The sequence below is a fragment of the Neolamprologus multifasciatus genome, chromosome 19 (assembly GCF_963576455.1).
Source record: "Neolamprologus multifasciatus chromosome 19, fNeoMul1.2, whole genome shotgun sequence".
In the NCBI taxonomy this organism is placed as follows: domain Eukaryota; kingdom Metazoa; phylum Chordata; class Actinopteri; order Cichliformes; family Cichlidae; genus Neolamprologus; species Neolamprologus multifasciatus.
Window position 1 is genome coordinate 14,641,886 of NC_140457.1, and position 108,720 is coordinate 14,750,605.

The following is a 108,720-nucleotide window of genomic DNA, read 5'->3' on the forward strand; positions in this document are numbered from 1 at the left end:
AAAAACAAGTCAGTTCGACATTTTCTTGATGTCTCCAATTCCACAGAAGACTGTTAATTAATCGATAATTACCAGCTCCATATACTATACGTTTATTTATTTATTTATTACATATTTTATATTATTTTATTCATCATTTGTTTAGGATATTTTGCCCCCCCCCCCCCCTTTTTTTTGTTTCCTTCTTTCACAAAGCATTACCTCAGTCCTCTGCGTCTGAACTCTTTTTGACCCCGGAGTGAAATGTGACTATAGGGTTTCAGAAAGCGGAGTGAGCAACTCAAATACTTGTAAAAGTTTCGAGACTAACTGTAAATTCTTCAGCTCCAAAGCCTCATTTTCCCCTCCACCGATTCTCGGAGCCTGGTGTCAGAGGGTTAGTAAAGGGTGGAGGGGAGAGAGAGCGAGAGAGAGAGAGCGAGGAGACCAAGACAAAACGTAACCGCGGCTTTCCCCCCCTCCTCACGGGCTCGGTATGAAATATGCTGCCCTCTAGCGACACCTGGCGGCCACAGCGAATTCCGAGCCGTCGGAAGGTTTGCCACAAAGGCGAGAAGGCCCACAAAATACGCCAAACTTAATTAAGCACATTAACACGAAATAAATCCCTAGAAAAATGACCACGCAAATGTGTTTTAAAATTAAAATTAAAGGTAGCTCCGTTAAACTGTTTATTCTTGAGGTACCGGAGGTCATAAATCAAAAACTGAACTTTATAAAATGCCTTGTTTTTGTTTTACTGATTTAATCTAAATAGTGCACGCATTTATTTTATAATCTGCCATTTGTTTTCTTGTGGTGCTTCAAAAATAAATTAAGTTCAAATGTCTGCCTCCTTTATATTTGATTCTATTATAAGACGGTCACTGTGTGACACAAAAGAGGAAAAAAAAAAGTTGGCCTTTATCAGCCCTAGTCTGCATTTAATTTAAGGCACCACGTATATTTTGTGTTATTGAGTTTATCTGATTTTTTATTTGTTTCTTTTTTTAGCCAATTTTGAAATCAATTCTGCAGCCACATAAATCCAAATAAACTGGACAAAGAAAACCAACAGCACTTAATAAGAACGCTCACGTGCTTATTTTAATAATAATAATAATAGAATCTGAAAATCCAGGTTTTTTCTGTTATAAGCGATTTTGAAATAAACTAACAAACAAATTCAACATTTTACAGGCTTTTACGCAAGAAAGGCACAAAAAAGTAAGCAAATCGATTCACATCACGATTCTGGAAACAACCTCAGCACCTAAAAAACTATTTATAAAATATTAATGCTGGAAAGTAATTAATTTTTTTATTCTTCTTTTTACAGGAAAAAAAATCTTTCACGTATAAAAATATATATTGACGTATTTCCCCAACGCATTTTCCCCATACATGTATAAATCTTTTTTTTTTCTTTCCCCCCCTGGTCAAACTACCCAAACTACTAATATTTCCCCTCCTCAGTGCGTGCAGCCGCTCTGCAGAGAGAGTCTCAGCTCTGCTCGGCTGTGACACAGTTTGAGCAGGTCACTGCCGAGATTAGAGCCCGTCGTTAACGCCTGCTCGGATACACCAAATGCTGATTTAATGAGCTTGCATTGGGTGTTTGTCCCAGAATACCTGGTGTGCATGCGTTAGTAACGCCACAGACCGTAATCCCTGTGTTTTCCCCTGAACACGTGGCTTATAGGGGCAACCTAAAAACACTGCAAAGATTTGACTATGATTTCTTTTTCATTTCTTTCATTTTATTTTATTTCAGTCTTCCTGAACAGGTCGAAGCCTCTAAGTCCCGTATCTAGCCACATTACCACATGTAATTGAGAGAAGTTTAAGTGGAGGCCGGGAAACCGAGGAGTTAATAGCGGTGACCCTCTTGCTGTGCCTCTGTCGCTCATCATTTATCAGGCTTAAGGGGCTTAAACAGGCGACGCAGACCCACCTTTTATTACATATCAAACCCTCTCTCCCTTATCTGCATTATAGGAAATACATGCATCGTTGGCCGTTATGCGGATTTGGAAATAGAAACACGTCCAATAAAGTCGCCCTCCTCCGCTGATCAGAGGAAACGTGTCTTTAGGCGCCACAGAGACACCCCAGCGGTTTAAGTCTTTATTAAATTATCTTAATTCCCCTCTCCACTTTGAAACGAATATAAATGCGGCTCTTCTGTTGTTTGTCCGGCGCGGAAGAGAGGAAACGTGAGTGCGGACGTCCGCCACGGTTCAAGATTAGGAGGCGAATAAAACTGTAAATGCAGACTCCAAGCGCCTGCAAACCTGCCCAGAGCGGATATAACGCGCACGACGTTAAAACTCGAGTGAGGCAGATTTTTTTCTTTCCCATTTTTAAATTTAGATGTCAAAATATAAAATATCACAAATATAAATGTATATATGTGTGTGTGTACACAGGTGGCAGCTGCTTTATTGGAAAAATTAATTAAAGGTGAGAAAAAGGCAAAAAAAAAAAAAAAAACTTCCCCAAGACAAGATATATTTAGAGGCTCACGTGACTTCCGTCATTCTTCTTTATTTATAGCGAGCTTTAATGAATTAGTACACAGGCAGACCATTACAATACCCGCTCCCTTTATCCGGTCACGGCTTTTCTTGAGATTTGTGTGCGCGCGTGTGTGTAGAAAAAAAATGCATTTATTACTTAAATTCTACCGATAAAAATCCTCTTTAATATTCCGGCATCCCTATAGGAAAGGAATTTATTATTTTATTTTTATTTATTTTTATTTATTGCTGGCACAGGCTTTCAGTTAAACTTCAGGTCCATGCCTCAGTTGTCTGCTGGTTTCCTCTGAGGAGAGCTCAGTTAGTCAGCCTGAACGCAGCTGCATTCACGTGGTGCGACGGGGTTTGATATTCCAGTCACACAACAGAGTAAACACTGCTCTCTTATTCAATAAACATCATTGATAAGGACCCCATATCAAAGCCATTTGAAATACAAAAACTAAGCATCAGCACTTATTTTTTTACTTTGTTAATGAAGACATTGCATTTATTGTTGTTTACACATATATTTTAGCCTGTATCATAAATAGCCTTCATTAAAAAATGTTTTGTTTTTTTCTCTGAAAATAAATGTATTGTGTATTTTGTGATTCTTATGACTTAATTATAAATTCTTGAATCTAAATGCAATTAAAATGTTTCAAAACTCTCATTTGATTCTCTCTTTTTTTTTAAAAAAACATACTTTCAGTAAGTTTCCATTGACTCACTCCCCTGTCTCGTACATATAGCAAATGGCTTGCACAAGTTGAGTTTTGCTCTGTTGCCCAAAGCACGTGGAGGGGCCAGAGATCGACCCTCCAACCCCAGGATTAGCTGACACCCCACTCTTCCCCCTATGCCACAGCGACTATAACTAATCAAATGACTCAACCCATGAGACAGCCCCTATTGATTTGAATGGTGGTAAGCATGCACTTAAGTGCATCTGTTTGTAACCTGCACGGTCTGACCTTTTGCTTACTCCCTTTACAGTATGGGACAGCCCCACTACAAAAAGAACTGCTGGACAATTTAAAACCAAATCGGACTTGCTTAACACAACACAGTTCAGCTCTTACGCATGCCCCCCCCCCCCCCCTCTTGTGAAACAGTGCAGGTAAACAAATGCAGTTGGTTTGTTTGTGTTTGTGTGTTTTGTTTTGGTCCCCTTGCTTTTTTTTCCTGTTTATGCATTGCCATTTTCATCTTCTCTCACAGCCCAGTACACCCCCCTCCTTCCCAAAACTCCCTCCATTCCTCGCTCCCTCCCTCTGCTCTGGTTCTGCAGGAGTTCACATGATCAAGCAAGGTACCCGAGTAATTACCTGGCATTGTCAAATAAAGCGACCACTGATTCAAATGAGGAGTGAAATATCAAAGACCGGCATTGCCTTTGCAGCCACTACTTATCCGCACAGGAGACAGAGAGGAGATCTGAGAGCTCGGGGACCTGCAGGGAGGCAACAACAACATTCAGCCTTCCCTTCCTGGATAAATATCACCAATGGGAGCAACAGAGCCAAACATGCCCAGGTTCACTAGTAACAGCATATTTATTTGTATAACATATCCCACTTATCCATTATTAGCTTGTGTATCCTTTAAAGTGGCCACAGTGCAACTTTAACAAGATGAATTTTGCTATATCCCCGGACCCTCCTGATGTGCATCCTGCTGAGTCTCCCTCAGAGGTCAAAGGTTGGAAATTTATGAATGATATTGTACTCTGAAGCAACAGTCACAGACAGCACGGTTACGCCATGTTTCCAATGTTCTGCAGCAGCACTTTTTCTATATCTCTGGATCACATACAAAGGGAGGAATAAAGAGAAGGTAGTCACCAGGATTAAAACTGAATAGTGCATTAATGTTTGGCAGTGCAAGTGCTCAGCTGCAGAACCACATAATCATTTATAATGAGCAATATTTGTTTTTGATTTTCTTCTTGCTCAAAGTATTACAGTCTAAAACTTTTTTTTCCCCCTTTTTTAAATCAGCACACACGCTTTTTGCTCCCACCGCACGTTTCTGCTTTCACTACATAATTTAATATACTGTGTAATTTCTTCTACACCTCAATTCAATCAGCACTGACAACGGGACCTTTGACATTTTGACACATTAAGTGGAGGTCGGCCTCAGCGAACAATGTCATTGCTCTGGAAACAGCACCTAAAGAAAAAAAAAACCTCATTTCTGATCCCTTCACATTCGAACTAGACAAGCGGCATCCTGGGATTTCTGTTCAGCATAGAGAGAGTACCTGTAATCTGACTCTCCACGTCTAAATGGGAGTTGAATAGGTTACATTGTGCAACACCAAATAAAATGCTCGCAATGCTTTAGTGAGTGTTTTTCATGGTTGGAGGCGAAATGGGGTTTGTGACGATATTTGAGCGTTTAATGCTATAAACACACAGACTTCCCTCCCTCTGGCATATGGATGGCTCCCAGGGACGCTTTGCATGTAAATATTCATAGTGTGATGGGATGGGCGATTAATTATTAAGCACAGCATAGAACTGTAATACTTGAATCTTGTTTTTTTATTTGCTGTACCCGAGGATGAACATTTTGAGGTGAAATGGGTCATATTTCAAAAAAACGTCCTTCCGGTGAGGCTGAAGAAATTGAAGAAAAGCTGTTAAGAAATAGAGAGCAATAATTATCAAGCAGAACATGCAAAATATGTATGAATATACATAATTAACATCATAGCTAAAAGGCAAAGAAAGTTGATGATAACAGCGGAGCGCAGAAACGTTTCTCTTACATCAAAATCAGGGGCATGGCCACTCTAAAACGAATAACATGAAAGTCTGAGCGCTTCCTGTTTAACTCTCCAGGTGAACTCCATTGGCACACATTCCTGAAGCGTTTTTTGTTTTTTTTTCCCCTCTGCTCAGCTTTGCGGCCTCATGACAAACTGTCACACTGTGATGGAGCTCGAGTGGGGCCACCAGTGAGAGGTGGTTAGAGGGCCATACCTGATCTTCAAATTGCAGATATTTGACAACTAAGAAGAGAGCTGGGTCTGTATGGTTGGGTAAAGAACAAGAGAGGAGCAGTGAAGAGTTAAATAAAGTGTAATTTTACACTCATAACATTTGCTTGAGTAGAAAAAGCTTCACTCAAGTAGAAGCTTTATATAGATTCAAAATGCAGATTGGCCCCTCCGAAAAAGAAAAAAAAAAGTGAACCAGTGATGCACATCATTTGCGTTGACGTGACTCAAAAGCAAAAAGGACCATAAGATGCTTGCATCCCTGCCATTCAAGTCATTTGTGTCCTGAAAAACTCTGAGCGGAAATGAATTAACAATTTCCCTAGTTGCTGCGTCCTTTTAAAACCCTCATTACGCAAAAGCATTGTATATATTATTCAATCCCTTAGAGGAATATAGAACGAAGACTATGTTCATCTTATCATCACTGGGTTGTAATATTATAATCAATTAGCATGGATGAACTAATTGTCCAATCTCTCACTTGCTAATTAACCCAGGAAATATAAATGGGACAAACTAATGCTCCATTTTAAAAAAAAAAGAGGATACACAAATTGAGCTCATGCTTTAGTTAACACGGTTGGTTTCTTGAATGGGTTCGTCAATATGTATGAGCTACATCAAAGAGCCGAGATAGAAATGGGGCTCGCACAGATGCAAAAAAAAAAGCGGAACACATTTAAGATCCAGAATATGCAAATACATCGATTCTTGTTGAACTCTGGTGTTTGCATAACATCGAATGACACACTCTGTGAGAGCTCTTCTGTGCCACTTGTGTACAGACTACAAAACACACTGTCCTCTGGGATATTTTATTTAAAAAGGCACACTCGGAGCGCGGCACGAATACACTGAATTTCAATGCGCTCTTATTTCCAAATTGCAGCTGCCTAAATGTGGCTGAAATTATGTAATTGAATGTAAAGCAGGATTCGAGTTTAACGCGAGCTGATCGCTATCACTCAGTCGCACGGATGTCGTAGGTGATGTGGATTCGCCACGCTGCGGTTAGACAAAAGGTTGTCAACGTTTCTGGTACAGTGAGGCTGATGAGATTAGAGCAGAGCAAAAAGTTCACAGTGACAAACAGTGAATGAGACACTCGGAGAAAATCAGTGAGATGTTTGCTTGTGTAACTCTAGACGTATGTTTCCAGGGAGTAGCCCTTGGCTAGATTACAGTACAGATGGTGACTAACTGCCCTTTAACAGAAATGAAAGTACAGTGAATAAACATATCTTTTAACCCAGGAACACTATTACTTCAAATTTTATTTGAATTTATTTTATTTATTTTATTTGAAACTCACTATTGTGTATAAAATAAATGTATGTATAATAAATGTCACGTTTATACAAAACTGCTATTTGTTTACACCAACACAAAATAAGGAATTGGCCCAAAAACGCCAGACAACTTTTTGTTTTTGCTCTCCGGTCCTTTGTTCTGTGCTGTTGTCAAATTTGAAATTTAATCCTGTTTTCACCTGACTCCATCTGTAGAAGAGATATCCCACATTCTCCTTTAATATTCACTGGTGGTTAATTATTAAAGGTATGTATTTGAATTATAAATATACTAGTTATACAGAAGTAGGCAAAGCAGGCATATAGCCTCAGGCTAAATTCTTCCATTACCCATTATTTTCCAGTCTGCCGTCTCCATATGCCTGCCTCCTTTCCCTATGTCATCTCCAAAAACACAGAGGCATTCCTTTGTACTTACCTACCCCTCCCCACTTTGGCCACCCGAAAAATCTCCCCCTCCATACATATGTGTGCTGTTTCCTTGAAGTAGGATGTCACACTTGTCTTAAATATAATGAATCACTATCTTCAAGGCATCCCTGGATCCCAAACACTCCCCACAGAAACCTGCCTAGTCCTCCCTCGTTTCGAGCCTTCCTACATGTCACAAATCATCCGTTGTGGAGGGCTCTCCACTAAATCATTAACATTGTCAGAAATGACTGGGCCAAGAGTGGGAAGAGCCCAGAGATGCAGCAAAGGCGTACGTGCATGTGATGGGAATATAGAATGGTAAACAAAGACACAGCCTTATACCCAGTCTTCCTTTTCCTTGCTGTTCCCCTTTGCCTCCTCTTTGTATTGTTTTTTTTTTTTTTGCTTTCCCCTTTCATGGGATTTCCGAACAAGAGAGAGGAGTACAGTATGAGGAAAAGTAAAGAAACTGTCAAAGAAGTTTAACAACTCACGTGAAATTGTTAGCCTCCACTCTCGAAACTGCTGTGAATTTTTCCTGAAGAGTTTTTTCTTAAAACTCTTCTTTGTAAACATTGTTAAAAAAAATATGTGCAGTGCGATTATGTCTCTGGGCCATTTTGATAACCGTATTTGGAGGTCCAGCGTTGAGAGGATAATCAAAATTATAACTTAAACTGTGACGGCTTTGTTGTCACACAACGATAATTCTCCTGTCATACAGCATTATAGTTTGTTCCATATACAGCATATGTGCCATCTAATGAAATGCAAGCTCCTCGCGTGATGCTTCTTATCAGCCAACTTCCCTTTAATGCTATAGCCATACTCTCATCTTAAGTGTACACTCCTACCTATGGTATCATCCATCAAAAGGATTACTAATTTTCCTTCAATTTCCGTTGCTCTCTTAAGAATCTAAAGGATGATTGATAACAGATGAAGGAAAAGCACAGTGGTACTGTTTTTAACCTTGCTCAAGTCATTAATCTGCTTTATACCCATGAAGGTAGTAAAGGAGACAATGAATTAGTCATTAAAGCACAGGTCAGTTTATTAGAATTCCTGATTGAACTGTAAAACGACTTCTCCCAAGATGCCCGAGCAGAAGGAGGAATCTGCAAAACCGTGGAGAAAAAAGGAGCTGAGGGAAGCAAGCGGAGGAATTTGTGCAGGAGTGCATTTTCCCATCGAGAAAATGGCAGAGGAATGGAGCCATCGCTAACCTGCCAAAATAACAGCTAATTAGCATGCAGAGTGTATCTGCACACAGTTTGGTAAAAATCATGCGCAAACTGCTACATGAAAAATATCAAATGGATTGTGCTAGTTAACATGCCCTCATAATATGCATGTAACTACACTAAATCATGGTATTTGGCCAAACCTCATGTCTGTTGTTGACGTGAGTGCTGGCTTATGTTTGTGACTAATTATTAAGCCATTTGGTTGCTGAAGCAGCCTGAGACATTTGCCGCTCCCTAAAACAGAGTAATCATCAAATGACTGGCAAAGGGGTCATGAGACCTGACTGAGAGGATGTAATAGATAAGATCGAAAGCAAAACACAGTGCAGTGCTGGCGGTGTTAAACAAGTGGATTTAATTTGTCTTGGGGAACAAATTTGTAGTAATTAAATCCTGCAGCTGCAATAACTGCGAGTGTGAAAATAAACGGAAATAAAATTCATCGTAACGATCAACAATTTGGTTTTTTAAATCTCTAAATCTGTTCCTGCCAGAGAATTATCAGAGGGGCAATGTTCACATAAATCTGCTGAAAATAGCTGGTATTAAGCAGTGTAAAGTTTAAGAGTTGCAGTTTGCAAATGCTACATTCCACTCCCAACAGCCTGGATAAACACATTTCCCAGTTATGAGAATTCAGAATATGACAGCTGAGATATGCCATTATTAGCCAGCATTCTCAGGCATGTAAACATCTTAGTCCATTAAATGGTGATTTTGTGGCCTGCGTAAACTCTGTTTCCATGGCAGCAAACATAATATTGTTTATTTATGTAAACAAGGGTGTTTGTGGATGGGATATGAAGATCAATATAAACAGCCTACCCTAAATGACCTGAATGGGGTTGTGCTGTTGTAGAATGTTCTGTTATCATCATGCATCACTTGCAGCATGGAGGATGGTTTTTCAATTTGCCAAAAAGTGTTTATTTTAGAACTTGCTTGAACTGTGAGCTGTTAGATTGTTTTGAGACCAAATGCAGCCGGAGGGCTTTCAAGAGCTGATTGCGACGTGTCATTCTTACCAGGAAGGCCACTTATCACAGTGGCCGACTCCAGAGGAGCTGGCAGGGCTTTGGGGCTCTCCACTTAATGTTTTGTCTATGACACGAGAAGTGAACTGCATTAGTTTAAGGAATGCCTGAATCAGGCGCACCAGGTGCTTTGAGCATGTGGGCACACAGGCTTGACTTACACTGTGGTGGTTTCTTGTTTACAGCCATGTCTACAGACTGTCACCCCAGTCTGTCTTACTCCGTAACTAAATGGAACTTTCATTTCCTGGTTTGTAAATGAGTCTCTCCCTCTGCTTTTGTTTGATATTTATTTATTCAGTTTATGTGACAGGAACAATGCACATTAATCAACATCTCAGCTTTCACGTCACTGTAAATGTGTCAGACCCTCTCTCCCCTCTCTCCCCCATCCCCCCCCCCAACTCTCCTCCCTCCTTCTCTCCTCTCGCTGTCGTTTCTCCTCTCCTTCCCTCGCAGTGCAGTAGCCTCAGCGTAACTCCAATCAGCAAATCAGCACAGTAACTCTAATGAGTGAAATTGCTTATGAGGGGAATCTGTTTCCGATGGCGGGCCCGATGATTAATGTGCACTGACAACATGTCTTTCCTCAAGGAGCTTTGCTAGGCTGTGGCAGATGTGTGACGCCACCTCCTCAAAGATGGTCTGCTCTTCCTCTGAAAGGCCGACATTCAAAGGGAGAGGGATTAACTGGAAATGCTTCTGTTGAAATTACGTAAGCTCAAGTGTTCAGGACAGCCCAGGACTGAAGAGTGATAAAATAGTATTAATATATTAATGATCACAATCACACTTTGGTTTTCTCGAAGTTATGATATCCATGTAAAAACGTACGTACACGCTGCACTGACACAGCAACCGAAGTACTCCACAAGAGTAACAGTCTCGACAATCTGCACCAGTTCCAAGTTGGATCAGTGGGCACAAAAGCCCACTGATCCAACTTGGAACTGGTGCAGATTGTCGAGACTGTTACTCTTGTGGAGTACTTCGGTTACCTAACCATGCAGTATTTTTAATGGTTTATATAGTTACAGTGAAATTGGATACACGTAAACTGGCTGAATGCATCATGTTACTGTTTGACTTTTATTTAGAATAACCGCCAAGGATGCCGGTTGTTGGCGCTTGAAGTCAGAAATTCCACATATCTCCAGCTCAAAATGACATCTCATTGGCTGGCAAGAATATTTCTTTCTCCAGTGGAGTTGCTTGTAATTATAGTGTGAGTGATGCGACCTGAACCTCATAATATGCTGAGTTGTGGTTGGAAGGTAACACTACAGGCAACTTGAAGGTGGTAATTTGCTACAAGGTGTACGAAGCAGATCCGGTTTTACACCTACACTTAAACTTCCAATGCGAACAAGTTTCATGAATCAATCATTTTATATATATACTATATATATATTATAGTATAGTATTATGGTATGACAACATTTTTATTCTTATTTATATAAGTGTACAGATTAGAAATAATAAGAAAGGGCAAGTATTCTGTGTTTGTTTGAAGACCTGATTTTAATGGAGTTCAAATGTGCTTTTTTTTCTCTCACAGAGCGCTTAGATTTTTCCTGTATTACATCCACGAGTTGAAAAACAGATATTATCCATGTCATGATATAAATCTAGAATTACTGCCTTGTTGTTGTTTGCCTCTGCAAAACATTTCAGTTGCTTTTTACACGGGGCAGCTGTGGCTCAGGAGGTAGAGTGGATTGTCTAAGCTTTGACATGAAGACCGACTGAGGCGGAGATCAAACCATCAACCTTTCAATGAATAGATGGTAGAAGTGTGTAGAAAAAAAGCCCTGCACAGATATGTCTATGAACTGGTGAATGTGGCTTGTAGTGTAAAAAATGACTTCTTTTCAAGAGTGAAAGAGTATCTGTCCAAACTAATACATATGTAGTGTAAACTATACAGAAACTTTCAAGCAGGACATTAATTACTATCCCTAAACTAGTATAGAGTGAAACTTAGGTTACAAACTCCCCCCTCAGTTCCTAAATGACTGCACTGAAACGTGGCCAGAAAGGTTTATTTGCAGAACATTATGATTTCACAGTGAAATGTAATCACTTCTTCTTCTGTACAGTTTTGCCATTATTAGTGTGAATTCTTACGTTTTGGCCAAAAAAAGTGTTGCGCAAGGTCACATTGACTTTGGTTTTTGTCTTTGCTCCACCAAGTTCTGCTCGGTTTGTACCAATTTCTTAAGCATAGTGTCCATGGGACACTATGGATGCATGGATGGACTCGCTGCTTTTACCTGCACAGCCGCATAGCTACACATACAGTAATGTAGGACTGAATCCTCATGATAGTGTTATATAGAACACAACCTTGGTCCATCACTTGTGATGCGATGGTGGTCTTACTGAGCTCAAATTAAGAAGTGTCACATGACACATTATTACACATGAGGGGAATCCAGTGGCTGGAGTTCAGCCCTCCTGCTTCAGCTGCTCAGCTGTTTCCATTCCATCATGCGTGTACATTTCATCCGGCTCCTGTTAATGCTGAGAGATTGCTCACAACTAATGACCGTTTCTGAATGTCTTATTAATGCTACATGAAATTAGCCATTTATTTGGACAACTGTTTTAAACAAGTAATATGATAGCAGCAACAAGCACACCCTTCTGCTTGCTGTGTTGGAGCTGCAGTTTAAAAAGTTACTGTAAGCCATATATCATCTGCAATAAAAATGTCCATGATACATTTCAATCTTTTCACTTTTTAACTGTATTGGCTCAATAGCATATGATGAGTTTAGATTAATAAGGAACTATTCATCTCCACACTTCACACTTCAAGAGAATTTCTTATCTACCATAACCATTCCCCAAATTACATTACACAGAGTCTGAAACACTTATCCTTGGTTTGTAAGGGTCTAATGTAACATGCACCATTATCGAAGAATTTCTACCTAACGACCCAACTAACCCGAACACTCCTTTCTTCATTCCAAGCTTGCAGATGAGATGAGACCCCACTGAGCCAATGAGCTTCAACAAAACTGACTTGATTGCCAGGGATTTAGCGTCAATGATCCTAGAATAACAAGGAGCATATTGTACCATCAGCACAGGGTTGCACAGCCAGGCCTGTTCCAGGTTAACAGGCTTTCAGATGCCTGGGCTCAATGATGGAGGTAATGATCTCATGATCCAGCAATACAGGTGAATAGATAACTGCATAGGCAATGGGGACTATAAAGGAGAAGAATTGCATAGTAGAACAAGTGGACACCCTACACATTGAAAAATGTGTAAAGATAAATTCAACGAAGGGAGATTATTGCATCATATCATTATATTGTTAAATATTTTTTAAGACTCACAGGGTGAGAGCAGTTAAATAACAACAGAGTTAAACATAACAAACTCATAAGAGATCATGATTAGATCATGAGGTACTAATAAAAAATAACTATGGCATTGTGTCTATGGAGCGCATGTAAAGTATCAGCTTGCAAACAAGTCATTATCACAGTGAGACCACTGACGTTGTTACGCATCGCTGTCAATATTATGAGTGGAGCTTCAGTACTTTGCACAACTCTATATGAAGGGGTTTGACACTCCCACTAATTGTGTGTGACTTTTATCAAGCATTGAAAATTCATTTCTTGTAATTTCCGCTGCAAAGACACCTTGTCAGCCTGTCCCTGCCAGATGCCAAAGTAGTGGCGAATGAGTGAAAGAAAAAAAAACAGCTCATTTTGATTATTAAGATATGATTGACATCAAAACAAAGAGCAGTCATAGTGCATTGTGCATTTGTTTTTAATTTTCCACAAGTTTTTAATCACAATGTATGACATCTGTCACCGGGAGGCCTCTGTGATGTGACTGACGGAAAAGGCACATTTGCGGCGGAGGCACAACGGAGTGTTTATATATGATGCTTTCTGCATGTGTGCATAAAAATATCTGCAGTAAAGACAAGCTTGCATGCATCTATATGCAGTCCTTCTTTGTCTGCATGTGCATATAGGAAACATGCACGTGAGTTGACGCTGATAGGACAAAAGCAAGGTAGCATTATCATTACTTAACATATCTGCCTGCCTGCGACCACCACTCATAAGCTTAGTCCCTGTCGCTAACCGCCTTGGGAGTTCAGATAATGTTCCGTGGCTGACAGAAGACAGGTTGATAGCTGTCAGGGACAGAAGCAAAATAGATGACAGGATTTCATTGGGGCACCTCTAAGGCGCATTAGGGACCTCAGGATCCCAATCCCCAAACACGCAATGAAGAATCATTTTGTCACAAAGGCACAGGGTCGCCCATCACTGTCTAGTGCATGCCTTGATTAATCGTAGGGATGGATCAACATTATGTCCTATTCAGGGAGATGCTTAATTGCCTCTGCTATCCAACTCATCCATTGCCCTAATGATTGTGCGTCTGCTCCTCTGGACACATGGGTAGTCTGGCGGACTGTAGCTTAGCAGGACAGGACCCCCTTAAACATCATCACCAGCTGAGAGCTTACCCTCTTCAGACACCTTTACCTCCCCCCGACTGCGAATATGTGGATAAATGGAGCCGGCTTCATCGCCCGTAGCCCCGTGTTTATATTCACAGCAGAATGTCTGCGAGTGTTAATGTATGTAGATTTCATTTCTGATGAGTGATTATTTGACTGCTCATTTTGCCTAAGATTTATGGCACTCGCTCTATCTCCTGACTGCAGTGCCACTCTTATCTTTAATAAAAGAGATGAGGACATTAATCAGGTTTTGTTGGCGGCCCTTACTAAGACATTAAATGTATTGTATGGGGTGAGTAAACACGCTTCACATCCTTCTCTCTCACAGTAGAGAGAGACTGGAGGAAGGAGGGTGAGGGACAGGCAAGAGGCGAGTGAGAAGGAAAAAAAAAACCTCATTATATTTATCATAATTTCACATCTGCTGTTTTTGAAGCAATGTACCATGAGCCCATAAAGTGTATTACAACTGGGCATAAATTCAACTGATTTGTGGCTGGAGTAGCTAATTCCTTGAGTACATTTTAGAAAAACAAGCACTGAGCCCTGAAATTGCAATTCTATAAAGGCTTTAAATTACTGAGTACAGAATCAAGAACTTGCCTGATGTGCTGCGCATGGTGACCGTGTTATAGGGGAAAGCAGCACTCCCAAGATAGAGACAATAAAACCTGAGATGAGTGAGCCATATACTCAAACAAAATAAAGGAAGAGAGGATGGGGCTGGCTACAAGACGAGGAGAAGTGACTATCATACCCCTTCATCTCATTTTACCCTTTTAACCACAAGGATGCATTTGAGAAGACACGTTTAATTCTCTTCCTCTATAATATCAATCTCTCCATGCTTCATCCAGGAGGAAGACCTAGTGCAGAGACGCAAGAACTGCGTGCAAACCCTCCTCATTCAGACGTAGTAAAAATGATACGAGTCTCATCATTAGCACAAAGGGGAGGATGTGTACTGAGACACTCCAGGCCAGCCAAAACAGAAACAGCCACACGCATTTATACCTATAATATAAGCTTGTGCACGCACAGTAATACACACCATCCATTCATTCATTTCCCAGAATCACTAGCAGATATTTATGTTTTTCACTTTAACTGATTTGTATGACTATGTGATGCCTTCTTCACAAATCATTAAAAAAAGAAAAAGAAATCAGTTCCCACTTTTTATACAAAAGTATTATTTTGCTATCACACAAATTCAAGGCGTCACGGTGTCTCACGGCGTATTAATATTTCATGTCATTCTTTCTCCTTTCCCTCATGCACTCCCATTCTATCACCTACCCTACCCACCTTCACTGCATCTCACCTCCCCGCGTTCTTCCTCTTCTATCTAGAGTCATTTGGGATCACCATGAACAAGATTTTCATATCAGGTAAATGAATATCTTTATCACAGAGGCAGAAGCTGGGATGCTCGGGGAGCTGGAGAGAATAATCACACAGAGCAAACAGTCTAGGGAGAAACAGAGAGGCACTCAGTAATAACAACCTCTCTCAGTCTCTGACACTGCTCTCTGTGTACATCTAAATAGCCTGCTTACTGTGGTGGATGCTGTGGGATCAATGGCTTTGCTGTGGCTTACCGCTGACCTGACACCTTGGAGGAGCCTACAGGGAAAAAAAAGGATGAAAGGATGTAGTGATAGTACAACACGAGCCATGACACAATATTTGATATACAAGTTTAAGAGAAGTGCCTTTTTTCTTTTAATAATTGAGACATATTGGTCATATTTTTGGCCACTCTGGTAGTACTCAATCACTCAGTTCACCACTCTGGTCCTGACATAATTTTTCGGCAGCTGCTGCCAAGCAAATATATCATCCAAAGATGAATAATCCTACTCACATTAGTACATTTTCAATTGGTGTGACAATCATTTTGTAATTTTTTCCAGTAAAATATGCAACTATTGTACAGATTGCAGTTTAAATTTACCCAGACACTCATGGTTCCTTATGGATGACACCTAAAGATTACTTTAGGGATCCTCTGACTTTTCCACTGGAGCTGTACAACTCAACTAGTGTCACAACAATAGTAGGAGTAGCAGTAGCCAGGATTTGAAAACCATAGCTGAAGCTTAATGTAAAATCTACAGGAAGCATTTAAGAAGTTAAAGATTGGTCGTACATTAAATATACAAATATTTTGTATATGTGTATTTTTTGTATCTATATGAACCCAATAATTGCGTTTCTCGTTAATTGTGCCATGAACGCCTCTGCAGGCATACACATTATCAGATTTGTTTGCAGTGTTTGGCTAACCGTAGCGGTGCTAGCAAAAGTAGCCTTTGTTTTTTCATGCTAGTGACCACATTTCACTGCAGAATGCAGTTACACATCACTTGGTTGTTTGGGTTATATCCCAATTTATTTGATCAAAGTCCACATACAGCGGGTCTTTACTGCAGAAAAGCGTTAGCTTAGCTGTCATCTGTTTACTTCCTTATTTTCTCCTTTGCAACTTTAATTCACTGTCAGGGCTGGAGAGTGAAGCCCAGTAAGAAAAAAAAGTACTGGATTAATACCCTGACTATAGTTTTAAAACAAAGCATAACATTTAAAATATTTGTGCAAATAAAAATAAAATAGCACTGATTAGCTAGAACGGTTTGTCACTAGTTTTATGCACTGTTACTAACAATTATGGAAGTTTTTAATAAATTAGTTAAATCAGTCTGTTTCTGCATAACAGGTAGACTTTTCATTTACCTGTATGAAGACTGGGAACGCTTCATTCTTTTCTAAGGTGGAGAGCAGAACAAAAAAGCAGCCATCTCTCTTTATTGCAATGCCCAATAACAGTTGATTTAATGGCTATAAAATGTGTTCATTAGAAGGTTATAGTTAAGAAATATTGAAAGTATACCTAAAAGTGTCACTTTTATAGTGAATGAACCAGATAATATAATCTAAAAAGGCTGTGATTATATTCAACTCCTGTCCTCCAGCATTATCTTGGAGCTCATAAAGGGATGAAATTTAATATGATGCTTTCAGTCAGTTTAATTGAATTTTAATTGCCACTTTGGACAGAAGGTTTAGATCTAATCAATAAAATATTAAACTTTTGGGGCTTTGAAGTGGAATGGTTTCCCTGTCGCCCTCGGTGCAATGCATCCTGCCGAATGGCGTGTATAAAAAGTCTGTTTATGAGATGAAGTAGCTGAGCCAACACCTTGCTGTTTTCCATAGAATTTCAACAGAATAGCAGAACAGCAGATAAATAACACAAGGCGAACAAGCTGAGATTCTATTAATTACGCTGGTGTGGAAGAGTGGTCGGTCACCTTCAAAGGAAGGCCTTTAATGTGCCAGAGCTATAAATATTTTGAAATGTCACACCTTGGGAAGACAGCATCAGGCCAGAGCCGTGGCGATAAATCAAAGCCGGAGAAGAACCAGGAAAGAAAAGATGGCTCTTTGGTATTTTAGAAATAATTACTAATACAAAAGAGGTAATGAATGAAGCTATAAATTACATTAAAACAGACCATTAGGAGAGAAATAGTTTATAAAACCCATTGCTGTTCCTTAAAATTACCTTTTCAGAATAGCGGCTATTTTACTTCATCCATTACTCGTGGAGAAAAACATGTATGTATAATATCACTAACTCAGCTGACTGATGCAAAATTAATTGATTTTGTGCTGCTTTAAAATGGGAATATTGGTCTTTCCAAAATTACCATCACAGTAGTTTCTCCTTGCAAATATAATGTCTTACAATAATGTCCAAGGTCAACTTCTAAGGGAACTATTAGAACCTTCCATGAAGTGCAACTTCGATCCAAATTGCAGAAGCTTTTCTCAGAGATACGACCTGGACAGACACCTGTGAGCTACACGCAGTTTGTAGGCCACTCACTGACCGCCACTAGCATCGCCAGCACACAATACAGTTATAAATCTGCAGGAGCCTTGGTAAGGCTGCTGCACGGATGGAAGGAATTTATCCTCCATCCCTATAGAGAGAGCTTGCGAGAGGAAAATGACATGGCCCATCCTCTAAGGCTCATAAAAGTCTAAATTAAATATCAAATGGAACCACTGATGGATAGCGTCCCTTCCATGGATCCCCAGCCCCGCCTCAGCCTCCACTCCCTGCCACGACAGGTGCTGCTCACATGACTGGAGAGCCAGACAACTTTGTTAGTGGGATTATTCTTGGTTCAGTGTAAAAGCCCCTGTGTACAAAATGAAGCAAGTGAACATAACAAGATGCCATTATTCGTTTCTGGTTTCTGCCAGTTAGATCCTCCCTTTCTTTCAGAGGATTCGTAAATATTATACAGTGCATGTATGACTGAATGAGAATTTTTTTTCAAAAGGAGCAATTTATCATCTGAGTTACAGAATACAAGATTCTCTACATATCCATATTTATAAACTCATGATTCTACAATCCTCAGCAAAGATTGCTGTCAGAGCGAAACACCTCTATGGCAGATACACTAACACTAATGCCAACCCCACCACGATAGCCAGCGGTAACACAAGGCTAAAACTGCACATTATGAATCATCAATTGTCGCCCTGCTTTGTATTATCTCCAGAGAAAATCCCAATCTGGGCTTGAGCCCACAGCTGATGGACACCCCATTATTCACTTGCGCTTCTTCAGCTCTGAGACAGGAGTGGGGATAGGCAGTAAAACGACGGCCTTAAGATTAATCCTCCCCTCTTTCTCCTGCTTTCTGAATCAGAATGAAATAGAAAATTCCCTTCCCTTAATCAAAAAGTTTTTATCACCCCCCCACCCGCACCCCAACCTGGAAGTGGAAGTGGGCATAATGCTTGTTCCATTGCTCATCCCCTGAATTGACACTGTAGTGGGTGATGAGAGGGATCTGCTAGTGCTGTCTTTTGTACTGTGACAAGAAAGCACAGCCCCAATCCTAAAAAAGTTAGGATGCTGTGTAACATGTAAATAAAAATAGATTGCCATGATTTACAAAAATCTCATGAACCCACATCCTCACGCTAAAACATGTTTAAACTAACATAATTTACTATTTCATGAAAAGTCGACACCAGTAACGGCCCTAATTTGGGTAGAGGATTGTTCAGTGTCTTAACGTTCAGCTAATTGGATCCTCTGGCTCGGTGCTGGTGAAATTTTTTTGGGTCTTCCACTTGACTTTTTTCCATAACCCTCAGGATCATTTAAGAAATTCCAAATGACTGTCTTACTGCGTCCCACCTCAGCAGCAATGGCTCGCTGCGAGAGACCCTCCTTATGCAGTTCAACAACACGACCACGTTCAAAAAGGGAACGCTTGTTTGCCTTTTCCATCAGAACGTCATGACAGTGTGACTACCTGACAGAAAATGACAATGAATCCACATTTTTTCACAGATTTGCCCTTTTAAAGGCATCAGCTGTAAAACAGCCTGTTTTACTTTAAGTGTTGTTCTCAATAAATTGTATGCTCAAAAGAAATGTTTTGTCTCACTCCTATCTCGTCCTGTTGCACGTTTGGGACTGTATATACAGGTTTTAGACCACCATATGCTCCCATCCAGACGTCTTTTTGAGGGAAGGCTTGGCATTTTTCAGCAAGACAATGTTAAACCACATTCTGCATAAACAGCATGACTTCATAGTAGAAAGGTTCGGGGGTTGAACTGGCCTGCCTGCAGTCCAGACCACCAATTTCCAGCTGTAAACATCTGCCACATTATGAAAGAAAACACATGACAAAGCCGAACCAGCTGAGCAGCTAGAATCTTACATCTGATGAGAATAGGACCGTTTTCTTTCCCAAATGTCCAGCAAGGGATCTCTGCGGTTACCAGACATTTACAGACTATTATTAAAAATAGAGTGGATGCTACACAGTGGAAAGCATTGGCCTGTCCAACTTTTTCCAATGTTAGGAATAATGTTTTGTAAACTAAGGTTGGAAATTAAAATCTTTATTATTTACATACAGGTCTTAAGGGGCGATCGTGGCTCAAGAGTTGGCATGTTTCCGGTTCGAGCCCCGGCTTGGACAGTCTCGGTCATTGTGTCCTTGGGCGAGACACTTCACCCGTTGCCTACTGGTGGTGGTCAGAGGACCCGGTGGCGCCAATGTCCAGAAGCCTCGCCTCTGTCAGTGCGCCTCAAGGCAGCTGTGGCTACAGTGTAGCTTCCCATCACCAATGGGTGAATGACTGAATGTAGTGGAAAGTGCTTTGGGTCCTTAGAGACTAAGTAAAGTGCTATACAAATACAGGCCATTTACCATTTATGAACAGGGCAACCACATTTGAAATAACATGCTGGCAAAGTTCGTGGTACTGTGCTGTAATAGTGGAGAAGGCAATAAGGCATGGATATATAGAAATAAAGCCTAATAACATCATTTTAAATCTAATTTTCTGAAAACCTATTCTATATGAGGAGTGTCTAGAGCCAATTATTTTAACTAAAATGGAACAATCACAATCATCTTTTCCTCATGCTCACAAGTTGGAAATGTGAGGCACAAAGTGAGATGTGATTTGGCTCTCAGTGAGATCAAGCATCAGGTGAGCTGTGAAGTTGCGGTTGTAGTTACCTGTCTCTTTCCTCACACAGCTAAGCTCACCAAAGCCTCGATGCCATCGTGCCTTAGTCGGCCCGCATCACTTAGCAGAGGGGTGTGAATTTGTTTTTACGGAGGCGTTAATGAACTGTGGGCTTTGCGGCCTTAATGAGAGTGTGCCTCTATTGAGCAAAGGTACCTGGGAGGATAATAAGAGTTCACAATTCACAAACGTATCCCTCGCTACCGCTTATATGGTGTTTTAACAAAAGAGCTGTTGATGGCCGCTGATGCAGTTCATCTCTGACCTGGCAAATCAGCTGCGCAAGGAAACAAGACTCCGGGAGTATTCGTCATCCATCAAGAACATGCAGTTTTGTACCACAGCTTCTGGCTTCCAGCCAAGTCCAAAGCGACTCATTGTACAGCAGCCAAAAGACAAAGGCAGCTCCCCCTCTGCTCTGCGAGAACAGTGCGTGGAGGTGTGGGTGGTTATGCAGATCACTAATTGTACAGGCCACCGGGGAAAGAGAGAACGGAATGGCAGCCTCTCTGCAAGACATAGCGAGGGAGGGGAGGGACGGACTGGTGTGAGCCACCCTCCTTTCTCTCTCACTCCCTCTCTTTCTCCTTCTTTTTCACTCTCTACCCTAAATTGGCAGCTGGCAGGCAAATGAATGCAGTGTGAAGTGAGCCCACTGAAGTGCAGGGTCCTGCTGTTCAGGCAACAAAGGAGCTCCATGCGAGACATCTGCTGTTCAGTTATCAGAATACATTTAGTCACGTGCCTCCCTTCCCGTGCTCTTTCTCCATTCCTCTTCCACCAAAGCCATGCAACATCCATTCTGTCAACTGAGAACTGAGCCTTTCTTTCCAGCCAGTCCTCTTCAACAGCATTCTTCTTTAGATCACTCCTCCACTGATACTCCCCCCATCGCTCTCTCTCATTCTGTGACTTGCCTTTACAATCCCTCTCTCCACCTCTTTTTACGCTGCCTTTATTTAAACAGTTTAGGTCTGGCAGATAACCCTGGAGTGCTTCCTATCTGGTCCAGAATGCTTGAACCCTGTGTGAGTGATCACAAGACGGCCTGAGGAAACAGCAGACTGAATCTTAATGAGCCACACTCGCACAAGCAAAAGTAAATTGAGCTTACCACCATGATAAATTAAGCTAATGAATGCAATTGTTTTGTGGCACGCTAGCTTGGGCTGGAGCCAGATGGTCAATACTTAGTGCAGAGTTTTGTGGCGCTTATCTTACTTTTCCTCTTTTCTTGCTTTTCTGCTAAAAAAACAAAAACAAAACAAACAATTTCTTCCTTCTGTTATATTACATTTTGCTTCTATCTTAGTTTACTACCTCTGACACGGTTTGCATGAATACCTTTTAGGTATGTGTCCTTCCGACACGGTTGACCAGGGACTTGCAGCTGAGTAAAACAAGCATCAACGAGGACATGATAGGGGTCCGTGGTGGAGACCGTGGTGTGCATTTCTCCCCATTTCCTGTCCTGACTCACAATATCCGTGTTTACTTTAACATTTAATACCCCTAAAGTGTGTCACTCGGTTTGCACGCTCTTCACTCTCCACTTTGTCCTCCATCCTCTCCCAGTGGTGCAGACTAGCATGAAGGTTGCACATCCAGGAAGGGACAAACCCCCTCCTGTACTGCGTGTAAACTAGATGACTTCCTCTAGGCAGGTGGCACATATCCAGATGTTCTCTCAATTTCCTCCGTGTGTGTGTCTGCTATGTGTATGCGTGCATGTATTGCTAGACACACCCCAAGATGGTGACCTCCATGCTCTCTCAACAACATCACCACTGGAGCAGTTTACACCATAATGACTTGTACTGCCCGAGGCCCCACCACATCTGTGGCTCCCTTCCTCCATCTTTGTCTCTCAGTCTTTACCTCTTTCTGTCTCTGTTTTTCTCTCTCTTTGTCTTTCGACCTCCCTAACATGCAACCTGTCCACAAGTCTTCTGCTTTCTCTGGTCTGTCATGCATTTACCCACTCACTTCAGCCTCACTTTAGTCAACAGCACTATTACTGGGGGGGGAAAAAATTGCAAAGCTCACTTCGCAACGACTTAATGCATGTCTAACATGACACCTATCTGCCATAATAAACAAACACATCATTCATGTCAGTTGGCTCGAGAAGGTAGGTGCAGCCCCTCAGTAAAGGGCCGAGTGTCCAAGATAAAGCGCAGGGTCTGCTCTGCACTGACTGAGTCTAATGTCAGCAGGAGTGACGTGTGCTCCACCAACAACAACTCAGCTCATTACACACCCAGGACGGCATGGAGGGAAAATGGTGCATCCAAAATGTGACCATGTGCTGACCAGGCATTCTGTCCCAGTCCTCACCCCCGGCTGTATATGGAGAGCAATGACCTCTCACTCTGATAGTGCGGCGTTCGATCGATCACACGTGACATTTGTGACACTGCAGGCATCCTAGATATGCATCTCCGCGGTGTCAACTTATCAGTCAAACCATCTCACAGACAGGACATACATATCACAATACATGTTCAGCAGCTCCAGCAGGGAAGCTGTATGCAGCCTGACTCCGATTCTCTGACGATTTTACATAAGATCAACTGTGTCTCTGTGAATCTCGCCAGAGCCTGTTTCACCCTTACAGGTAGTAAACTCCCAAATACAAAGCAGACAGACAAATAATTGACTTCATCATCACAATACAGGGGGTCCATTTTTTTGTTTTTGTTTTTCAGAGATATATCTGTATTTTTTTTTCAAGATATACTGTACTAGAGCCACCTCTAAAAGATACTATAATGTATCTATCTGAATTTATGAGAACACACACACACACCAGTCACCACACACAGTGTCTTGTTTTCAGGTTCATTAAGCCCCAGTGTTACCCAGAGTGGCTGACAGGATGAGGAACAGTGCAGAAATCTCCCCCTGCAGGTATTCATTCACATTATCATTGGGAAAAAGCCTCTCTCGTCAGTGCCCTTGTTACGGCTCGAGGGGGGACCACTAATTAGAGAGACAAAAACTGCTTGAGAATAAGTCCATTACACCCATGTGGACCCAAAAGCTTAAAATACCTGGAATATCAGCAAACTCACAATATCTCCTCTAATCACTCTCAATCTGGCTGAGGGCATCTTTTAAAGCATGGAAAAATACGACCAAAGCATCGTAGAGGTAGGCAGGAATGGAGGGAGGAAGCTGTCGGCTGTTTGAGAGGCTTTATGAAAATTATCTTCCAATTAGAAGCGATGATCAAATCATACACGAACCCCACTCGTGAATTCTCAGCAATTTCTGTCTCCTTTTACGCTCTCAGTCTTAACCTGTGAGTAAATGAGTGTGTGTGATGTGGATCCAGCTTCAGATGAATGAAGAAAATTTTGTTCGTTTTCTCATCAGTGGTATTTGTACTAATTAGAGATGGACCGATCCGATATTACGTATCGGTATCGGTCCAATACTGACCCAAATTACTGGATCGGATATCGGGGAGAAATAAAAAATGTAATCCGATCCATTAAATATCAAAAAAGCACCTCACAAAGCTTGCTACATGGCGTAACTCGGCTCATAACCGTAGCACGTCGCTGCAGTATGCGTCACGTGATAGAGCCGCTGTGTGTATTTGTAGCCTTGCTAGCAAACCAGCATTTCATCTCCAGGAAGTTTTCCCAGAGAGAAGTAAAGCAAGTGTGTAAGTTCATCTCTGAATGTTTGTAAAGCATTCCCACCTTAAGCTTAACAACAGATATATGGAGCGACTGCCTCTCTCTCTCTCTCTCTCTCTCTCCTGCTGCTTCAATCATGAAACTGCTTAATGATCAGCTGATCGGGTTTTCTGTCGAGAGTCCGTCTCTCTTCTTAGTTTTTGGCCCACTTCTCACCAGAAAGAGGAAACCAGCGGCTGAACAACAGCAGCACGTTTAACCTTGATAAGCTGTTGTTAGAATTTATTTAATATTACTTTCTACACCAGGATCTTTTTCTACGTAGCTGACGGCTGTAACTGTGCAGGGGCGGATCTAGCAAAGTTTAGCCAGGGGGGCCGATAGGGCATGAACAGGGAAAAGGGGGCACAAAGACATACTTTTCTTTCTTGTTCTCATTTAAAATATCTAGCTTTTAATAAATAATTATCTGACTCTTACACCCAAAGTTTTAATCTGATGTAAAATATATAGAAGTCCATTACTGTATATAGTAACTGTTAAGTCTAATATACCCTAGTAAGCTATACTACTTTTTCCTTTGGGAAGATACCATCTGTGCAGTCTGCAATTCTGTTGAAGAAAGATGTTGAATCTATTTAATTATTCTTGAAAAATAATTTCTTTCTGTGCATTTTTCCCCCTGCATCAAATTAAATTTGATTACATCAATTAAGCATCATGAGGAAGAGGGTGGTTCCCTATTTTTTTTTTTTTTTTGCTGGGAGTTTGCAACCCTATTAGTTAGGTTGCTTGATATTTCTGCTAAGTACTCTTTAAAATACCAGAATAGGGAGGATGGAGCAGGTTTACGTTTATTAGATTGATCAGTATTGCTGAACTATGAAATATTTTGTTGTATTTTTTACATACAGGTATAACAGAATAGCTTTAGTGTTGTTATTTATTTAAACTTGAGTATAAACTTATACAAAATGCAGCAAGATATTAAAAAAAACGTTTTATTGATTAAAAAACACACTATATCGGATTCATATCGGTATCGGCAGATATCCAAATTTATGATATCGGTATCGGTATCGGACATAAAAAAGTGGTATCGTGCCATCTCTAGTACTAATACACTGGAAATGCCTCTATCAAAGTGCAGGAGTCATGTGCGGCTCCTCATTGTAGTAATACAATTTAGGGTGAAAGATATCAAACTGATTATCACTGCTCATTTAGTAATCTCAACCCCACATCAACAGAAAAAAGCAGCTGGGATATAACAATGAAAAATATGATCAACTGAATTAGTATACACAAAATATACATGCATATTGTACTATACTACACAAATGTATCAGAGGAATTATGCCACATAATATTCTTGCATTTCAAAGGCAAATCATGCATTGTTAAACTGATGGACCTAGAAGCTACTACTTACAGCACACACTGCAAAACTGCATATGTTGTCAAATAATCTTGTCTGTCATTACCTTTTAAAACTTTTATTTTCTAAAGACAGCTGACAAGATCTATCAGACCTCTGAGATCATTTCAATTTGTACCCAACAGAAAACAACCGCCAGAGTCAATCTGGTGGCACTAGATGAGTGACTTTTCTCATAATGTTAAAGTTAAAGCTAAAAATGAGCTACACTACCAGTCCTGTTTGAAAGTGCAGACAAAGACAAGCTGAGCACCAACATGCCTCAATTTCAAGCATTTCAAGCTGCTAATATTTTACTTTTCTTACAGTACACAGCTACATGAAATCCCTTACAATACTGTGTCACATTGAGAACTAGTGCATAGGGAATATTACTAATTCCTACTTAACTTCATTGCTTCACATTTTCATTTCATTACGCTCCAACAAATGATCCATTAGTTTGGATGGAGACTCTAGTAGGCAGGTGAATTCAGCCTGCGTGCAGTTGGCAGTATTTATGCAAGTTGATTTAACTGCTGGATAGGGTCCTCTTGTGAAACATGAGTCAGTTCCAGCATTTAACCTCACCATACTAATTTATGCACCATGGCATAGGGTACTTTATCATCTGCTCTTTGGGGAGAGACAGTCATCTCATTAGGCAGGATTTAATGAAATGCAAGGATACACTTCTTAATTCCGTAGATGGCTGAAACAAAAATCCAGTGTAAATCCTGCACTCCTCTGTGGCTGTATAAATTGTAGCAGACAGAGGAGGGAGGAAGAGAGAGGGAGAGGCAGTGGAAGAGACTTGAGGTGAGGGAGAAAGAAGATGTGCCTATAAAGTCCAAATTTGTTTTGCGATGGTTACTTTCCTGGATTGAAAGTTGGATAAAACAATGTTTTGGAAGCACATGGCATGGAGATATACTGACTTATATCTCAGACATTGTAAGTCTAAAATATCTACAAAACAGGACGCAGACGCAGGATCTTTATTCACAGCAACAGACCAACATGTGCAGTGCAGCCACTGTTCTAACAAAGTCCCACTAGTGTTCTAGCCTCCAGCCAACAAAGGCATGTTAAATTCTTTTACAAGAGCAGACAGTCAATAGAAAGAAATAGGACAGACTGTTGACCAATCTTGGCAAATGTACTTGTTCATTTTCAGGCAGGCCTGTAGACAAGAGCCACCAGACAAGGAACACACCAGCTCATCATCAACAGCACGACACAGAACATTAACACCATAATTTACATAAAATTACTTACATACTGGTGTAGTAATTTAATTTGTTTGACCAGTACAGTGCAACTGTGAGGAATAGATTCATGCAGGCACCACGAGGGAGCTCTGCTTACTCTTCCACATGACTAATTCTATCACAAAATGTTATTTAAAAAAATAGACACTTTAGAAAACCCCATTTAATTTACAACTCCCTCCATTCCTTCCCAGGCACACGCTCACATGCGCGAACTGACATTCATGTGCAAATGTAGTTGATGCTGTAGTTCCGCATCAACGCCAGAGTATCCACTGGACAACTTGCATTGCAATATGAATAATTAGATGCTGATGTGTTTCATGCGCAGACTTGTAGAGAGGCCTCAGGTTACAGTGACCTGGCGTAACACTTGAATAGCCCTGAATAAAACTTCTTTAAAATTCACAAAGGCAGTTTCACAAGTGGGACATTGTCAGTTACTGATGTGTCAGTTATAGAAAAAGTCAAAGCAAATTGTCCTTTTGATTGACACATTTAAAATGAATGAAAACCATTTAAAAATCCTCAAAATAAACTGACTGTGACAACAAGCAACCTCGAAAGCTCTTTCAAAATATGCTAAACAAAACTGCCATTTCCTTAAGCGACTTGTATTGTGTGTATAGGTACTAGCCAGCACTGGCATTACTTGGTATGAAAAGCACAATAACAAAGAAATATAATGGTCTGATGGTGATTTATCTTTAACGGCTTTGCCTAAATTCAAATGGTTTTAGGCTCAGCCCACAATATCTGTTGTCATCTGTTAAACAAGGTGTAGTGCTAGAACGGTACGGTCAGCCAACATTTCAGAGTCATTAGGTTCAGTGATCACTCTGCAGGGGACCATAACTGCAAAGGAATTGGAAGCCATTTGTAGACTAGAGGGAACAGTGGGTGCCAGCACTATTTCCTCACTGTTTCCAGACCCAATAAGGCTTCATACGAGAATTTTAATGAATTGAAAACAAGGGTGAAAAACATCACAGAAACTGATCATTGATCTTTACACTAAACTTTGGTTTGTACTGTGTTTGTGTTACTGGCAGGTTTTAAAGATAATTTAAAAGAATAAAAACTGAAATGAAAGATACAATTTTCAGGTTCTTCTTCCTGTGTTATTGATTCAGTTTTCTCTGATATGTATGCAATTTTGAAATACCTCTCTACTGTGTGTAACAAAGTATTAAAATGATCTCTACCGCTGATCCTGAACATGGCAGTAGGGTGCTGGTTGAGCAGCTTTTTCTTTTTCTTGTCCTCTCTCTATATATATTGTCCTGTCTAATAAAGGCGAAGATGCCAAAAACAAATCTTAAAACACGCTAAACATAATGTAATGTGAACATATGCATCAAATAAAATAGAAATTTGGACAAGAAGCTAACTTTCTCTGTGTTTCAACTTGTGTTTTTTGCAGGTACAATCCCATGAAGTAGACTGTGCACACTCATTTTCTTGTGTAGTGCATGAATTTTCAAGCACAGCAAGACACTTACAATACACTTACTTAAACCACAGGTTTTAGCTTCTGGTAATGCTTTAAACTTGTTTTTTTAAATGTACTTTATTGATAACCAATATTTACACACACAGACACACACAAAAACCCCACAACACACATTAGCACATAAAAATCTGCTGCCTTTACCTAGCTAGCTAGCATTAGCATTTAGTCTGTGCTTATGATATCCTGCTTCAGCTGGTTGAAAACTGGTTGGTGATCGCTTGCTTTTTGCACACTGTATGTAAAGGATGTAGTGTAAATGCACTACAAATAGGAACTGTGAATGCTGAAGTATGTTGAAGATACAGTATTTCCCTTACTATTGATTCACGGCTAGCTAGAGACTAGCTACAGTAACAGAGCAAGACCATAAGGCAATAAATGAATAAATAAATAAATGCCGAATAAAAAGAATATAGCTGAAGTCTAATTCAGTCAGATTCAGTTTAGATATAACTAATATATTTCCAAACTCCTTCAATTAAATGCAGTTCTGAAACAAGGAAATCTAGGAGGGAACATAAAACAATGCATCTTCAGCCTGTTTTCTTTGAACTTACAGGAGAATTACAGCAGCTCTTATTCAACATCAGCCATGGCTAACCTGACAGGAGAGCTGTCACCTTCCTGTCAACCTGGCTGCTGTTTCAACGTAAAACCCTGTCACTGTGACACGGAGAAAAAAAAAAAACCCTCACGACTTCTACTAGAGAAAAGAACTTAATGTCCGCCCTGAAAATTGCTCAATTCCTTTTTTTCTGTCCCCGTGACATATTATTATATATTGTTTCCAGGAAAAGCATTTTCTATTATTTCCATTAGAAATATGAAAGTTTTGGGGGGGGTGGGAGAAAAGCGCTTGCAGGATGTAGAACAACATTTGGGGGAGAGAGGTGAGGGTAAAATGCAATTGAAAGGCTGTAATTATTTGAAATAGTCTGCTAATGTGTATTATCATGTCATTAAATGTAAATGAGATGGAGCTAAAAGACCCAAAGCGAAGGACTTGTGGCATGCTCCACAAAGAGAGGAAAGGGGGGGGGGGGGGGGGACAACTCCATAAAAAAATGGAGGAAAAAATGTCAAGGCTATGTTCATTTGTGGGGACGTAAACATTTAATAAGCTGACCAACCCATGACAACGAACTGTGATGCATTTACAAACAGCTACCGAACTTACCAAACCTTTGAGGCTGCTACTGACACGCAGATAAAGAGAGGGCGGATGGTGAGAGCGATTTAGTGGGAAGATCCTGATGCTGTCTGAAGTCCCAAAGATAACTGTCTTGATTGTGAGTGGGTGTGTGCACGAGTGTGTGCGTGCATATGTGTTTACTCTTGCATTTGATCCCCGACGTGAGCGAGCATCATTCCACTCCAGCTGCTTAATAAGGCTGTCTGGGCCAGCAGCTCCTCATGGCCCCCAGCCCTGTTATCAGAAACATTAAGCTGAATATTAATGGCCTGGCTCGAGACGCATGCCATTAAGCTTGGTTAGCCATTTCTCTCTGTCCTTTCCCTACCACTGTACAGGAATTAATGAATCGTGGCTAAAACAGGGTACACAAAAGAACAAGAGAGATAGAGAAAGTGAAAGAGAAATGAGGAGCGTGGTTGGTGGCTATTTCTCAAAAGCGAAAGATAAATACGGGCGAAAATGTAACATGTCATGTGTGGACAAAGGGGGAAAAAAGAGTAAGGTGGCAACATATCTAAAAATAAACTCCAGGTTGTAGTTCTTTCCCTCCCGCTACATTAATAACACACCCACGACAGACCTTTGTGTCTTGCTCAAGAACGAAACAACAAAAAAATTATTTGGTAATGAGTTGTTCATCTTTATTTCCTCTGGCTGAGCAGGCACATAGGTTTACATTTAAAATGGAACAGAGAGAGGGAAAGCACTTATTACTCCCTAAGTGCTGTGCTGCTGCAGTCTAAGCAAAGTGAGCTGTTAACGGATATAATTTGTGTAGAATAGCCAGAGGAGAGCTTTTGATATGCAGAAGAGCTGACCTCTGGACTGCCACTTTAATTGGGTTTTTAATTTTCCAGGCCATCTGACAGTATCAAACATGATCCCTGAGCTTTGCCCCACTGATTGGAACCACCGTGACAAGAGGAGCCTGACGTTCCCTTCGCTTTTCACGGGAGGGAGGACAGCAGAAAGAAAAAGGGAAAAGAAGTGAGACGAGAGGAAATAAAAGCATGTGAGCCAAAGAAGGGCTTGGGATGGAAATTCGTCTTAATAGTGAAGACCTGAGTGCGGTATTGTGTGGGGGCTGAGGCTGTGCTAGTGATGGGATACCACCCTCAGAGATGGGGAGGAAAGTGCAGACTGCTGAAATATAGGCTGTCACTTCTGACTAGCGACAGTGCACAAAAGACCTAACCAGACTTCACTGCTTGAAGAGGTGAACCAGTTGTATACAGTATGCTAAAGACAGCAGGTCAGTTAATGGAGGCAAACTTTAGTTCTGAGCTCAAAAGAGTTTTGCCTCATTTCACAACAGTTTTTTTCTGCTGTTGCTAACTAGATCGAAATCAGCAGGTGTAATGTGTATGCATTTGTGAGCAGGGTTGTCCAAATACTCTTCCACACTCTGCAGGAAAACTTCAGCTCTCATCTGGAAACATTATAGCGCAGCGTGGAATGGCTTTCAAATGAGGCTACATCATCAAATCCTAACATGGCCCATCAACACGCCAACCACCACAATTATCACCTGCGCCAGTCCATCTGGCTCGCTATCGTCACACAGACAAGAGTCTGTCTTGTGGTTTTTGGACAGGGGTTCCTACTGCAGCCTGTTTGTTCAATCTGCAAGACCACACAAAGAGTTTCAGCCCTCTAATCTCCTAACCAAACAAGACAGCAATTACACAGGCAGATAACTAGGGGACATTTTCATCCGTGGTGACAGTGCTGGCACAGAAGTGTGTCTGTTGTAGACAGAAGAAGAGAGGGAGACAGAGGGAGAGGGAAGAAGACTGTTGTCCTGTTTGAAGAAAAGAGAGGTTCACCTGCCAGTCAGAAAACACAACTGTGACACCCACTGTAGTCATTACAAATGGACAGTTATCTCAAGGAGCACTGGAGGTGGTTGAGCGGGTCACAACCTGCCAACAGGATGTGACAGTTATTGACTAACTGACATATTTAGCACTTTTATTTATGTCATGGAATTTATTTATTGCTGACATGAAACTCAGAAAGTGTATCTGGATGAGATTTCCCTGAGTCCAAACATCCGTGTTGAACTCTTTGTACACCATGAACGGAAAACTCTAATTCCAAGCTGAAACAAAATGACTCATGTCCTTGGTAAGTGTGAGAATGTGAATGAAATCGGTGGACAGGGTCATCATTCAGAATTAAGTCAGTTCCATGACATGCATTAGACAAATGTAGCTATTTTTCACGAGTAGTGGAATACATTACAGATGAGATTGAGAGTAATGTACCTTTCTTGGCACCACAGAGATTCTTCAACCTTTAGTCATTAAAAAGTGGGAACTTTTCCACCTTTTCCTTAAAGTTCATGTTCTCATTGAAGCTAAATTACTCTGTCCTAAGATACTCGTAAAAAACCTGCGATGACAAAACCCTTTTAGCATGTCATGAAATACAGAGCGGTTATATATTTGTACGTGTGAGGTGCACGCCTGCTAACCTGCACTCCTATACAGCGAAATCTGCATGCATAAGCACTCGCACACGAAAGCACACGCTGAAACGAGGCTCCATACACTCACACTCACATATACACACACACGGGCGTACACAGAAATCTCATTAGAGCCTTTGTTAATTGCAGTAGACAAATGCTAATGGTTTGGGCAACAAAGCAGCCGTGTGTATGAAAAATGAGAATCCACAAAGTAATTATTACATCCAATATTAATTTAATTATACCATTTTTTGTGATACAGTAATTTGAGGAGGGCTGGGGTTGGGGGGGGGGGGGTTCTCATCACACTCACTCTTGAAATAAATTAGGAGTTACAGAGGCGCAGGGGAGCTGAGGATTTCTCCAAAGACTCACTAGGGGGGAAATAGCATCATTCTCCTTCAGAGAACTGGGATTTTCACATTTAAATTAAAACGCTACTGTTGCTCTCTCATCAAATGTGAGACTGCAAGAAAAAGAGTGGGATGCCTATGTGTTCTCTGTGCCAGAAAAACACAGCCTTTTTTGTTTCCTGGTGGCCATGCCTAGCGTTTGGCTGATGAGAAAATGGTGAGACGGTGCGGCTGTCAGTGCATTGGCTGTGTCTGAATAAAAGTACGAATATTAATCATTTCTCCTGGGCCTGGTTTTGCCTCTTCGCCTCTGTCTTCTGAGCCCAGAAATGTAATTGCACTTGTTTTCTATATAATCAGTAGCCAGAGAGTCTGTGTTATTACCGACTCTCAACGAGGGAGCTTTTGTTTTAATCTTTTGATTCCAAAGTCAGGTTCTTTTTTATCAGCTGTGGTGTACACAAAAGAAAGTTTGATTGGCGGGGAGTTTGCATCTTTTTTCCACCACCACCCCCACCCCACCCCTCCTGTCTCTGTCATGTAAATTGTTATTGTCTTTTACCTCAAATTGCCTGAGAAGTTTGTCAGATGAATGGATTCGCAATGCTGCGCTTTCTTCTAAGGATTTGTAGGCTACATAACACGCACGGCGGCCAGTTATATTTCAAACAAACACACCTCAGCCCCAGCTTGTGCAAGGCTGTATCTGTGCATGCACAAATTGGACAGATGTATGTTAACAGTCTGTGCTATTGTACCTCTTTTTTGTGCATGCGTGTCTCACTCTCTTTCCCGCTCCAGTCTTTTTTTATATTCACACTTTTTAATAAAGCAGAACATCTCGCCTCTGGACGTCACATGGATGGACAGCTGTGCCGGTGGTCGAGGTGAAAATAAACCCCAGGACATGTCAAAGAGTGAGATTTCCAGTCCTAAAATTAGATGAGAAACCTGGGTGTCTGTGAAGAGTGGGAAGAAGAAGGAGTGAGGGGAGGGAAGGAGCGCGGAGGGGTGAAATAAAGTGTTAGAGAAGCACGTCCACCCCTGGCCAGTTACTGTAAATCAGGTCCCTGAATGACTAAGGGTTACACCTCAGGAAGTAGCTTCCTGGAGTCAAAAGTGCAATGGTATTTATATAATAACACTGTTTCATTCCAACATCCCCCCGTTACAGAGTAATGGGGCCTCTGGCAGCAGCGCCTTTAATGCTCTAATGGCAGAATTAAAACCAGGGGATGCCAATGAACGAATGTAAATTAACAATCACCTCGCTATAACAAACTCGTACACACGTACTTTATCACACACATGCACAGAGGAAGTCAGCATGCCAACTTGCTCGCGTCCTTCAAGCAAATAGCAAATTAGGGGAGCATCTGATAAGAGTGGGCTATTGTTTTCTTATCTGCCTGGAAGCCTTTATAAGTTAGTGCCACGTGAAAGGAGCTGTTTAACGTGACTTTCAAACCAGTGGTGGACTAAACAAGTGCAATGAGATTTTTTTTCAAAGTAAACAAAAGTTGTGTCTGCATTTGTCACCAAAATTACTTGTCCAGGGGCCTACATGCAATAACCTCCTTTGAAGAAAAAAATAAAGACTGCACAACACTATTAGTAGTCAGGAATCCAGAGGGTGAATTGCCAGCAAACATTTTGATGAGTAGTAACCATCAGCTGGCCGTCTTTTCTTGTTGACAAATAGCTCCAAAATGAAGTCACTGAAGTTTATTTGACAGCACAGAAGTTACCCCAGCTTCGCTCAAGGTATGCCTTCAACATCTCGCCTAGACATCGAGGAGGAGAAAGTCTGTTTTCTTTGTCGATTTGAATAAAATAACACAGACAAAAATATATATAATAATAAAATAGTCACCTGACTGATGATTCAAACTTGCAATCTCATGCTTTTATGTCCACACTGGTATGAATAACACCATTCCTTACCAGTTTACCATGCCACAGATGAAGTAAAATGTACTTCTAACAGGCTGTGGGACTACTACTCTATCTATACTGTATTGACATGTGTGGACATCCGTTCACAGCAGTAGTTGTAGTTGAAAGGTTTCAACTGTTTTGGAAAAGGTAAGAGAAAAATTATTAATACCACAATTTAAAAATAGTAGACAAAGAAAAACGTCTTAGCAAAAAATGGAACTAAATATTATAATAATACCATAGCTAACTGTACTAAAGTCGGGCAGTTTTCTCTAAAATGTAAACTAAAAATAATCAAGACAGTAACAGTAGCCGCTGAGTGATGTTATACTGGGGCTGCTTTACTATATTTCACTATATTCATTTTCTATTTTTATTTTTTTAGTAGATCGACTTCTCTTTTATCTCCCTTTACAAAATTAACTTGCCTCTTGTTTTTAAATAATTTATGACACAGAAGATCAGGCAACCCGTGGTGTTAAAATGCTTTGTACATAATTAACTTCAAATGTTATTGTAATTGCAGGAAATCCACACATGGGGATTTTACCCACCTTTCACCACAGAGCCTTATGTTCTCTACTGGGACAGGAAATGTTTGAGGGAACAAATTTAGTTCACATGTTACAGGTGGTTATGATAGAGCTACTATTCAAACTATATTTCTCTGGGGAAACACTAGCCCTGGAGTATTTACACTAACAATGGGTCTGGCACGATGCCCATGTTAGTGCCACATAGCCATATGTGAGTCTTTACAGGAGGGCGAAATGGGGCTGTAGAAAAATAATGACAGTCAATGTGCAGAAGTTAGAACTGGCAGCACTTTTTCCCTGCAAAGTTTTAAATAGAAATTCCTACTGAAACACATCATGTCAATTTTTCAAGAACTTATCTGTACTCCCCAATGCTTCTTCCTGGCTTCATATTGCACCATTATTCACCAGCCTAAGTAGAAATAAATTGATGGATTATCATTTGAGTTTATTCAATGGCTCAAACCTTATGGAAGGAGAAAAGAACAGTCCTTGCCATTTAGGATAATGGTTAAAAATGTGTATGAGTGTTTAATGTCCCTGCAGTGTTTGCTCTGTAGGGGTCTCGCAGGGAGAGGAAGATGGCTGTTCTGGGTCACTGGGGTGGGGACGGCTAGAGCTTAGTCGATTAGCCAAACTCTTTTTAACCACATCAGGCCCAACTGGCAGGCAGAGAGGCTGCTAGGTTCAGGCACACTCAGGCTTTTTGTTGTCCTATTATTCCGCTCAATGATTGGGATAATAGGCAAGCCTTTCTCTCGTACCCTTTACACCCCCCGATTCTTTCCTGTCTCGTTTCTCCTTTAAATGCCCTGTTGTTCCACGCTGTCATTTCCCGTTGCTATTTGAATTTTTTCTTCGCTCCCTTCACAGACAAGGTCGTTTATGAATTTGGAGCGGCTATTTTTGTTTTTGTTTTGCATTAGTGCCTTTTGGTACTTTTTATATGATAATTGTGTTGCTAAACTTGATTTCATATATAATAAAGAGTAATACCACAAGGCCATGTGGACAGAGTGACCTACATGGAAGATCTGGGTAAGTACGCTAACTAAAGTACCCCAGGTGACTTCATATGGTCTTCATTTTTGATAACAAACAGTCGGCATGCCACCACATATACGCAGATGCACATGTTACCCCAATCAGATCACTCAAGAGGCTTTTCGTGATATCGCAGTGACAGATGGACAGTGAAACCTAAACTGTAATTAAAAGGTCTTTCTGTTTAAGTGTTTGTCCTGTTTTGTTCTAAACTCATCCGTCCTTTAATACGTCGGTAAAGTAATTGGAGTTCAGATGGCTCCACGTGGGTATGGATAGAATATACTCAACCACCAGGGCACACCGGGGCACCCAGACCTCTTAACTGTAACATCAACATGGTAATGCTGAGCTAATAACATTACAAAACAGCAATTCAGTTAAACACACTCAAACAAACTTTGACACAGATCTGAGATCCAGACTACATATGTTGAGGGATTTAAATACAAGGTACTTTAGGGTTAAGTGCCTCCCGTCCCCCCAGCCCATCTACCATCCCTGCCACCACCACTCCCACTCTACCCCCTGCAATGCCTGATTCCCCATTTGCTTTTGTATAAACCCAAATAAGGAGATTTGAAGAGATAAAAATAAAGGGCACTTAAATCTACTAACACACTTATGGTATTGTTCAGTCTGGTAAGGTTAGGTCTATCAAGAGCCTTAGTTTCTGCAGCTGATAGCTTAAAGTTCCCATTAAAGTGAATTGTTCAATGAAAATTTTTACCTTTTTGAACAGTCAGAAAATAAAAGTATGATGTCTTTTGAACATTATTCAGTACTTATTTACAGATTACAGAATTATGAGTCCTGGAAGCCCTGATTGCCAGAATAAAGCCCAATGTACTGTTAGCATGATCACCTATTTATACTACTAAAATAACTACAAATGTCCACGGTTGAGATAAAAATATGAGAATAATCGTTGATTCTTCTAAAGCTGATGACGTGTTAACCAACAGAATCTGTGGAGCTAACGAGAGGCATTCATTCTGAAATTTTCTGCAATCTCTTTTTTTGGGTTATATTTAGTCACGTTTTTTATTTAACAACTGATCATGTGAATTTATCCAGATAAACAGTGTCAGGTAGAGTTGAAAGGTCAGCCGAGGACAGATGTTAAAGTAGGAGTCAATCCAGGTCTACTAGATTCAGATATCATCATGGTTGGAGGGGACCTTCATGTGACCCCAGCCTGCCATTAGGGACTACACAGATAGATGTCCTTATCTCTCCCTGCAGCTCCCCTGCAGCTAACTGACAGAACTGGGAACTGTCAATCAGTGCTGACATGTGATGTCTTACTCAGCCAGGAGATGGGACAACACAAGACGAATCACTTCTAAATGACAAATCACTGTCGCGGTGGTGGTTTATCACCGTTTTGTCTTAGTCCTGAGATATGTCTCTTACTGATTGAAGATAAATACACTTGTTTGAGTGTGATATTTCAGATTTTCAGAGGGGTTCGAATATCGCCACAGAAAGAGATCTTTAGCTACATGGAAACAAAGAAAAGATATTAGGCCTTTATATGACGAGCCACATGTTCAAAATGCTGATTTCACAAACAGGTGGTATAGCAGGAATGAAAGGATTCACTTTACTTAAGTAGTGATAATTTAGCAGTGATCGTTGATCACCCCCTCTCGGAAGCTGACAGCCTCAGTGACATCCTCTTTCTTTCCCTTTCCCATCCTAGCTGCTTCCTTATATGGCAAGCTATAATGACAAATGCTGTAAAGTCTGTGTAAGCACTGCCTTCAGACACTAAAAGTGACCCTCAAGAGTGTAATGGGGCTATATTCCTTCTGGCATTGTGAAAAGGTGAGACAAAAACAATTTATAACTCCTTGTACTGCCACTTAAGGACTTTCACCACCAGTTTATTTGCAGTGAATGAGGAAGCCTTTAATTTTCAGTGTTTCATAGGGAAAATAGGTATGTTTAGTGAGGTGAATAACAGGTTAAGTTGCAAGTTCAGTGCTGGTGTTTTTTTATGGGTTTGGAGGGCATGTGTTTAGAGCAGGGATTAAAACACGTGGATACACAGCAGACACATATGACACACAAATGTGAGCATGACTTTTAAGACAATAATTTACCTTAAAATGAATAAAATAATTGTTTTCTTTACGTTAACGTATTATATATGTGTGTATGGCAAGCGTAGTTCATTTTTAGTCAACATAATGTGTACCCTCCTACCACCGTAAGTAGTTGGAAGTGCACCAAAATATGCCTTAATGTACAGTTTAGAAAATCACTGACCTGTTCAGACCTGTTCTAGTTTTAAAGTCCTTGTGACATCCAAAATATATAAGCACTGTCCACAATGGCAAACAGCTCTGTCTTTTTAAATTCTAAATCAGCAGATTCCCATCAAAAACGTCTCTCCAATAAGCCAAATCTTCTGCAGCTGCTGCAAACGCAAGTATTTTTGCATGTCCCGGAGGAGTTCTTTTATTTTCACCTGCAATGTCATCACAGCAGGAAATTGCCTATTATTAACATGCTTTCCAGCTAATGTGGCGTTATCATTTGCTTGGCCCATACTCCCACAGGCCAGAACCATGTCAAAATGTTAACAGTGGGGAATTTTCTGAAATTTTTAGAAACTTTGGATTCAATTTCAAACAATGACGAAAGTCCTGCAAATGGGTTATTAGGTTACCGTTTGTGCTTCAGTTCAAGCTAACCTCACTTTTCATCATTGTTTGTGTTCCCAGTGCACATGAAAAATAAATGGTTAATTTTGGAAATGTCAAGGCCATCGTATGAAAGAACTGTGCACTGTGTAGGTAGAAACTTAAGCAAATTAGGAGTCTTTCCTTGTTCTGGGTATGATTACTCAGTATTATGCTTTATCCCTCTTGACCCCATAATGGCTGTGGCCAGCCATTCTACATTTCTCTGTAACACCAGCAGCACATTTTCACTACTGTCTATGTAAAACCAATATATACTAATTGGAAGGTCAGTGGTTCGATCCCTGGCTCCTCTAGTCTGCATGCCAAAGTATCCTCGGGCAAGATGCATTGCCCCATCGGTGTGTGAATGTTAGGCAAAGCCCTTAAGCATCGAAAAAAACATGTCTGAACTGGAGAATGAGGCTTGTAGTAAAAAAGCACTTTGATTACTGAAAATAAAGTTAAAGGTACAGTCCATTTACCATTTTTGTACATACTATACTAAATACATACATACTAAACAATACACTGGGAGTAAAACAGGGACGTGTGCCACTTAAATATTTTGTGATATTTTATTTTTATCTCAGATTCACCTCAAATGCTTTGATCGATATTAATCTGTAGTAAGTGTCCAGTGCTATTTGTGAAATGTCCACATCTATTTACACTGGAAAACTGAAAGGAATCCGATACGGTTCAATAAAGTCAATAAAGTTCCCGAGGATATCCTGAACTTTTCTGTCAGTAAGGGCTGTTGTTTTTGCAACTGTTAGCCGCATTTACTGGAAATTTATTTGTATTGGATTTAACATGGTGAGACTTACACAGTTAGTGAATAAACTCTCATATGATGTGAGACAAACTGTTTATCAGAGGCAAAGTTTGATTTTTAGGACACTCGAGCCTAATGTTAGCTAGTCTATGTGTCATAAATAAGCATGTTTTTGCATGTTTTCTTATGTTAGAACCCCGATTTCTATTCAGGAGATAAGGTTCCATGTGAGGAAGAGGATGAGGTAGGGGTGAAGAAGAAGAGAGCAGTGGTTGAGGAGGCAGATGCAAAAAAGCAGGAGAAAGAGATTGTCAAAATATAAATGGTGGGTCACATATAGCTGGAAAGAGATGCTTTTGATCGTTAAATTTAAACTAACACATAATTGATACTTTCCAATAGTCTTGTAGTTACATTTAATTGTTTAGACTGTATACCGGAGTATAGACGATTTATTAAATAGTTTAGAGTCCAAAGTAAAAGTTTGGGGGTAAAATAAGAATAAAATCAGCTTAATCACAAAGTTGCTTCTCCTAAGTTTTTCTACAGTTCTTGGTATGAGTATGCCTACTTAACTTTTTAAACTCATAGTAGTGCTTTAGTCGTGGCCATTTTTATACTCACAAGGCTTCATCATCTCCAAAGCAGGTTTAATTCTCGATATTTCACTCCTGTGCTCACAAAGATTACATTGAAAGTACAAAAATACAGGAGCTGTTGGTATTAGCAAGCCGGGGAAATTACATCTTCTCTGTTCAATAAGTGCTTGGGACTGTTAATCGGTCTGAGTGTAAGACTATGGTCCACAAGTGAAGTGAAAGCCTCTGAAAGCCTTGTCCACATTTTCGTGTGCGAGAGAAGAAGAGAGGGGGAAGAGAGAAAAGACTATAAGCAAGTTGGTAAGAGAAAAGCTCCTCACTATCAGCCGAGGTTCCCATGTATTTATGTGAAAGATATTTATTCAATTTCTGAACTCGAGGGACGGCGGATGATAATCCGTTAAATGTCTGCACACACCTTCCCCGCTACTGGCACCTTATTAAAATATGTAGATTAATTTGCGACTGGTTCTGCATATGATTAGAGCAGAAGGACTGAGTGCTCGAGATTCAGCTCATATTTGTAATCTTCTAAATTTAACAGCAAGTGAGAGCTTGTCAATTAAATAGAATGAAATGATGGGGAAGAGCAAGATTCATCTTCATCTTCTTGTTTTATGCTCGAGTGGCCACAGAGTTATCATTTACAGGGCTTCAGATAATTGGCAGCAGTTTTGTTGAGCACCTCCGATTTCAGGATGAATATGTATTCTTCAACCAGACAGCAGCTCAATACTCTTTGGCAAAGTGTAGCCAGGCTTTGTCAATTATAGTGTGTATCACAGGGAAAAATATCATGTCATTTCAAATGAGAGAAAGGCATTAATAGAAGAGTGAGGTGAAATAAGATCTTATGGAATTTCATGGTATTTATGTCACTTTATTTGAAGGTGATTGACTTGCACTTTTCATTCTTTATGTGTCAGACTTCACTGTTAATTTGACTTGCTCTGGAAATTTGATTTAGAATATAGGACACTTATGTGACAAGCTAACAAGACCAGTTAAAACTGTATAACTGCTCTATATATATTGTGCTACTTTACTTTGCCTAACAGCGGGAGCGAAGACACAAAAAATCTCTCTATATATATTTACTGTATTGTAGTTATTTTATACCAGTTTAAATACCTAATTTAAGAACGAACTCAATTAAAAAGCATTCTTATATTGAAAGCTTTTTAACCCCTAATGCACTGTTTCCTATTCTGGTATCTGGTGCACATCCTTCATTAAAGGCTAATGTTTCTATATGCTGTGCATATTGGCAGCTGTTTTTTATTTGTTTTTTGACTGAGTTGAAAAAGACAACAGAAAAATGATCTGACAATGAGGTTCGTGCACAAAAAACCTTTGTCATCAGACCCAATAACACAGTTTGGGTTAATTAAATAGGCAGTGATTAAGCCCAACATTTGGTTTAAATCAAATTAGTTGTGCCTTCAGACAATGCTAGTGCACCATGATTGTAGTATGGAGAGGTCATGTAGGTCTCTGGAACAGGTTTGAATTGATCTGCCCAGAGGAAATGAGCTCTTGCTCAAGCAGCAATCAATGCAATAAGATCTAGTATATTACGACAGCAGCACACTTGTAATGCTACCATTGATATTGCTCATTAATTATATTTGTTGAAATTAGAATTTTTTTCCACATCTTGTTCCAAACCTTATCCACAAACTTAGCAAAGTTCTCAGTTAAAGTTGCCTTCTCGGGCTCTATGGCAGATATAGCCATGGGGCTTTCCTTGTCTTTGACCAGAACTCAGTAAAGACCCCAGGGCTCAGGAAAGACAGAGGTGAATCACACACACACACACACACACAGTTGTCTTGACAGTTTCTTGTTTCACCTCCCCTCAGCACTTTTCCATCCCTCCGGCAGGATTTTGCAATGCCACTTTTCACCCACTTTGACCGTCAAAAGTTTAATCTGAAAACGAAAACTCTGCTGCTGCATCATTCTGTTAGTGCTATATAAAACTATCCAATTGGTTGAACTAGCATTCCAGCAGAGTGAGGAGGTGGTCTTCACTCCATGCAACAGAGCCTACAGCAGCTGCGCTAAGGCTGGTTTGGAGGTAGAAAGGGAAAGGGTAAAGGGAAGGTAGTCTTGTGCTGATTGTCCAGCCGGACAGTGAGACAGGATTAGAGACCTCTCCTGACACTTGGCACAACACACAACTGGGGGCTGAGTTAATTTAACAGTACAGAGTCAGGGGATCACGTCCTGACCTAACCACTACTGGCAGAGTGAGGAGAACAAAAGACACTTTGAAAAAGAATACTTTGGCCTCTCATAATGCACACAAATTTCTAAACAATATGTAATGAATTCGCCTCATATGACAACATGAACCTGCCAGATATGTAATAAATAAGTTAAACTTGATCATTGGTAGGGTGGAAAGGAGAGGACTTGTGTGTGCCTGTGCATGTATGTGCATTAGTGTTTTTCCCAGCTGGGTGTATGATAGGTTCAGAGGAGGAGCGGCAGGGCCTCCTTGGTCCTTCAGTCCTTCAGTCACTCAATTCCTCTTGCTTGACTGCTTTGCTCAGCCAGGCTGAAAGCTGCACTGTTGTCAGGTTGGAGTGTGCTAATTAGGCTCCAGTTTAATTTTCCAGGATGCTCTACTGCCCTTTAAATGGCCATTTCAAATTCAAAGTGATGGTAATTGTACTGTGGCGTGCTGATCTTGTAATCACCCTGGGATTTTTTTTTCTGCTTGTTTTTTTTTCTTGTTTTCTTTCTCAGTTTATTCCATCTCATCTTATTTTTTGGGACCTTTGCTGCTTTCCGTAGGCATCTCAGATTGCACATTGTGTAGACTCTGGTAGGTCTAATCCAGGGTCAAAGCTACCAGGGTTAAACAGGGTCTAAAACAAATAACATCTAGTGAAAACAGGGGAATTTGGTTAAAACATGGACCAAGTTAAGAGATTAGCGGGGGGGGGGGGGGGGGGGGGGGGGGGAGACGTGGGACAGTTTTCCCTGTCTTCATGTGAATGTATTTCCCAAAAGTCAGTGGGTCACAAACTTCACTAATCTCGCTACAAAAAGAAACGGCTAACTTTTAATGACAAATTCAGCAGGATGGGAATATGAGGAACATAAGAGAAAAGGCAGAAAAAGGACACATTACATTACTTAGAGGCTGTATTAAGGGTGATTAACCTCATGTAACATTTTTTCATTTGGCTTACATCCCAGTTTAACTCACCCAGATTAAACTGGTTGATGAGGAGACCAGCTGGAGTTATTAGAACACTGGAAGAAAGAGTAATTTTGATAGCCTCCTGGAAGAGTAATTGGGGTTAATGAGCTGTACTGTATAAGGGGAAATTATTACATTTTGCCAAACTAAAAATCTCAGTGGCAGACGTATAAAAAAAAATCCAAAGCAACTATTACTGTTACAAGATTTGAAAAATGCACCAACAATCATTAACCGTAGGATAAAATACCTCTCATTTCAATAATGAGACTGTTATTGATTGAAATCACCTCAACTTTTAACTGCGACTGCCTCCAGCATTTGCACACGCAGAATTCCTTTTGTCTAGTTTTATTTGTTTAAATAAACATGCACAACAGCACACATGCCTAATGAAAATTCCTTTGGCAAAAACAGAACTTTTAAGAACATAATCAATTTCACTTCCTGAATCTTAATTAATTCCAGCGGGTGCATTTCCTTTTGTTAAAAGTGGAAATACCCTTGCTGTTTGATGCTATTTACTCTTGTCCTGGACTAGCTTTGCTTTGTCAGGTGAGATTTTATTTCTTCTTGAAAGGGATTCCTTGAAGTGACTCGAGTGTCAGGTTTGTGACGCTTCCTCTTTTCAATTGTCTTTGCACTCTGAGGAGATGTGAGGACGGGTGGCTCCTCAGCCGTCACAATATTGATACTGTACGATGGCTGTCGAGGCACAAGCCCCAGCTTCTAATCTGCCCTGACAGACCGTGCAGCACATGAATGATAGCAGGTGTGACATCACAAATAGGAAGGAAATCAAATGGAGTGAGTAAAGAGAAAACTGAATAAAAACAGAAAAAGTTTTGGGGGAAGTTTTTTTTTTTTTTCAGTTTAATTTATTCCTTCATGGCAAAGATTGGTAGATGGAAAAGAGATGCTCCTTTCTGTGTCTCTGATCCAACATCCATTATCTTTTTCTCCTACTGTTCTGAGCTGGAGGAGATGGTTGATGGGACAGTGGCCTGGGCCATTCATTGTAGCAGTGTCAGCAGTGGATTTATTTTCTCTTTAGTGTGCAGAGGGAGGCACAGGACAGGACGCTTAAGACTGTAGAACAAAGGCATACAATAGACTTCTTCAAAGACACCTTGAAGACACTGATTCATCAGTCAGACAAGAAGCCTGTGGGCAGGTGTCTGGTCACAATGGGTCACTCACAGATACGTACACAGACACACACAAGTACACAAAGAAAAGGCATAGAGGAAAAAAAACAAAGGTGGAAGCTAAATCAACTGCTTGCTTTTTACTGTGATGCTATAAGATAGATGGATCCTAGATGACACCTTTGTCCCAGAATGCAATGGGCCTAGCAGCTCTTTGTTAAGTTGTAGATTTCAGTTTCAGTATAGCCAATACTGTTACTGTCTCTCAAGAGATTAAAGACTGTGAATGCAATTCCAGTTAATGTCAAGGGATGTCTTAACTCTTTAATAGCTCTGTTTTGGAGTACAATATGCACAAAAAAGCAATGGCAGAATTACCCAGAGCCCCATGTGTTGTCTAGAAGTTGCACACTTAATCTGACCGTTATTCAAGAACTTAGAATCAATAGAGAAATTACTGGCAGCTATTTTGATAATCCATTATATGTCTGATTAATAACCCAGTTATTGATCAAGAAAAGAACCATAAGAAATAAAAACATTATATATTTTTAAAATTTTTTAAAAAGCAGCAAATCATATATTTGAAGCTTCAACCAGATAGTGTTTTAAGCTTTAAGAATAACTTGGACACGATTCATTAATTTTCGATTGTTTGAGCTCCAGTAAGACTGGATTTTGCTGAACGTCAGACTGATATGTGATAGTATCGCAGTTTTTAATTTTGTGAGGCCAGGCATGTGTGAGTAAGTCATAAATATCAGCAATCACTATTTTCTAGGTCCACTGAGAGTGTGAGGGCCTAAAATAATATATGTTTGTACACGGGGAGCAGGTGAGTAAATGCAGAGCAAAAACATATCCAAGCGCTGTCACAGTTTGATATGACAATAAGAGTTTTGCTTGGTCATATCGTGAGCATCCGAGGCTATTGTGGGACTAAAACTGGGTGTGAGTGACAAGGTGAGAATGGGGAACAAATGTCTGATCAGGTAACATTTCCATTTCAGTCCACTGTGAATCTGATGGCAGTTTTATTTTTGTTGTCTTCACTGGACACCTTAAGGTCACTATTATTTGCAGACTAATTTACTATACACGTATAAAATAAATCCAAACTTATCTGTATTCATAGTTTCCGCAAGTAGTGAGAAAAGGTGAAATTGTGTGTTTACCACAGAAATGTGGGTAATATTTGATTGAAACTTGTTTTTAAACTGTACTAGAGTGACATATTAATCACTTGCATTTCCAGTGGAAATGCAGACATTAGGTACTGTATAACCTATATGGTTTCAGTAATAGCACCAGAACCTTATGAGAAAATGATGCTGTTTTTCCTCTTATTTGTCTCGTTGCCAGTTTTTTTTTTTTCTCTCCTTGTCCCACAGGAAAGACTCTTGAAATTGTTCATTTACCGAGAGGAAGAAGTTGAAGGCCAGGACATTCTTTTTTTCTGTCAGATTTGCAAAGATTATTCCCATCATGATCCTATTAGCCACAGGGAGAATGTGACTACTTAAGATGGATTTATGGAAAAATAGTTATCCCCCAAAAAACATTGGTCGGTGGATAAATCCAACCCCCCTCCCAGCCACAGAACTTATTCCCTCTGCAAATTCAATTCAAGAGGCTACATTTGTGTTCTCAAGGCCAACAAGTCTGAAAGTCATAATCCCAGACCACAAGTACCACTTCACGTTCCCAGCAGGCTCTTTTTCCTGGAACTTTGAGATTGCTGAGGCGGAGCTGATTTGGCAAGGGATTAATCAGCCCCAGCACCTGCAGTCTCTGTAACCAGCTAGAGACCCCAAAACAGTGGGTTAGCAGAGGTAAAGAAACGGAGTAGAACTTCTGATATCTTGGAAAATTCCATTTATTTCCTGTTATATGTTTTCATAAAATGTCCTAATTATTGTAAATTATTGTAAAACATACAAGAATTTGTTAAACAATCTAACTTTTTAGGCACTCAAAGTCAAATCCCTACAAAGTTTACTCTCAGTTTGCTAATGAATGGATTTTATTTTTGCACTCATCCTAATGAGTGAGGCTTACCTTCCCTTGCCCTTCCACAGTTTATTTTCCTCAGGTCAGAACCCCAGCTAAAAGACCCCATAGCTGGCGCCATATGTGAGCAAAGCAGGGGGTGGTGCAGTGGAAGCCTGCTGGTCATGCCACTGAGCTCAGGTAGGTTCCCCAAGCCGGATCCCCCCCACCCGAGCACCCAAGGGAGAGGAGGTGTTAAAACCTGAAGGGCCTTTGCCTGGTCCCCCTGAGCATGCAACCATCTGCTCCCCGCCCCCACCCAGCTGGCCACCTTTGATCCCACCAATTTTGAGCTAAAATGAGGATGATGACTGAGGTCTTCCAGTTTGTTCTAGAGAAGAGGGGGGGAAGCAGGGAAGAGAGGAAGAGCAGAAGTTCAGGGCCTTGAGATGCAGAGAAACTCGGCGATGACATGGCTACAAATCCCATGGACGTGTTTCCGCCTAAAACGACATGTTACTGTGAATGTGCAGAGACAAGCGTCTGAATTTGTCCTCGGCTGATCTGTTAAGAAGCCTGGTAGCTTCAAACTGTTGAGCCACACTCGTCATTGTTGAGAGAAAATACATAAAGTCTGTCGCATAAGGCAGCACAGTGAACAATGAAAAAAAAACTTGCAGGTAGATTGCCCATTATTACATGAAAACCTCGGAAATCCTACCATTTATCTCCCTTAATTGTTAGGAATTCACTGCGACCATGGCAAGCAATTGCAACATTTCATATCTCTAATTAAAACTCATCTCTCAAACAGATGTAAAATGTGACCCAGGGTCAATTAAAATTGATATCAAAATGATCAGAATTACTCTTTCACATGAAAACATATGGATCTGAGCCAAATGGCTTATACTCCCAATGATTAAAAGAGGATTTTGAACTGGATGACCAATTCAGTGATGAATCAGTGAGTGAGCCCACAATCAGCATTTTGCTCTAACGACCCAGGACCAAATTGATTCCACAGAAAATATCATGTGAATAATTAAACGCATTGATTAAACAGTGAGATAATATTTAATTAAGGTGGCTCATTAGAATTCCTGGTGCCTCACCATTAATGGGTCATTAACACAATTAATTAATAAAGCACCCTAAAAGGAATTCAATCTATAATGAGTACACGTTTTTGAAGAAGTTAATTAGGTAATCCCAGCTCACATAACGTCTTGTGAACAGAGTCTAATGTGAACTACAGTTACTGTTGAAACTTGCTGAAGTCTTTGTCAAGAATGTAGCCAAAGAAGTTAGACTAAAGACAAAAAAGGGTGTTTTCTATAGCAATAAATTAAATAAATTAAGAGAGTTTGTCCACTTGTGATGAACAGCTCAAGAACTTTCCAACCCAGATGGTGCATCGTTGTATTTCCATGGGGCACTGACAAAGGTGATTTCACAGCTGAGTTCACAAAGTGGAGTTTAAGGATATCTGATTTTTCTTAGGGTTCCCTGAATAAGAGGTTTTGTTAACTAAATAACAGAAGTGCAATTGTCAGCCAATTAATTGTGCGACTGAAAATGAATCAGCTATTTTAAAAACAGTTTGGTCTATTTAGTAAGATAGTGTTTAACTTTAAATGGGTAAAATGCCCAGCTTGCTAGCTTGGAGACAGGTTGGAATTGCAAGTGGGGTGTTTTCGGTAAACAGATGTGGCACTGCTGATTGAATGTTTGGCTGCTCCTGATAATTGACTGAATATGAGCTGATGAGAAAAGTCCTAATCAAACTGTTTGATTGGTTGAGGACGTGGCGACCACTAGCTGTTTAGTCCAGCATGGATGGTTGAGCAAGAAATCCTAAGAGTTGGATCTTTTAAAGAGGAGAAAAGAACATCACATGTAGGTACCACACAAATGTTCAATCAGCCAAACACAGTTTATCTTTTTCCTTTTTAATGTTAGTAGCCTAATGTTAACGACTTAGAATTATAACTGTAGCTGGTTTAGTAAACATTTTAAAAAGCACAGTATTACTTATTGTTATTACTAACCCTTTTCACTTCACTCATCAAGGACACAGGCATATATGGTTGATTAATCCCGTTCTTCTTAATATCTTTGTTTATTCACTGTATATAGACAAACGACAGATACTTGGTTATTTATATACAACAGATTGATATATACATGTAAAACTGATATATATTTGTCTTCTTTTCAAGCTACATAGAAACATGTCTGAAAGACAAAAAAATAACCTGTGAATCTTGGGTTTGATCGTTAAGTAGAATACCATAATGTTTGTATGACCACTGTGAACGTGCACCTTTAATCTGTAATTTTAAAAGAGACAGCACAGGCATTGATTTCATTTGTCAGTAATTTAAAACCCAAATCGTAATAATCTTGGCTGTTGATGTAAATTTACCTGCAGGCTGATCATTTAACCTCAAACTGCTGTGGTTATAGCAATTGACTTTTGTTTTAAGTGTGTGTGTGTGTGTGTGTGTGTGTGTGTGTGTGTGTGTGTGTGTGTGGGAATGATTAACAACATCCACATCCACCATGTAAAGTTTTACATAAAATTTAGCGGTTCTTGCAATTGGCTTCACACAGTCCTTATGGTCCTAAAAAAACATCTTCAGCTTTAGCAGAATGAAGTTTTGTCTGTTGTCCCAAAGACATATATTTTAATTTATTATAATGATATTATAAATGACCAATCAAATTAAAAAATAACCTTTAAATATTAAAGCAATGTTAATACTTTTGTATTTTTGACTGCTGCTCAGACAACTCTAGACTCAACTTGAAATTGAGGAAAATTTATTAGGCAATATATCTGTCTGCTGACATTAAAACCATCAAGCAATTAACCAAGTTACACAGCACCTTAAGCACAAAGTCAGCAGCTGCAGTGATTTATTACGGCAGTTTGGTCTGTTAGATTCTGCATTTTTATTTGGAAATTCTTGACATGAAATATTTTGGGAATGCTTGATCTATATTCTACAGAGGAAAGAAGGCAAGGTGGTGAAGTGACAGCTAAAGCAGCCCTGTGTGTGATCAGGGGTGAGCTCCCCTGGTGAGATTCTTCACCCCTGTAGCGTGAACAATCCTCAGACGTGATCTGCCAGGCTAACCGGCTTGCATAAATAAAATCGGTTATCTCCCCATCACTTTGCTTCTCTGTCCGCACTCGGGCTGTATTTAATCACACGGGGGCCGAGGCAATGGGGCCGTTTTTCTGCTGGAATAATCAGACAGCCTCCATGTGTCCTGGTCATATGTATTAATCCTGCCTTCCTATGGTTGGCCTTATCAGCTCCCAAAGCCTACCTCTCATGGGATCTGGGCTGCTGTCTCAGTGCCCTCTAATCTGCCCTGAGAAATTGTTAACAGGATGTAAATGCGTCCAGGGATGATATATGGCTTCGTGTATAACATACATGTTATTGTTAAGCATTTTGCATGCAAGCCCTGAGATTATGCACACAGAGAATAGAAGAGATGGTATTGATTGATGGAATAACAAATGTTGAATATCGTTTTAGATGCAAATGATCAAACAGGGTTATGGGAGAAATCTTTTTTCTTCTTCTTCTTTTTTGTTTAGCATTTTATGGATATAGACAAGGATGAAATAGTAAAGGGATTGGAGGACTTATCTCAGGCAACAATTTTAATTTAATGGAATGAAGTAAGGAGAATCTAAACATTAAGATTATTTTATAATTTTATGGGTTTCACTGTAGCTAGGTGAAAATTTGGATTTTCTTGAACTCACTAAAAACAAAATCTCAAAGGTACAATGTGAGTCATGTTTCATTTTTTAAAACATCATAAGGTGTCAACTGCAATTAGTGTCTGAGACAGTGAAGGAATACATGTTTTGGGTTTTTGTCACCGATCCATAAATTTATTCACGGCTTCTATACTGTGTTTGAATTTTTCCCTTTTTTTTTCTTTTTTTTTTACAAAAACATCATCTTGTCATTTTCAGTCAGAACCTGTTTGCAGTCAAAGTCAACTTCAGCTTACTTTCTGATGCATTTATATTTTGATGTACACTGTTTCATCTTTATTCTGTCAGCAGGCAGGGCGTATTGCTGATGAGCATTGGAAATATTCATACAAAGCTGTCAAGAACTGCATTTTTAAAAACATCAATAAAGCATATAGCGGTGTATATGCTGTCAACTCTAAGAAATATACTGTATTTTATCGAGACTCATAGTTATCTATACTTTCCCCCAAAAAAGAGAGCGAATCAGTGATTCGCTTTGATGAGAAAAATATTCATTAATCTACACTCTCCAATCATGAATCTCCTCAGTTTTGTTATCTTTTACTTTTCTTTTTCTCCAGTGCTCAGGCTAGAGAAAGTGTTTGTTGTCACTTCCTGTCAAGGTTCGTTAGGACTCAGCATCAGTTCCGATGGACAGGAAGCTGTGTGATTTTTCTGTAGTACAATAATTAGACCCCCCTTTTTTTTCCCATCCAGAAACTGCGACGCAAAGCATCTCAAAGTACTGTTGCCATGATTAAAGACGGCTCATTATCTGTGGCTAGTCCCCGTCTGATTCAAGCCCCCATAGAGGAATGAGAGCAACCCAAAGAGAAAGCACAATTGTCCCTGTCACCCAAAAGGTAATCTGCTTTTTTGTATCTCAGGTCCTTCCCACTCTAAAACTGGATGTTCAATTTGAAAGATTAGCTTAAAGCATTAGGTTTTCTGAAGTTAAATCATACACCTTAATAATTTACAGTATGAGCTTAATGAAGAAGAAAAAAATAACAAAATATAAACTAAATCTGCTTGCAAATAACTGAAACAGTTAATTGATTAAGGTGCTATTTCAGCTCTTCACAAAATCAAGCCAAACATAAAGAAGAACCAGATGAAAAATGACAGTATTTCCAGCATTCCTTCATCCACTGAGATAACCTGAAGGCATCCTAAGACAGCATACCTGAGGGAACACACAGAAAGTGGTAAGATGGAGGTGAGGACTACCACAGAGATGCAGCAAAAACAAAAAAAAGGAAGAAAAAATAAACAATAAATTTGTCCAGCAACCATAATTATGAAAAATCAAATGTTGAGTTAGTCTGCGTGGTGGCAACCTTTGATAGAAATGTTACAAATTAGGTCCTCAAATAATGAATAATTTGTGACCACTCTCAGCGGTGGCTCCCAGCAAGAGTGTGCCAAAACGTGGACATTTTTCAAGCTGGGGACTGATTAGGCTAAGGATGGGACTCGGCTGGAGGACGGACATCGCAGCGCTTCCCCAGAGAATAAATTTGCACCTGCCCCATCCGGAAGAATGGACCTCTGCGTTTGTGCCGTGCACGGGACTTAATTATAAAACATGGCTAATTTGCACACTGTACTCAGCTTCAAAATTGGAATCTAGTTCACCACTGAGTCTGTTAATTTACGCAGGAAACTACCGACTGAGAGGGGATGGGGCTGTGATGGGTTTGACAGCAGACTGGACAAAGAGCGGACACAGTGAAAACATCCATATTGCGGGCCTGGATGTCTAGCTCTAACTCGCTATCTCTGTCAACACACAGTGTTCAGGGAGGGAAAAACTAACTTTGATTCAGCGTACCAGAGGAATAATCCTAACTGCTTCATAGTGCGGGATAATCTCCATAAAGTGAAATCACAGAAGGGCGGATGGTGGAATACGAATCCTTACACGTCTCTTCTGACAGGTGACCGGATTGATGATTCCACGAGAAAATGTATATTGCTGCAAAGGCGGATGAATTATGACAGTTTTCATATTAAGCAGACTTATCTGAAGCAAAGAGCATTAAGAGTGCCAAGTACATCGACCGATACAATCACAAATTGACCTGCCAATCACCTCGCTCTAGCTTCAAAGGTGCAGATAAAGTATTTAAGGTCATTGAAAGCAGATTCCACTGTCTGTTGGCCTCCCTCTTTACTATTATCACAGCCGTGTTGCTACCAATAAGAAAGCGCCTTGGTCTCTCTTGCAAAATGAAAAAGATCTCAGATAATTTCCCCGGGCTCAAAAATGGGGGCTATTTTACAGCGAGGATTTTAAACGCAAACTGAAATAGCCCTTTAATACTTACTTCATGTCTGAGAAGACTTGGTAGCAGCGAGGTCGTGGGGTGGAACTTGCCAAGGCTTACAAGGTAATCTCATTGATATTTATTCATCTAATGACGACGAAGAATGTAAACTAATGGCTACATTCATTTCACGATGACCCCAATGAGTCTTTTACATATTAAAGTAATGAATTGTACATAAAAAAGCAGCTCAAAATCTTCAAGTCTAACATAAAATAAGCTCTAGCACAAAGCAATCCCAGCAAGGTATTAAAGTTAGCAAATGGCAGATAATACCACAAGATTCTAAAATGTATGTCCAACAATGATCCTGTAAGGGTGAATTAAAGCTCCTGACAAATTGGATGTGAGACTTAAAGACTCAGTTTCTGTAGACAGAAAATTATAATGCTACCCTTATGTTCCTTATTTGAAAACTCTCGCATGGAATTTGGATAAAGACTAAAAACAAATTCCATCTGCAAACAGCTTAGTGTACACCGAGTAATTGCAAATGGCACGACCAAGATGATATAGAGAAAGGAAGTGGCAGGAAAAGTGAGTTCTTGAGTTCTTCCAGGGAGATCGAGGAGGTAGCGGGAGGGGATACAGAGTGCTGGAGACAGAAAGTCGAGCACAGGGAGAGTGTTACTTTTTGGGGGAGATCACTCCTCACAGTGAGCTGGAGCTGTCGTACCTGTCGCTGCGGTGCTGACAGGCGGTTTGTTTGAATGGGGGGTCAAGCAAGGAGCAGGGGAAGTGAAAGAATGCTAAGGACACTCAAAGTTACTGATAGCATGAGGGGATCAGGCAGCAAAGGTGACACGGTGATTTATTGACTCCTCAGGGGGTCATCTTGACCTAAGTTTGAGGTCACTGTAACAACCACTAGTAATGGGAATTTTCTTGTCCTTATCTTCACTTTAAACAAACACCCATTATTTAAAACAGGGGGAATCAGAACAATTTTAATATCTATAACGTTCAGACTCTATAAGAATTCCATTTTATTATATCAGAGTTATTACATAAAAAGGCATCCTGAAGAGAAGATACTTAAAATTTGAAACAGGATACTGTTTTAGCTTCACATGAGTAAACAGCAAGCTGAAATGATAATCCAGTGTGTAAAAGCAGCACTCAAAGCACTGCCGTCTGCTCTCCTTCAGCTGTTTTTGCCTTGTTTACTCAACATTCACCGGCGTCCATGTTGTCATCACCTGTGAAATGACTAAGCTTGGAGTATAAAGCTCTAATGAGAAAACACACAATGGCACTCATTTGGTATTGCAGCATTACACAGAGATACAGTACGAAGCAAATCCCCCCAGCTATCCAAACATGTTGCTTTTCATATTGCCTGTTGTTGCCCGCCGTTTGGCTTGCGTGGCCATGGGGGCAGCTGTTGACACTGTTACCATTGCATTTCCTGTTAAGCCTACCAGCTGCCTCTCCTCTATTCTCCATGGCCCCCTGGAAGGGTGGGTGAAGCAAGTGTTACCAGCCGTCTCGACGACAGACAGCTCCTTTCTGCCTCTGGCTGTTACTGTATCGCCAGGCTTTTATGGCACAAAGAAAACCAGTGAGCGTGGAGACCACAATGGCCTCAAACACACCTAACAAGCCCTCTCTTATTAACACACACTCTTGGTGCTGCAGGTTCAACCTACAACTGGAAAGGGGCGTTTAGAGGGTGGACTGTCTGCCACAAGCACAATGATAACATGGCTGCAGATGAGCATATGTCAGCATTAAAGCTGAACACAATTGAGATGCAGCTGAATACACAGAGGTTCATTTAAACTGAGATGTTAATCAAAAAGCAGGGAAATGCATCTTTGGCCATATGTTTGTAAGAACATCAGTTTAACTGAAATACAAAAAGCAGAGCGAGATTTCCACAACTGAGAGAAGAAAACATTTTTAGAGTTTTAGAGACACTTTCAGACTGCAGATTGCTTGGCTGATTCAGATTTTTTTTAATTTCTTTGTTTGTTTGTTTTTTCATATTTTTTACACTTAACGGTTTCAGATTTTTAAAAAAATGTTATTATTAAAGATAACCAATGTACAAAATTCGGTTTTACATAATGATTTTGTATATTAAGCGGAAAAAAGCTATCCAAATCCACCTGGCCCTATGTGAGGAAGTAATTGCCCTCCCCCTTGTTAAATCATAAATTAACTTAATTTTTTTGGAAAGCTGGGTTCAATTTCACTAGCCACCCCCAGGCCTGATTACTGCCAGACCTGTTGAATCAAGAATTCACTTAAAGAGATCGAGAAGTAGGCTGATATATCTCAAAAAGAAACACATCCTTCATTGATCTATTAGTCTGGAAAGGGTTACAAAGCCATTTCTAAGGCCTTGGGACTTCAGCAAACCACAATGAGAGCTGGGGAAAAATGGGAAAAATTTAGAAACTTGGAAGAGTGGCAAACCTTCCTAGAAGTGGACGACCTACCAAAATTACTCCAAGAGCGCATCAACCCCTCACTTAGGAGGTAACAAAAGAAGACTGAACAGCATCCAAAGAACTGTAGAGCTCACTTTCCTAAGTTAAGTTCAGAGTTCATGATTCAACAATAAGAAAGATACTAGCAAAGAACACAAAATGTCTCATAATTGTCAAAAAACAGATTGATGATCCCCAAGACTTGCGGGAAATAATTGTGTGGACCGACGAGACAAAAGTTGAATGTTCTGGAAAGCCACGTTACATCTGGTGTAAAACTACCGCAGCATTTCATAAAAAGAATATCACACCAGTCAAACGTGGTAGTGATTGTCCTAAGCTGCTTTGTTGCTTCTTTTGCTAATACACACAAATCTCTCACAAGACGACATCCCAAAACTGATGGAACCATGAATTTGGCTCCACCAGGAATTGGCAAAGGAGAATGTCTAACATTCAGTTTCACACTTGGGTTATGCAGCAGGACAATGATCAAAAACACACTAGCAAGTCTAAAAAAAGGCAAAACAGTCCAGACTTAAATCCAATTGAGATGCTTTGGCATGTTCCTAAACCGGCCCTACATTCTTGTATGGCCCCTTCAGGAAGGGGGCAAATTATTTTTCTCTGCACTGTAAGTGAACGCTCAGGAAGTAGAACAGGTCATCTACCCATCAGAACATTGGTATTGAGTTCCCCCTGATGCATTCATCGGCATGTCAATGTTGGGTTAAAAGTGCTCATATCATTGGAATCAAGTATACCATCTGAGACTGAACAGCTCAGTTTTAGTGTCTGACTGATGGACCAGTTCATCTCTAACTTTTTATCATCAACAGTGAAAAGTTGGCAATAGCAATGTAACGTAACTATATACAGTATAGCATGTAAAAGAAAAGAATGCAAGAAATACATAAATGCATATGTAGGGCCTCTCCATTCTCCTTCAATTTTAAATATTAACTGTCAAACAGAGGATACGCATTCAGGTAATTAGTTTATATGCATAAGAAAGACACCAGAGGACCGGTGATGTAAATGTGTCAATGCAATGTTTGGAATGTATGCATAAGCTTTGCAAGCAAAACCAAAACAATCATCCCTAAATGTGTGAAACAGTTTCTTTACAATGCACAATCGATAATCAAATCTGACCATTTTGATGGGACTGGGGCTTTTAAGAGCAGACTTTGAAAAAGTTCTTGTCGTTATTGATGGCGGCAGTATTCTCATGTGGATGTTGATGGGGGGGGGGGGGGGGTTAGTTGCGAAGATGTCACATGATTAAAGCAGCGATTGGAGATAGCGAGATCGGTAGGGTAGGAGAGGAGATAAGAGGAGAATAACCATGTTTAAAGTGTGCTGTGATCAGCCATTGCATGAGGGAAAGCAATGACAGGTGTATTGGAGATAGGCTTACAGCGAGGAAAACAGAAATGGGTGACTCCTCCAAAGCTCTGCCGCTAAAATTAGAATATTTTAGAAGATATGAACAATGGACAGTGAGATTGGGGAATAAAGATTCAAAAAAGTATTTTTATTCCATCTGAAAATGACCTTTCCACTATGTGTTTATTGTTAATTCAACGACTGTAGACAATATAGCTTTACCAAGATAGAAGACCTGGTCTGTCTTGCTTAAGAATGACAAAAGTAAAGCCAGGCAACACTGGAGGACAAGGCCATCCATGAAGTAGAGAAGCTGTAGGAGAAGGTGTTTATTTCACACTTTATAGACCTGCCTTGTCAGCATATCAGGTTCCTAGCCAATGTCTCAAACATAAAGCTGCGGTGCAAGAGACACCTCAACCCAGTGCAACATTCGATAAATATAATAAACATCCCTGTGAAACAAATTGTTCATAAGATACCTGTTTAATTTTTCAGATCTCCTTGAACCATATATTTCCTTATTAGTTTGGAGACATTCGCTTGGCTTGAGTGGATGGATGATGCTGTCAGGGGCCTGGGCATTATGGCGGCTCTGTGTGAGTGATTTCTACCAAGGAAAGCCTATTAGGCCTGACAGGGGGATGATGATATTAGGCCATCATCATTCAGGAGACACCGCCCCCACCAACCCTACTACACCCTCATCCATCAGACAGCCCAAAACACCCAGCCATGCTCCCGCCTTTCTTTGCTCCCCCTCACTCCCTTACTCACTTGTTCTCCCTCTTTACTCTTTCCTTTGTTTTTTTCTTCTTCTTTTTTTACACTCCCGCCAATTTCCTTCCTTTACAGACTGTCTTTTGCTTTTACGGTATTCCCCTTGCATCCTTATTTTCATTCTTTTAGGTCTACCTATAATATCCCCTCGCTTTACCTTTCCTTTCTCTCTCTCTAATGGCAAACACAAAGACAAATTCTGCCCTTTTCTTAGCCCATGAAACATTTAACATTTCATTCCAGATCTTGGCAGACGAAAGTAAAAAATGACCTAATGAATCTTACTTATTGTCTACCCTGAGTGCAATCATGAGCTAAATATGACATCCCTGTCCCCTGGCCTGTATCCATTGTCTTCATGGCCTTCCCTGTTCTTGCGTATCTTTTGAGATTTTTGACTTTAAGCTAAAAACCGTGCAAGCCAGATCAGCAAATCAGTGTACTCCATATTCCTTGGGTGCTTGGGTGTAGGTAAGAAGAGAAATTTTACCAATATACACGAATCTCTCACAACATTAAAACCACGAGTAGAGTGAATAACATTGAGCTGCTCAATATTCTTTTGCGAATCCTTCGACCCTGGCATTCACATGGATGCTACTTTAATTTGTACCACTCACCTAAACAAGAACATACTCTTACTCCCCGCTTTAATCCCCTTGCAGGACAAATTTGCCCAGTGACATCGCAAAAACTACATGCAACTCCTCAAAAATGTATAGAGCTATACCAGCAACTGAAACAGTATATGTAAACTATAAAAACTCGCCATGGGTTGCCTTCTTCACCAAATTTCATCAGGAGAGCCTCTAGCATGCTTATAGTTGTCACTATATTTATGTTGGGTGTGTGAGGCAGATTTAGCTTGTGTTTAGATGGATTAGCAGTTGGGAAGCTTTAGACATTAAGTACCTCCCAAACCAGAGATAGACGCACATAAATTCTTCAGTGTTGCAAGTGTTAGCAATATAGATTTAAATATAGATTTATATATATATATTTTTTTTTTTTTTTGATAATATATTTCACATGAATAAACTAAAAATGTATTGTCTTGATTGTCAAGCCCATTTAGCAATTAGTCTGAACACTGCTGATCCCCAAAGTCATCATCTATATCTTCACAAGTATGGATGGTTGAAATCCAGCTGGTGAAGTATGAACTATCTACAATTATCGGCTACAGGCAATTTGATTTGATTGATTTTCATGTAAGTCACTCCTTCTAACTAAGCCATGTGCAATGTATTCTTGTTTGCTTTCAACATAGAAGGCAATGTTGACCATTTTTTTCTTTTGTCAGGATTAAACAAGAAATGGTAAGAGATCTCTTTAGTAATCCATCTGACCCATAGTCTCTTTCTTAACCCACAGCCTTTTGTTGACGTATGATCCTAAGACAGCCTTGCGACCTTAGCTTTAGTCCACAGTGCCTAGAGTTCTGACCCTCAAGACCCTGAGACTTGCAGGGCCCAATGCAGTTCCATTGATAAAAAAAAAAGAAAAAGCTTAGTCTAAGCTTGTTTCACATGGCAATCAGTTGAGCCAATGGCTGGCCTTGACAATGGATGGTTTATATGCTAACAGTCAAATGGTGTCAACAACGCACTGCTCTTTCAATCTCTATTGTCAACCTCTTCTCATTGGGTTTTGTCTAAAGCCTTGATCAAACATGCCTTTGTCCTGCACTTGAATATCAGCCCTAAAAGCAGCAGATATGGCGACACCTGCCTAAAGTTATATGTGTGACTTTAAATATAAATACACTAGCATATATATATATATATATATATATATATATATATATATACATATATATAAACCAGCTGGTCCTAAGGCTAGACCCCCTATGCTAAGCGAGCCTACCGCAGACATGAGCGAGACAGATAAATATGAAGGCATGCCGGCTCGGACGTCGCCCAGATCAACAAGGTCTGCGTCAGGTGTTGAGGGCACCCTGACGAGAAGTGGGCTACTGGAACAAGAAGGCATCGGTGGGCAAGAGATGAAAACAGGGCGTTGTTGGAATGCTACTACGCAAGTAACCCCGGCGGAAGGGGCTACATGAATAGGATGAGGGACCTATAGATTCTTCGATACCCAACATCCACAATGACGGCGAAACAACTAGTAGCTCAGTATTCCAACATTCGAAAGAAGGGACTGCTTTTACAGCTAGAGATTGACGAGGTACAACATAAATGCTACGGCAAGGAGGAGTCAGGACGCCAGGTCAGGGGGGAGATATCATCACCCCCACCCGAGATTGGGTACATAGCCCCAAGTGCGACAGGAGAAGGATCATTGAGTGCGAGAGGAACTGACCTGAAAGATAGGATCATGGCCAAGCTTGAAACCTGGACCCCCCGTAGCCGGTTACCAAGATTACGTGAAGTACCCTCAGAAGGTCTGCTAGAGGATGTTAATGCAGCACTACGGACAATACCTACAACCACGATTACCGACACTAACAAGCTGATCTACAATACGGCAGCAGTGATCAGTGAGATGCTTGGCTACAAGTTGAACAGCCACAAGGGGCAGTACCCTCCATGGAGAAGGAGGCTAGAGGGCAAGATCAAAGTAGCACAGAGGGAGGTTAGCCAACTAACGGAGTTGCAGAAAGGTGCGACAAAGAAGGTGCATAAGAAATACAGCAAGCTGTCCATACCTGAGGCCTTGGAAACTGCCAAGCAAAGACTCACAGCCTTGGCCAGCCGCTTGAGGAGGTACACCAGAGAGATAGAAGGCAGGAGAATAAACCAGCTGTTCTCCACAGAACTCTGTACTCTCAGGCAAGGGAACAATAATAAGAGAACAGCACCACCAAGGCTGGAGACGGAGCAATACTGGAAGAGCATATGGGAGAAGGACGCAACCCATAACGGCAATGCTCAGTGGCTAGTGGATCTGAGGGCAGACCATAGTGACATCCCTGAACAGGGTCCAGTAACCATCACAGTGGCAGATATCCAAGAAAGGGTCTCCAGTATGAAGAGTTGGACAGCACCAGGGCCCGACATGGTTCACGCCTACTGGCTAAAGAAGCTGACTGCACTCCACGAGCGTCTGGCAGCACAAATGAACCAGCTGCTAGTTAACGAGGGACACCCGGAATGGCTAACCGAAGGTCGGACGGTCCTGATCCCCAAGGACCCCATGAAGGGACCAGTCCCCTCCAACTACCGACCAATAACCTGCCTCAGTACTACATGGAAGCTCCTGTCAGGCATCATATCGGCTAAGATGAACAGGCACATGGGTCAATACATGAGCGGGACACAGAAAGGAATTGGCAAGAATACCAGAGGCGCAAAACACCAGCTACTGGTAGACAGAACAGTCAGCCGAGACTGCAAGACCAGACTGACCAACCTGTGCACTGCCTGGATTGATTAAAAGAAGGCCTATGACTCAATGCCCCACATACTGGATACTGGAATGCCTAGAATTGTACAAGATCAATGGGACCCTAAGAGCCTTCATCAGGAACTCAATGGGGATGTGGTGTACAACACTAGAGGCCAACTCCAAGCCCATAGCACAAGTCACCATCAAGTGCAGGATCTACCAAGGAGATGCTCTGTCCCCAATGCTGTTCTGCATAGGCCTGAACCCCCTCAGTGAGATCATTAACAAGACTGGCTACGGATACCGACTACGGAACGGAGCAGTTGTCAGCCACCTCCTGTACATGGATGACATCAAGCTGTATGCCAAGAGTGAACGAGACATCGATTCACTGATCCACACTACCAGGCTATACAGCAATGACATTGGAATGTCGTTCGGGCTGGAGAAGTGTAGTCGGATGGTAACAAAGAGAGGGAAGGTAGTCAGAACTGAGGGGATTGAACTACCAGAAGGCAACATTGCAGACATAGAGGACAGTTACAAGTACCTGGGGATCCCGCAGGCGAATGGGAACCATGAAGAGGCCGGTAGAAAAGCTGCAACCACCAAGTACCTGCAGAGGGTCAGGCAAGTCCTGAGGAGTCAGTTGAACGGTAAGAACAAGATCCGGGCCATCAACACGTACGCCCTGCCCGTGATCAGGTACCCTGCTGGGGTAATAGGCTGGCCAAAGGAGGAGATAGAAGCCACTGACATAAAGACAAGAAAGCTCCTTACCATGCATATATATATATATATATATATATATATATATATATATAACTGAACTATTAGGACTTTTGCACACAACCATCTGTAGGGATTACAAATAATATTCTGAAAAATATCCAATAAGCATCAGTTCTCTAAGCAAAAATGCCTTGTTGATGTCAGAGAACAGAGGAGAATGACCAAACTGCTTCGAGTCAATGGGAAGGCAGCAGTAACTCAAAGAACCACTTATTACAACCAAGGTATGAAATTGCAGCTACAATTGACATGGACTCACCGAAATTTGACAATAGAAGACTGAAAAAAATGTTGCTTGATCTGATGAGTCGTCCTTTGGATATGACACCATCCTGCATTGTATCAACACGTCACGCTGGTGATGGTGTGTTAATGTCTTAGAAGGTATCTTCTGGGCAGATTGTGGGCTCCTTAATAACAACTCTAGAATAATTTAAACACCACTGAGTTTTTTTTTTGCCTAGGACGCCGATTACTTTTATGACCACAGTATCTGATCTTCTGATGATGCTTACAGCACAATGTTTTTGAGTTCAAATCATCTCAAACTGGTTTGTTGAACATGAGTTCACTGCACTCAAATGGCCTCCGATAGAGTACCTGTGGGATGTGGTGGAATAGGAGATTTACATTCATTTCTGCAGCCAATGAATCCAAAGCTACTGTGTTATGCTATCATATCAATATGGACCAAAATCTCAGAGGAATGTTTCCAACACCTTTTTAAATTTATGCCATGAAGAACCTAGGCAGTTCTGAAGACAAAATGGGATCCAACCAGGTACTAGCAAACTCTCTCTAACAAAATGGCCGGTGAGTATACACGATTTCTTACACAGTCAATAGACAAAACAATTTCCATATTACTTTTTCATCCTCCCTCAGTACAACAAAAGAAACAGCTTCTATGTTAAGTGAAGAAAGACTTTTTTAATTGGACCTCATTATGCACCGCATACGCATACATTTTTAAGGCTGATTCCAAAACATTCAGACCAATTTAAGATCATCTGAATGATGTTATTAAAGAAAGGCTCACCACTAAGGCAGCTTTCTCCCAGGAGAGCATTATGCATCTTCAAACAGCATTCATGGTTTACTGCTTTCCATTATGTTCACTTTGAATACTGTCAAAAAATTTCATTATGACATGATGGGGTTTAGTATGTAGATGCAGGTCAGATGCTTTTTAAGAAACTCCACCCATAGATTATTTTTGTCAGTCATCCTATGAAAAATGACTGCTCAGTAAAGACTCCAGGCGTTAGTCATTTGGATTCCTGATGTCTTCATGTATTCTCAGTGTCCCTCAGGCCATCACAAGAGGGTTACAAAAGGCTTACACCTTTTTGTAGTTAGTGTGTTTAAACCATAGCAGAATACTAAAGATATGGATTTGTTTTCCTCCTATGGAAACTATGAGTATATCATGCTGTGTTGCCATAATAGTTAACATTGTATCAAAAATATTTCAACAGTGATTGGGTCACTGTAATTCTATCTACTTACACGATTAAATGTAACTTGATACATTAAATGCTGGATTATTATCAGGATGAACAAATGAAATAAAACACAGATAGTCTATAACTAGTAATATGAAAATATTATAGTAATATTATTATATAATACATAGTTATATGATTATATAAAATAATAATAATACTATAATATTACTAGGGTTGTATCCAAGTATTTGACTATGTGGGTATTCATTCACTTGGTAGGGATTTTTTTTATGTTTTCATTTTTTTTTTTAATGAAAACCATCTCAGCTTGTCTCTCTACCCCAACAGAGTTGTTGGTTTTGATGTATTTTTTTTTTTTTTACCTACATGACCTTTTCATAACTTTGTGGAACTTCATACCTAAGTTTTGTATAATAAGAATGATACATTTCTGTCTCATTTCTGTACAGAGACAACCCAATTGGCTCAGTCACAGTAGAACAGAAACAGAATGGCAACCTCCATGTGACTAGGAAAACTGGTGGTTTCCTATTTCCTATGTAAGCAATTTATTATTTTTTTTAAAATGTGAATTTCTGTGTATGTACAGCCACATATTTGAGGTGTTGTCCAATTTTCAATTAAATTTGATCGCAAACTAGTTTGAAGCTGATAGTTAACTGTCTCTGTTTTATTGCTGTTTTTTTGCCATCTTGACATACTAAATTTACTATAAAGACAGGAACTGACTGCGAGTGGTCACAGATTGGGTCCACATCTCTAACGCAACCATTTCAAAGGCAATAAAATCACAAGTTAATTGCAAACAGTTGCGGTGATTTTGGTCATGCCTTGGTGTCCAACCACTGTTTTCTCTAGTGTGACTGTATCACAAGGCTATGAGATCATCTGTGCTATGAAAGTAAATGCAGAACTCTTTAATGTGCATATAATTTCATTTACAGTACTGGATGATGATATAGCTCTTTATTCTTCTATTATTCCCCTGTTAGTTTGTCTGCCAAATCTAACAGAAATTGTATTTTGTAACACAATGTGATTGTAATAGTAATTTCATATAGTAATATGCACTAGACCTCTTAGACAGACTGATCATTTTCAGCCACGGCCCCAAAATAGATTGGGGATTACCTTGGATGTGAATATGTCATGTGAACAAAATGACAGAGGCAGACCATGGTGAGAAGCAGTGGCTTTAAAGGTTTTATGCAAAACATGATATCTCTGCCTGCATTTCCATTAACTGGCTGTACTGAATTACTTAATATGGTATAGACATTAATTGAGGGATTACTCTAATATAAATCACACTGGCTGTTTGCTGTTCTGCACAGAGATTCAGGTTCAGAGCTCCAGCTGAGAATGTCTGCTATTCCTGCGACATGCAAAGCAGAGGAGAAAAAGCACTCATAATGCTAATTCTAGTGATGGTTGGTTACTGTCACAAAGAAATCTACATCGATTTGCCCGTACATGAATGTTGCAGCATTTCCAGACAACGTGACAACAGAATTTAGCCACTGCAAACAACTCAATTTGATCAGCTTTATGTAAATCAGTCATTTGAGGAAGGAAGAGGGGGGCTGGTGAGAAGATTAATTGCAAATGTTTACAGTGGAATTTGGACTGTGTGTTCAACATGATAATCCAGCCAGGATCCAAACACAACAGAAATAACAAATTAATAACAATTGAAGCGTTTCCTTATCACAGACAGCTGTCTGTTTACTGTGTTAAAAATCCAGACGTCTGCCAATCCTGAACACTTGTGCATACTGTGTAACACTTTTATTAAAGACTCAATCTTAGTTATTGGTACCATGCAAGGAAACGCCTTTTTAAAGTCAACACCTGCCAGAAGTTCCTGACTAGTGTATTTTTTCTTATCCCGGCTTTTGTGATAAAACACAAATGTTTTATCACAAAAAAAGAAAGTACTGTGATCTTAAACGGTTACTTAAGTGAAGTGAAGTACATTTAAGTTAGGGTTTTAATTATTTTCTGTAGGCACTTAATTGCACGAGTGTGTGCGTGTGTGTGTGCGTGTGTGTGTGCGTGAGAGAGAGAGACAGAGAGACAGAGAGTGAGGGAAAAACAGCTTTGCATCTTTAGTGTTGCAGATCTTTTCAGCCATTGAAACAAAGAATGAAAAGGATTTTTTTTGCACGTTGCATCCATATACACGCATGCGCATGCACACACACAGAACAGATGTATTCAAATTATTGTACCTTGACCCTTTATTGAATATCTGAGTGTGCGCATGTGTGTGAGTGTTTGTCTGTTCGTGTCACTGGCAGAAGATGGTGTCAGTCCTTAGCCAACCCCCACCTCTTTAGCTAGTCCTAATGCCCCTTTTACCTCCCCATTTTCTCTGGCCTATTCAAAACCTGTCAGTCACTACTATGAATTCCATTAAACCAAAAGGGTGCTGTGTATTTACCTGAAAGAAAGGAAAAATATACACCAGCAGTTTGTGTCAGTTTGCGAAACACCGAACTTTAAATCTGCAGTTTGTCCTTTTTTTTTTTGATAAAAGTAAAGATTTCTCTAGGGCTGTTTGCTCACACAAATCTGAAAGTACTCTCTCACTGTTCTTCACTTTTTCTTTATACCTGAACACTGAAACTAAAATCCCAGTATAAGGTCACATATTAAAAGGAAGCAGAAATGTGGAGTCAGCAGAGCTGGCTGGGAGAGAAATGTATGTCTGGGTCTGAATGTGCTGAATGAATGAATGCAGGTCATGATTTATCAGGCCCAGAGAGCCACTCTCCGCCTGTCCTGCTGAGTCCTGATGGCTGCAGCCTTTATGTAAAACAAACCCAGTCTTTTCATTCTGCTGCTCCCATCGCACCACTTTGCTGTGGCTAGAAAGCCAGACTCTGCATTCCCCAAAGCAGCCCAGCATCCACAAAATGACCATGGGCTTCTGTTTTTATTGAGGTATGAGCTAAAAATCCGCTCCACATGAGAGGCAGTTATTACGCAGTGAAGAGCAGTTTGGATTATAGAGCAGGCAAGCAGTTATGATTAAAAACAAAGGGATGGTTCATTCCGATCTCTGTTTAACTAGAGGGGGTTGGGGGATTTAGCTGACTGCACTAATATTCAGCAGGTATCTGTCATTGATCATGATTCTGGCAACATATTAATACTTTCCCCACAGCTCAACATTTGTAAAGTTGAGTTTATGTGCGGAATAATTGGTGGCTACTGAAATCTTAATGCTCTGATCACCATTTTAGTAGCATTCATCAAAAGTTCTAATCTAAAGCGATGAGACAACTTCTGCAGGGAAGGTTATGTATGGTTTTAAAGACATACATTCTGCGCTGATCAAGATCTCCTTTTCGAAAGACTGCTCAAGCAGTGCACACCAACCTACCACTTAAACCCCGAAGGCCTTCCTTCAGAGTTTGAACTGAAAATGACCCCTTTCAGTTTAATTACTGAGAATCTCACTGACCCGGCATGTCCTTTTTTTTGTCCAACAAGGTGAAGGAGGGGTGTTTATGACTGGCTAAGCCTAAGAACGCCTTTCGGTGCTGGAGGTGTCAGTGGTAACCCCACAGTGGTAGTGTGGGCCTCTCCACTGGTCAGCCGTATTTAAGGGATTGACAAGAGAGCAGGACAAAAGCACTCAGTCAACAAGCTGTTTAATATCCAGTATTATGGAGTGAACATTGTGCCTCAAGACAGGTAAACACATCTCCATTGATCCATTGATGGCAAGATAGAAATATTTTCTCTCGCCGCTCACCGCCATAAAGTGCCCCCTTTCACAAAGACAGGGAACAAACAATACAGAGGAAAAAAGCAAAGAGGCATATAGGAGGGCTGACATTCTGCTCCATTGGTAAATAATAGCATCAGCAAGCTGGCCTATCTATAACCCCTGAAACCGCTGTCTGCCAAGATAAAACGTTGGGCCTGCTACTCCAGAGCCTTCGAAAAAATCAACACGGCTGATGGAGTTTTATTTGTCTTTAATGTCACACTCAGTCTGGGCTCTCTAAAAAATAGTCTCGAGTAAACACTAATGACAAGAATGCTCTTACACACTTCAAATTGGACGTAAAGCACACCGCTGAAAAGCCATTGCACCTCAGTGGACCGCTAATCTGTTGAACCTCTGAAGTGGATAAGACCGTGATGAAAAAAGCCTGTGGAGCTCTTCACAACACACACCGATGATGAGTAGAGTAACCTTAAGCCTGCTCGCACAATCAAAAAGAAACCAGCTCTGTTTTTCTTTTTTTTAAACAATCAATCTCGACTCGCGACTGAATTAAAAGTCTCGCACGCATGCCATTTGGTGTTGAAAAATATCAAATTGCATGTTTTACCATTGTAATTGCACATTTTTATGTACCGTTGACACCCTTTCCTCCTCTGCTATCTTTTAACTGTGCGCTATTATGACTTCTCCCTTGTAAGCTGTGAATTAGATGCCTGCTTTTAAGTTTAAATGGAGGCGTATCCTTTCCCACAGGCTCTTACATATGAGCCCTCTGTCAAAGAGATGGGGACAGACACTTGGTATGCTGTTATTTTGTGAACTACTCCGCTTAGTGTGAAAGCAGAGGGCATCTCGTCCCAGCAGGAAGTGGACAGCTCTTCCCCCTGTAATGATGCATAACTAGCACACTTCCATTCACTCTTGCAATCCTCAATGAGGACGGCCTCTCAAACCTAACTATTATAGTCTAGCTAATGTCAGAGAGTCAGCTGCATTCAATATTATATTTTGGTCTTTTCTGCAGTTTGATTACTCTCCTTTACAAACACAGACCACCCCACCGCTATCACACCCACAATGGCATCCATTTCCCTCTATCTGGTTGTCTGTCTCTTACCAGACCTCTCTGAGTTTGTCTCTGTGATTTCATCTTTATTGTCATCTAGGCTTAACGCTGATATCCAGTCCTGTTCGGTATAAACAACCACTGTGGGTAATTCACACTATATTAAAAACTGGCGGCGCAACAAAGAACTCTTAACAGTAGAGACCTGCACAAGCAAATTATCACTGCTAAATTAAAACTCTAAGCACAGTCTAGATGGTAATAATATAGTAAATCTCCAGAGCAATCACAACCTGGGTGCATAAGTTTACTTATTTTTTTCCGTAGTCAGCCTATCAGAGTGTTTTAGGGGCTCTAATGGCCTCATGAAAATGTCTTTATTATGGTATACACAATAAAGGTAATGTAGATTAGTATCTGTTGAACCGTTTGGATGAGCACAAATGCGTGGTAGTGTTATGGCTTTTGAGTTTGTAGTAGTAGAGCACCCATATTATTTGGAAGATGTATGACAGCGAAATGGCTCTTGATTTTCCTGGATTATTATATGTTACAGTTGCTATGTCTAAGTCACTTCCTTAGCTGTTTGTCAGAAAATTCTTTGCTTTGTGGTGCAACATTAAAAACCTATTACTAGGGGTCTCATTTTAGTGCATGATAGGGTTCATATTTCAAAACATTTCTTTGTTCCCTCAACTGTTGATTGTTATTCATGCAATGCAAAATATAAGCTCCGTATTCCTTGCAAACCCTACCGTGGCGTGTATCAAAAAACTCGTGTTCGCCTCCCACCTTTCAAATCACAGCTTAATGTGATAACATCAGGATTATTTTGCATTTAAACTTATGTGCAGAAACAAGAAATTTGCATAAGCATCAAAAAACTAAATTTAAAGCATCATCTCACGGGTCAGTGGGATTTATATATGACCTAAAATGTTCTCTTTTATATATTTTCGTAACTCTTACGTATATATTAACAACTAAGAAAAAAAATTGTGGTTTAGTGATTTTATTAAAATCTTGCAGTGTTTTTGTCAGTCCATATTTTAAACGCTTTGTCAATAGTGGCATTCAGGCTGTTTAGTTCTGGTCGCTGTGGGCATAAGTGGCATATTTTTTAATGGGAAGACAGTCGCATTTTAATGTTCCACAAGAACAGGCTACCACTGTACTCTTTTCAGCCGTGGCCCTCCTGAATTCAAGCCGATTATGGATAACAACCACATTACAGCACGATGCATCAAAGACCTAGCTTACTGCTCAGTGGGGAGCCACTCTGGCACATTTCAAAAATCCACCCATTCAAGAGCTCTCACTGGAAGCATGTTATGCATTAAATGTGTCACACAGGAAAGTGTCTTCTGATCCATCTGATTCCAGTCCTCATTGCTGATGCTATGTAGTTGTGCTGGTTTCATTAAAGGAGGAAAAAACAAAACAGCGAGACAAAGAACAAACAAGCAGCGTAAACAAAGGCTCACGATGAAATAATGACAACAATGAATTTGAATTTAAAATAAAGCTCATTAACTATTAACTGCTTTTCACATGGACTGTCTGGTTAATTACAGATTTTTCTGAATGTTATTTTGCAGCTTAAGCTTTGAAAATCTAACTAAAATTTAAGGAACACTCTGCTGTGCTGTTCTGCAGCACTTTCCTAACAACAAAAATTATTTAAAGAACAACACAAAAATCAGGTGAAGTCTAGGCTGTGACATTAGCAACAAAAAACTATGCACTATAATGTATATTTAGTGTATTTCCTACTTCACGCTTAGCTCCATACATCCTTCTGCACATTTATGCAAAATATCACGTCCATTATAATTGAATCTAATTCATCTAAACTAATTGCAGGCTTGTTGTGTTAATAAGCAGATGTTTTTCACGCGCAGGTGTGAGGACCCTGGACTACCAGGGTGTATTTATGTATTTGCATAGCTTCACAACTGTTAATGAAAGTGCTTGTTTTTCCAATGAATTTCCATGTTCCTCTAATAAGACTCAGTGTCCTCCTACAGCTACCCTAATGACTGTTATCACACCACCTTCACAGAGCCCAACGCAGGAGTTATAATAAACTGTGCACCGTAGCAATGCTTTGTGTGTGTATGTGTGTGTGCTTACACATTCACACAGGTGATACATGATTCATGAAAATGGGTGGAAAAGGGGAAAACCAGCAGATCAACAAGAAGAGAGCCATAAAAATACTCAAACAGGTGTTGCATCGTCTTTATACATTCACACGTAAAGGCGAAGCATATTATCGTTTACCTTGATTATTTTAAGGATATGACATGTGAAATATATTTATCTATATTGTACAGCACATTCAAAGTTTTTTCCTTTTTCTTGGTCTGTTTTTCCCCCCTTTCCTTATCCCATTGTCCTCTCGAAAAATCCAGCCAGCACTGACATTTTGCAGGTGAGAGCTGGTGAGAGCCTGCCAAACCTTTACCTACACCCATCAACTTTTCCTGAGAGCTTGAAAACATGCCAAGGCTGCCTCCGATAACAAGCAGAAGATGTGGAGATGCTCCTCTGGGCAGTAACAGAGGTCTGTGAATAGCTTACGAATTTTCATCTTTCCTCAAAAATGCCCCTCAGCCTTTTGTGACTTTCTATGCCTGGAACTGTAGATATTTCCAACAAGCAGGCTTCTCCATTACCCAGAGCTAAATTAACAGCATTTAAGTGTCTATTAAAACACCAGTGCTTTGCTGCCTCTGGCTGACCTCGCCTCACCCTTTTTCCATCCGCTGCTGCTCATTAAAATGGCATAATTGCAGGTAAGCATCCTGCTGTATCAACACGCTTAATTACCAAAGTGAGAGAGGTTCATAGTGCCACATTGGCCCAAATAAACCTGGGTAGCACAGGAATAAATAACAGTTATCATTAACAGTCCAAGCCTGTTTCATTACCGAGGGCAGGGCCTTTATTGATGCGTCCTTATTAGCCAAAGAGAAATTAGGTGATGACAGTGTTTTTGGACAACAATAATAACATACTGTCATTCATATTTGTTGCTTTTTTTTTAAATACTAATTAAACGGGCAAGCATTTCTAATAAGAAACAATGTCTTTCTTTCAATCATGACATGAAAAAAGATCTAAAAGTGTGGAAAAAAAGTCAATTAAAATGGAAGTGAGGCCAGTAAGCAGCTGTGCTTACTGTGGAAGATATAAGGCAGTAAGCCGGGTTTACTGGGGTTTGCTTTCCGTGGTACACTTATCAAACTCAATTAATTTTTACATGTTCACACTTCCCTCCTTCGAGTAGTGAGTGGTGGTTTAGTTAAAGATTCAGGGTATAGTTAAGCTTCACACAAAAATCTGCCTTTTTAGCCTCTGTTTACAAAAACAGTGTGCAATATGGTTTTATCTTATTTTACCTCTACTTTGACTTCACTTCTAAATCGGCTTCCATCATGCCCTTCCTGAAGCTGGATTTAACCTCACTTCATTGAAGGTTTTAACTACGGTGCTAATCGGCTCTCAGATTCCACTTTTGTCATCTCCCGTCCCCTAATATGCACTAACTGGATATATATTGTATGGGAATGTTCTCACTTTTTTAACCAGCCTCTGAACCGTCAAATTTCTGCTTGCTCTTGATCCGTCTATTTTATACATTTTAGGTCCTTTAAAACCCTCCTTTAAAGCTTCTTAGTAACAGTCGGTCGATCAAAGCCATCACAGCCTTTCCATCCTCTCCTGAACTGAAGCACAAGTTTAGGATTGTCTGAAAAGGGACAAGGGACAAGCCGAAATGGTATTGTTTGCCACTGACCTGACTCAGTAAACCAAAATGTGGTACCCTTACACACATCATGTTGAAAAGGTGCTTATTTTTGTTCAACAGTGCTGAAATGTTTGATTTTCAACAAGCATCTTGATTTAAAAGTCACCGTTATTTTGTAAGTTAAGCAGAGGAAAAAATACTTTTACCTCATTTATAACTGTGATACAAAGCGAAAGGGTTATCCATATGTGCTATTATGCTGTGAATAACACAGACTGCCTGTCTGCATTTTTCAAAAGAGGATACTGCAGGTGTTTTTTCCTCTTCTGCACAAACCTCAGTAAGGAAGCACAGGTGCACTGTGTCTGTGCACATATTTCAGAGAGAGAGACAGCGAGCGCGTGTGAAATCCATTTGTGAATGTGTGTGTGTGTGTGTGTGTGTGTGTGTGTGTGCAAGGTATTATTTGCCAGTCTGGGTCAGAGGAGGTGCAAGGTATCAAAGATCACAAAAAGTGTATGACAGCTGACAATTTCAGGCTTTTGATTAAGATTTGTTGATATGACCAGTCCCTGGGTCTCTCCCAAACTCACTCCAGGGATTCTGGGCTGCCTGGCTTTACCGCAGACGTACAGCCCGTCAGCTGATAGAAACAGGCGGCAGTTCTCCTCATCGCCTGCCTTACCTCCCTGCTGAAACCCCAGTAATTAGAGTCTGGGCAACATGCAGAAAAAAACACCTACAGAGAGCACAGTGTCATGGACATCACCAATTATGCAGCAATCTTGCTCATGGATGCAACCAGCTCTTGTTGTAACGACGCGCACACACACCGATGGGCATGCATAGCCAAGCCTACGTACAAACACACACACACTCACATACACAGGGAGATCATTACAGGACTAAATCAGGTTTAATCTTGACATCTGCTTATTATTTATCAGAGTGTCATGTCAGCAGTAAAAGCCAGAACACATGATGTTGCTTATTATTGCTATTTTGGTCACTAATCCCTATCAAGGTCCTCACCTATAAGCTTTGTATACACCTGAGATTCATTCAGACGCATTCAATTATAATAAATTGCTACAGTCATAAAACGGATATCTGTTTAAAAGGAAAATGAGCAATGGTGGATTTTTAGGCATAAAATTGAAAAGAAACTTGCTGAAAGCCACATATGCATTTTATCTGATGACAGTAATAAGTTCTAACGACTATTATCCTTTAGATTCTTTGCCATTAAATCATCCTTGATCCATTATCTCCAGCTGAACTGTTAAGCACCACAGGAAAAAAAATGGCTTAAATTTCACAGCAGCCATAAGATGCTGTTGACTCGAGGCGAGTGTCTTTAAAACACCTTCTCCCTCTAGAAAAAGAGCAGGAAAAGTTAATTGCAGCATTTGCTCATCGGGGGAAACAGAGGGCCACTCAAAACGTCCCCTCATTTCTGAATTAGAGACACACATTTAGCCACAGGAAATGTAAAGTGGGACTGCGCTCCATGAAGAGGAGGTTAAGTGCACTAATGGAAAGCAGTTAAGTGTTTGTTATTGTTGCTCTGTTATTTCTTTTCTCGTCTGCATTTATGGTTTGCAATCACAGATGTAAATTTTTTATTTATATATGTTTTAACTGTGCGGATTTAATTCATCATCCAAACATAACATCCGTTGTTGCTAAATGCATCTGACTGCTTGTCGGTCACTTTGTCCTTGGTTTTGTGAGAATTTTTAATGTCACATAAATTCAAATACTTTATGTATATATCACACACACAGTACAAAGACAGCTTGTCAGTGGCCTTTGTTTTTTACATGCTACCTTCATTTTGATAACACTACAGCTAAGAGCCAGTCCTCCCACCCTATGCATTTTTGGCCTTTGAGGAATTTGAGAAACAGACTTTTAGTAATTATTTGTGCGACTCTTTCCAGTATAACTTGACATGTACATTGTTAATGTAATCCTGCTGATGATGTGCGGCGGAATTAGTACGTCAGTATTTTATTTAACATGGTTAATAGTATTTTCCTTGGTAGAGATTTTTGAGGGGAGGGAATTAATGGGTGCATTGTGGCAGCTATTGTTAGCTGTAGCGAAGCACACGGACATAGTAAAATGCTTGAAATTGTATTTGTCATGTTTAAACTAAGTCAGTGCCATAAAAAAAGTAGGTGTCAGAGGAGAGAAAATCCTCAGTATTGCTCTGAGCCGGTTTTGACACAGATCTTCAGCATAACATGCTGCCTCTTCCAGAACAAAACAACCCAGGCAAAGCTCGCAGACTTTTGGAGCAACCCCTTCTAATGAGAATTTTGTGTAATTGATGTCACGCTATGGCAAGATTGGGATCATTTCTCAGTTTCGTCTCTTTGTTTGCTGCCATTTCAGAAATACGCCCTGTGAACTTTAACAGCCATTTATTCTTTCATTTCCTTCTCTAAACAAAAGCGGGGCCTCTTTCTGCTCATCACCGTGCCAATATGAGAGAAACACCATCTTGTCACGCAATGTAACAAAACCATTAAATGTGCAGCATTAAAAGGAGACGAGATGCAATTAGCCAAGAAATTACTCTGATCTTGGTGACATTTGGGAGAAATTGTAACACAATATACACGGCCAACGCTTGATTGACAGCCTAATCCAAGTTTGATGGGCGCGGGTCCACATTCACCGAGCAGAGCGGGTCGTCGAAAGATAACGAGTACAGCTGCACACCCCTGATAGCTATGTCCGCCACGATTCGTCACCGGGCAAATTCCTCTGGTTTAAACGATGATGAAAGTATCGACCATTAATGACAGGATCATCTCCCTGCCTGAAATAAATGCTCTAATCCCTTTTGCCAGGTCCATGAATTCCTAATATGAGTTATATAAACTGGAGCAATAAATCAGTGTTAGCTCAGTTGTATTTGGAAAATTGTACCAAAGCTCTTTGCCCCCTCTTTAAAATGCAAGACAGGCAACTGAGGACGCTTAAGCTGTAACATCCAATGAGTTATTGCTGGGGATAGATTAACTTTCTTACAGCAATAAGAATTGCAAATAGGTGAAGAATGAGGTGGAATTTCCCTCCGCTATTGTCATCTGAAAAGCGTGTTTGACTGCTGTCAGTGAATGTTGATGAATTTCAAAATCGTCTGGATCTTCCGTAGGTTGAACATGTGTGATGAGACCAGTGATTGGAATATTCTCATTGTATTATTAAAGTCATTAAAAGATGAAGGACGGAGAGCTGGGAAAATTATTAGTTTCTCTGAACCAAAAAAATCTGTTTTTCTTTGCAACTTTTTGTAACACCGCATCGATAAATTACAAGCTCATACATATCAACTGCACACGCTAAAAAGTACAAAAGGTTTTACTTATAAAACCCAAGTTGCATTTTAAGGTGCATTTGAAGTAAATTAAGAATATATGCTTTTGTCAACACAGCTGGTTACTTAAAGCACATGGGAAACCATCCCTGAAAACATGAAGGAACATGATAGGAGCGGGGAGAAGACTCTTGACTGACATTTTTATACTAGAACATCCACCCATGGGATGGCTGACATAAAAGCAGAAACACATTGCCTAATTCACCTCCCCTCAGTAAGATGATTGTAGCCTTTTTTTTTAAGAGAGGTGACACAATGCTGCCTAAAAGTAATTATTAGGGTGAGTGGAAAGCAAAAGTGAAAGGCTGATGAATATTTCATAAATGTTAGCAGCACTTACTGGACACAAGGCCTGATTGATGGCAGAGTGGCTGTAAAGGGTTGGATGTTGAAGGGCCGCTGCCTCCTTTCACACCAGTGCTTACTTCAAGCACCATCATCATTAATCGCAGAATAAAGATGTATTTATCTGAAGAGCTCTTCATTAATGGCCTGCCTTTAAACAAAAGTAGTGTAGAATTTGTTTCGTTTGACTGACGTGCACAAGACTGTGTGATGGAAAGGAGGCGACCAGTCTTTACATCATTAGTACTGGCGTGTTTACTCGAAAAATATATAATTAGTGTGACACTACAGATTAAGTATGCTAAGAGTCAAATGCTTTAACTTGTAGAAAATGTACAGAAAACAGTCTGGTTTCTGGTTTCACAAATGCACACACATTGTGCGCGCAATCATGTTTGTCATACATGTTAGGATGCTGTCTAAAATGTAAATAAAAATCAATAAACTTCTGATTTTTTTTTTAAGGAAGCTATATGCTCAGTTTGAAGGGACTGTTTTATCACCAAGTTGCATCCCCCTTTCTTCTTCAGTATTTAGGAGCTGAAAAAACTCAAGGGATGAACCAGTGTTGTGTGTACACATAACAACTTTGCAAAGAAAACATTTTAAAAAAGGCACTTTGTTATGTGTAGATTTCTGCAAAAACAAACAATTTGTTCCAATTTCCATGAAAAAAGTCTATGACAGCACAGGCAAAAAATAAATAGTATTAGGCATAAAACAGTCATTTTGCACCAACGGGCTCTGTCACTGAGCCTGTTTCTGCTGTAGGTTTCTTCCTGTTGAAAGGGAGATTTTCCTCCCCACTACTGCCAAGTGCTTGCTCATAGGGTAATGTCTGATTGCTGGGATTTTCTCTGTATTACTGTAGGGTCTGTACTTTGTAATATAAAAGCTCCTCGAGGCATCTTAATTGAATTTCTAAAGAGCTCAGCTTAGCTTTCCTTAAAAAAAACTTTAAGGAAACTGGACAAGTTGAGGACAGGGGAAGTGGCACACCAAAAAAAAGGAATCCAGAAAAGACCTGACACAGGAATGGAGAGATACATCTGGAACATCTGGACTGTAGGGAGTGATTAACACCAAATTATTGTGACTTTCAGTAAAGTGCTGCTCACAGGGCAGATAATCACAACCATTCAATATCACTGTTACTTACTAACTTATTCCACATTTGATAAAAATGTGTTTTCTGCGTAAAAATGTTATTTAGATATAGGGTTTACCTCATATTGAATTCACTGTACTGTATTTACATTTTACACAGTTTTACACAGTGAATTCAATGCACAATGTGTCTTTTTTTAACCTCTATAGTTTATATATATGTGTGTCTTCTAGCAGCTTTCTTCACGGTCTTTCCTGACTCTTTACTACATTTTTACTGCATTGCTGCCACTGCATATTATTGAAAGATCATAAAACCAGAGTGAGACCAATAAATCAGCTAGGTCATTATAATATAAGTATTACCCTCTAAAATTCGGAATTGACCAAGCTATATGTTCTTCACCGTGTATGTTTGCATATAAGTAAGTGTCCTCATGCCCATGCAAATGAAACAAGTACAGACAAATACAAAATATCATGAAGACTTATATTCATTAAATTCTATTATGAAATAGTGGAAATGAGACAAATCTCCGGTCATCTATTAAACCCTAAATCTTAATAATATCAAGGTTACTACAGGAGACAGAGGAGAGTCAAAGGCAGCAAAAAAAAAAATCAAATGGCATGTATTATACTGGCCACTTAATATAGCAAGCACTATAGTATTCAGGTGCAGACATCTCCCACTCTACTACTCACATAATAATTTGACATAAGAGTTTTCTGAATTTTTTAACAGGAAAAGTTTGCTTATTCCACCTTACACCTTATAAACACAACTGTTATATTATTTCCATCATTTCATAAAGTGCATCTGTCTGGTTTACATTTTTGTCTATATGATTCACATGCAGTAGCATAATAGATATGCTTTCCTCAAATAAGTTCAATGAATGAGCGCACACGATTGTTTTTACTGCCCTGTGCCCTCTGATGCATTCTGATACATAACGCTGCTTTACAGATACGGAGAGACACCTAAACCTACTTTGGATCCACTGGTCCAGCTCTCTTTAATTAAAGCGTGTGCATTTTTCTATTACTGGCAAGTACATTTGCAGACAACTATCCATCACACATTTGCCCCCTCTCTTCAGGGATGTAATGAATTGATCCAAAGTGATGTGTGGCAGTAATTCTTCAGAGAAACTGAATGAAATGTAAGCATTGGGTGTATTTTTTTTTTATTTCTCCCTTTATTTCTCTGGGGATTAATAGTGCCCCATAGGCATGGGTATCATATAGATGGCAGCGAACATTATGTTGACTAAGGTTTTCCTGCTATTACCATGTATTTCTAATAAAACTAAAGCCCTAAAGAATGAAGCTCCATCTCATTTTTCATTAGCTTTAGTGCCCTTTACCTGAAGTCTTCCTCTAGTTCTTTAGCTTTGCTATAAGCCTGCTAATAACTTAGTCAGACCATTAGGGAACAGAGGATTTGAGCAGTTATACATGAGATATTAATGCAGAGAAGGTAGATAGATATTGCTACTTCCATAAAAACTGTCACTGTTGGTTTTCTACTGTAGATTTCTCGCAGTCCTATTTGTTTATCTTGCTTTAAAACTTTTAGAATATCGCAGGGAATATGGACTAAGCCCCAAAGTTAGGAGGTGCACAACTGCAAAATAACAGAAACCTGATTATTTTGGTCAGCACTGAGAATTGGGTGCTAAAGAATTTATCACTGATGCACCTGGAAGATAAACTAGAAAACTTTTTTAAAAAATCACTTTACCGTTTGCCACACGACATCGTTTTCCCTCATTCTTCCTGTATGAGCACACCTGTGGCTCAGGAGAGTTAGGGGTCATGACAGCATCCCTTAGGGGGGCCAGCCTTAGACATGCCCAGCCCTGCTATATCCCAAAGGCCCTCCTGTCAGCTGTATGCCTCCACTACCGTCACTGATTTCCTGTGTTTGTGTGTGTGTATGGGTGGGTGTGTGCGCGTGCGTGTGTGCTCTAGTGTGTGGGTGCATCCTGCTGCAGAACAAGACCCAATTTGATTTGCTCCACTGGCCTGTGAAGCTCGGCTGCGAGGCAGCACCTCTCTTTATTCCTCTAATGGCTTCCCTTCCCCGCTGCTGCTTACCCTTCCCCAGACAGCAGTTATGTGCACTCTTGTAAATATACTGTAAATATACACAATGAACGGAGAAGAGAGGAAGCTACTGTGATGCGCAGATGCAAAGGCAGACACAGAAGAGGGAGAAATGGAGTGAAAGAGCGTAGAATAAAAATGAGACAAAGGACAAAAACTGTGTTCACTGAAGAAGAAGCAACTTCCCTCAGAGGCTGACCTTGGGGCTGAGGTGTCTTTAATCTGGGGAATATTAGCAGCCTTAGATTGGCCAAAGAGGCTGAAGTGGTGGCGCCTGCCTATCAAAATAGGAGGACAAGCATCAGAAACAGTCCATTTTCACAGCTAGGGTACAAGCAGGGTTTGTCAATTTCTTAGTATTTCACTGCGGATGGTGTTCAGGGGCAATAGAGGTCACGCTTTCTCCTGTTATTGCCACATACTCTATACCACTGCAGTACATATGGTATTATACCAGTGCTACTCACCCTTTCCCCTCCCCTAAAAATGATCTAAATGGTAGCTCTTGTGAGTTGAACCATATAAGTGAGTGTGATGGAAAGACATGTAAATTGCATTGCATAGCACATGCAATTGGCCTAGTCTATAGCTACCTAACAGTATGGTTCTGCACAAATAGGTTTTTCAATGCGTCCATGTGTGACTTTGAGCCTAAATGGGTCATGCCATACAGGTACAATTCAATCACATATGAAATGAGTTTGCTGCAAGTAAACTTTGGAAATGATTTTCTTTGTCAAGTCTAATGTGCAGAGTTGTGCGGTTGTGGGTCTTGGAAAATTGCAAGGGCTGTGTGGGAGGGGGCGCTAATTTAAGAGGCTTAATAATGACCCCCTACTATTCTCTGCAGGAACTGCCTTCATTCGCCCATCACATCACATGCATGGCATGACATGGAAAGAGGAGATGCATGTCATTTTTGACACAGCTTGGCACTTACTGGCTGCAGGGGAAACTTGATTCTCTTGCTACAATACCTGACTCTTTTGGCTCGAAAGAATACCTGACTCAAAAGAAGAAAGGAAAAAGAAGTGAATCACTGATTTGTTTCTTTTTCTTCCTCTTGTCTTTCTAGATTGAAATAAACAACACAATCTTACAAGCTTCCTTTCAAACATAAGAACACAGTGCTGAATACTGAAAGCAGACAATGTAAAACTTGCTTTTTCTTACTGCAGGTGCAAAAAATGGATGAAATGCACAGTTGCATGACTGGATTAATTAATATCTTTGTCAAATTAAAGCACCTTTATTTATCTATTTTTTGCAAAGCCTTTTACAAAAGAGCTATTGTTTGATTAAAAGTAAATGTAGATGAGGTATATTTCTCCAAAAATACAACACTGTTAGTCGATGTGCTTCTATCTACAGAAATCACAGCATAATCTGACAAACCTATAAAGAGACATTAGGAGTGTGCTGGGTTTGCAGAAACACTCTAAATCTTATGGGTGAGAAATCATCATCAGAGCAGTTAGAGAATATGAAAGGTGAGCTGAGAGGCCAAGGTGCACACAGTGTTTAGGTAAATATCCAGGGATTTCCAGGGCTCAGAAATCCAACTGTGTGACCTTTTTTTCCGGCTAACAAGAATGCATCATTGCTATTAAAAGGCTGCGCTGAGCTTCCAGGGAAAAAATAGTATTCAGCACCCAAACACGTCAGACACCATGAATGAACCGCGCATGGAGATATAACGACACTGACAGGCATTAAAATGGTGAAGTGCATGACATAAACATCGGCTTCAGGCATGAATCGGATACAAAACCAAACTCACTGATACACAAGTGTAGTCTGCATTTTTTTTTACTATCATTCTTATTATTATTATTATCAGTATTTGTTTTCTTAAACATAAAAAATACAAAATCTAAAATGCCTTACATTTTTTACTTTTTCAGCCTTTATTGTTATTTTCAATTGAAATCTGCTCTCTGATTCTATAACATGAGTTATTAGCTCAGTCTTTACTTTGGTTGATTCGTGTGGGGGTTTTTTCCTAGAAAAGACCAAAAACCCTGGGGTTCATTGAAAAAAAAGAGGGCCCCTTGATGCAACAGTCACTATAATGCAAGTGGCATGGTGTGTCCGCTGTTAAACGATTCACATGAGAATCGCTCCCTCGTTCTTCCCTCTATTTATCTCTGTTCTATAGTCTTCCTGTCTTTGACCCATGTAGAATCTAGCTTCCCATTTGGGCTTCCATGCGTCTAGTCATTTACATTTCAGCACATTTAAACCCTTCCAAATAAGATCCAAAAGCGTGTCATCACACTGACTGTCAGGAGAGGCACGTCCCTTAATTTCATTTAAATTTTCATGTTTTTTTTTTTTCTTCTTTATTTTTTTTTTCCTGTTTCAGTTTGGTAGGAGGCTTTCTCAGAGGTAACCGTTTGGAATGATTGTGGGCTCAAAGTGTAAATGTGAATCACAGCTTACAGCCTGAGAAAAACCACAGTGGAATACTCCAAAGTTATTAGTAACATTCTCTGAAAATCACTTCCTTCATCATAAATTTATAACTGCTGAATTGTAACCAATAGCTTTCATAGTCTGCCACCTAAAAAGGACCCAGCGCGCCAATTTCAGGTGAATTTTTGATATTTCATTATGAAATGAGCCAACTGTCTCATTTCTATCTCCCAAAATTCACTTTGCAAGAATTATTGCAACCCTCCCCGTGCCTCCATTTCCGCAGGTCTTGTCTCATCTTCTTGTAACCAACCCACGCTCATCTGATTATCAGCTGATAGGTTTCTGTCTTTATGTATTTCACATTCAATACCAATGATGAATTGAAACTCTGACAGTTAAATGACTCTGTTAGGTTCCTCTTAGAGCCTCCTAATTACTTAGACAGTACTTCCTGATATTATTTTTTTATATGGTTATTGTTCATGGCATTGCTGGTAATACACCTAGAGTGGTTGGTCAATTTATTTAAGTAGATAAATTGTATACTTGATGGCGGAAAGTTGTTCCTGCAGTATTGTTATACTACAGTTATTACATAAATAATAAATTATTACGTATCGATAAATAATATCGATATTTTTTTTTAAGTGGTTTAAAGAAAGGCACTTCCTTAGCATCTATGGGAATTAAACTGAGGTTTATAATGTAACTTGGATAACTACAATTCTAACTTAAATTGCATACTCTTCTATGGAAGAGCATTTAATTATATTCAAATTAAAGCCTTAAACCAAATGAAAAACTTGTACACTCATAGTCTTCTACATGTAAAGACTATGAGTTAATACTTGTAGCAATCTTCACACCCAAACAGCAAAATAGGTCATTTCCTAACAAATACCAAAAAGATGTGAGTACTTGCACAAGATAAGCGGCCCTGCTGAGGTAGTATGCTTACCTCCAGCTAGTGGAGAGGCTCATGATTTGTTATTAAGGAGAAAAGAGCCTTTCTCAATATTTACCTTATAGACATTGTCACCCAAATGACCGAAAGTTAGTATTCTCTAATTGATTGAACATTTATATAATTGTGTCTGAGTGATTATATGAGCATTGTTTTGTACCTGATGATGCAGTCAGACTGAATATTTCAGGTGTGCAGAGAACCAGTTGTCATTATAAATACATTCAAATTATGTATTTTGATGGATGAGGCCTGGACTTTTAACTGTGAGATTAAGGTTTGTGTCCTACATAGGAAGGATGTTTTTAAATATAGTTCACATATTAAACAGTTTATTGGGTTGTTTCTTTCTTTTTCAGCCTGCTTGTTTAGATTTCCTGTAACTATTTGCTTAAGTTTCAGGGGAAAAAATGTGATGTTGCTTAAAACATTTACATGATACTATTAATCACATGCTAAAACAATTTCATATTTCTCTCTGTGATAAGTCGTTCCCTAGTTTGTAAACTTTAGATGGACATTTACTCACACCAACTCAAGATGACGTCCACGTAAACAGTTTTCTATGAAGTTGGATTTTGTTCTGAAGCTGGACTGGATGCTGCTTACTCCATGAGGCATCATGGGATTTTTGTGCTTTACTGAGACTTCACAAAAAGATAACTTGACACAGTTGATATTTTGTTTTTCTCATAGTTGGATTTTGTTTTTTCACTTAAAAAAAGGCACCTAATTTTGCATTGTTATGTTAACATGAACACACCAAAATGCATGTCAGCTGTCTGTTCTACATGAACACCTAGATAAAGAATTATTAAAAACTCCATGCTGGCAAATCACGGAGGATGTATTGTTCAGTATTTTTATTTCCCAAACTTACGGTTGTGTGAGACTACCCTGAAATTTTTCCTTTAAAAACTTGCCAGAACCTTGCAGTTAACACGTCCTTTACAAGCACACACACACACACACACACATGCACACAGTCACATTTTCCCCTTTGATGATATTCTGAAATCAGTTCTCTTTAATCACATGCGCCATGGTGTTCAGGTGTTGAAAAGCCCTTTTCCCTCCCATCTTCCTGAGGTTGTTGTTGTTAGAAAATAATTCACACTGGAAAGCAAACCCTGAACCTTTCCGTAATCCAAAGGGAAAGCATGGCTTGTATTTTTTTTTTTTTAAATCAGGAAGCTTATAGATAAACAATAATAATACATTTCAGCTAATGAAACCGACCACGATGTATGGAGAGCTTACCCGTAAGCCAAGCGCCTCAGCCTTGTCACCATTTGTTTGGAGCTGTTTGTTTTTAACTGCCTGCTATTGTTACTGTTTTTAATCCGAGAAGCAAAAAAAATTATTTGAATGCTCCATGGATTAAAGAAACTGTGATTTTTCCACTTCAAACACATGCAGTGTACCGTGTGATAAAACGACTGCAGCTCAGAGTTTCATTGTCCCTTTTCTTTATGCACCAAATGATGTTTATTTAAACTGTACACTTTATTTTTTGGTTTCCAAGTGCCTGGGTGTCTCTATAAAGATAGCTTTTCTTTTGTTATTTGGAGACATTGTTTACCTTCTAAAAAGCTGGTCGGAATAATCCCAGAGCCCACCTGCTCAACCCAAAAAAAACCACCAGGAAGATGTGTGCAAATGTGTGTGTAGCAATAACACACAGTAAGTCTATACTTAGCCATAACTGCAGGGGAAGAAAACAATGGGAAGGCTTTATTTACATCGCACTGATTCCTTATCTCGTCACGGCCAGTCGTCTATCATCTGTCTACCCGCAACTCCAATTAGCACCGTCCCTTTCTTTGTGGTTTCAGGAAATCTGGTCAGATGGCTAAGGTAAGGGCCAACTTCGCTCCACAGGGAAACTCAACACCAAGGACCAAGTGAAAGATGGAAAAGAGGAACCGTGTTTGTGAGCGAATGGGGGAGAGAGAAAGCAAAGCGAAAGGCCGACGTACAGGCAGGACTGTGCTAGTGAGAACGCGAATCAGACTTCAGATGATTGTTTACGAGACGGTTGTGTTAGTACATTCATACATATTGCTGAAATAATTAATCAGTCACTGGACATATGCCTAACAGAGCGACATCTGTACAATGATGTAAACAGCTTGCACATGTTGAGCAGTGTGGTTTTGTTTGAAAGTAAAAGTGGAGGGATATGTTTTCTGTTTGGGCTATAAATCATCTGCGCTTTCAAAATGTAAACCTGATATCATCTTAACAAGTGTTGGGAACCTAAAAACAGATATTAAAAACAGACTTGTTTAAATTAAATCAACTACAATTTTTGCTATATTGTTTTGAAAAGTCATTTATTATTTGTAGGTAGCTGCAGACCTCCCCTTGCCTTGTCCAAGAGCAGGTTGCATGAATGTGCTATAGGCTTGTATGACTGCACAAGCAGTCAAGTATGTAAATTTGCCCACTTTTTTTCAAGAAATAAAAAAATAAAAAATCCTGCAACATTCTGACAGTCAGGTCTGTGCCTCCACTCCCGCCGACACCACCACCACCCTCTAGGGCTGGGGGCATTTTAATTGGCCCACTTCCGAAGTGTAATTTTTTTAATTGCTTGGAGACACTCGGCTCTCTTTAAAAGAATCAATGCAGATGTAATAATATCTGTAATTGTCTGCCACGCTCCAGGGACACCACAAAAGCCTTGGATCAATGGAGGAAAGCAGGGAAGCTGGTAGGGGTTAATTTTTCCCTTTCTGGAGGTAATGACAGGGAGGCAACGCTTGGCTCCTGGCATAGAGGCACAACTTGTGCTGTTCCTATTGTCTCTACAGCGCCTAATTGGGCCAAATGCAGTTAGTTCCCCTTGGCAGAGGCTGTCGAGGTGGTGATTAATGAAGCCTCCAGTCACGTAACCTGATAAAAAGAAAAGAACGGGATAGGAAAGGGAAAAAATATCAACCTGCTTTGTGTTCTTCATCCTTTTTCCTTTCTTGTGCTTTTTCACTGCCTTTGTCAGTTCTCCACAACTTGGTTCTTAAAGTAAACAGGTTAAGTAGTTTAAGTTTGGTGAGGTTTATTTTTCTTCGGGGAATGAAAGGGGGCATGCCCATTGCTACACCATGGCAGTAATTAAAGAAAGAGAAACAGGGGGCTGGCTGAGCTTCAGTTCCAAGTCTACTTGCATTATATGCAATATCACACGTTCGCTGTGAAAAACTGTCTGGCCAAGGAGACAGTATTTGGATTTTGCAGCAGTCTTTCCTGTAGTGTCTCCAGAGATGTGTGTCAGGAATCCAGGATCAAGAGGTCACAGGTATTAGCCTCCCAGGATCGTCATGGCCTTTGACTAATTACCTCATTAAGCTGCACTCCAATACTTTTCATGGTCTCTGCGGCCCGGCCGTGTTGCTTAGCGTAAAGAGAACAGAGTGGACACGGAACCCATCCAGAGTGACCTGAACGCAGCTTGCTGCCGCCTTGTAGGTGGATGGTGGGAGGGAAATCAATCCTCTGTAAATATATTAGATGCAATTACATCCTGCTGGACTTTGCCTAACACATTTATGGAAGCATTAGGCAAAGTCTTCTTTTATCAACCCCCTAGGGCCATTACGACAATGACATGTAATTTTCACATGTAGGAACCAGAAAAGTATTGGAAAGTATTGAAAAAAGAGCATGGAGGAGGAGTTTTGGGCCTGAAGTTTTGATTGCATTCAGAACAAAGCCATTTATTGGGTTGATGACAATTTGGGGGTTAGGTTTATCCTAATAAGAAGGCTTGATGCAACAGTGCAGCCAAGCTTATAAAGAAACCTTGGATAAACATTACTTTTATACCTTTAAAGCAGCGCAAGATGCAATAAATTAGCTTCACACAGTGAATAAACCCATTCCTTTTCTTGCTGATTAATTTAAGCACACCTCCATATAAATACGTCATCATCCATATAAATGAATTATTAATATGGCATTTCAGTTTCTCTCAAAGAGAAGTCTGATATACTCATTTTTCACGTGATAATCAGCAGTAGTTGCTGAATTATTTTGGGGGATTTGATTAATGTTTGTGTTTGTGTATGTTCATTTTGTCTGGAATTACGTAAGCACCTTAATTCCTCTGTGAAAAAATACCCAATTACCATAAAACGTATGAAAGATAATTGTGGAACAATGTAATGTCAATAGCCTTCTGATTAATCCCTCTGAACGCAGCCAAATGGCTGGCACAGTAACTCGGTAAGTGATAAGCAATTTAATTTGTTCCTAATTACTAAGAGACCCATTTTGCCACTGTCACGATGAGATTTCTAAACCTCCTTAACCAGCCAAGCCTTATACATTTATAAAAGCATCTCTCTTCTTCTTTTTTTCCCCTCTTTCCTTTTTGGAAGGTATTCAAGTCTAATTACTCACAAGAGGGCATGTGTGCTTACAGTAGTACAAGAGGTGCTTGTCAACAAAGTTTATCCCAAACAGCTAAGACTGAAAGTACAATCAGGTACTTTGGAGAAGAGCAGCTGTCCTACTGGTAAAGTGTATTTGTTTATGCACGTTAACGCCTGCATGCTGTTGTGTCCAAATTACATGAGTTTTTTTTCCACAGGGTTTCAGAGACAATAGTTCATTTGTGATTATCCATAAAATAGCTTTGAGCCTACACGCCACAGGCTTTTCAAACTGCCTTTTCCCCACCTTTCTCTTTATTTTAGCAATGAGTCGGGGAACTGAAATGCATCATCACATAGTTTTACCTCAGGGCTTCCTCGCTGTCACCCAACAGCACCCTCAAGACCACTATTCTCCTTTTTATCCCAGACCTGAATTCTTCATTTGGTCACACTGTTTGCTCCTGAATAGTCACCTCTGAGGAGATTAACCCTTTCATTAAAAATGCCTGACTAGGGTCAACCTTCTGCCTGGCTCTGCAGTCCCAGTGCCTTGCTTTGATCTATCAGCTATGGTGAAATTATTAGCAAACTCTAAGCCATGCCATGTGATTTGTTTTTGGAAAATTTGTAGAAATTATTCATAATCCTATTATGTGGCCAAGGGGTAAACCTGCATAAAAAATATAAAGGCTTTGTCATGGGGAAGGCAGTAGGGACAAATGTTGAATGAGGGCAAACTGGAGTTCCAGGAAAGCAGAAGGGTTGTGATGCAGTTCTAATCTGCCAGACCAGGTCTTATACATTTAATTAAAAACAAACTGCCTCTGTAACAACAGATACCACTCACTTAAAAATGATTGTAAAGTTACAAACCTTAGTCCCAACAGCGTGCATTATCGGGAGGGTAATGTATTGCGCATAAGTAGGGGAAGAGAAGAAATCACAATTTTTACACCGCCCATCTCCCTTTCAGGGGCCAATACTTTGCAGAACAAAAGTCAATGTCTCAGCCTAAATCTTGTCTGACAACGCGTAGCAGCCAGTGCTATTTTGGGCTCTTTGTGGTGCCAATCTCCTATCTCTCCTGTGACATTTTTTCAAAGAAAGAGTAGATTTCCTAGAGACTCTGCCCTTTGCAACTTCCACAGTGTATTCTTGCCCATAGAGTAAGGACCCTCCTCCTCACTCTTATGCGGCTGCTCTCTGCAGTGACTTGAGAAAGGGAAAATTAAGACAGCGTATCAGGCTAAGAGCCCTATCTTTAGCTGGTGGAGTGAAAAGACATTATACAGATGCTTAATTCTCAGTTACACATTTGGACTGAAAGGTACTAAACCTGGGAAAATTTTGCCAATGAACTATGCTGAAAACAAGAGCCTGAAAAATGTTTAAATCTCTAAATAACATCTGATAGGAAACTGTTGCTACCGCTACTCAAATCAAACCTCGCAGGAATATTTCCTGACTTGCAATACAGTGGATTTATAATTGTGTGGAAAGTTATTCAGAAACCCCACACTTTAATCATCCTGTTCTCTGTTCAGCAGTAATTTACTGCTTATACAAAAACTGGCCTTCATGCTTTTAATGTCCCCATTTTTAGATGGACTGGCTAACTGGCAGGCCACCAACTTCACATTAATTTGCTGCAGTATCTGAGTGTACAGGTCTTATCTGGGCCTGCTTTTATTCGGGGTGAAGAGCTGAGTCGTTCTAAATAACGCAGGTCTAATTGGGTATGTTTTGCAGTCAATTTCCATAAAGAGTCTAGGAGACTGTCACCTCAGCGTGGGAGCACAAGGTGCTGGAGTTGGAGCCATGCACCTCAGCCAGCCGTTAATCAGGAAACGCACTTTCGACTGCTTAGCAAAGGGCAGAGGTCAAGGAGGAGGAGCTAACACCATATCTGCGCAGAGCGCTATAATTGTAGGAGTGTAAATTGCTGCAGAAAAATGCCCCATCTTGGAAATTCAGTGAAAATAAAAGGCAGCGCTTTGACCAGAGGCCATAATGAAGAACCATGTGTCTCTTTGTGTAAGCAGAAAAGTAATACTTGGGAAACTTATTTGGCACGTATATGTAGAAGTTATTTACCCTTCAGCATACAAATAATTGATATACCATGTCCAATAACAGTATATCCAAAAACGCTGTCATGACAAATCTAAAAGGATATACAGATCTTTTCTGGGTGGTGGCCCCAAGTCCTTTAAGTCCTAATTTTAACCTGTAGAAATCAGAGAGAATATCTCTGCTTTGGTCTTCTGTTTCTGCTGAACTGTAGCGTTGCCATGTTTGATCGCACAGCTGTGATATTTTTGCTGCCACTTAGCACCCGATGTCTTGAACAGAGGTGGTCTACACAGAGTTAGAGCTGCTTGCCTGTGGTCGGCACCACTGCAGTCCACAGAAAGGGGCAAGTTCGAACACATGGTCCACTCTTCATGTATGTTACATACATTTATGGAGTTGTAGAACAGATGCAAATACCTGATGTTTTGTACAATATTTATTACAAATAAGCAAAAATGCTGGCAGCAAAGAGTGGCTGAGATTAAACGCATGATGAATTCTTAACATAAAAACTTTACCTGACCCGTCAGATGTAATCAGCATCTTCAGACTGCACAAAGACATGCAAATACTTCACCAAAGCACATCCAGGTCCTAAAGGTACAATTCTCAACTTCATAGCAACACTAAAAACATGAAAACCCACAAAGTCTGAGAGCAACTTCCCCCCAAAACAGGGTGCAGCCTATCTAAACTGCCCTTATTTATTCAGTTTAAAGCGACCATAATGGGTCCATGGAACACACTAAACCCCAGTGGTACACTTAAGTGGCTCACAAAAAGATGCAGAGGATGGTGCTGCCAAGAGTGGCTTTATAGGGACAATTTAACATAATGGTCAAATAAATACTGGTGTAAAAAAACACCTGTGAACAGTGCTGGCAGGTTGATGCCATTACTATATTTTTTGCGTGACAGTTCAGCAGTGTACAACAGTTTTCATTCCATTTTGTCAAAGTACAAGGGTGCATTTCGGTTTTATACGTTGAGCATCATAAATGCACCGCGTCTCACCAAATGCGGCGAGGAAAGGACACTACAAGCGATCCTGTTATTGAGTAAAATGACTGAACTGTTTTTGTTTTTAGCTCCCATTTTTACGCACTAATCACTCTTCTGGTGAATTTTCAGCAACGTCACAATTTGAAAAGTAAACGTGACTAAATGAGATCACGCTGCTGCAATGTTCTCTGTAGGTCATGGATGTCAGAGCTATCGCGGAAACACCAAAGTCCTAGATTAAATTACAACGTGTATGCACCAATGGGAAGAAGCAAAAACAAAGATCAATCTAATATTTCAGAATAATGTAAATAAATATTTTTTTCTTCAAACATTAAGCATGATTGTGATATTTCCTTTAATTTTGCAGAAAAGAAATACACACATTGGGTTTGTATACTGGTTAACACACAAACAATGGTCAGTGGCACAGGCTCTGATTACTCTGTTTTTGTCAGGTTTTTGGCACTTAGTTTAGTCTTGGGGGGGTCGGAGTAATGACTGGGTATCTACAAGCTGTCAAAGCTGGACAGCACTGTCAACTAAAAAAATGAAATCAATAAAAAACCCAAATGGCAAGAACGACTGTGACGTTAAAAAAAATTTCCTATCGATTAGTTGATTAATTCTTTTTAAATTAAAAATACTATACTGAACCTTCTCAAATGAATATCTGCAATTTATTCTTAATTGTGGATTTTCTAATGCTGGGCGGTGATGTTACTTGGAATCTGGAAACATATGCCATTGCATTCTCATATTTACTCATGGATTTATTATGAAGAAAATAATTGATATGCTGGTTAATAGACATGTTGGTTTCAGCCACAGAGAGCCTTCTAGTCTTCTAATAAATTTTAGAGCAGAAGAAAACTTTAAATATATCTCATTTAAGGAGCTATGCAAACAAATGGCTTGCCCACAACCAAACATCCTTTATAACAGTTTATGACATATGGATGAAACATCACCTTTAAAACACCTTGTTAGAAACCATAAAAGTAAGCGCTCTTTTTCTTTCTCCCTTCTAGTCTATAATAAAACATTGCATAACCTGACATTCAGACTTTGTGTCAGCTACACAAAGATGCCACATAACCAGGCCCTGGTATTTTCTACGCATCTCGCACTACGTCTGCTTGTCATGCTCTTCCCTCTACAAGATATATGACCCCTGCTTCACCCTTGGCACAGGGTGTGAGCTAGATGTCCCAGTCAGACCTGTCCTGTTGAATACCTTATGGCAGGTTGTTTGTGAAACTCTTGTGGTCTGTTTGTTCCCGCTCCCCACCCTGCCCTTGTTGACAGTGTCTCCATTGTGAGGCTGAGGGGCCTCTGCTTAGCTTTGTCCGTGCCTCATTGGAGAAGGTGTTGGTCCAGAGAGAACTCGCACACCACCTCTGCTTATTCTGCCGAAGCATCATTTGCGTACCTGCCCATTATTTCACTTTACACGGCTGCTAGTCTGCGTTTGGTGACTCAAGTATAATGTGTAATATTACATTTATGCTGCTGGTGTTAATGTGTGAGAAAAGCTACAGTGAGAGAGAACAACGGGTGAGAGTGATAAGCATCAGTCAAGCTCCATCACTAGTATCAACTCATTATATTTTAAATCTATGTTTTATGTATTTTAAGAGAAAATTTTATCTGCTATACAACTAATTATACAATTAAATATAGGGGAAAAAATTATCATTTGGAACATCTTATATAAAATTGTGTAAAACACATATTGTCATTTGGTATTTCAGTATTTTCTAAATTACAACAAGAACTTAATTACATAATTAATTGAATAGGGTGTGTACAAAAACGAGACCTCAGTGGACTTCAGTGTTTTAACATGCTCTCTCACAGACACATAAAATCAATGATTTTGGGGGGCGGGGGACTCACGTTAAATAAAAATCCAATACAGTCAAATCCAGCCTCATGTCTACATCTAGTCATCTACCTAATCCCCTCCTCAGCAATCTCCTGTTCCCATGTTCCTAACATCAGCGGGGAGCGTGGCTAATTTACGAGCATGGGCAATGCCAACATACTCTCTGAGGAGGGCCCATTTTAACACCTCCAAATGCTGTAATGCATCCCAGCTGACCTTAATTATAAAAGCATGTGCCTCCCCTGTGTTTCCCCCACCTCCCCCGTATACAGTCCACAAGGCCGGGGGTGTGAGCCAATGTTCTTACCTGCAGAGAACAACACAGCAGCAGCTACCGTAGCAGCTCAATGTTAATAGTTGCATCCTGAGAGGAAATCAATAAAGCTATAAAGGGTGATATCACAGTGTCTGGGCCCCCACGCACACATTCTTCTCATCTTCCTCCCTCCCTCTCTTCCTTCCTCAGTGGAAGCTGTTTATGAGGGGTTCTTGTGGTTGGTGGGAGCAACTGAAAGGTCAGTAGTATGAGGTTTTGATCCAGGGATGAGACACCCTCCTTGGGAGTGTGGGGTAAATGGTGGAGTGGGATCCCTGACTCATCTGGAGAAAAGTGGATCTTTTAAAGGGCTTATAGCTGCTGTGTGTTGTCAAGGTAGCGAAGCATTAGTGCTTGTAAAGGCCCATCGATGCCGCCTGGTTACGATCAGAGAAGAATCCCAGGAGGTAAAACGAGGCCTTGCTAAACTGCTGATGAACCGAGGGAGATATTAAAAGACCGACTCTCCCTCTTCTTCTGTCTGTACTGCAGATTTTTACCCATAACATTGATATATGCACAGCACGGGGCTCTAGCATCATTGGACTGATAAACTGCTCATACAATAGATAATCTTTTATGTACCTCCCGTGCACAGCACAAATATTATGACTATTAGTACATTAATTAACTTGCTGGCCTGGGGGTCCTCTGCTCAGCCAAGGTTAAGAGCTTCTTTAATTAAAGATCAATACGGTTTTGCAGTATATTTCTACAGCTCCAAAAGAGACATGAAGCTCTTTAATGTCTACATGTCCAAATGATGTAAAACTTCACAAGATATGTATAGACAGAGAATCAGAGTGCAAAGTGCAACCATTTGTGAGCATAGAACAGTGAACAGCGTGTCAAAACAGCTGAGGTGATAGTGTAAATGATGTATTAACACCTCCTTGTGTTTTGTAACAAAAATGTATACAGTAATTTTTCGGCAGGTCTGGATTCAGCCCCCAAAAAATGAACCCATTAGGATCGACACTAATTAAACTAGCAACAATATCCACGCAATCTTTACAGCCTTTGTTGATATTTGCACGCCTAACACCACTTATTAATACACCTGTGTACTGAGCAAAGCAACGGAGGGTTGAGATCAAAGTCCACAGCACTCTCTCTGCGTGTACACCTGAGGATTTAGTCCTTGTTTGTAGAAGGAAAGATGGCGAGGCCCAAAGAGCACGCCTTCTTGTGCTAAATGCTCCAACGTCCCCCTTAGAATCCACTTCTAAGGGGGATTGTGTTTGACGGGACACCTCTGTGTGTTCAGAGTGCAGCCCACAAAGGGAGGCAACAGTCAAAACCCTGACCCTAGACCAAAACCAAGAACCAGCCTGCCTCCATCCGTAAGCTTCTTGAAAACACGGACCTTTTCATTTTTAACTTCTCACCCCTCTGACACCAAACCAGCTCATCCATGTGTACTACAGTCCTATTACATCATATTATCACATGTCGGGTATTATACCCAAGAACTCTGGGTTCTAAGTGAAAAACGTATTTCTCATTCATCGTCTCACACATACACTGCTGGACTATACCACCTCCACTGGCAATGTGATGGATAAGTCAGCCTCACTTATCAATGCTTAACCCACCTGGGTCTCTCTGGGCCTGTTGGCCAGTCTCTTTTTTAAACCCTGCTTCCTTGTCCTCCCTCCCACCAACGCCCACACCCCTTTGCCACACAAGACTAAGACAGGTTAAACAGTTAAACACCAGCAAATCCAGCACTGCCCTGTGGGAAATTTGCTTCTAATCCCTAACTTATAGGCACAGAATCAAAGCCAAAAAGCCTGAGCAACAAATCTGATCCTCCCTCTAACAATCTTGGGCCTCTTGGGAGGGTAGGGAGAAGCTCCACAGACTGGGCTGAGATGGATAAATACCTAAATGATGAGACAGTCAGGGGACAGGGGAGTAGTGTCTGGCTATGGCCGTTCACCTCCAATTTGGCACCCGCACAATGAAAGGCAATTGGGCAGCAGCCCCCACACAGTAGCCAGTCCTTATTATTATATGTTGAAGTGTGGCTTGGGCAATGATTAATGACAGTGTCAGGGCGAAAACAAAGCACAGCGCAAGTTATCTCCAATCCACCTGCTCCAGTGGCCCGATTGTAAGAGAATGGAAAGGAGTGTGAGAAGAGGCTTGATAATGGGGAAGAAAGGGGAAGAGAATGGGAGAGAATAGAAAGAGGAGAAGGAAAGAGATGGGATGGTGGACTGGCGAGTATAGTGAAGGAGAATGGAGACTTCCTGACCACAGCAAGGTGAGAATAACTTTAAAAGACATGCCAAAAATGTATACCATACATATGAATAGTTTTTTCATAAGACAAATGACAAAGGCGCTGTACTGCTCATTACACATTCCATGTTACCTTCAAGATCAAAAATAATCCCTAACAATCTGGAAGGATTTATTCTTTGTCGCTTTAAACCAACCAAATGCCAACTTGCAGGTAGTTTCCTCGTGAGGTGTGAACATGTAGCTTGTGGCTCGCCACGGTGATTGATTTGACAGACAGAGTGGACTTTCATGCGTCTGTGTTTGTTACATCTAGGCCCACTGTCCCCCGCTGTATTGGTGTTGACATTTATGAGACATGTCGGAGGGGGCCTGCTAGACCTCACTAATGAGAGAGCTGGGGCTGACAGTTATTAGCGCAGCCTGACACTGCCATCCAGAGGACACACTTGGTAAAGCAGCTATGGGACAGCACGGTCAAATACCATGTTTACAGTTGTTCCACTTCTGTGATTCTTTGACAGTGTACACTACCAAATTGCACTGTCTTTCAGATAATCTGAGAAATTGCATTGAAACTACAAATGGCTGCTGATTTCTTCTTTACAACTGACCAGTGAAAAAGTATGAAGACTTTCAGAACTATGTGCTTTTATAAGTTTGAGCTGCCTAAATTGTGACCAGTGAGTTTATGCCCCTGTGAACTTGACTGCCACCTGGGCTATAAAGTTGCCCTGGATAATGTAACTGTCATGAGATTTCTCCAGTAGCCTATTTGAGACTGTTAAGAACCATTTACTTACAGTAACATAAGGCGGTGTCATCATTCAAGTAATTTTCCTTTGCCCGTCCCTCCTCTGCTCCAATCCACTTCCCAAGCACACTGCGAAACAAACACATGCAAACATGGCTACACAGAGAGCAGACGAGAGGAGAGAGAAATGTGTGCAACTCTATGTTAAAGTTTGATTTCATTTAAGTGTGGAAAAAACAGATGCAACCACCTTTACAGTCAATCAGTTAAACCACACAATCATAATGTAAACAGTATTAGGATATAGAAATGCCCACCTGAAGAGATAAACACAGCGTTCCTCGACTGACAGGTTTTCATGAGGTTTAGCCAAACCCTTCCTCGCTCACTTGTGAAAGCAGAGAGAAAAATCACGATTAGTAACCTGATTACATATTGACAGCCCACGCTTAACTAAAGTTAATTATTAAGTCGTAGAGAAAGATTTTTTTTAAATATGTTAAGCCACATCATATCACAATGCATCAATGGAAAAAACACCAAAATTGATCCAAGAATTTACTATGAAATTTAAAAGTATGTATTTCAAACTGTTGGTAACAGTTCTCCAAAGCCAGAGTTTAGTTCATAACCTTTTTAAGGGGTGTTGAATAGCAATAAATGCATGAATGGATTATAAACAACAACTGAAAGATCTTTAAGCACTACAGCTTTCACTAGACTATGTTTTGACTAGACATTTACAGTAACAGGAACGAGTACTGTGATACAATAGGTATTTGAATCACTGTTTTCATCTTTAATCATTAGTACCAACCAATAATTGCCAACTTAACTAAGAATTTGCTTTGTAAAAAATAAGCATTTTAGTCCATACTTTCTGAGCCCGGGGCTCCAAAGCTGCATAAAAAAACAAAACAAGAAATGAACTCTCATTTTGACCCATGTGTGGACCTAGAGACTCTCTCCATTAAAACCAGGAAATGAAAGCGCACCCCCCCTGGCTCCACTAATGTATGTCTGCACTTTCCAAAGAACCCCTTGCTATATTACACACTCTTGCCATCCTCAGTGTGATATCTTCCCTAGAGTGGTACAAAAAATGTTTAACATAGCATATGTCAGATAAAATGGCCTTATTTATATGCAGGCTACTTCATCGTAAGTACAATCTCAGATTTGTTACTCAGCAGCAAGAAAACTGTGCCATGAAACTCTTTATGCAGTGGGCAGCTTGACCATCTTCTGAGGAAGAATCACACACTCCACAATCTGAATTGCCACTAAAAATTTTGCTGAGCTCGTGATTGTATTATTGTCTGTGCATATGGCTACCAGGACCCAAAGCTTGCCTGGATTTAACTTCCTAATCTGTGTTTACTACTTTTTTTGTCCTGAAAGTTCAAAATCTGTGTTTCACATCTCAGCTAGTTTGATGCTTATGTTTCCAGACTACAGGAGCAGCTTTATAATCAGTACTGACTGCTACAGAGCTCTATCACACAGCACCAGAGTTTAAGTTCTTGACTCAGGAGTTAGCAGTAGTAGTTTCTCAATTTAATACACCCAGAAGAGGAACTCGCCTCCTCTCAAGCGGCAGCATTAAAGGAGAAACATACTAACTCTGACAACTTTACCCAATGTTAGCAGATTACTCCTTTCTAATGCGTGGTCCTAATTAACCCCACATACTGCACCAATGATACCTAGTGATACCTTTAGCAAGAACGACAACAAAAAATGTATTAAACATCAAAGAAAATTTGTTATCAAAGTAGAAATGATAGAAACAATTTTAAAATTACCTCAAATATGGGACAGAAAACTTTAATTGTCTCTGACTTTTGAATCAATAAAGGGATTACGGCTGAAAGAAAAAGCACCAGAGACAGATCCCCTTTCATTAATTCATACTGCTGTGTTAGAGTTGTTACAGGTGACAATCTCAAGTAAAAGAAAACTGGACCCCTTTACCTCTACAGTGCTGGAATCTCACTTTGCTACGCTTAGAGGTAAAGGTCACTGCAAATCACCAAAGTTGGTTCTCCAATCGGTTTTTGTTGATTTGTTTTGTCACCCTTTCCCACAGTCACTTTCTGTGACAACATGGACTTTCAGCATCAACATAAGTGAATAATACACAAACAGGGGAGATCTACTTCCCTTTATATCACACCTACAGGTTAGGCACTGACTACTTTAACCACAGGTCCATCTACACAGTGTTTCATTCGGCTTGTGTGAAATTACTTCAGACACTCTGCTCATTTCATTTTAGGGAATTAAGTCCTTTTCCGTAATGTTTTCCTTGATGAATAAATGTAAGCTAACTGTAAACTTGCTCAGGCTTCAGAGTGTTACACACCCAGCCTTAAACAAGTAGGGTGTCTGAACTAAACAGCAAATGCACAAAAACCGCAATTTATAAATACGTTGTTACAAGTAAAAGTACTGAGAGTTCCAGCTTGGTAGGTCTAATCATAAATGGTATATCCTTGTTTTAGAGAATAAAAAGAAGTTTGAATAAGCATGTGAAAATTGCTCTCTTTTTCTCTGATCCAGGTTGCTCAGCACTATAATTGACTCACAGCTGAAGACAGCAGCATGTTTTTTGCTGCTAACTCTAAGACTGAATCACATCCCTATTTAGTCATTAACCTACATCACAGAGCTGAGAACTGCTCCCAAAACTCAGTTAGGCCAGACCAGCGCTTCATTTTCATCTCCATTTGGAGCCGATGAATGCAAGTGTAATTTCTGCTAATTCTTTCATAATGTAGGTTCTCAGCAATCTAAAAAGAAATGAATCAAATAAAGCAATATAAATTTACTTCCTGTTTTATTTATTTAACAGCTGTCTCCTATGTCTTCCCTAGATTCAGTTCACCTGTGTCTCATTCCCCAGCTGTTTCCACTTCCCCTAGCAACCCTTTGCGTCTTTGTGTTTATGTGCGTATATCTGTTGTCCTCGCTGTATAAGCTTTTTGATGCCACTGAAATCGGGTTAATTGGGATCTAAAATTTTAAACTTAAACTTTTGACCAATGTATGGCAAAAAAAAAAAGTTTTTCGGTGGTGGAAGAAAGGTTTCCACACTTCTCTTGTGTTTTTATGACCCGCTGCTGAGTTTTTTGGATTCTATCACTTTGGATTTTTCCATTGACATGGAGATTCAGTGAAGCTGGTCTTGGTCATATAATGGGCCCGAATCTTATTATATAGACATTATGTCTTTATTTTGTGTCATTTAACTTGTGTCTACAACGAGGCTGCACTGGTTCTGATTAATTCTAATAGTGCTTGTTTCAGTGCATTGTACTAATTTCTATTATTAATAAGTCTCCATTTTACTTAATCTAAGTCAAGTAGGAAGGTTTGGGCAGTGCTGTTATTTAATTTCTAATTAATAAGCATTCTGTCCTACAAAAAGCAGATCAATCCAGAAATTAAGAATTTCCACAATATTAAATTGGGAGATTGCTCGTGCCTAGGACCTAAAACAAGAAAAACTAGGCTGAGACAGAACTATCTAATTTTAAAAGCCTCACATTCACTACAATACAATATTACAATACAATATTACCTCTAGTAAGTACTATTTTAAATACAAATGTGGTAACAGAAATTTACATTACAAAATGTTGTAAAATTAAACTCATTCAATTCATGTTTTCCTTTTTTCTTTTCTTTTTTGTTATCATACAATCTTGCGATGCTAGTTCTGAACATGTGTGTAACTACTGCATACAACACTTTTCTGACCTTTTTAAGCAACAGGATTTGTTCAGAGGCCTTGACCAGTTGTAAAGCACAACAACAACAAGGCTGAAGTAGGCAGCCCTCATACAAAAGCTAGACATTTCTAAACATCAAGAAAACTCACATTTCTTTGTAAACAACCTGTCAATCATTTCCATTAAAAATGTTTTGTCATTTTTTTTTTGAACACTTGTTTTGAGACTCCACCAACTGTATGCTTTATTTGACAGTTCCAATCATGTAACATTGCATCTTTCAGCTGTAGATGTGGCAAGGGTGTCTTCCCTGTGTAGTTTTCCCATAGCAATGTAATCTGCGGAGGAAACAGTAGTGCTTTTAATGAGAAGCCACGGTCTGCTCTTCTCCATAACAGCGCTTGTCTGTCTGTAGCACAGTGCAGCAAAGCACAGCACAGCATGCTCCATTGAAATGTGGTCTGTCTATGTGGGATTGCAAGGGCCCCTTTGAAGTACTGAGTTGCGGCTGTTTCCTTTGTGTGTAACAACACTAAAAATCAAACCTAAAACCAAAACACCCATAAGAATACCTAAAAGGGGTACAATATAAAGAGCCGTATGTATATGATGCTTTACACATCTCTCCTTTGTTTCATCCCCTCCCTTCTGCCATGATTATGCATGTCTTCTGTGAAGAGCTGCAGTGCGTCTGGAGAGCCTCCTGAATGGAAACTGTGAGGTACAGAGAGGCACATTAAAATCCTCTAACGTTCTCAAACGAACAACCTAGGGACAAAACATGAATTCCATGTGGTTTCTCTCCTTGTAGTGCTGTAGCTCAGACAACCTCACATTTAGTACTGGCTGCCATCTCAGACAGTGGGTCCAGTGGGATGTGTAGCTATGTGTTTATCAGAGAATGAACTTCCACTTTTAATGTGGCATAACCGCCGCCCCCATTATCTCCTCCCCCATTTTCCTTATTCCTTCCTCCCCCTCCTCCCTCCCACTCCGGTTAGACTGTAGTTGAAGGTGAAGCACCAGAGTTCAGAGAGCAAGAGGAGCAACCGCCGCCTGAATCACACAAAGCTCTGCTCTTTGGGGGCTCAGGGGTTTTGCCCTAGTGTAGATGCTGTGGCACACTTACAGGAGTGACAATGTAGGATGCTTGGAATATAGTTTATATAACTGTGGCCTATATAACATATGTGCTTGACAACTAAAACAGAATAAAAATAAACCTTTTATAATGGGATATGAATATGTGGACATGAATAGAGACCATGGATGCTCTTTTACATGTAATTCAAATATAAACACACAATTATGACCTTATGAAGGGAAGAAATAGTTGAGAATAAAGGACACAAAAAGAGCAGCTAGCATATGCATAAAAGGCATGCTTGTGACTTTGTGCTGTCACCAATTTGGGTTGCACACACGTGTCCACATACTCAGATTAAATTAATACACTTTGTCAGTTAGTGACTCGTATCTTATTTATATAATATGTTTATCATAGTGAAACTAATTCAAGGGTTGCCACAGAGACAAATAGTAAAAGCAAAAGGATATAAAAGATTTTACAACCATAATTCAAATAAAATATATTAACAAAAAAAATAATTGTGGGAAAAATAGCACAATTAAAACAAGTAATATTCCCGTACACATGCATGTATTTTTGAAGGATTTCCCACCTTCCACTCTGAACAATAATGTTATGTATAATTTGTTTTAAACATCATCATGGACAGTATTTAACTGAACTGATTCATATTTTCTGCCAAATACAGGAATAAATAAAGGAAGTCGATAACAAATTGCATTATCAACATTTACTTCAGTGTAGGTGGGCCTGATAATCGCTGAAGCTCTGAGTGAAACTGCTGTGGAGGATATTTAGGAGACAGCATTGTCTGTATATATACGTGTGGTACAGCAGCTCCTCTTGCTTATAGCTTGACTTTTAAAAATGCTGGATTTGATGCACAGTACCCCACATGCCAGGTCACACATCAGTTGCCTGTAGTGTTTTACATTTACTGTCTCTCGGTTTATAAGTTCCCGGATTCAGTGTAAATGTATCTGCTATATAGTGCACTCTATGCCTTCTACACTGTTCTGTGTTATTTATACAATCTCTCAGTGATGTTGCAAAATGATGTAAGCATTTAAAATCTGAATTTACTGCTCAATATTGAGTACTTTTATGACTATCCTTTATACTGCATAGGCAGCAGTGAATGGATGAAAAAGAACAAGATGTGATTTTGAAGTTACTACTTGTATACCGTCACTTTTTAAAGAACTATTGCATAACTCATATCAACTTCATATTGCCAAACTTTTTATTTGAATCAAGGCATAATAATATGTGAATGCACGGTACAAAAATATGTTACGTTTCTACAACTATGACTGTGAGAAAAAAAACCCCAACAAGGGTGCAGTTCAATTCAATTTAAATGGTGCGCTCTAGTGGACACTTTGTATCATTGCTGCATTTATTTTATCAGTTTAACAGACTTGTGTACAATTAGACAAGTCTATTAAATGTGTAAGCTTTTTGTGAACTGACTTTTTACAGCCATTTGTGGATATTTTGGTCATTATAAATTGATCAAGCCAGATTTGTGCCATCTAACAGTAAAATTCAGTTGATTAGATAAGATTAGGTACAAAGATATGTACCTAATCTTATTACATACTGAGAATCCATGGTGTGCATTATCAATGTCAGCCGTCTCTGTCCTGCAGTTGATTTCATTATTGTGTATTTTCAGAATTGTGTAATCTAAACATATATTAATAAACAATCAATTTGTTATCACTATGAGTAGCTATAACAGCTACAAGAACAAAAATGCTGCTTTTGTTAAAAAAAATTTTTTTATAATAGTTAAGTGCTTTGCATATAAATATCCTTAATTAACAATGAATATATGCTATATGTTAGTATCTGCTACCATGCAAATCCACAGTCTCATCAAGCTTGCGTAAGCTGATATAGTGCATTCAAAGTAAGTTATATAATAAAGGTTTGTGATAGAAAGTAAGTTTTGGGGAGAGATCAGTGAATAACAACATCCACAAAGAGAAACACTGTAGTGTTATGTGCCCTATGCGAGACCTCCAGAGTGCTATATATATATATATATATATATATATATATATATATATATATATATATATATATATATATATATATAACACATATATTATAAAAAATGTATAATATTTGTCATGGCTTTGTGTTGTGCTTTCATTATAATTATTATTATAACTTATAAATCACATGCATGTTCTAGGTCTTTGATCTGAATAATGCTACACTATATTCATATTCTTACCATTTTCTTTTAATTTATAATATTAAAAGTAATTCTAAATCAGTTTGGAGTTTTCAGTTTTTGTTAAACTGTTTGTTTATTTATTTATTGTTTCTATGTTTTTTGATTTCTTTATTATAAGATTTTTTTAAATTGTCTTCAATAATCAAAATCCACAGGGCCAACTGTTAGATGAGCACACTGGCAAACCTCCCAGCACAGACTGAGTACTGTAAAAGCTCCAGCTTATCAACACAAAGACCCTCAATGTAGTCTCACCAGTCACTTCAACAGTCACAACCAGGTTGGCCTACCTTTGACATGGTAAGCAACAGTATTCACATATGCTGTGGGGTTTTAACAATGCCCAGTTGGTATGAAGGGGTCCATAATGTGCAAAGAAAATATCACCCACACCATTAGATGACTAGCAGCCTGAACAAGGCAAGAATCATCAATGCTTTCATGTGTTTTACACCAAATTCTGACCCTACCATTTGAATGACGCAGCAGAAATCAACAGTGATTAGATCAGACAATGTTTTTCCAATCTTCTATTGTGAGCCCATGCAAACTGTAGTTTCACATTTCTGTTCTTAGCTGAAAAGAGTGGCACCTGTTGTTGGCTTCTGCTGCTGTAGCCCGTCTGCTTCAAGGTTTGACATGTTGTGGATTCAGAGGAGCTCTTTTGCATACTTCAGCTGAAAGTATAAGTTATTTGGGTTACTGGTGCCATTTTCTCTTTTTCAGACCCTTCTCTGTAAACCCTAGGGAGTGTTATGCGTGAAAATACAAGTAGATCAGCAGCTTGGGAAATACTGAGATCAACCATAACCTAGATTAGCCATACACATTTCATTCAATAGCCATACACATTTCTTCCCCATTCTGATGATGAAGTTTGAACTTGAGCAGGTTGTCTTGATCATTTCAACATGCCTAAATGCACTGAGTTGTTGCCATATGGTTGGCAAATTAGATATTTGCATTAGCAAGCAGTTGAACAGGTGTACTTAAGTATGTCTATGTTAGTTTATTTATCTCTAAACAGACGTCTGGCACCAACAGCCATGCCACATTCAAATTCATTTAAATCACCTTCCCTGTTCTGATGCTTAGTTTGAACTTTGTCTTGACTATGTCTGAATGCCTAAATGTACTGAGCTGTTGCCATTTGTATAGTTAATTAGATATTTGCTTACATAGCTAATCAAGTGGCCATTGATTATGTGTGTTTAATATTTAAACTTTAATATGACAACCTTAATTATAGACACAGGAAAAGGCTGGCATATTAAAGTTTTAAACAAATGCAGAAAATATTGAAAAAAAACTTACCAATCAAATTTTAAAAGCTTTAAAAAAAGAACAAAAAGAATGGCTCAGTGCTAAATCGCCTATCTAGTAGTCTATGTCAGCAAGTCTCGATGCCCCAGGGGTAAACAAAACAGTTAAATGAATCCAAATCTCTCTTTTGATAAACAAATACTTGTCTATTCGAAAGTTGTATTAACTGTGAAGCCAAACTACTGCCACCCAACTGTATTTGCATATTTTCTTGGCAACCACATTTTCCACCAGAACCCAATAGAAATCAGAACAGTTTCTACTAAATATCCTCAAATATGTTACATTTAATTCATCAAAACCTTAGAAAGTAAAAAGAAACATATAAAAAGATGCCATGAAACACTGTTATCCAGTATAACTATTTTTACATGACTAATATTTTAACGAAGGACTTGATCATCTGAACCACATGAACCTTTAAAGATATCAGCATCAAAGTCCAATTAGTATAATGGTAGTTGAAAACAACAACATAGCACATTTGGAAAATTTTAGAGTCAGAGCATTTTCAATAATACTATACAGGCCAGGTCAACTTATCAGATACATCCGCAGTGAAAGCTATCATACAGTGAAAAATAAAATCTCACCAAACATGAAAACTTCACAGGATGACTTTGGGGCTTTTATTTTTACCGAATCATGCTCAATGATTCGGTAAAATCATTGCTTTCACATTCAAATGAACAGATCTGACCAATCAGACCGCTGCATTTGGCAACAGCGGACTTAGCGCAAAACACACTGAATACACAAGGATAGGAAATAGTAAATAGAAAAAATGTTTTACCTCAGACACATAGCTAGAAGCTACTCCGGATCAGTGGGCTCTCTAAAAGTATTTCTCTGCTTCCTCGGATGTGGTGCCATCTCTGCCAACAACAGGGCAAACTGTCCCACTGACATCTTGAAATATGTAGGAAAGCAGTTGTGACCCACGTAACTCCTGGATCCATGAAATTCTCCCTGCTGCTTCCTTCTCTTAAAAATTCATAGCTGGAGCTTTTTTAAGTCACCATGATTCTTATTGCTAAACTGACATGGATCCATAACCCATTGACAACATATTTCAAAAACTGTAAAACCAAAAATATGCTTGATAATAGCTAGCTAGCTAGCTAGCTAGCTAAGATGAGCAGCTGACCAGATAGCTAGCTGAGCAGCTGAAATCCTACATCAATCCATAAAGGGAAAAGGCCAGTTTCCAAATATTTTATATTATTTATTTTTGCATTGGTTACCAGATTTCGCTAACACATTAAATATCCCTGACTCAAAAAATAGACACAAATCCCTGGGAGGGTTGTGTCAGGAAAGGCATCTAGCATAAAACCCGAATACATGGATTAATCTGCCGATGTGCACCCTGTGGGGGATCTGAAATAAGCCATCATGAAATGCAAAATGGTCTAATTATTTTGTGAGAGACTAAATGTCACGTTTGCGACAATGAGCATGCTCTTTTTGTGCTATTTGTAACTTAGTGTATGGTATAATTTATTTGCTAATCTTTGATTTTTGAATGCAACCATTTATGAAGACGTTATGCACAAAGAATTTACTTTTGCTAATCCATTAAATTAGGCAAATCTCACTAAAATAAAGATTCACTTGTCGGCAACCTATGACAATAACTAAAACTAGCAACCTATTATTTTTATTAGTAGCTTCCCCCCCAGCTAAGAAATCCAAGAAATTTATATATATATATATATATATATATATATATATATATATATATATATATATATATATATATATATATATCAACCTATAGTCATCTCTATGATGACTATTAGACTAACTCTATAAAAGGTTGAGTTAAATATAACAAATGACTGTAACAAAATTATACAAACAAGAAATCCTTTGAAAAAACAGATATACCCTCTCCAGAATTCAGAGTTGCCATTGTTTTTACAGTTTAAGAGCATGAACCGCATCCTCGACTATTAAAATATCCTTGAAAGTTCTACTTTAAGCTGGAGGTCCTGAGAGAAAAAAAACAGCCCACTGTTCAAGGTAGCATTAAACCAAATCACGGCTGGAGTTTCCTCTGTGTGTATACACACTGGAGCATTGGTCCTACAATGGAAAATACTCATCCGCATTTGTGATGAGAATATAAATGATGGCACAAAGTGCTGCTTTCCACTTGACCAAGCTTTCTGAAACACCTACAGATTGTATGTTTTACTTCTATGAGACAAGGACCACAGAGTTAAAAGTTAAAAGAGTTAAAAGTGTCCACAGCATCTGAAATCTCATGATAAATACTGATATTGACCTAATTAACTTTAGCAGTGCCTCTATATTTTTCTCGTCCTAGATGTCCCCCAAATCAACTCTAAGTGCTATTATTTTAAAGTGGAAGCCTTTAGAAGTGAGCAATATAGTTTCAAAATTATATCACAATATTTCATAGAAATATGCAGTAATGTTATTTATGAAGATAGAAAAAGATACTGAACATTTTATCAGTGATTCCAGCTCGCAGGAAACAGCATCTATTAGTGCAAATAAAGTGAAGGGCATGTTTAGTTTGAGTTACAGTCACTGATGACAATCTACTTAATTTGTAGTGTGGATCTTTTGCCAAAAAGTGCAAGCAGCAGTATTTTAAGGTAATAGTAGTGACACAGCATTATATACAGTGATACTGCAGAAGTCAAATTCAAGCAGAAAGTTAGTCTTCTTCCTGGAAATATTAAGAAAAAGTATAACATAACATTTAGACCTCTTGGAGTCAAACTACTTCCTTACTGTTGAAGCCGCTCTGTCTTTAGCAATTAAATCATCATTGGAGGAAGCTCTCGCTCTCAGATATGTTTGGGCTTGTCATTGTTATCCACTTTAGGGTGGCACGGTGGTTAGCACTGTTGCCGCACAGCAAGAAGGTCCTGAGTTCAATTCCAACATCAGGCCGGGGTCTTTCTGTGTGGAGTTTGCATGTTCTCCCCGTGTTTGCGTGGGTTCTCTCTGGGTACTCCGGCTTCCTCCCACCGTCCAAAGACATGCAGCTTGTGGGGATAGGTTAATTGGAAAAATCCAAATTGCCATTAGGTGTGAATGTGAGTGCAAATGGTTGTCTGTCCCTGTGTGTTGGCCCTGCGACAGACTGGCGACCTGTCCAGGGTGTACCCCGCCTCTTGCCCTATGACAGCTGGGATAGGCTCCAGCGCCCCCCGCGACCCTGAAAAGGATAAGCGGAAGCGAATGGATGGATGGATGGATGGAATATAAATGCATGGTGTTGCAATATACTGTGAGATAAGTTTTATAACCACATAAAAATGTATACCCACATTGGGAATCACAACAAATCATCCTCAAAGTAGCCCACTACATGACATTACAGAGCAGGGTTGCTGTGTAATATGCCAACACACACATATTGCACAAAAATCCCTAAAAGTCACCAACACTCTGCTGACTCAGTTCTGCTAAATGCAGAGTTCCAAACTTCATCTTGCATTAACATCAGAACAAAATAGTATGCCAGGAGCTTCATGGCTTGACTCCATGAATCCGTTTGTTCATAACATATATAAATTTTAATCCCACACCAGCAAAAGAAGAAAAAAAAGGATTCTTTAATCCATAATTTTGAGTTTCCAGTTTATTTAGAATTTAAAAAATCCCTTCAACTGACAGATTTTAATAAAAATGGTAACTAGCCTATTCCCCTACCATCTCACTACTTCCAGTGTGAGAGCAATGTATTGAATAGTATTGAAAATGTTTTTCTAAAAGAGAAAAGATAATGAAGCAAGGAAAAGCATCAGAACAAGAAATGAATTATTAGTCAGCAAAGATAAAGAAGCACAGCGTTCTTTGTTTTTCCATTTTTTCTTTACTAAAATCTAAAAACAATATTTCTATTTTTGGCACCTACAGTCAGCCAGGTAGAGAATATAATACTACTTAAAGCATTGTGCAGTGCCAACCTCTGTAACCTCTAGCTCAAGCAAACACCAAAGGGAAACCAAAGAACTAAACAGAATGATGTTGATTTGTGATGACTCAAACATCAAGGCAGTCTCACAGTCAACAGTCGTGTCTGCATCTCCTCTATAAATAGCTCACCTGGTTGCATTTCTCTGCATGTTTTCACCGAACGCCACTGATTGGTTATTCCGCAGCTGGCATGCTTCACACCCTCTTCAACATCATGGTTAGCAAGCTCAAAGAAGTTCACAGAGGTTTCAATCATCAAGCTTTCAAAGTACACTTCGAACAAATAGATACAGTAAAGGAGAAGTTTGGAAATTCTTTAGCATAATTTTGATGCCAGATATTAATTCAACTGATAAATATTCTGCCAAAAAGATGCCACAACCTGACAGCATTGATGGTGGAATCATATTTCCTGCGTGTGAATTCACATATAAATATCTGAGCTACACACTGCTGTGTTTCTTTCCAAGGTGGTGTGTTAAATGACAGTGACACTCATCCCTTCACGGCGACAGGATGAGCGGATCGCAGTGATCAAAGCACGAGTGACACGCCTTGAGGAGACAGATGTGCGTTTTACGTGGTAGGGTGTGGGCTTAGTATATTTACAGTAATTCATACGAAGTTTTCTCTCCATCCATAAACATCTGTTTGTCTCTGATAAAGTCATCTTACTGTGTTTCTTTCTAACAATCTTTACTACGTGTCTATTTGTGTTGCTTCTCTTTGCTTAATCTAGAGACTGAAAAACTGTTTGTCGTAAAAAATAAAGCCAATGTTGAATACGTTTTCAAAAAGTTAACTTTACTGTAAATTTAAGGAGATAAACCATCAAAAATCAAATACTTGTTTCATGTCAGTTTGAAAATTAGCTTTAACATGTCTGCACTTAATTCTGGTTTATGATGGAAAAATTGTTCAGCCCACTAGACCAGCAGCTGTCACAACTGGTGTGAGCTAGGCTACAGTGTTCAGTGTTGCACTTAGTTAATGTGACACTATCCACCCTCTATGTGTCTTCTGTGGCAGGGATGGAAAAGCTGTTCTCTGCACACTGTAGAGGGCAGGGGTGGAAGAGAACTTTATTACAGTTTTCCTCCATTGGTTTGGCTCATTTCTTTAAACAGAAATTACATTCTCAAAACTCTAAGATCATTTGGCAAAACGCTCTTACAGTTTAGCACAACACTATAGCTCACCTGCAAAAGCTCATATCTCTTCCAAAACTGTTCACTCAGGCTTCAATCTAAATCCCTTTCTCATTTAAACAGTCAGTGTCTCCAAAATGGCAAAGATCCTTCTCAATAGCTTTGGCTCATTTCTCGACACAGATCGGACATTCTCATCATTCTTGGTGCTTTTGTCAAAATAAACCTGGATGGTTGATCACAACAACATGGTCCACCTGCAAAAGCTCATATCTCCCCTAAAACAGTTCACTCATGTGTCAAAACTACATTTCTTTCTAATCTGAATAGTCAGTGCCCCCAAAATGCATCATCCCTTTGGCACTGTGTGAGTACTGCCATACAAAATGTTTAGATGTTTTGTCACTATGGCAGAGGACCAACAATATACCACAGAAAAGAGTAGCCTCCAAGGTTTGACATCACAGATTGCACTCACACTACCAAGGAAATGATAACCATTTTTTATTCACACGCAAAGAAAGTTTCATACATATGTAAAAAGAAAATGTACATTACAGTAGTAAATTGTATGAACACAAAATCAAAAAACAAGGGCTTATTCAGTGTTCGCTGTACTCATTCTCCCGCTGCACAGTGACTGGAATACTTCTCTAAACTGTATAAATTATGTAATTCCATAGTTTACAGTAATTTGTTCAATATATTTCTTGTCATATTTAGTATCAAAACATTCCACTAGTCCTCTCCACCTGCTAGTATAGACCTACCACTGTAGGCAGATGCACACAAAATCTCTACAGTAAGTTATACATTTTTTGCCTCACGCACAGTGCCCTGTCCTATACAACATATAATTCCATCATAGATTACATAGAGTACATACCTGTTTTCCCTGCGAAAGGTTTGGATAATGGAG

At 39.8% G+C, this 108,720-nt stretch overlaps 1 long non-coding RNA gene across 2 annotated transcripts; it reads right to left on the reverse strand.

Annotated features, from left to right (window-relative positions):
- Positions 1–9,926: 9,926 nt before the first annotated feature.
- Positions 9,927–104,367, reverse strand: LOC146496218 (uncharacterized). 2 transcript variants are annotated; one of them, XR_014871219.1, is made up of 5 exons: positions 103,487–104,367; positions 101,963–102,047; positions 94,616–94,686; positions 94,348–94,454; positions 9,927–15,649 (listed from the first exon to the last, which is right to left on the reverse strand). It is a non-coding gene; the product is annotated as an uncharacterized LOC146496218 (long non-coding RNA). The 2 variants fall into 2 exon arrangements; XR_014871220.1 differs by lacking the exon at positions 101,963–102,047.
- Positions 104,368–108,720: the final 4,353 nt, after the last annotated feature.